The sequence below is a fragment of the Coregonus lavaretus genome, assembly GCF_964263955.1.
Source record: "Coregonus lavaretus genome assembly, chromosome: 20".
NCBI lineage: Eukaryota > Metazoa > Chordata > Actinopteri > Salmoniformes > Salmonidae > Coregonus > Coregonus lavaretus.
In genome coordinates, this window is record NC_140007.1 from 48,564,132 (window position 1) to 48,705,785 (window position 141,654).

Sequence of the window (141,654 nt, forward strand, 5' to 3'; positions counted from 1 at the left end):
CACCCTCTGTCCGTCTGTAAGACACTGCTCTTCCACACACAGTCCCAAACGCTTTGTTCCTTTTCTGTTGATTTGTCGATTGGTGCTGAACTATCGTTCCTCTCCTTCTGATGTGAATAATATCTTTGTTTCTTTTCTGGAGAAGTGGTCCCTCCGTCACTGTCTGGCACTCTATTCCCTATAGGGTGCACTACCGGGGCCCATGGAGCTCTGGTCAAAAGTAGTGCACTATATAGGGAATAGGGTACACTTTGGGACGTAGACTGAGTTGTGAATCAGTGTGACAGAGTGGTATTTGTCCTTTTCTCCTCCAGACCCTCCCAGATGTTAACCTGTTAGCTCTGTCTGTCCGGCTGCGAGTCTTTCAATAAAAAGTCTAGAATACATTTTGATTTTTCTTTTTTGAGGTGCTGTGTCTCTCTGATTCGTATGTGCATGCCTGTGCTCTCTGCATCTGGTGAGATGTGTCAGATAAATTAGATATTTACCCTTAACAACACTACTGTATTGATGACTGTATGTACACACACACACACACACACACACACACACACACACACACACACCAAACAATGGATCATTTGACAACTATAGTACTTATGGATCATTGCAAGACTGCAGTCATAGAGAAAAGGCCTAGGTAAAAATCAGAGAGAAAAGGTAAAAGCCAAATTAATGGAGTTTGGAGGGTTTTGGGATGAACCTTTAAAATAAGGTCTGTGGTAAACACAGGCTTAGGAGATCTTATACGTTTTGTTCTATGAGATAATCATCAGCTAACTTCACTTTTTTGTGAATTTTTTGTTTTACCTAAAGCATATAAAGGCTTCGTAATTCATAAAGGTCATGTTAACTGACTGGTATTATCTAATTTAACAAAACATAAAGGCTTCATAATTCATAAAGGTCATGTTAACTGACTGATATTGTCGTGGAAATACTTCTCAAAGATATCTCTCAGACACCGGAGCTTGTGAATTCAGTATAGACTTTATTACAAAGTAACAAGCCCAGCTGGTCCATGGAGCATCTGCACATCCTGACTCGGAGAGCATCTGCCCATCCTGACTCGGAGAGCATCTGCCCATCCTGACTCGGAGAGCATCTGCCCATCCTGACTCGGAGCTCTCCTTTTATACAGTTTCATTCTTACTCAACATACATAGTCACTCCTCTTTATGTAAATGACGTCTTTTAGTTCCACGCCACTATTGTTTCCAAAGTGGTTTTCTCTCTAGGCCCCTCCCCTTGGACTCTTAACACGGTTATATTGGTGGCGTGATACTAGCAGTATCATAAATAATAATGAGATTACATTCTTAAAGATGATTAGATTACAGAGTGCTGACTGTCATTACTATCCAGACAAACTGTCAATCATGCTTTATTCTGTTTTTCTCCTAAAACATTTACATTTACATTTTACATTTTAGTCATTTAGCAGACGCTCTTATCCAGAGCGACTTACAGTTAAGTGAGTGCATACATTTTCATACTGGCCCCCCGTGGGAATCGAACCCACAACCCTGGCGTTGCAAACGCCATGCTCTACCAACTAATTGTGCGCCGCCCCATGGGTCTCCCGGTCGCGGCCGGCTACGACAGAGTCTGGATTCGAACAAGGATCTCTAGTGGCACAGCTAGCACTGCGATGCCACTCGGGAGACTATGAAATTACATTACATTATCACAGTACTGTATTTATGAAGGTTCACTGAACAGTGATGATTACTGTGGATACATGTGACAAACCCTGCGGAGCTAGTGAGAGAGTGGTAAGTAAGGGTTAATGTTTATGTTCATGTCCTTTCAAGTCTCTAAACAAGCACCAATGATCACTCTTGCTCTTAGCAGGCAACAGAGGCAGAGACAAACAGGCACTTCATGCTTCCCCTACTGTCCTGACACACATTCTGTGTTTGGGTTTGGGTGAGGCAGTACCATTTCCAACACAAGAGCTTTTCTCTTTAGGGTGTGAATTGCACACGGGAAAAAATGACACTATGCAAATCCATGCATCCTATAAATGGGTGTTGATTTGAATGACAAAGGCAGCAGCTAGTGTGGTTGGCAGTCCTGAGGTAACCTTGGCTTTCCGCGGGGCTGGTAACCGAGCAGAAACTTCCCTGGCAGCTCTCTACAGGCAGACACATAGTAGGGGATGAATGTAGGCTTCTCCTTCTTGCTTTTCACCAAGACCTCCTGGTTTCCCTTAAGCCTATAATGATGCTGTTATTCCATCTCAACATTTCATCAAATACGTACTGGAAAATTACCCATATGTTTATCTCATAGAACAAAACATAAAGGCTTCATAAATCATAAAAGGTCATGTTACCTGACTGATATTAACAAAATGTATAAGATCTCCTAAGCCTGTGTTAACCTTAGACCTTATTTTCGGCATTCATCCCAAAACCCTATTCTTTCCCCATTAATTTGCCCCATAGGGATGGCTGAACGAACCAGAGGTAAGTCAGGACAACAAGGTGGCGAGCTCCATGTTCCTCTCATAGACAATGATAGAGAGTGCATCCCTATATACAGTTGAAGTCGGAAGTTTACGTACACTTAGGTTGGAGTCATTAAAACTCGTTTTTCAACCACTCCACAAATTTCTTGTTAACAAACTATAGTTTTGACAAGTCGGTTAGGACATCGACTTTGTGCATGACACAAGTAATTTTTCCAACAATTGTTTACAGATAGATTATTTCACTTATAAATCACTGTATCTCAATTCCAGTGGGTCAGAAGTTTACATACACTAAGTTGACTGTGCCTTTAAACAGCTTAGAAAATTCCAGAAAATGATGTCATGGCTTTTGAGGCTTCTGATAGGCTAATTGACGTCATTTGAGTCAATTGGAGGTGTACCTGTGGATGTATTTCAAGGCCTACCTTCAAACGCAGTGCCTCTTTGCTTGACATCATGGGAAAATCAAAAGAAATCAGCCAAGACCTCAGAAAAAAAAACTGTAGACCTCCACAAGTCTGGTTCATCCTTGGGAGCAATTTCCAAACGCCTGAAGGTACCACGTTCATCTGTACAAACAATAGTACGCAAGTATAAACACCATGGGACCACGCAGCCGTCATTCCACTCAGGGAGGAGACGCGTTCTGTCTCCTAGAGATGAACGTACTTTGGTGCGAAAAGTGCAAATCAATCCCAGAACAACAGCAAAGGACCTTGTGAAGATGCTGGAGGAAACCGGTACAAAAGTACAGTGAGGGAAAAAAGTATTTGATCCCCTGCTGATTTTGTACGTTTGCCCACTGACAAAAAAAGTATCAGTCTATAATTTTAATGGTAGGTTTATTTGAACAGTGAGAGACAGAATAACAACAAAAAAATCCAGAAGAACGAATGTAAAAAATGTTATAAATTGATTTATAAATGAATAAATAAATATAGCCATATCTCAGACTGCCAGTAAACAGATGCTTCAAAGGTCCTCAACTGTGTTCTTTTGCCCATCTTAATCTTTTCTTTTTATTGGCCAGTCTGAGATATGGCTTTTTCTTTGCATCTCTGCCTAGAAGGTCAGCATCCCAAAGTCGCCTCTTTACTGTCGACGTTGAGACTGGTGTTTTGCGGGTACTATTTAATGAAGCTGCCAGTTGAGGACCTGTGAGGCGTCTGTTTCTCAAACTAGACACTCTAATGTATTTGTCCTCTTGCTCAGTTGTGCACCGGGGCCTCCCACTCCTCTTTCTATTCTGGTTAGAGCCAGTTTGCGCTGTTCTGTGAAGGGAGTAGTACACAGCGTTGTACGAGATCTTCAGTTTCTTGGCAATTTCTCGTTTGGAATAGCCTTAATTTCTCAGAACAAGAATAGACTGACGAGTTTCAGAAGAAAGTTCTTTGTTTCTGGCCATTTTCAGCCTGTAATCAAACCCAGAATTGCTGATCCTCCCACTCCTCTTAAAGGGGTGTTGTGTGGCCAGTGACCAATAATCTCAATCCATTTTAAATTCAGGCTATCAACTAAATGTGGAAAAAGTCAAGGGGTCTAAATACTGTCTGAAGGCACTGTATGTTGTTTTCTAATTCTCGCAAAAATGACTACATACAGTGGCTTCGGAAAGTATTCAGGCCCCTTGACTTTTTCCACATTTTGTTAGGTTACAGCCTTATTCTAAAATGTTTCCCCTCATCAATTTACACACAATACCCCATAATGGCAAAGCCAAAACAGGTTGTTAGAAATTTTTGCAGATTTATAAAAAATATATAAATAAAAATCTAATTTACATAAGTATTCAGACCCTTTACTCAGTACTTTGTTGAAACAACTTTGGCAGCGATTACAGCCTCGAGTCTTCTTGGGTATAATGCTACAAGCTTGGCACACCTGTATTTGGGGAGGTTCTCCCATTCTTCTCTGCAGATCCTCTCAAGCTCTGTCAGGTTGGATGGGGAGCGTCGCTGCACAGCTATTTTCAGGTCTCTCCAGAGATGTTCGATCGGGTTCAAGTCAGGGCTCTGGCTGGGCCACTCAAGGACATTCAGAAACTTGTCCCGAAGCCACTCCTGTGTTGTCTTGGCTGTGTGCTTAGGGTCTTTGTCCTGTTGGAAGGTGAACCTTCGCCCCAGTCTGAAGTCCTGAGTGCTCTGGAGCAGGTTTTCATCAAGGATCTCTCTGTACTTTGCTCCGTTCATCTTTGCCTTGATCCTGACTAGTCTCCCTGCCACTGAAAAACATCCCCACAGCATGATGCTGCCACCACCATGCTTCACCATAGGGATGGTGCCAGGTTTCCTCCAGACGTGACGCTTGGCATTCAGGCCAAAGAGTTCAATCTTAGTTTCATCAGACCAGAGAATCTTGTTTCTCATGGTCTGAGAGTCTTTAGGTGCCTTTTGGGAAACTCCAAACGGGCTGTCATGTGCCTTTTACTGAGGAGTGGCTTCCGTCTGGTCACTCTACCATAAAGGCCTGATTGGTGGAGTACTGCAGAGATGGTTGTCCTTCTGGAAGGTTCTCCCATCTCCACAGAGGAACTCTAGAGCTCTGTCAGAGTGACCATCGGGTTCTTGGTCACCTCCCTGACCAAGACCGTTCTCCTGCGATTGCTCAGTTTGGCCGGGCGGCCAGCTCTAGGAAGAGTCTTGGTGGTTCCAAACTTCTTCCATTTAAGAATGATGGAGGCCACTGTGTTATTGGGGACCTTCAATGCTGCAGACATTTTTTGGTACCCTTCCCCAGATCTGTGCCTCGACAAAATCCTGTCTCGGAGCTCTACGGAAAATGTATTCGACCTCATGGCTTGGTTTTTGCTCTGACGTGCACTGTCAACTGTGGGACCTTATATAGACAGGTGTGTGCCTTTCCAAATCATGTCCAATAAAATGAATTTACCACAGGTGGACTCCAATCAAGTTGTAGAAACAGCTAAAGGATGATCAATGGAAACAGGATGCACCTGAGCTCAATTTCAAGTATCATAGCAGAGGGTCTGAATACTTATGGAATTAACGTATTTCTGTTTTTTATTTACATTTTCTCTTTCTCATTATGGGGTATTGTGTGTAGATTGCTGAGGATAAAAAAAAATGTAATCCATTTTAGAATAAGGCTGTAACGTAACAAAATGTGGATAAAGTCAAGGGCTCTGAATACTTTCCGAAGACACTGTATTTATTAATTGGATGGTTCTCCCATCGATCGGGTTCCTGCCTATAAATATCTGGGCATTTGGCTTGACAAAGATTTAATGTTTAAAAAACACACGGATGAGCTAGCTGAAAAGCTAAGATTTAAAGTGTGCTTCTTTTTTTAGAAATAGATCTTGCCTCTCTCTAAATATCAGGAAGCAGATTGTGCAGTCAACTTTCCTGCCATTTGTTGACTATGGTGACACCATTTACCAGAATGCAGCAGCCAAGGCAGTCTTAAGCCGTCTACCGTAGCGCCCTTCACTTTATCACAGGTGACAGTTGTAATATTCACCCTGTATATAATATGCATCCTGCATCAAAAGGTTGTCTGGTAGATCACTTCACTATTCCCTTTCTGTTTTAATGCGCCTCACTGCCGGAACAATTTACAAAACATACAATTAGATGTTCTGGTGCCGCTCTGGCAATTTAAAATATTGATTAGGGACCTTCTTATTGAGGAATGTAATTGTTTTTCTTGAATATTTGTGTTGTGCTGTATTTGACTTGTTTTATATTGTATTTGAGTTTGTCTTTTGAAATTGTACATGCAGGACTCCCTTGTGAAATGGTGACACACTGCTTAAATAAATGCAATTTCCATTTTGAAGCAGGGGTTGGAACCGGTTCAGGGAACAGAACCGAAAACTGTAACGAAAGTGACCTATACAGTTCCGGAACAGAAACGTTATTTTCCGTTCAGGTTTTTTTGTTCAGTCCCACAAAAAAATTCCACAAAGCACCTATGCAAAGCCCTCTCTCTGTCACTCAGAAACCTATTCCAGTGTCGGCCTGCCAGCTTTAAATCTTTGCCAGTGTGTGTCTGTGTGTAGGCTACCTGCCCCTCCCCCTGCCCCTCCCCCTCCTCATGCCCCTCCCCCTCCTCATGCCCCTCCCCCTGCCCCTCCCTTTGCCCCTCCCCCTCCTCATGCCACTCCCCTCCGAACCGTAAACTACTGTAGCGTGATTCAGAAAGTAGGGAGAGGTTTTTAATTACAGAAGAATCGATTAACTTTCTAAATGCTAGTTAAGGATACTATATTTATCATGTTTCACATTGGATTTAGAAACTCTAAAAAGGTAAGCCGTGTTTTTAATTCTGGTGCCGCGCTGCTTGTTAGCTCTGGTCCAACGTTAAGCCAACTCTCGGAAGTTCAAAGACATTAAAAGTTCCTCCATAGAAGCCGCTCCTACTAGATATAATTCTGTGGGCCTAATTCAGATAATGCATGTCATAACAAGATGCCCAGCACTTCAAGTCAAGCCTCCTCCTCCACCCTCTCTTGCTCTCTCACCCACCCGCAAAATTTCAGTCGAATCTCGCACACCACACTTGTTTGTCCATTGCGCATGTAAACAACTATAGCGTGTCCGCTCCATAGCAAGCTGCACTATCCTCACTGATTGGTCAAGTCATTTAATGTCAAGCTAAATGTCCCAAAAATGTTTTCAGAGGTTTAAAACGGAACAGAAAGTAACAAGTTTTCACGCAAAAGTTGCCATTTATCAAAACTGAACTTAACATGAGAATTTGCTCCCTGTAAACTTTAGACCATGCGTACACACAGTTTCTAGTGGTTGCAAATGGGGATATGATGACACGCTTATTCATAAAAATTAAAATAAAGGTAAATATAATAACAAGATGCCGTTAGTGAGAAGATCATCATATTTATTTTATTTTATAATAGTTAGAAATAGGCTGGTTGAGACACGTGTTAAACACGGTAACAGTCAGCAGAGGGCAGTGTGGTGAGACACGTGTTAAACATGGTAACAGCCACCAGAGGGCAGTGTGGTGAGACACGTGTTAAACATGGTAACAGTCAGCAGAGGGCAGTGTTGAGCCATCGATTTCCTATTTGTTTCCATGATCATTGCAGAATACATTCCTCACCTTTTCTGACTGAGATGGTTTCATATTCCAGAAGTGACCTACAGGCCTACAACATCCCATCTCTCATTTAAAGATCCGCCATTTCCTGGTTGCTAAAATTCTAATTGTTCGCCTCTCAGTTTATGTGACAAAAAAAGCATGTATGGTGTAGAAAATCGTTGTACCATCTAAACCGCGGTGAGATATATTTTTCATAAACAAAAATATAGTATTTTCAGCTGTTTGAAGCTGGTGGACAAAACCGAAAGTAAAAGATGCAAAAACTAAACGTAATAACGGGAAGCATAGAAATAGCGCCCATAGAACAGATCTACCTCTTCTTAGACATGCTTTCAATGAGAATGACAGATCTATAACTCACATTTCTAAGTGACTTTGGTCAGGTCGCCCAAAAGGTTACATATTGCAGCCTTAATTGGACCCACTTTTTTTACAATAGTAAATAAATCAAGTATTTTGCGATCCGATCAGGAGTTTAACAACCAGACCCGGCGCCAGGATAAAGTGGGGGTTCTTGCATTGGAATTATATTGAATTCTGCTCATATCACACTAATATACCACAATAAACAAAGTTCAAATGCCGAGAGTCCAATACCATTGAGTGAGAGCTTTTGAAGTAGCAGGTTGGCTCGAAATCCTATCTCCGCTGTATCAGCACAATGGACAGCTTTAAAGATAGATATGGTAATTCATCTATTGCAAACCGTACACACAGCTGTCTTACCAAAATAATGCAAACTAAATGCTGAAAGTAGAAGCCTAGTTATTCATGCAAAAAAACAAAATACTGAATAGCAGTTTGAATACCAACAACTGTGAATGCGAATGAATGAATGTGAACAGAACAGAACAGAGGTACCTAGTAGGCAAAAACAGTTCTCAGATTGATAAAGGTACAACACAATCTATATTTAGTAAAATTACTTTATTAATTGTAAAATGAAGTGCTTAGTAACACTAAAACTAGTGGCAACTGAGTCGCTTAAAGGAGACGAAACCTTAACTTGGCTGGAGTATTGAAACTCATGGTTGTGAGGATATTGGGACAGGTTTAAGGTGTACTAAAACATTCATCCTGAGCTTGTTCTGAAACATGACATGGTGTGTTGGAACACCACATAATCAAGAGTTGTGCAACACCTTGCCAGAGACTGGGACCCCGGGAAAACCTTGAAAACACTATGATGGTGTTTCCAGTCCTGTCTAGTGCAGAATTAGATCCCTTCTTCTGGAGTTTCCAAATCCTGTAAATGGGAGTCCCTCCTCATATGGTGTGTTCCCTTGTCTTATATGGTGTGTTTATAAACTCATCGGTAATTCCAAAAGGTCAAATGTACAGTATTATGTTACCTGTATAAAAGATACCTGGGAGCCAGAAATCTTTCTGATTGAGAGGGGGTCAAATACTTATTTCCCTCATTAAAATGCAAATCAAAGGACACGAGAAAAAATTGTTTTGTGAAAATACAAATTAACCTTTTACTGCAGTGGGCTAAATCAGGGTCACACAGTGTTTCTTGGTAGTCTTAAACAAATCTACTTTGAAACAAAAGTATACACCTCACAGACATGGTTATGGGCTTAAAGAAAGACACACATGGTTATGGGCTTAAAGAAAGAAGACACCTGTACCATGTCAGATATAGAGTTGAAATGTATTACATTTTGAGTTTGCATCCCAATATTACACTTTATATACAATCACAGAAGACTGAAATATAACAAAACCGTATGACATGGAAACACCGGATCTTCGGCTTTAAAAAAAGTCACGTTTATGAATTATGAAAAATAGTAATTACACCCATGTGGCCACTAGAGTGCACTTAGGTCATTCAACTGCAGGAAAGGGCTACTATGTTTTTCCAGGATAATAATTAATGAGTGCAGATGTACTTTTTCTTGATTGAAGCTTCAAATGCTTTATCTTTTATTTTGCCAATTTTCAAAATGGTAACTGTTGTGACGAGGTCACAATTACACATTAACACAGGAACCAGGGTCACCCTTCCTGCCTTGATTGAGTGTGTGGACAGGTGTCTTTTATACAGGTAACGAGTTCAAACAGATGCAGTTAATACAGGTAATGAGTGGAGAACAGGAGGGCTTCTTAAAGAAAAACTAACAGGTCTGTGAGAGCCGGAATTCTTACTGGTTGGTAGGTGATCAAATACTTATGTCATGCAATAAAATGCAAATTAATTACTTAAAACTCATACAATGTGATTTTCTGGATTTTTGTTTTAGATTCCGTCTCTCACAGTTGAAGTGTACCTATGATAAAAATTACAGACCTCTACATGCTTTGTAAGTAGGAAAACCTGCAAAATCGGCAGTGTATCAAATACTTGTTCTCCCCACTGTAGGTCATTCAACTGCAGGAAAGGGCTACATTTTTACATTTTTAGTCATTTAGCAGACACTCTTATCCAGAGCAACTTACAGTTAGTGAGTGTATACATTATTATTTTTATATTTTTCATACTGGCCCCCCGTGGGAATCGAACCCACAACCCTGGCGTTGCAAACGCCATGCTCTACCAACTGAGCTACATCCCTGCCGGCCATTCCCTCCCCTACCCTGGACCAGTATGTTTGGAATATTTATTTTCTCGCACAGAAGGACAAGATGACCAATAGAAAATGAAAACTTTTCTAGTATGGGGGATTAGATTGACACAGGCTTTTGCTGTTCGTTACTCATCATGTTGGCTAACATCTTCAACATGCGCCTCGGCATTGTATAAGAAGGTCTTCACTTGTAGCTTCGGAGCTGAGATGCCTGTGAGAAGGACCTGATCACATGAGGGGCATTGGATAATAAGAATTGAGATTATTATAATTATTATATTCAGCCCGAGGGGCACAACAGCCACTTTGGCTGCAAAAGGCATGGATCTTTTTAGGGGGCATTACGGCCACACAAGGGGGATGCCGCCGGGAAATTCAAGGCCTGTTGAGAATATGATCAAGTGTTTGTCAAATTGTGAATGAGAGACTGATGAAGTGTGTGCAGCCTGCGCAAGAAACAAATAAGCTCATGCCTTTAATGCAACTTTTTTCAAATCATCATTAGTCGCAGCCTTAGAATGTTTTAAAAATAAAAACATTAGGATTAGGAGCACTCCCTTTAAGAGTGTGCTCCTAATCTCAGCTCGTTACCTGCATAAAAGATACCTGGGAGCCAGAAATCTTTCTGATTGAGAGGGGGTCAAATACTTATTTCCCTCATTAAAATGCAAATCAATTTATGACATTTTTGACATGCGTGTTTCTGGATTTTTGTTGTTGTTATTCTGTCACTCACTGTTCAAATAAACCTACCATTAAAATTATAGACTGATTTTACATTTACATTTTAGTCATTTAGCAGACGCTCTTATCCAGAGCGACTTACAGCTAGTGAGTGCATACATTTTTTTATTTTTTTTCATACTGGTCCCCCCGTGGGAATAATACCCACAACCCTGGCGTTGCAAGCGCCATGCTCTACCAACTGAGCTACAGGGGAATACATGGTATTATGGGATGGTGATGTGATGAAGCTAAATTAGAGGTAACTTACAGGGGAATCTAGCTCAGGGTTTGTACAGACACTGGGAAGTCAGATTCAACAACTTTCCAGTACTTTTTCAAAACAGTAATATTTATTTTCAAGGACCATCAATTTGTAATAGTTCCTAATATGCAATTGTTTCTAGTCGCCACCAGATGGCAGTATATATCGCCACCAGATGGCAGTATACATCGCCACCAACTCATGAAAAACCCCAAACTAACTTACCATTCATCACTACCTTACAAGTTCTCCTCAATAATACATCTTTCACTACTTATTGACTACATACAGGAGTGGTAAATCAGGATTGATGATGTAATTTGAGTAGTGATGAGCAGAGTTTTGGACACGCCTACTGGCGAACACACATTTCCAATTCACATTACTACACAATTCCAGCTTAAATGACTTTTTATTGGGCATTTGGGAATCTACTACTTAATAGCTACGAAACAGGGTCTTGCTTCTGACTGGCAGCGTTAGTGTCGCCGGTCGGTGTGGGCTGTGTGAGGAAAACGGGCACGTGAACGGCCACCAGAACGGCAGGAGCACGGCTGCCGCTTGTTAAAGCGGAATACTGCGGGCGCCCCCGAGAATGGAAGGCGATTGGCAAAAAAAAAGCTCTGGAGGTTGTTGCAGAGAAAAAGATGTAGAAGTGGCGCCAGCGCAGTTTGCAGCGTTGTCTTTCCCCGTTCATGTGGCTCTTCAGGGCCGATTCACCCACAATGTCAAAGTCGGACGCATTTTTTGCACCTTACACGGTGTCGGTTGGTTGGGTCCAGTGGTGTAGTGGTAAAAAAAATTGTGGTTAAACTATACTGAACAACAATATAAAAACACAACATGTAAAGTGTTGGTCCCAGGTTTCATGAGCTGAAATAAAAGATCCCAGAAATGTTCCATACGCATAAAAAGGCAGGATGGAATTGACATTTTCCCGGCATATCGACGGGACGCTTGGCGGCGCCTAATCAGACAGTGCTGTACCTGCCTGGCTGAGTGGCATTGTGGGTGGAATGAGCGAGCTCACCTGGCAACCACAGCGTGAAACACGTTAGGAAATAAAACTCAGTAGCCTGCCTGGAAATGAATTAATGTAACTTACAGGAGGACATACCTCCAGCAAGTCTGTAGAGGGTCATGTGTAGAGGGTCATGTATATGAGGGGAGAGTTAACTCACAGGAGGCGCTAGCTCCAGCAGGTCCTGTATCCTGGTCAGGATGTCTTCAACGAAGGAGTTCATGTGTTTATGCAGTGTCTTGACGAGTGATCATGTCTTTGTCAGTGGGCAGACGTACAAAATCAGCAGGGGATCAAATACTTTTGTCCCTCACTGTATAGCCTTTCTATACTAAACAAAAATATAAACGCAACATGTAAAGTGTTTGTCCCATGCTTCATGTGCTGAAATAAGACATCCAAGAAATGTTCTATACGCACAAAAAGCGAATTTCTCTCTAATTCTGTGCACAGATATGTTGACATCGCTGTTAGTGAGCATTTCTCCTTTGCCAAGATAATCCATCCACCTGACAGGTGTGGCATATCAAGAAGCTGATTAAACAGCGTGATCATTACACAGGTGCACCTTGTGCTGGGGACAATAAAAGGCCACTCTAAAATGTGCAGTTTTGTCACACAACACAATGCCACAGATGTCTCAAGTTTTGAGGGGTTGTGCAATTGGCATGCTGACTGCAGGAATGTCCACCAGAGCTGTTGCCAGATAATTGAATGTTAATTTCTCTACCATAAGCCGCCTCCAACGTCGTTTAAGATAATTTGGCAGTACATCCAACCGCCGTCATAACCGCAGAGCACGTGTAACCACGGTAACCACGCCAGCCCAGGACCTCCACATCCAGCTTAGTCACCTAAGGGATGGTCTGAGACGAGCGGCTTGGCTCCCCCCCTGGACAGCTGATGAAACTGTGGGTTTGCATATCCGAAGAATTTCTGCACAAACTGTCAGAAACCATCTCAGGGAAGCTCATCTGCGTGCTCGTCATCCTCACCAGGTCTTGACCTGTGTCACGCCCTGGCTCTGGGGACACTGTTATGTTGAGCCAGGGTGTGTAGATTATGTGTTTTGTGTCTATGGGTGCTATTTCTATGTTGGCCAGAGTGGCTCCCAATCAGAGGCAACGAGTGTCAGGTGTTGCTGGCTGTCTCTGATTGGGAGCCATATTTATACAGTCTGTTTTTCATTGGTGTTTGTGGGATTTTGTTTCTAGTCGGTTGTGTTAGACCGTGAACTGTCACGTATCGTTTGTTGTTTTGATCGTGTCTCGTAATAAAGAGTATGTTTGCCTGCAACGCTGCGCCTTGGTCCTCATCTGTTCCTGACGATCGTGACAACCTGACTGCAGTTCGGCATCGTAACCGACTTCAGTGAGCAAATGCTCACCTTTGATGGCCACTGGCACGTTGGAGAAGTGTGCTCTTCACGGATGAATCTTGGTTTCAACTGTACCGGGCAGATGGCAGACAGCGTGTAAGGTGTCGTGTGGGCGAGCGGTTTGCTGATGTCAAATTTGTGTGCCCCATGGTGGCGGTGGGGTTATGGTATGGGCAGGCATAAGCTACAGACAATGAACACAATTGCATTTTATCGATGGCAAGTTGAATGCACAGAGATACCGTGACGAGATCCTGAGGCCCATTGTCGTGCCATTCATCCGCCGCCATCACCTCATGTTTCAGCATGATAATGCACGGCCCCATGTCGCAAGGGTCTGTAAACAATTCCTGGAAGCGGAAAATGTCCCAGTTCTTCCATGGCCTGCATACTCACCAGACATGTCACCCATTGAGCATGTTTGGGATGTTCTGGATCGACGTGTACGACAGCGTGTTCCAGTTCCCACCAATATCCAGCAACTTCGCACAGCCATTGAAGAGGAGTGGGACAACATTCCACAGGCCACAATCAACAGCCTGATCAACTCTATATGAAGGAGATGTGTCTCGCTGCATGAGGCAAATGGTGGTCACACCAGATACTGACTGGTTTTCTGATCCACGCCTCTACCTTTTTTTAAAGGTGTCTGTGACCAACAGATGCATTCTGTATTTCCAGTCATGACTAGGGCCTAATTTATTTATTTCAATTGACTGATTTCCTCATATGAACTGTAACTCAGTAAAATCTTTGAAATTGTTGCATGTTGCGTTTATATTTTTATTCAGTATATACGGTGCATTCGGAAAGTATTCCGACCCCTTGACTTTTTCCACATTCTGTTACGTTACAGCCTTATTCTAAAATGGATTAAATAAAATACAAAATCTCATGAATATACACACAATACCCCATAATGACAAAGTGAAGACAGGTTCTTAGAAATGTTTGCAAATGTATTACAAATAAAAAAACAGATACCATATTTACATAAGTATTCAGACCCTTTGCTATGAGACTCGAAATTGAGCTCAGGTGCATCCTGTTTCCATTGATCATCATTGAGATGTTTCTACAACTTGATTGGAGTCCACCTGTGGTAAATTCAATTGATTATAGATGATTTGGAAAGGCACACACCTGTTCTTGTAAGGTCCCACAGTTGACAGTGCATGTCAGAGCAAACTCCAAGCCATGAGATTGAAGGAATTGTCCGTAAAGCTCAGAGACAGGATTGTGCCGAGGCTCTGGGGAAGGGTACCAAAACAATTCTGCAGCATTGAAGGTCCCCAAGAACACAGTGGCCACCATCATACTTAAATGGAAGAAGTTTGGAACCACCTCTTCCTAGAGCTTGCCGCATGGACAAACTGAGTGTAAAAATACTTAGTGAATTTCACCAGGTTGATATATTAATATTAATTGATTTGTTATTATGCTGCATTCTGGGAATAGAGGGGTACTTACGTTTTGCTCAAATCATGTTGATGCACGCTTTTTTCTGTCGTCTTCATAAAAGTTAGATTCCTTTAAGCACAAGGTCATGACACACGTTGTTTTGTTCATGAATAATTGTATATTTAGAGTTTACTCATAAGTGGATGGTATTGTCAAGATGCAATTGTACTTTTTAGGATAATATTAACATTCTGAATTCAATATGTGGTTATTAGCTAGCTAAGGTATTGTACGTGTGAACGATGGCGAGCTTCTTGACTGATCCCAGTCCTTTGTATTGTGCGTCTGTTGTAGAAAGAGAAGACAATGGGCAGAACATATTTGTTCTCTACAAATGTTTTGTCTTTTCTTTTGGATGCAGGGAGAGAATTCTGATACATTAAAACAACCTGATCTCCGACCGAAGTCCACGTCTTTAGTCTCAATCAATCACACACAACGCAGAGCTACAGTGGTGCAATACAGCACCGGTTACATAATCAATCGGGGGAGAAGGGCCTTGGTCAGGGATGTGACCAAGAACCTGATGGTCACTCTGACAGAGCTCCAGAGTTCCTCTGTGGAGATGGGAGAACCTTCCAGAAGGACAACCATCTCTGCAGCACTCCACCAATCAGGCCTTATGGTAGAGTGGCCAGACGGAAGCCACTCCTCACCAAAAGGCACCTAAAGGACTCTCAGACCATGAGAAACAAGATTCTCTGGTCTGATGAAACCAAGATTGAACTCTTTGGCCTGAATGCCAAGCATCATGTCTGGAGGAAACCTGGCACCATCCCTACGGTGAAGCATGGTGGTGGCAGCATCATGCTGTGGGGATGTTTTTCAGTGGCAGGGACTGGGAGACTAGTCAGGATCAAGGGAAAGATGAACGGAGCAAAGTACAGAGAAATCCTTGATGAAAACCTGCTCCAGAGCGCTCAGGACCTCAGACTGGGGCGAAGGTTCACCTTCCAACAGGACCACGACCCTAAGAACACAGCCAAGACAACGCAGGAATGGCTTCGGGACAAATATCTGAATGTCCTTGAGTGGCACAGCCAGAGCCCAGACTTGAACCCGATCGAACAGCTCTGGAGATACCTGAAAATAGCTGTGCAGCGACGTTCCCCGTCCAACCTGACAGAGCTTGAGAGGATCTGCAGAGAAGAATGGGAGAAACTCCCCAAATTGTAAGGGTTGGGGTGAGGTGTGACCCAGGTGCTGTGCAGGATATACAGTAGGCAGTAGGCAGAGATGGTTAAACAAGGATCTTTACTGGTGGTCCCGAAGCCAAAATACAAAATAACGGACTTATCACGATAAAAGAAAGGCGGAGCAAATACGTTTCCAAAAACCGTCTGACAGTCAAAATACGAAATACTACCTACGACTGAAACAAATAACGAAACAGGGAGAACACTTCTCAAGTACCTGTACATACTTCTCTGATCAGACACTGAGTAGTGTGGACATAGAGAAACTAGCAGAGAATACTGAGCAAGGGAACACTGGGAAGTGAGGGGATAAATACACCGTTGAACCGATAGACACAGGTGACACCAATAGGATGATGATTAGTCTCGACTGTAAGTGAGGAGGTGCCTAAGGTTGTCGGAGGATGACACCTAGTGGGTCGCTCCAGAACTGCGACCCCCTCCTGTAACAAGTTTGCAAACAATGTCAAAACACATTTATTGAGTTAAACCCGCATACAAACATCTCTTTCTTGTTTTCTTGAGTAAGGCAGCTCCAAAATGCAGGTGTTTCAGCCTAGCTCAGTGCTTCTGTGGTGGTGGGGCATTTTGGTATTTGGTATTTTAGTAGGATCCCCATTAGATGTTGCAAAAGCAGCAGCTACTCTTCCTGGTGTCCACACAGAACATGAAACATGACATAATACAGAACATTCATAGACAAGAACAGCTCAAGGACAGAACTACATAAAACATTTTTTTAAAGGCACACGTAGCCTGCATATCAATACATGCACACAAACTATCTAGGTCAAATAGAGGAGAGGCGTTGTGCCGTGAGGTGTTGCTTTATCTGTTTTTTGAAACCAGGTTTGCTGTTTATTTGCGCAATATGAGATGGCACGGAGTTCCATGTAATAATGGCTCTATATAATACTGTACGCTTTCTTGAATTTATTCTGGATTTGGGGACTGTGAAAAGACCCCTGGTGGCATGTCTGGTGGGCTAAGTGTGTGTGTCAGAGCTGTGTGTAAGTTGACTATGCAAACAATTTGGGATTTTCAACACATTAATGTTCCCTATAAAAAAAAGAAGTGATGCAGTCAGTCTCTCCTCAACTCTTAGCCAAGAGAGACTGGCATGCATAGTATTTATATCAGCCCTCTGATTACAATGAAGAGTAAGACGTGTCGCCCTGTTTTGGGCCAGCTGCAGCTTAACTAGGTCTTTCCTTGTAGCACTGGACCACACGACTGGACAATAATCAAGATTAGACAAAACTAGAGCCTGCTGAACTTGCTTTTTGGAGTGTGGTGTCAAAAAAGCAGAGCATCTCATTATTACAGACAGACCTCTCCCCATCTTTACAACCATTGAATCTATATGTTTTGACCACGATAGTTTACAATCTAAGGTAACGCCAAGTAATTTAGTCTCCTCAACTTGTTCAACAGCCACACCATTCATTACCAGATTCAGCTGAGGTCTAGAACTTAGGGAATTATTTGTACCAAATACGATGCTCTTAGTTTTAGAGATGTTCAGGACCAGTTTATTAGCAGCCACCAATTCCAAAACAGACTGCAACTCTTTGTTAAGGGTTTCAGTGACTTCATTAGCTGTGGTTGCTGATGCGTATATGGTTGAATCATCAGCATACATGGACACACATGCTTTGTTTAATGCCAGTGGCAGGTCATTGGTAAAAATAGAAAATAGTAGAGGGCCTAGAGAGCTGCCCTGTGGTACACCTCACTTTACATGTTTGACATTAGAGAAGCTTCCATTAAAGAAAACTCTTTGAGTTCTATTAGTTAGATAGCTCTGAATCCACGATATGGCAGAGGTTGAAAAGCCATAACACATACGTTTTTTCAACAACAGGTTATGGTCAATAATATCAAAGCCTGTACTGAAATCTAACAGTACAGCTCCCACAATATCCTTATTATCAATTTCTTTTGAACCAATCATCAGTCATTTGTGTCAGTGCAGTGCATGTTGAGTGCCCTTCCCTATAAGCATGCTGAAAGTCTGTTATTAATTTATTTACAGAGAAATAGCATTGTATTTGGTCAAACACAATCTTTTACAACAGTTTGCTAAGAGCTGGCAGCAAGCTGATAGGTCTGCTGTTAGAACCAGTAAAGGCCGCTTTACCATTCTTGGGTAGTGGAATGACTTTGGCTTCCCTCCAGGCCTGAGGACAAAGACTTTCCTCTAGGCTCAGATTAAAGATATGACAGATAGGAGTGGCTATAGGGTCAGCTACCATCCTCAGTAGCTTTCCATCTAAGTTGTCAATGCCAGGAGGTTTGTCATTATTGATCAATAACAATACTTTTTCCACCTCTCCCACACTAACTTTACAAAATTCAAACTTGCAATGCTTTTCTTTCATTATTAATTTTTTTATGCATGAATACGATGGCTCACTGTTCATTGTTGGCATATTTTCTTTTTCCTTTTTTTTTGCATTTCCTGCCTAAGTTTGCCCACTTTGCCAATGAAGTAATCATTAAAATAATTGACAACATCAAATGTTTTTGTGATGAATAAGCCATCTGATTCGATGAAAGATGGAGTTGAATTTGTCTTTCTACCTATAATTTCATTTAAAGTACTCCAAAGTTTTTTTCCATCATTCTTTATATCATTGATCTTGGCTTCATAATACAGTTTCTTCTTCTTTTTGTTGAGTTTAGTCACAATTTCTGAATTTGCAGTAAGTCAGCCAGTCAGATGTGCAGCCAGACTGATTATCCACTCCTTTTGCCCCGTCTCTTTCAACCATACAATTTTTCAATTCCTCATCAATCCATGGACCCGTAAGAGTCATAGCAAAATATTTTGGATGATCTCTTATACACTATTTTAGGCCCAGCTTTTGGAACTTTGGCTTTCCTGCATATAGCCACTATATTGTGATCACTGCATCCAATGGGTACGGATACAGCTTTAGAACAAAGTTCTACAGTATTAGTAAAAATGTGATCGATACATGTGGATGAGCATGTTCCTGTAGTGTTTGTAAACACCCTGGTAGGTTGATTAATAACCTGAACCAGATTACAGGCACTGGCTACAGTGAGAAGCTTCATCTTGAGCAGACCGCTTAATGAAAACCAGTCAATATTCAGGTCCCCAAGAAAGTAGACCTCTCTGTTTACATCACATACACTATCAAGCATTTCACACATATTATTTAGATACTGACTGTTCGAACTTGGTGGCCTATAGCAACACCCCAAAAGAAAAGGCTTTAGATGTGCCAAGTGAACCTGCAACCACAACACTTCAATAACACTTGACATAAGATCTTCTCTAAGCATTACAGGGATATGGCTCTGAATACTATATATACAGCAACACCTCCCCCGTAAGCTTTCCTGTCTCTTCTATAGATGTTATATCCTTGTATTGCTACTGCTGTATCATCCAATGAATTATCTAAGTGAGTCTTAGAAATGGCTAATATATGAATGTTATCTGATGTTGGCAAGTTATTGATTTCATGAACCTTATTTCTAAGGCTACATATATTAATATGGACTATTTTCAGCCCTTTCCTGGATAGCTTATCAGCGATAGACATAATACTGAAAAGAGCAAACAAAGCAAGAGAACAAAAATATACATTCAGCAGTCCATTAATCAATTGGTGTGTGTGTGTGTGTGCTGCGGGGTTGAAGCTACGAACCCCTAGGCTTGGTTCTCTCATCCCTTCCAGGCTTCTGGGAGGGAGGGTGGACAATGAGCCTGTCATAGCGGATGTAAGCAATGTCCCCACGCGCTCTGGCAGCTTTATGGCTGGGATAAGTTCTTTCCTCTTCTGGCGCACAGCTTCAGGATAGTCCTCGTTGAGAAAGATATACGTTCCTCTCAAGTTCCTGGCTCTTTCCAGAACAGCTACCTTGTCCTTGGACCTCAGGAACTTGACCACTATCGGCCTGGGCCTGTCACCTGGGCCGGTGGTGGGTTTTCCAGTCCTGTTGGCGCGCTCCACCTCAATCTTCCTGTGGTCCATCTTCAATTTCTCAGAGATCATTTCCCTCACTTTGTCCTCAGACTCCGTCCAGGTCTCAGGTGGAGATTCTGCAATTCCGTACACAACCATGTTGTTACACCTTGATTGTCCCTCGAGATTTATCCGTCATTGTTATCATGGATTCACACACAGTATTGATGTCCTCTCTCAATGACTTACAGATTGCTGTAATCTTGCCATTCTCCTGTTTCACCTCATCGAGCTGACCCTGGGAGAACTGCAAACTGTTCTTCAGTTCCTGGACCTCTCTGGTCAGGTCGTCCATTCTTTTATTAGTCGAATCCACCAGTATTTGGACAAAACACTTGAAGCTATTTTCTTGTTGTTGTAACAACTGCTTGTAGAACTCTTTTTGTTTGTTTAAAAGATCCTTCACGTGTGATAGAGAGACACCACTGTCCTCGACAACGGTTCCAGACAGGGTAGGTCACAGGGAAGATGGAAAACAACAAACAGCAGGGATCTAGACATCCACAAACCCGGGACAATCCGCGGTCCCAGCCACAATGGCTAACAGCGTCGCGGGCTGCGTTCAAGCCCTCAACTAGAAAACCCTGCTAGCTTGATATGCTGCTAGCTAGCAGCTAGGCTAGCTGCTACGCCAAATAGCTCCTCAGACCCGTCCTTGGTCGGCAGGATCACTGGACAGAGACTAGCAATCCCAGCAACTGATGCCAACTGTGTCGCGGGATCCAAACTAAAAAGATAGCTAGCTACTAAGAACTTCCCAATACACTTTCAAAACAACAAGCTTTTCAAAACCACAAATCCGAGTTCTTCCTCATTTCCGCGTTCAACAGGAAGTGACGTCTGTTGGTACATCTGAGAGAGGGGGGGGGGGACCTCATCATGGGCACAGCGGAAAATACGGAGCGTAGGCGTTGGTAATTTTCTCTCTAGTTGGGCCGTGATTGGCTCAGTGTTATGTCACTCATGGTGACACTACGTCATCGCAGAATCTACTGGGAGAGCTAGGCAGTTCAAGCCCCCTCGGGTGCTGCTATAGATTTATATTAGAAGTGCCCGTCCAAGAAGGCTCAAGGTCATTGGCCACAGATAAAACGATGTCAAATCACGTTATACAGTGGGGGAAAAAAGTATTTAGTCAGCCACCAATTGTGCAAGTTCTCCCACTTAAAAAGATGAGAGAGGCCTGTAATTTTCATCATAGGTACACAAAATGAGAAAAGAAATCCAGAAAATCACATTGTAGGATTTTTAATGAATTTATTTGCTAATTATGGTGGAAAATAAGTATTTGGTCAATAACAAAAGTTTCTCAATACTTTGTTATATACCCTTTGTTGGCAATGACACAGGTCAAACGTTTTCTGTAAGTCTTCACAAGGTTTTCACACACTGTTGCTGGTATTTTGGCCCATTCCTCCATGCAGATCTCCTCTAGAGCAGTGATGTTTTAGGGCTGTCTCTGGGCAACACGGACTTTCAACTCCCTCCAAAGATTTTCTATGGGGTTGAGATCTGGAGACTGGCTAGGCCACTCCAGGACCTTGAAATGCTTCTTACGAAGCCACTCCTTCGTTGCCCGGGCGGTGTGTTTGGGATCATTGTCATGCTGAAAGACCCAGCCACGTTTCATCTTCTATGCCCTTGCTGATGGAAGGAGGTTTTCACTCAAAATCTCACGATACATGGCCCCATTCATTCTTTCCTTTACACGGATCAGTCGTCCTGGTCCCTTTGCAGAAAAACAGCCCCAAAGCATGATGTTTCCACCCTCATGCTTCACAGTAGGTATGGTGTTCTTTGGATGCAACTCAGCATTCTTTGTCCTCCAAACACGACGAGTTGAGTTTTTACCAAAAAGTTCTATTTTGGTTTCATCTGACCATATGACATTCTCCCAATCCTCTTCTGGATCATCCAAATACACTCTAGCAATCTTCAGACGGGCCTGGACATGTACTGGCTTAAGCAGGGGGACACGTCTGGCACTGCAGGATTTGAGTCCCTGGCGGCGTAGTGTGTTACTGATGGTAGGCTTTGTTACTTTGGTCCCAGCTCTCTGCAGGTCATTCACTAGGTCCCCCTGTGTGGTTCTGGGATTTTTGCTCACCGTTCTTGTGATCATTTTGACCCCACGGGTGAGATCTTGCGTGGAGCCCCAGATCGAGGGAGATTATCAGTGGTCTTGTATGTCTTCCATTTCCTAATAATTGCTCCCACAGTTGATTTCTTCAAACCAAGCTGCTTACCTATTGCAGATTCAGTCTTCCCAGCCTGGTGCAGGTCTACAATTTTGTTTCTGGTGTCCTTTGACAGCTCTTTGGTCTTGGCCATAGTGGAGTTTGGAGTGTGACTGTTTGAGGTTGTGGACAGTTGTCTTTTATACTGATAGCAAGTTCAAACAGGTGCCATTAATACAGGTAACGAGTGGAGGACAGAGGAGCCTCTTAAAGAAGAAGTTACAGGTCTGTGAGAGCCAGAAATCTTGCTTGTTTGTAGGTGACCAAATACTTATTTTCCACCATAATTTGCAAATAAATTCATTAAAAATCCTACAATGTGATTTTCTGGAGGGAAAAAAATCTCATTTTGTCTGTCATAGTTGACATGTACCTATGATGAAAATTACAGGCCTCTCTCATCTTTTTAAGTGGGAGAACTTGCACAATTGGTGGCTGACTAAATACTTTTTTTCCCCTCTGTATGTGCCAGCACAGAGTGATATATGATCTGTGCCAGCAATGAGTGATATGCTTCAGTAAAATTGGCTTCTTAGCGTTCATAGCAATGGTTATCAACTGTACCGCAGAAATGGAAAGCAAATCACAGAAAATAGATGTTGTGGTGGCAGCTGCAGAGAAGTATTTGGGTATACGAGATTTGACTTCAGAAGAGTTACAGGGTGTGTTGAGGGGCGGTGTCCCGTCCTCCCAGGCCGTTGTCATGGTGCAGGAGCAGATAGGGTCAAAGTAGTGGAATGGGGTAGTGGGTTTTTAATGGGGGTAGGGTTAGTTGGTAGGGTAAAATATATTTTTATTGTATTTTTTCCCGTTTCGTATCACAAAGTGTAATGGATTTATACAATAGTTCAGTTGGGGGCGGTAATGCAACATATTGGAATGCGAACTGCCGTTAACCTCCACCGATGGGCAATCAGGGGTTCCCCAGGTAGCGAAGGGAATGGTGTCCCTTGCGAGGGCCAGAACGAGATGTATGTCAGGGGAAGTACAATATTATCATCAGGAGACGTATACTTGGAATACAAAGGAGGAATGGAGGGAAAAAGAGAGGCAGAGGAGGTCTAAGGGAGAGAGAGGGAGGAAGAGGGGGAGCTTGAATCGGTTAAAAATGGCGGGAAAAAGGGAGAAGGTTTGTTAAAGAAGAACGGTAGAACGTGTTAGCAGAGTGAGCTGAAGACAGGAGGAGAAACGGAAGAGAATGAGGACTAATTATCGGAGGTGGTAGGTGTGGTGAAGTTCTCGGAGCCCGAGGCTCGCACCGAGGGTCAGGATAAAGATGAGTCTATGACGGTAGGAGTGACATTTTTGGAAATGTTTGGAAAAAGTGGAACCTTGTCTTTTGGCTGATCCATTTGTGGTTTCAGGGTGGGTGAAAACAGGAATGTGTAGCATTGGGGAAATAAGTGGTGTTAATTGTAGGGGTGCCCATGGGGCTGGGGATCAGAAATGTCCCGTGCGAGAGAGGCAGGTTGAGGTTTCCAGGGTTAGAGTAGTGCAGAAGTTGTCATATGCTGAGGCAGTGAAGAAAGTAGAGGAAGATGGGTCAAGGGGGAGGGATCCTGAGAGGAGTGGTGTGAGTAGTAGATATGTACCAGTACAGAGGGATAGGACAACAAGTGATATGCTTCAGTAAGATTGGATTTTTTGCGCTGATAGCAATGGTTATCAACTGTACTGTGGCAGCTGCAGAGAAGTATTTGGTCGTACGAAACTTGACATCAGAAGAGTTACAGGGTGTGTTGAGTGTTGGTGTCCGGTCCTTTCAGGCTGTTGGCCTGAGGTAGGACTAGATAGATTTAAATAGTGGAGTAGGGTAGTGGGTTTTAATGAGTGTAGGGTTAGATGGTAGGGTATTTGTAGATTTATTTCCTTCTTTTTCTTTAGCGTAAGGGAGTTATACTCCAGTCTAGTAGGGGGCGGTAATGCAACATTTATTGGATGCCAACCGCCGTTAAACCTCATCGAAGAAGTTCAACTCCACCGAAGAAGAAGAACAGAAAACTGACGGGCCCCGAGCGTCAACTGCGTCATAACAAGTTTATTTTTCTCGCGTCTACGCGGAGCAATGCTGGTAAAATAAGCGAATAAATTGCGTGGCTCTTTTGTAGGAAAGGAATTAGAGGAATTGTAATGATCTTCCATATGCTAAGTAGACTAAAGATGTAGTTAAAAATGTATTGGGCTGTAAGCTAAGGTTTATCAGTCAAATAGGTTACATATTTGAAAACAATCGCAGCCTACCTGTGTTGATTGCGATCATAGGTACATAGCCTAGGCAGGCTACGGCTGGAAAAGTCGAGGACTCTGATTTCAAGTGAATACTGTTTATGTAGAAGAACGAGACTTGGTTGTTTATAAACGACTCGGGTTTATTAGATACAACACCCTCATGAGCTAGCAAAGTAACAATACTTTAGCACACCAACGGTGTAGCCATAGCTAGTACACGCCGGTAGTGTCCATCGCCCCGCATGTCAGGCACTGTTTTCCCGCTAGCTAGAAAAGAGGACTCCGGTAAACAGCAGGTGGGGGTGAAAAAACGAAATACTTTTATTTCCCTTTTGACCCACAGTCAAAAGTGTCACACAAGCATGAAGATGTCGTGCTTGATGGGGGACGTTCATGCAGGAAGCAATGGGATACTCGGGGGGGGGGGGGGGGGGGGGTCATGCAGGAACCAATGGAATGCTCGAGGGGGGGTCATGCAGGAACCAATGGGATGCTCGAGGGGGGGTGGGTCATGCAGGAACCAATGGGATGCTCGAGGGGGGGTCATGCAGGAACCAATGGGATACTCGAGGGGGGGTCATGCAGGAACATAACTGTATTATTAGATAGTTGCAGAGGGAGGTGTTTAGTCCCAGGATCCAGTTGCAGAGGGAGGTGTTTAGTCCCAGGATCCAGTTGCAGAGGGAGGTGTTTAGTCCCAGGATCCTTAGCTTAGTGATGATCTTTGTGGGCACTATGGTGTTGAACGCTGAGCTGTAGTCAATGAACAGCATTCTCACATAGGTGTTCCTTTTGTCCAGGTGGGAAAGGGCAGTGTGGAGCGCAATAGAGATTGCATAATCTGTGGATCGGTTGGAGTGGGTATAGGGTTTCCGGGATGATGGTGTTGATATGAGCCAAGACCAGCCTTTCAAAGCACTTCATGGCTACCGACGTGAGTGCAATGGGGCGGTTGTCATTTAGGCAAGTTACCTTCGCTTTCTTGGGCACAGGGACTATGTTGGTCTGCTTGAAACATGTACAGTTGAAGTCGGAAGTTTACATACACTTAGAGTCATTAAAACTAATTTTTTCAACCACTCCACAAATTTCTTTTTAACAAACTATAGTTTTGGCAAGTCGGTTAGGACATCTACTTTGAGCATGACAAGTAATTTTTCCAACAATTGTTTACAGACAGATTATTTCACTTATAATTCACTGTATCACAATTCCAGTGGGTCAGAAGTTTACATACACTAAGTTGACTGTGCCTTTAAACAGGTTGGAAAATTCCAGAAAATGATGTCATGGCTTTAGAAGCTTTTGATAGGCTAATTGACATCATTTGAGTCAATTGAAGGTGTACCTGTGGATGTATTTCAAGGCCTACCTTCAAACTCAGTGCTTCTTTGCTTGACATCATGGGAAAATCAAAAGAAATCAGCCAAGACCTCAGAAAAATAACTGTAGACCTCCACAAGTCTGGTTCATCCTTGGGAGCAATTTCCAAACACCTGAAGGTACCACGTTCATCTGTACAAACAATAGTATGCGAGTATAAACACCATGGGACCACGCATCCGTCATACTGCTCAGGAAGGAGGCACGTTCTGTCTCTTAGAGATGAACGTACTTTGGTGCGAAAAGTGCAAATCAATCCCAGAACAACAGCAAAGGACCTTGTGAAGATGCTGGAGGAAACAGGTACAAAAGTATCTATATCCACAGTAAAAACGAATCCTATATCGACATAACCTGAAAGGCCGCTCAGTAAGGAAGAAGCCACTTCTCCAAAACCGCCATAAAAAGGCCAGACTACGGTTTGCAACTGCACATGGGGACAAAGATTGTACTTTTTGGAGAAATGTCCTCTGGTCTGATGAAACAAAAATAGAACTGTTTGGCCATAATGACCATCGTTATGTTTGGAGGAAAAGGGGGGTCGCTTGCAAGCCGAAGAACAGCAACATCTCAAGACATCAGTCAGGAAGTTAAAGCTTGGTCGCAATGGGTCTTCCAAATGGACAATGACCCCAAGCATACTTCCAAAGTTGTGGCAAAATGGCTTAAGGACAACAAAGTCAAGGTATTGGAGTGGCCATCACAAAGCCCTGACCTCAATCCTAGAGTAAATGTGTGGGCAGAACTGAAAAAGCGTGTGCGAGCAAGGAGGCCTACAAACCTGACTCTGTTACACCAGCTCTGTCAGGAGAATGGGCCAAAATTCACCCAACTTATTGTGGGAAGCTTGTGGAAGGCTACCCGAAATGTTTGACCCAAGTTAAACAATTTAAAGGCAATGCTACCAAATACTAATTGAGTGTATGTAAACTTCTGATACACTGGGAATGTGATGAAAGAAATAAAAGCTGAAATAAATAATTCTCTCTACTATTATTCTGACATTTCACATTCTTAAAATAAAGTGGTGATCCTAACTGAGCTAAGACAGGGAATTTTTACTAGGATTAAATGTCAGGAATTGTGAAACTGAGTTTAAATGTATTCGGCTAAGGTGTATGTAAACTTCCGACTTCAACTGTAGGTATTACAGACTCGGTCAAGGAGATGTTGAAAATGTCAGTGAAGACACTTGCCAGTTGGTCAGCGCATGCTCTAAGTACGTGTCCTGGTAATCCATCTGGCCCTGCGGCCTTGTGAATGTTGACCTGTTTAAAGGTCTTGCTCACATCCGCTACGGAGAGCGTGATCACACAGTCGTCCGGAACAGCTGGTGCTCTCATGCATGCTTCAGTGTTGCTTGCCTCGAAGCGAGCATAAAAGGCATTTAGCCAATCTGGTATGCTTGTGTCACTGGGCAGCTCGCGGCTGGGTTTCGCTTTGTAGTCCGTAATAGTTTGCAAGGCCTGCCACAGCTGACAAGTGTCAGAGCTGGTGTAGTAGGATTCAATCTTAGTCCTGTATTGACGCTTTGCCTGTTTGACGGTTCGTCTGAGGGCATAGCGGGGTTTGTTATAAGCGTCCAGATTAGTCTTCCTCTCCATTAAGGTGTTTTTGTTTGACCAATGCAAACGTGACCAAAACAGAAACCAACTTCGCAACAATTTATGTAGGTCTATACAGTGGAGATTTACAAACAAATGAATGTGATATGAGGCTCACTCACCAATTGAGTGTACACATTTTCAGTTTGAGTGAGTGATATGTTGGTTGGAGACATGTTTATTTCGACATTATAAACACACTTATGTTGCATTGAGCCTTGCTGTTGGAAAACCACATCAGTGTCCGACTTTCGGCTGTCGCAGATGTACCTCCCTGACCTCACTCCTCGACTTTCGTCTACACTCGGTTGTTTTCGCCCAATGTCTCAACTAAATTCCAGTCTTTCTTGTGCCTACATGTCCCATCAGGCAGTCATTGCGTCAGGCCTTGCGTAAGGACACTGGGCCAGCCCAATGTTTGCCAAAGGTAGGGGTGGTCAAATATTTTCTACCTACAATATCCCATTTGAATGTTCATAGCCGAGTAAAAGATATCGTTTAATTTGTCAGTGTTCTAATCAATGTATTTCGATTAGTTTAATTCAATTTACTATCTTAGATAAATACTGTTTTTATTCAAGCAGTCCACGTTTTGGGGATGGCCATTCTCTTTACACGTGTTGCTGTTCAGCTGAAGAAATACACGCTGCAAGTTTGAGGGAGGCTAAGCGGTGCTGGGAACAGCCCCTAATCAGCAAGCTTGAGGGAGGCTAAGCGGTGCTGGGAATAGCCCCTAACGTCTATGGGAATAGCCGGCCAGGCAACCGTCCAGCAGTGCGAAAACTCACTCAGATCCCGCAACTTTGACAGACATTGTCTGTTTTTTGATCGTTGAGATTAGTCGTCACGTTTGTTGTTAGACTTTTTTTACCTAGACCACAAGGTTTATTTGTTTTTTTGATACTACGGATCAGGCCCGAATAATATCGGATGTGGTGAGTTCTGCATACTTGGCTATATCGCTAATGCTAGCTAGCTAACTTGGTGATTCAGTCAGTGGTGCTGAAAATGTCGTTGGAATTCGATTTGGCTCCCAGTTGGTTTAGTTAGCTTGAGGTAGCTACTTGCTAACAACTACACAAGTCAGTGTATCAACGTTAACTGTTCAATTAACGTTAGTTAGTTACTTAGCTAAAATAACCACTGTAAATGTAAATTTCAGCGATGGCGACAGTCATTTTACCCTGTTTAAGTTATGTAGCGAGCTGGCTAACGTCTGAAGGAGTTGATAGCTAGCTAACGTCAGCTACCTCGCCAATTTATTATAACTAACGTCGTTAGCAAACCACTGGCTAGCCAACGTTATTAATCTCCCAACTACGTGACTGTTGGCTAGATTAGCTAGCTAGCACTTTCACGTTGCTAGCTTGAGTCCACTGCCAGCCAGTTAGCGAACGGATTCAGCTAACTAGCTAAGAAGATTGAAATTGGTTAACTCGTGCTACGTCGTCGGCTTTGTTAGAACATGAAGCCAGGGGCAGCTCTAGCTAGTTAGCTACCCATGTCGTTAATTTACCGTTAGCTGACCAACTCGCGTTGCAACGTTATAGGAACATTCACAAGTCGCGTTTGCAATGAGAATGTTTAACGCGTGTAGAGGAGAAGGTTTGGTGATTAGTTTCACTAACGTAACGGATACCATTTGCATTTTCCTGCTGCGACAGAGATCCGAACCCCTTTCCCCGGCCTCTTTCCCCCTCTACACCCGAGAAGAAGCGGCCCACTTGGGCCTTTGTCATTTGCCAACCACCCCCTCCCCCAACATTCAATCGCCTCAATTATCCTAAAAATGCTCAACTCTTAACCCTAAAATATGTCCGAGTAAGTTACTTTCATATCATTCACTTGGCTTGTGAGCCATCTATCCTAGCCAGCTATTGTTTGCAATAGCATGTAGAAAAACATTCGACCATATAGCAGGTAGCTTAGTGGTTAAGAGCGTTGTGCCAGTAACCGAAAGGTCGCTGGTTCTAATCCCCGAGCCGACTAGGTGAAAAATCTGTCGATGTGCCCTTGAGCAAGGCACTTAACCCTAATTGCTCCTGTAAGTCGCTCTGGATAAGAGCGTCTGCTAAAATGACTAAAATGTAAACCAAGTACGATAGCTCCGCTCCTTTCGACCCAGTGATGTGGTCTTTCACAAGTATGCACATCCCTGCACCCATACAAGTGACAGTTAGTCTTAACGGTACTTCCTTACTCTTGCATCGTATCAGTTAACTTTCAGCTCTTCATCTATCCCACATGTCGCTTCTCTTTTGCGTTGTCTCTAGAATTCTGCATATTTGTGATGGAGTTCGCGAACGAGTCGTTCTTTTTAAACGACTCTTTTTACTGACGAGAGTCATGATGTCATGATTCGTTTTTCTGAGTGACACGTTAATTTTAGTCGTTCGTTTGACCTGCTAGTGCTGGCCGCAAGGAGTCAGTCCTACAGCAGGATTAATACTCTTTCCTCCGGCTCAGCCTCGCCAGTTCAACTTCATCGTTCGCGGGTAGGGGGTACTGCGTGCTCTGGGCATTAATTAAATATTAATGGGAAAAAAAATATCCCATTTGAATGTTCATAACGGAGTAAAAATACTGTTTAATTTGTGTGTTCTACTCAATATATTTCGATTAGTTTCATTCAATTTACTAGCTTAGATATATACTTTTTTTTCTTCAAGCAGTCCATGTTTTGGGGATGGGCGATCGTTCATTCTATGTGCACTAGTTGTTTTGCGTGCTCTGGACAATAAATGAGTCGAAAGATTCGTTCTTTTGACTGAACGAGTCGAAAATAGGCTCTTTTTTTTGCAGTTTGTAAATGGTCGTTTTAAATTGAAGAGGTAATAGGTGTAGGCGTACCAAAAGAAATGTAGGAGCACAGCGAAAAATATTTGAGGTAATAAAGCTAGAATCCTTTAATTTTTCGAGGCGCACTGCAGCGCCTAAATATAAATGTAAGGTAGCGCAACAAAATATTTAGGCGCAGATACGAGTAAATGGTAGCACTAAAGCCCTGTTGCCACTCGCATCTTTACAAATGTATGAAATGGTCTACATCCTCCCAACTAGTATTATTACATCTCCAACACCGATGTGAGTTTACTATGACCATATGTCCAGAGTAAGATGCATGAATGAAATCCCTTCCCAAGTGAAATGGGGACTCTTTCCTCCAGTTCATTCATTATACAGTATTTTGGGAACGACATAGCCACGCCTCTTCCCTGACAGGTGGGCGGGATCTAGACAGATTTGAGGCTGCCCTAGCCAATGAGGGACGGAGTGGGAGACGGAGCGTGCTGCGCACTGACGTATAATAAGAATGAACGGGTGCGGAGTCCACCCTTTCCTGTTGCACCGGTTTCCACTAGTTACCACATCCACAAAATCAGCTACATCGCAAAAATGAATAAAAACAAAAATGTGCTTTTTTTGGTTTTAATTTAAGGTTAGCAGTGTGGTTATTTCTTCCCTTTTTTATATATTAAAATCTGATTTTTAAAAACAGAAAGGGACGAAATGGGCGGGGTGTATGACTTTGTGGCTGTGGTAACTAGTGACGACCCTCCGCCCTGCCATTTTGGTTTTGTTCCCGTCTTGCCGTCACAAAGCCAGCAACGCGATTACACAGGACTCATCCAGTGACTCGACATTATAGTCCGAAGCCTTTTTACAATCATCGAACTACAATCATCGTTGTTATTGACGTTGACCCGCACGAGAGGAGCGGTTTGCATTGAGAAGGGACAGAGAAGGATTATTGGTAAGGCAGGCAAATCAATGGGCACGAGTGCTAGCTAGTTCTCCTAGCTACAGTAGCCACTCGCATATGTAGCTACAGACGGTTATTTCAGGTCTATTTATTTTTATGCCAGGTGCTTAGTCATTGCCCTCGGAGTTTCTGATGTTTGCTAGCTAACGTTTCGGCTGAGAGTCTTTTAAAAATAAGAATCTAACGTTAGCACCACAGCCACAACTTCAGTTCCGCACTATGAGTGCTAGGCCGCAGTCCAGCGACTGAAACGCTGTTCTCCGGTCACGGACAGGGAGGCAGTCTGGTGCTAGACCGTTAGTTATTAATGTTCCGACCGTGTCCCATCGTGAGCGGCTTGCCAAATCACTTATGTGATTAGCGGCACACGGCCTAAGTGACTTAGCTTTGGCCTGTTGCCGATATTTGACGTCCTTGTTGTCTAGCTAGCTTGTTTGTTAACCAAAACGACAAAAGTTGACATATTATCTAGCTCGCTAGACAGGTTCGTTGGTCAAGCGTTGACTTTCTTGTTAGCCAGTGAATATTCACTCGAAATAACATAGTGAAATATGTTGTTATAGCCAACAAGGCAGATGTTATGACTGAGTTTTAGTCTTTGCTGTATCATTGTGCTATTTTCATTTTCGCTTTAGCTTGATGGGCATTGATTTAGCTACTTGTGTCCACATTTGACGATTGAATCTCTCTTGACTCAATTTGTCGAATTTAATAGTTTCCATTCTAGAAGATCAGTCGTTGTTTGTGTGATCATATTCGCCATGTGCTAAGTACAGTGTTAGGTAGGCAGGCAGCCGCAGTGGGTGCTGAATTTCTGCCTCTCTTGTTGGCTGGTTGTCATGAATCTAGAAGTTACGGCCTGCTGCCGCTGTCCAGGAATGAGTGGTGTCTCAGCTTGGTAGCTATTTACCGGTAGATTCGTCCATCGTTTTTAGACCTAGTTTTTGTATGCGCTCCAACCAGTTTTGGAATGATGTGTAGCTATGACATTTTTATTAGCTCTCTACTTTCAGTAATAATGGAGGGTGATTTGCTTTGTAAACAAACTTTGACAATTCTCTTTAGCTTTCGTTTCCCGGTGTGATGGCTACACTGTCATCAATAACCTGACATGCTAGAGTTAAATAGAGTTTTCTGTCTGTATCCTATTGTTAGGTGGTGCTTTGGGGACAGCCCCCCAACCAAAAGGCATTGTGAAGTGTTGCACCCCTATAGCTCACTGCAGTAAAATGTTAATGAATCAGCGTTTTTTTATAGTGTTGAGGTAGAGATTGGGTGGGGCCTTACAGATGATAAACAATACTGGAGAAGTCAGGGCAGCCCTTTCCTATAGTAAACAATACCGTAACACAAACGACATGCCTTGCGCGATGAGTAGGATTCGATGACGTTTAGTAGATAATAATAAATAATATGATGGGTGGAGTGAGGGATGGATGGATAGATGGGTGGAGTGAGTGATGGGGGGTGGAGTGAGTGATGGGGGGTGGAGTGAGTGATTAGCCAGACAGGCTCATTGCACAAAAATGATTAATCCACTAAATCTTCATTTACACAACATCAAGTAATTTCAGTGTTATGAAAAAATCTTAGCTAGGTTGTGTCAATGGAGCTGTCCAGTGCTGAAGCATGTTTAGTGTACAGACTCTGGTTAGGACCACTGTTATGTCATCTGTTTTACCAGGGCAGCTGGTGTGACACTGGGTGTGTCGTGTACTCAGATGGGTGTGTCGTGTACTCAGATGGGTGTGTCGTGTACTCAGATGTGTGTGTCGTGTACTCAGATGTGTGTCGTTTCAGATGTCCAGCTGTGTGTGTGTCGAATACTCAGCTGTGTGTGTCGTTTCAGATGTCCAGCTCGCCGCTGTCCAAGAAGCGTCGCGTGTCAGACTCCGAGACGAAGACGGGATCCCATTGCTCCTCCTCTAACTCTGTCAGAACTGAACTGTCTCACACACCCGCCAACGTACGTACACACACACACTCTGCTCCGCTAACTCTTTCAGAACTGAACTGTCTCACAGACAGACAAGCAGACAGACAGTCATTGATGTGTGTATGTGACTGGTTTTCACTTGTGTTTTGTTCTCTCCAGGGCATGGCTAAGAATGGCAATGATGCTGAGATCGATGAAGGCCTGTACTCCAGACAGCTGTAAGTACCATATCAATACCCCATGAAGGTCTGTACTCCAGACAGCTGTAAATACCATATCAATACCCCATGAAGGCCTGTACTCCAGACAGCTGTAAGTACCATATCAATACCCCATGAAGGTCTGTACTCCAGACAGCTGTAAGTACCATATCAATACCCCATGAAGGTCTGTACTCCAGACAGCTGTAAGTACCATATCAATACCCCATGAAGGTCTGTACTCCAGACAGCTGTAAGTACCATATCTATACCCCATGAAGGCCTGTACTCCAGACAGCTGTAAGTACCATATCAATACCCCATGAAGGTCTGTACTCCAGACAGCTGTAAGTACCATATCTATACCCCATGAAGGCCTGTACTCCAGACAGCTGTAAGTACCATATCTATACCCCATGAAGGCCTGTACTCCAGACAGCTGTAAGTACCATATCTATACCCCATGAAGGCCTGTACTCCAGACAGCTGTAAGTACCATATCTATTCCCCAATAACACACACCCAACTTGGGGTACTGGAACCCATGGGGGTACTTGGGAAGACTCGTGAGAACATCCGGTAGGCCTTATGACAGGGTTGGATACTGCGACCAAAATAGTCGCACCAATTTTCAAGGCTTAAGGCAACTGCCTTAAAATAAAATACAAATAAAAAAAGTAATCATTTATTCAAACCGTAATGTGCCATTGACCAAATCATCATGATTTATTCAAACAGTGATGTGCCATTGACCAAAAATAAACCAACTTTCTGAAGAGGAAACAACTGCAGGGGAGTGTGTGTGTAATTGCAATTACACTATGTCTAATTGCACTTAAAGGCACCATCATTTATGATTTAGATGCTATGAAGGGCATGCAGAGCGCCAGTGTCCTAGTCTCAGGCCTGAGAGGCCTGACGTAGTGTTATAAAGCTTGTATTCTCTCCTCCAAAGCTACGTGTTGGGCCGTGATGCTATGTAGCACATGCAGATATGTAGTCTTATAAAGCCTGCAGGGATTGTTCTGCCGTTGAAATCCTTGGGCGGGCCGCCTAAGCCCTTTTTTGGATCGCCTAAATCCAAACAGTGTAAAAATATTATTTTTTTCGGGACCGAAAAAATGCTTTCGATGTAATCTTAAATGACTAGAACCAGAGATAAAGTATGTAGAAAATACAGTGCATTCGGAAAGCGTTTTTCCACGTTTTGTTACGATACAGCTGTATTCTAAAATTGATTAAATATTTTTTGCCCCCTCGTCTGTCTACACCATACCCAATAATGACAAAGCGAAAACAGATTTTTAGACATTTTTGCAAATTTATTGGAACTTAAAAATAGTAATACCTTATTACATAAGTATTCAGACCCTTTGCTATGAGACTCGAAATTGAGCTCAGGTGCATCCTGTTTCCATTGATCATCCTTGAGATGTTTCTACAACTTGATTGGAGTCCACCTGTGGTAAATTCAATTGATTGGACATGATTTGGAAAGGCACACACCTGTCTATATAAAGGTCCCACGGTTGACAGTGCATGTCAGAGCAAAAACCAAGGCATGAGGTCGAAGAAATTGTCAGTAGAGCTCCGAGACAGGATTGTGTCAAGGCACAGATCTGGGGAAGGGTACCAAAAAAATGTCTGCAGCATTGAAGGTCCCCAAGAACACAGTGGCCTCCATCATTCTTAAATGGAAGAAGTTTGGAACCACCAAGACTCTTCCTAGAGCTGGCCGCCTGTCCAAACTGAGTAATCGGGGGAGAAGAGCCTTGGTCAGGGAGGTGACCAAGAACCCAATGGTCACTGTCAGAGCTCCAGAGTTCCTGTGTGGAGATGGGAGAACCTTCCAGAAGGACAACCATCTCTGCAGCACTCCACCAATCAGGCCTTTATGGTAGTGAGGAGTGGCTCCCAGCCAGATGGAAGCCACTCCTCAGTAAAAGGAATGGAGCGAAGTACAGAGAGATCCTTGATGAAAACCTGCTCAGGACCTCAGACTGGGGCGAAGATTTAACTTTCCAACAGGACAATGACCCTAAGCACACAGCCAAGACAACGCAGGAGTGGCTTCGGGACAAGTCTCTGAATGTCCTTGAGTGGCCCAGCCAGAGCCCGGACTTGAACCCGATCGAATATCTCTGGAGAGAACTGAAAATGGCTGTGCAGCGATGCTCCCCATCCAACCTGACAGAGCTTGAGAGGATCTGCAGAGAAGAATGGGAGAAACTCCCCAAATACAGGTGTGCCAAGCTTGTAGTGTCATACCCAAGAAGACTCGAGGCTATAATTTTTGGTAAAGGTGCTTCAACAAAGTACAGAGTAAAGGGTCTGAATACTTATGTAAATGTGAAATATCCTTTTTTTTTACATCAATCATTTTTAGAATAAGGCTGTAACTTAACAAAATATGGAAAAAGTCAAGGGGTCTGAACTTTCTGAATGCACTGTATGTTATAATGGCCCAAATCTTTTTTTAAATATGGTATCTTTGAAAACGAACAATCACCTAAATAAAAGCTAGACAGCCAGAGAATAAAAAATTCAGAAAACAATGAATTTAGCAGTATTTTGTTTTTAGGTTTTAACAATAACCCCTTGACTTTTTTCCAGATTTTGTTGTTAAAGCCTGAATTTAAAATGGATTAAATTGAAATGTCTGTGGCCTACACAAAATACCCCATAATGTCAAAGTGGAATGATGTAGAATACAAAAATAAAATAAAGTAATAAATGAAAAGCTGAAATGTCTTGAGTCAAAAAGTATTCAACCCCTTTGTTATGGCAAGCCTACCTTGGCCTAAAGTTCAGGAGTAAAAATCTGCTTAACAAGTCACATGTTGCATGGACTCACTGTGTGCAATAATAGTGTTTTAACATGATTTTTGAATGACTACATCATCTCTGTACCCCACGCATACAATTATCTGGAAGGTCCCTCGGTCGAGCAGTGAATTTCAAACACAGATTCAACCACAAAGATCAGGGAGGTTTTTCAATGCCTCGCAAAGAAGGGCACCTATTGGTAGATGGGTAAAGAAAAGCAGACATTGAATATCCCTTTGAGCATGGTGAAGTTATTAATTACACATTGGATGGTGTATCAATACACCCAGTCACTACAAAGATTCAGGCTTCCTTCCTAACGCAGTTGCCGGAGGGGAAGGAAACCACTCAGGGATTTCACCATGAGGCCAATGGTGGCTTTAAATCAGTTAGAGTTGAATGACTGTGGGGAAAAAACTGAGGATGGATCAACAACATTGTAGTTACTCCACAATACTAACCTAATTGACAGAGTGAAAAGATCGAAGCCTTTTCAGAATAAAAATATTCCAAAACATGCATCCTGTTTGCGATAAGGCACTAAAGTAAAACTGCAAAAGATGTGGCGAAGAAATTTAAATGTATGTCCTGAATACAAATCATTGTCTGGTTCAAATCCAACACAACACATTTACTGAGTACCACTCTTCATATTTTCAAGCATGGTGGCGGCTGCATCATGTTATGGGTATGCTTGTCATCGGCGAGGAGGGGGGGAAAACATATTTTTTTGATAAAGAAACGAAATCGAGCTAAGCACAGGCAAAATCCTGGAGGAAAACCTGGTTCGGTGTGCTTTTCAACAGACACTGGGAGACGAATTCATGTTTCCGCAGGACAATAACCTAAATCACAAGGCCAAATATACATTGGAGTTGTTTACCAATATGACGTTGCATGTTTCTGAGTGGCCTAGTTACAGTTTTGACTTAAATCGGCTGGAAAATCTATGGCAAGACTTGAAAATGGCTGTCTAGCAATGATCAACAACCAGCTTGAGAGCTTAAAGAATTTTAAAGAAGAAAGCTGGTAGAGACTTACCCAGAAAGACTCACAGCTGTAATCGCTGCCAAAGATGATTCTAACATGTATTGACTCATGGGGGTTGAATATTTATGTAATCAAGATATATTAGTGTATTTGTATTATTTTCTTGTGTGCAAATGCTCACATTTTTCTTCCCCTTTGACAGAGTATTTTGTGTAGATCGTTGACAAAAAATGTCAATGAGATCCATTTTAATCCCACCTTGTAACACAACAGAATGTGGAAAAAGTCAAGGGGTGTGAATACTTTCTGAAGGCACAGTAGAATGATACATGGCAAAATGTATAGAATTGCAGGAACTGTACTTTAAAATGCTAAATCTCTCTACACCACCAAGATAGGGGCCTCTAATTTTTTCCAAAAAATCTGGTATGCCGACTTTTGATCCAGGAAAAAATCCTGTCTTGTATTCTCCCCTCCATAGTTACGTTTTGGGCCATGATGCTATGAAGCGCATGCAGAGCTCCAGTGTCCTGGTCTCAGGGCTGAGGGGGCTGACGTAGTGTTATAAAGGTGCTATGTAGTCTTATAAAGCCTGTATTCTCTCCTCCGTAGCTACGTGTTGGGCCATGATGCTATGAAACGCATGCAGAGCGCCAATGTCCTGGTCTCAGGGCTGAGAGGGCTGGGCGTGGAAATCGCTAAGAATGTCATCCTGGGAGGAGTCAAGAGTGTTACCCTGCACGACCAGGGACAGGCTGAATGGAGAGACCTCTCTTCACAGGTACACTACGGGACCTCTCTGACCTCTCTCCTCTCTTTCTGCTTCCTCTCTCTCTCTCCTCTCTTTCTGCATCCTCTCCTCTCTTTCTGCATCCTCTCTCTCTCTTTCCTCTCGTTCTGCATCCTCTCTCCTCTCTTTCTGCATCCTCTCTCTCTCTCTCCTCTCTTTCTGCATCCTCTCTCTCTCTCTCCTCTCGTTCTGCATCCTCTCTCCTCTCTTTCTGCATCCTCTCTCCTCTCTTTCTGCATCCTCTCTCCTCTCGTTCTGCATCCTCTCTCTCTCTCCTCTCGTTCTGCATCCTCTCTCCTCTCTTTCTGCATCCTCTCTCTCTTTCTGCATCCTCTCTCTCCTCTCGTTCTGCATCCTCTCTCTCCTCTCGTTCTGCATCCTCTCTCTCTCTCTCCTCTCGTTCTGCATCCTCTCTCTCTCTCTCCTCTCTTTCTGCATCCTCTCTCTCTCTCTCCTCTCTTTCTGCATCCTCTCTCTCTCTCTCTCCTCTCTTTCTGCATCCTCTCTCTCTCTCTCTCCTCTCTTTCTGCATCCCCTCTCTCTCTCTCCTCTCTTTCTGCATCCTCTCTCTCTCTCTCCTCTCTTTCTGCATCCTCTCTCTCCTCTCGTTCTGCATCCTCTCTCTCTCTCCTCTCTTTCTGCATCCTCTCTCTCTCTCCTCTCTTTCTGCATCCTCTCTCTCTCTCCTCTCTTTCTGCATCCTCTCTCTCTCTCCTCTCTTTCTCCATCCTCTCTCTCCTCTCTTTCTGCATCCTCTCTCTCCTCTCTTTCTGCATTCTCTCTCCTCTCTTTCTGCATCCTCTCTCTCTCTCCTCTCTTTCTGCATCCTCTCTCTCTCCTCTCTTTCTGCATCCTCTCTCTCTCCTCTCGTTCTGCATCCTCTCTCTCTCTCTCCTCTCGTTCTGCATCCTCTCTCTCTCTCTCCTCTCTTTCTGCATCCTCTCTCTCTCCTCTCTTTCTGCATCCTCTCTCTCCTCTCTTTCTGCATCCTCTCTCTCCTCTCTTTCTGCATCCTCTCTCTCCTCTCTTTCTGCATCCTCTCTCTCTCTCCTCTCTTTCTGCATCCTCTCTCTCCTCTCTTTCTGCATCCTCTCTCTCCTCTTTCTGCATCCTCTCGTTCTGCATCCTCTCTCTCTCCTCTCTTTCTGCATCCTCCCTCTCTCTCCTCTCTTTCTGCATCCTCCCTCTCTCTCCTCTCTTTCTGCATCCTCTCTCTCTCTCCTCTCTTTCTGCATCCTCTCTCTCTCTCCTCTCTTTCTGCATCCTCTCTCTCTCTCCTCTCTTTCTGCATCCTCTCTCTCTCTCCTCTCTTTCTGCATCCTCTCTCTCTCTCCTCTCTTTCTGCATCCTCTCTCTCTCCTCTCTTTCTGCATCCTCTCTCTCTCTCTCCTCTCTTTCTGCATCCTCTCTCTCTCTCTCCTCTCTTTCTGCATCCTCTCTCTCTCTCTCCTCTCTTTCTGCATCCTCTCTCTCTCTCTCCTCTCTTTCTGCATCCTCTCTCTCTCTCTCCTCTCTTTCTGCATCCTCTCTCTCTCTCTCCTCTCTTTCTGCATCCTCTCTCTCTCTCTCCTCTCTTTCTGCATCCTCTCTCTCTCTCTCCTCTCTTTCTGCATCCTCTCTCTCTCTCTCCTCTCTTTCTGCATCCTCTCTCTCTCTCTCCTCTCTTTCTGCATCCTCTCTCTCTCTCTCCTCTCTTTCTGCATCCTCTCTCTCTCTCTCCTCTCTTTCTGCATCCTCTCTCTCTCTCCTCTCTTTCTGCATCCTCTCTCTCTCTCCTCTCTTTCTGTATCCTCTCTCTCTCTCCTCTCTTTCTGCATCCTCTCTCTCTCTCCTCTCTTTCTGCATCCTCTCTCTCTCTCCTCTCTTTCTGCATCCTCTCCCTCTCTCCTCTCTTTCTGCTTCCTCTCTCTCTCTCCTCTCTTTCTGCTTCCTCTCTCTCTCTCCTCTCTTTCTGCTTCCTCTCTCTCTCTCCTCTCTTTCTGCTTCCTCTCTCTCTCTCCTCTCTTTCTGCATCCTCTCTCTCCTCTCTTTCTGCATCCTCTCTCTCCCTCCTCTCTTTCTGCATCCTCTCTCTCTCTCCTCTCTTTCTGCATCCTCTCTCTCTCTCCTCTCTTTCTGCATCCTCTCTCTCTCTCCTCTCTTTCTGCATCCTCTCTCTCTCTCCTCTCGTTCTGCATCCTCTCTCTCTCTCCTCTCGTTCTGCATCCTCTCTCTCTCTCCTCTCTTTCTGCATCCTCTCTCTCTCTCCTCTCTTTCTGCATCCTCTCTCTCTCTCGTCTTGTTCTGCATCCTCTTTCTCTCTCTCGTCTTGTTCTGCATCCTCTCTCTGCTCTCTCCACTGTCTCTCTCTCTCTCTGTGTGTTTTTATAGCTTATCTTCTGTATAAAGTAAGCAGTGTATCTTTGAGTTGGAAGTGGTGGGGCACTCAACCCCAGTCCCAGCCCAGTTTGGGAATGTTGTTGTCAGTAGGTCCAATCACATTGTTTGTTAGTTAGCTTTATGTACATCCTGTTTGCAAGAAGGCACTAACGTAATACTGCAAAAAATGTGGCAAAGCAATTCACTTTGTCCTGAATAAAAAGTGTTATGTTTGAGGAAAATCCAATACAACAGATTACTGGTTACCACTCTCTGTGTTTTCAAGCTTAGTGGTGGCTGCATCATGTTATGGGTATGCTTGTAACCATTAAGGACTGGGGAGTTTTTCAGGATAAAAAGCCCAGTCAAAACTGTTCGCTGCTCTGGCACCCCAATGGTGGAACAAGCTCCCTCACGACGCCAGGACAGCGGAGTCACTCACCACCTTCCGGAGACATTTGAAACCCCACCTCTTTAAGGAATACCTGGGATAGGCTAAAGTATTCCTTCTAACCCCCCCCCCCCCCCCCCCCAAATTGTAAAGTGGTTATCCCACTGGCTATAGGGTGAACGCACCAATTTGTGAGTCGCTCTGGCTAAGAGCGTCTGCTAAATGACGTTAATGTGCCCTTGAGCAAGGCACTTAACCCTAATTGCTCCTGTAAGTCGCTCTGGTTAAGAGCGTCTGCTAAATGACTAAAATGTAATGTAAATGTAAAAAATAAACGGAATGGAGCTAAGCACAGGCAAAATCCTAGAGGAAAACCTGGTTGTCTGCTTTCCACAAGACACTGTGAGATGAATTCACTTTTCAGCAGGACAGTACCCTAAAATAAAAGGCTGAATCTACGCAAGACCTGAAAATGGTTGTCTAGCAATGATCAACAACCAATTTGACAGAGCTTGAAGAATTCTGAAAAGAATACTGGGCAAATATTGTACAATCCAGGTGTGGAAAGCTCTTAGACTTACCCAGAAAGACTCACTGCCAAAGGTGCTTCTATAAAGTATTGACTCTGGGGTGTGAATAATTATCTAAATTCGATTTCTGTATTTCATTTTCAATAAATGTGTTGAGAGAAATCTATATAATCCATTTTCAATTCAGGCTGTAACACAACACAATGTGGAATAAGTCAAGGGGTATGAATACTTTGTGAAGGCGCTGTAGACCTGTAGGTCAGTCTGGCTAGTTAACACCATCTGGCTGTAGACCTGTAGGTCAGTCTGACTAGTTAATACCATCTGGCTGTAGACCTGTAGGTCAGTCTGACTAGTTAATACCATCTGGCTGTAGGTCAGTCTGACTAGTTAACACCATCTGGCTGTAGACCTGTAGGTCAGTCTGACTAGTTAATACCATCTGGCTGTAGACCTGTAGGTCAGTCTGACTAGTTAATACCATCTGGCTGTAGACCTGTAGGTCAGTCTGACTAGTTAATACCATCTGGCTGTAGGTCAGTCTGACTAGTTAATACCATCTGGCTGTAGGTCAGTCTGACTAGTTAATACCATCTGGCTGTAGACCTGTAGGTCAGTCTGACTAGTTAATACCATCTGGCTGTAGGTCAGTCTGACTAGTTAACACCATCTGGCTGTAGACCTGTAGGTCAGTCTGACTAGTTAATACCATCTGGCTGTAGACCTGTAGGTCAGTCTGACTAGTTAATACCATCTGGCTGTAGACCTGTAGGTCAGTCTGACTAGTTAATACCATCTGGCTGTAGACCTGTAGGTCAGTCTGACTAGTTAACACCATCTGGCTGTAGACCTGTAGGTCAGTCTGACTAGTTAATACCATCTGGCTGTAGGTCAGTCTGACTAGTTAACACCATCTGGCTGTAGGTCAGTCTGACTAGTTAACACCATCTGGCTGTAGACCTGTAGGTCAGTCTGACTAGTTAATACCATCTGGCTGTAGGTCAGTCTGACTAGTTAATACCATCTGGCTGTAGGTCAGTCTGACTAGTTAACACCATCTGGCTGTAGGTCAGTCTGACTAGTTAACACCATCTGGCTGTAGACCTGTAGGTCAGTCTGACTAGTTAATACCATCTGGCTGTAGGTCAGTCTGACTAGTTAACACCATCTGGCTGTAGACCTGTAGGTCAGTCTGACTAGTTAATACCATCTGGCTGTAGGTCAGTCTGACTAGTTAATACCATCTGGCTGTAGGTCAGTCTGACTAGTTAACACCATCTGGCTGTAGGTCAGTCTGACTAGTTAACACCATCTGGCTGTAGGTCAGTCTGACTAGTTAATACCATCTGGCTGTAGACCTGTAGGTCAGTCTGGCTAGTTAATACCATCTGGCTGTAGGTCAGTCTGACTAGTTAATACCATCTGGCTGTAGACCTGTAGGTCAGTCTGACTAGTTAATACCATCTGGCTGTAGGTCAGTCTGACTAGTTAACACCATCTGGCTGTAGGTCAGTCTGACTAGTTAATACCATCTGGCTGTAGACCTGTAGGTCAGTCTGACTAGTTAATACCATCTGGCTGTAGACCTGTAGGTCAGTCTGACTAGTTAATACCATCTGGCTGTAGGTCAGTCTGACTAGTTAACACCATCTGGCTGTAGGTCAGTCTGACTAGTTAATACCATCTGGCTGTAGACCTGTAGGTCAGTCTGACTAGTTAATACCATCTGGCTGTAGGTCAGTCTGACTAGTTAACACCATCTGGCTGTAGGTCAGTCTGACTAGTTAATACCATCTGGCTGTAGACCTGTAGGTCAGTCTGACTAGTTAACACCATCTGGCTGTAGGTCAGTCTGACTAGTTAATACCATCTGGCTGTAGACCTGTAGGTCAGTCTGGCTAGTTAACGCCATCTGGCTGTAGGTCAGTCTGACTAGTTAATACCATCTGGCTGTAGACCTGTAGGTCAGTCTGACTAGTTAATACCATCTGGCTGTAGACCTGTAGGTCAGTCTGGCTAGTTAACGCCATCTGGCTGTAGGTCAGTCTGGCTAGTTAATACCATCTGGCTGTAGACCTGTAGGTCAGTCTGACTAGTTAACACCATCTGGCTGTAGACCTGTAGGTCAGTCTGACTAGTTAACACCATCTGGCTGTAGACCTGTAGGTCAGTCTGACTAGTTAATACCATCTGGCTGTAGACCTGTAGGTCAGTCTGACTAGTTAATACCATCTGGCTGTAGGTCAGTCTGACTAGTTAATACCATCTGGCTGTAGACCTGTAGGTCAGTCTGGCTAGTTAACGCCATCTGGCTGTAGGTCAGTCTGGCTAGTTAATACCATCTGGCTGTAGACCTGTAGGTCAGTCTGACTAGTTAACACCATCTGGCTGTAGACCTGTAGGTCAGTCTGACTAGTTAACACCATCTGGCTGTAGACCTGTAGGTCAGTCTGACTAGTTAATACCATCTGGCTGTAGACCTGTAGGTCAGTCTGACTAGTTAATACCATCTGGCTGTAGGTCAGTCTGACTAGTTAACACCATCTGGCTGTAGACCTGTAGGTCAGTCTGACTAGTTAACGCCATCTGGCTGTAGACCTGTAGGTCAGTCTGACTAGTTAACGCCATCTGGCTGTAGACCTGTAGGTCAGTCTGGCTAGTTAACGCCATCTGGCTGTAGGTCAGTCTGACTAGTTAATACCATCTGGCTGTAGACCTGTAGGTCAGTCTGACTAGTTAATACCATCTGGCTGTAGACCTGTAGGTCAGTCTGACTAGTTAATACCATCTGGCTGTAGACCTGTAGGTCAGTCTGACTAGTTAATACCATCTGGCTGTAGACCTGTAGGTCAGTCTGACTAGTTAACGCCATCTGGCTGTAGACCTGTAGGTCAGTCTGACTAGTTAATACCATCTGGCTGTAGACCTGTAGGTCAGTCTGACTAGTTAACGCCATCTGGCTGTAGACCTGTAGGTCAGTCTGACTAGTTAATACCATCTGGCTGTAGACCTGTAGGTCAGTCTGACTAGTTAACACCATCTGGCTGTAGACCTGTAGGTCAGTCTGACTAGTTAACACCATCTGGCTGTAGACCTGTAGGTCAGTCTGACTAGTTAACACCATCTGGCTGTAGACCTGTAGGTCAGTCTGACTAGTTAACACCATCTGGCTGTAGACCTGTAGGTCAGTCTGGCTAGTTAATACCATCTGGCTGTAGACCTGTAGGTCAGTCTGACTAGTTAACACCATCTGGCTGTAGACCTGTAGGTCAGTCTGACTAGTTAACACCATCTGGCTGTAGACCTGTAGGTCAGTCTGGCTAGTTAACACCATCTGGCTGTAGACCTGTAGGTCAGTCTGACTAGTTAATACCATCTGGCTGTAGACCTGTAGGTCAGTCTGGCTAGTTAACACCATCTGGCTGTAGACCTGTAGGTCAGTCTGACTAGTTAATACCATCTGGCTGTAGACCTGTAGGTCAGTCTGACTAGTTAATACCATCTGGCTGTAGACCTGTAGGTCAGTCTGGCTAGTTAATACCATCTGGCTGTAGACCTGTAGGTCAGTCTGACTAGTTAATACCATCTGGCTGTAGACCTGTAGGTCAGTCTGACTAGTTAACACCATCTGGCTGTAGACCTGTAGGTCAGTCTGACTAGTTAATACCATCTGGCTGTAGACCTGTAGGTCAGTCTGACTAGTTAATACCATCTGGCTGTAGGTCAGTCTGGCTAGTTAACACCATCTGGCTGTAGACCTGTAGGTCAGTCTGACTAGTTAATACCATCTGGCTGTAGACCTGTAGGTCAGTCTGGCTAGTTAATACCATCTGGCTGTAGACCTGTAGGTCAGTCTGGCTAGTTAACGCCATCTGGCTGTAGACCTGTAGGTCAGTCTGACTAGTTAACACCATCTGGCTGTAGACCTGTAGGTCAGTCTGACTAGTTAACACCATCTGGCTGTAGACCTGTAGGTCAGTCTGACTAGTTAATACCATCTGGCTGTAGACCTGTAGGTCAGTCTGACTAGTTAACACCATCTGGCTGTAGACCTGTAGGTCAGTCTGACTAGTTAATACCATCTGGCTGTAGACCTGTAGGTCAGTCTGACTAGTTAATACCATCTGGCTGTAGACCTGTAGGTCAGTCTGACTAGTTAACACCATCTGGCTGTAGACCTGTAGGTCAGTCTGACTAGTTAATACCATCTGGCTGTAGGTCAGTCTGACTAGTTAACACCATCTGGCTGTAGACCTGTAGGTCAGTCTGACTAGTTAATACCATCTGGCTGTAGACCTGTAGGTCAGTCTGACTAGTTAATACCATCTGGCTGTAGACCTGTAGGTCAGTCTGACTAGTTAACGCCATCTGGCTGTAGACCTGTAGGTCAGTCTGGCTAGTTAATACCATCTGGCTGTAGACCTGTAGGTCAGTCTGACTAGTTAATACCATCTGGCTGTAGACCTGTAGGTCAGTCTGACTAGTTAATACCATCTGGCTGTAGACCTGTAGGTCAGTCTGACTAGTTAATACCATCTGGCTGTAGACCTGTAGGTCAGTCTGGCTAGTTAATACCATCTGGCTGTAGACCTGTAGGTCAGTCTGACTAGTTAATACCATCTGGCTGTAGACCTGTAGGTCAGTCTGACTAGTTAACACCATCTGGCTGTAGACCTGTAGGTCAGTCTGACTAGTTAACACCATCTGGCTGTAGACCTGTAGGTCAGTCTGACTAGTTAACACCATCTGGCTGTAGACCTGTAGGTCAGTCTGACTAGTTAATACCATCTGGCTGTAGACCTGTAGGTCAGTCTGACTAGTTAATACCATCTGGCTGTAGACCTGTAGGTCAGTCTGACTAGTTAATACCATCTGGCTGTAGACCTGTAGGTCAGTCTGACTAGTTAATACCATCTGGCTGTAGACCTGTAGGTCAGTCTGACTAGTTAATACCATCTGGCTGTAGGTCAGTCTGACTAGTTAATACCATCTGGCTGTAGACCTGTAGGTCAGTCTGACTAGTTAATACCATCTGGCTGTAGACCTGTAGGTCAGTCTGACTAGTTAATACCATCTGGCTGTAGACCTGTAGGTCAGTCTGACTAGTTAATACCATCTGGCTGTAGACCTGTAGGTCAGTCTGACTAGTTAACACCATCTGGCTGTAGACCTGTAGGTCAGTCTGACTAGTTAATACCATCTGGCTGTAGACCTGTAGGTCAGTCTGGCTAGTTAACGCCATCTGGCTGTAGGTCAGTCTGACTAGTTAACACCATCTGGCTGTAGACCTGTAGGTCAGTCTGACTAGTTAACACCATCTGGCTGTAGACCTGTAGGTCAGTCTGACTAGTTAACACCATCTGGCTGTAGACCTGTAGGTCAGTCTGACTAGTTAATACCATCTGGCTGTAGACCTGTAGGTCAGTCTGACTAGTTAATACCATCTGGCTGTAGACCTGTAGGTCAGTCTGACTAGTTAACGCCATCTGGCTGTAGGTCAGTCTGACTAGTTAACACCATCTGGCTGTAGACCTGTAGGTCAGTCTGACTAGTTAATACCATCTGGCTGTAGACCTGTAGGTCAGTCTGACTAGTTAACGCCATCTGGCTGTAGGTCAGTCTGACTAGTTAACACCATCTGGCTGTAGACCTGTAGGTCAGTCTGACTAGTTAATACCATCTGGCTGTAGACCTGTAGGTCAGTCTGACTAGTTAACGCCATCTGGCTGTAGACCTGTAGGTCAGTCTGACTAGTTAATACCATCTGGCTGTAGACCTGTAGGTCAGTCTGACTAGTTAACACCATCTGGCTGTAGACCTGTAGGTCAGTCTGGCTAGTTAACACCATCTGGCTGTAGACCTGTAGGTCAGTCTGACTAGTTAATACCATCTGGCTGTAGACCTGTAGGTCAGTCTGACTAGTTAATACCATCTGGCTGTAGACCTGTAGGTCAGTCTGACTAGTTAATACCATCTGGCTGTAGACCTGTAGGTCAGTCTGACTAGTTAACACCATCTGGCTGTAGACCTGTAGGTCAGTCTGGCTAGTTAACACCATCTGGCTGTAGACCTGTAGGTCAGTCTGACTAGTTAATACCATCTGGCTGTAGACCTGTAGGTCAGTCTGACTAGTTAATACCATCTGGCTGTAGACCTGTAGGTCAGTCTGACTAGTTAATACCATCTGGCTGTAGACCTGTAGGTCAGTCTGACTAGTTAATACCATCTGGCTGTAGACCTGTAGGTCAGTCTGACTAGTTAATACCATCTGGCTGTAGACCTGTAGGTCAGTCTGGCTAGTTAACGCCATCTGGCTGTAGGTCAGTCTGACTAGTTAATACCATCTGGCTGTAGACCTGTAGGTCAGTCTGGCTAGTTAACGCCATCTGGCTGTAGGTCAGTCTGACTAGTTAATACCATCTGGCTGTAGACCTGTAGGTCAGTCTGACTAGTTAATACCATCTGGCTGTAGACCTGTAGGTCAGTCTGGCTAGTTAACGCCATCTGGCTGTAGGTCAGTCTGACTAGTTAATACCATCTGGCTGTAGACCTGTAGGTCAGTCTGACTAGTTAACACCATCTGGCTGTAGACCTGTAGGTCAGTCTGACTAGTTAATACCATCTGGCTGTAGACCTGTAGGTCAGTCTGACTAGTTAACACCATCTGGCTGTAGACCTGTAGGTCAGTCTGACTAGTTAATACCATCTGGCTGTAGACCTGTAGGTCAGTCTGACTAGTTAATACCATCTGGCTGTAGACCTGTAGGTCAGTCTGACTAGTTAATACCATCTGGCTGTAGACCTGTAGGTCAGTCTGACTAGTTAATACCATCTGGCTGTAGACCTGTAGGTCAGTCTGACTAGTTAATACCATCTGGCTGTAGACCTGTAGGTCAGTCTGACTAGTTAATACCATCTGGCTGTAGACCTGTAGGTCAGTCTGACTAGTTAATACCATCTGGCTGTAGACCTGTAGGTCAGTCTGACTAGTTAACACCATCTGGCTGTAGGTCAGTCTGACTAGTTAATACCATCTGGCTGTAGACCTGTAGGTCAGTCTGACTAGTTAACACCATCTGGCTGTAGACCTGTAGGTCAGTCTGACTAGTTAACACCATCTGGCTGTAGACCTGTAGGTCAGTCTGACTAGTTAACACCATCTGGCTGTAGGTCAGTCTGACTAGTTAATACCATCTGGCTGTAGACCTGTAGGTCAGTCTGACTAGTTAACACCATCTGGCTGTAGACCTGTAGGTCAGTCTGGCTAGTTAACGCCATCTGGCTGTAGGTCAGTCTGACTAGTTAATACCATCTGGCTGTAGACCTGTAGGTCAGTCTGGCTAGTTAACGCCATCTGGCTGTAGGTCAGTCTGACTAGTTAATACCATCTGGCTGTAGACCTGTAGGTCAGTCTGGCTAGTTAACGCCATCTGGCTGTAGGTCAGTCTGACTAGTTAATACCATCTGGCTGTAGACCTGTAGGTCAGTCTGGCTAGTTAACGCCATCTGGCTGTAGGTCAGTCTGACTAGTTAACACCATCTGGCTGTAGACCTGTAGGTCAGTCTGGCTAGTTAACGCCATCTGGCTGTAGACCTGTAGGTCAGTCTGACTAGTTAATACCATCTGGCTGTAGACCTGTAGGTCAGTCTGACTAGTTAATACCATCTGGCTGTAGACCTGTAGGTCAGTCTGACTAGTTAATACCATCTGGCTGTAGACCTGTAGGTCAGTCTGACTAGTTAATACCATCTGGCTGTAGACCTGTAGGTCAGTCTGACTAGTTAATACCATCTGGCTGTAGACCTGTAGGTCAGTCTGGCTAGTTAACACCATCTGGCTGTAGACCTGTAGGTCAGTCTGACTAGTTAACACCATCTGGCTGTAGACCTGTAGGTCAGTCTGACTAGTTAATACCATCTGGCTGTAGACCTGTAGGTCAGTCTGACTAGTTAACACCATCTGGCTGTAGACCTGTAGGTCAGTCTGACTAGTTAATACCATCTGGCTGTAGACCTGTAGGTCAGTCTGACTAGTTAATACCATCTGGCTGTAGACCTGTAGGTCAGTCTGGCTAGTTAACACCATCTGGCTGTAGACCTGTAGGTCAGTCTGGCTAGTTAACACCATCTGGCTGTAGACCTGTAGGTCAGTCTGACTAGTTAACACCATCTGGCTGTAGACCTGTAGGTCAGTCTGGCTAGTTAACGCCATCTGGCTGTAGACCTGTAGGTCAGTCTGACTAGTTAACACCATCTGGCTGTAGACCTGTAGGTCAGTCTGGCTAGTTAACACCATCTGGCTGTAGACCTGTAGGTCAGTCTGACTAGTTAACACCATCTGGCTGTAGACCTGTAGGTCAGTCTGACTAGTTAACACCATCTGGCTGTAGACCTGTAGGTCAGTCTGGCTAGTTAACGCCATCTGGCTGTAGACCTGTAGGTCAGTCTGACTAGTTAATACCATCTGGCTGTAGACCTGTAGGTCAGTCTGACTAGTTAATACCATCTGGCTGTAGACCTGTAGGTCAGTCTGACTAGTTAACGCCATCTGGCTGTAGACCTGTAGGTCAGTCTGACTAGTTAACGCCATCTGCCTGTAGACCTGTAGGTCAGTCTGACTAGTTAACGCCATCTGGCTGTAGACCTGTAGGTCAGTCTGACTAGTTAATACCATCTGGCTGTAGACCTGTAGGTCAGTCTGGCTAGTTAATACCATCTGGCTGTAGACCTGTAGGTCAGTCTGGCTAGTTAACACCATCTGCCTGTAGACCTGTAGGTCAGTCTGACTAGTTAATACCATCTGGCTGTAGACCTGTAGGTCAGTCTGACTAGTTAATACCATCTGGCTGTAGACCTGTAGGTCAGTCTGACTAGTTAACGCCATCTGGCTGTAGGTCAGTCTGACTAGTTAATACCATCTGGCTGTAGACCTGTAGGTCAGTCTGACTAGTTAATACCATCTGGCTGTAGACCTGTAGGTCAGTCTGACTAGTTAACACCATCTGGCTGTAGACCTGTAGGTCAGTCTGACTAGTTAATACCATCTGGCTGTAGACCTGTAGGTCAGTCTGACTAGTTAATACCATCTGGCTGTAGACCTGTAGGTCAGTCTGGCTAGTTAATACCATCTGGCTGTAGACCTGTAGGTCAGTCTGACTAGTTAATACCATCTGGCTGTAGACCTGTAGGTCAGTCTGACTAGTTAACACCATCTGGCTGTAGACCTGTAGGTCAGTCTGACTAGTTAATACCATCTGGCTGTAGACCTGTAGGTCAGTCTGACTAGTTAATACCATCTGGCTGTAGACCTGTAGGTCAGTCTGGCTAGTTAACACCATCTGGCTGTAGACCTGTAGGTCAGTCTGGCTAGTTAATACCATCTGGCTGTAGACCTGTAGGTCAGTCTGACTAGTTAACGCCATCTGGCTGTAGGTCAGTCTGACTAGTTAATACCATCTGGCTGTAGACCTGTAGGTCAGTCTGACTAGTTAATACCATCTGGCTGTAGACCTGTAGGTCAGTCTGACTAGTTAATACCATCTGGCTGTAGGTCAGTCTGGCTAGTTAATACCATCTGGCTGTAGGTCAGTCTGACTAGTTAACACCATCTGGCTGTAGACCTGTAGGTCAGTCTGACTAGTTAATACCATCTGGCTGTAGACCTGTAGGTCAGTCTGACTAGTTAACACCATCTGGCTGTAGACCTGTAGGTCAGTCTGGCTAGTTAATACCATCTGGCTGTAGACCTGTAGGTCAGTCTGACTAGTTAACGCCATCTGGCTGTAGACCTGTAGGTCAGTCTGACTAGTTAATACCATCTGGCTGTAGACCTGTAGGTCAGTCTGACTAGTTAATACCATCTGGCTGTAGGTCAGTCTGGCTAGTTAACACCATCTGGCTGTAGACCTGTAGGTCAGTCTGACTAGTTAACACCATCTGGCTGTAGACCTGTAGGTCAGTCTGGCTAGTTAATACCATCTGGCTGTAGACCTGTAGGTCAGTCTGACTAGTTAATACCATCTGGCTGTAGACCTGTAGGTCAGTCTGACTAGTTAATACCATCTGGCTGTAGGTCAGTCTGGCTAGTTAACACCATCTGGCTGTAGACCTGTAGGTCAGTCTGACTAGTTAACACCATCTGGCTGTAGACCTGTAGGTCAGTCTGGCTAGTTAATACCATCTGGCTGTAGACCTGTAGGTCAGTCTGACTAGTTAACACCATCTGGCTGTAGGTCAGTCTGGCTAGTTAATACCATCTGGCTGTAGACCTATAGGTCAGTCTGGCTAGTTAACACCATCTGGCTGTAGACCTGTAGGTCAGTCTGACTAGTTAATACCATCTGGCTGTAGACCTGTAGGTCAGTCTGACTAGTTAACACCATCTGGCTGTAGACCTGTAGGTCAGTCTGACTAGTTAATACCATCTGGCTGTAGACCTGTAGGTCAGTCTGACTAGTTAATACCATCTGGCTGTAGACCTGTAGGTCAGTCTGACTAGTTAACACCATCTGGCTGTAGACCTGTAGGTCAGTCTGACTAGTTAATACCATCTGGCTGTAGACCTGTAGGTCAGTCTGACTAGTTAATACCATCTGGCTGTAGACCTGTAGGTCAGTCTGACTAGTTAACACCATCTGGCTGTAGACCTGTAGGTCAGTCTGACTAGTTAACACCATCTGGCTGTAGACCTGTAGGTCAGTCTGACTAGTTAATACCATCTGGCTGTAGACCTGTAGGTCAGTCTGACTAGTTAACACCATCTGGCTGTAGACCTGTAGGTCAGTCTGACTAGTTAATACCATCTGGCTGTAGGTCAGTCTGACTAGTTAACACCATCTGGCTGTAGACCTGTAGGTCAGTCTGACTAGTTAATACCATCTGGCTGTAGGTCAGTCTGGCTAGTTAATACCATCTGGCTGTAGACCTGTAGGTCAGTCTGACTAGTTAATACCATCTGGCTGTAGACCTGTAGGTCAGTCTGACTAGTTAACACCATCTGGCTGTAGACCTGTAGGTCAGTCTGACTAGTTAATACCATCTGGCTGTAGACCTGTAGGTCAGTCTGACTAGTTAACACCATCTGGCTGTAGACCTGTAGGTCAGTCTGACTAGTTAATACCATCTTGTGCTGTAGGTCAGTCTGGCTAGTTAATACCATCTGGCTGTAGACCTGTAGGTCAGTCTGACTAGTTAATACCATCTGGCTGTAGCGGTCAGTCTGACTAGTTAATACCATCTGGCTGTAGCTACCTGTAGGTCAGTCTGACTAGTTAATACCATCTGGCTGTAGACCTGTAGGTCAGTCTGACTAGTTAATACCATCTGGCTGTAAAACTGTAAGGTCAGTCTGACTAGTTAATACCATCTGGCTGTAGACCTGTAGGTCAGTCTGACTAGTTAATACCATCTGGCTGTAGACCTGTAGGTCAGTCTGACTAGTTAATACCATCTGGCTGTAGAGTCAGTCTGACTAGTTAATACCATCTGGCTGTAGACCCGTAAGGGTCAGCTGACTAGTTAATACCATCTGGCTGTAGACCTGTAGGTCAGTCTGACTAGTTAATACCATCTGGCTGTAGACCTGTAGGTCAGTCTGACTAGTTAATACCATCTGGCTGTAGACCTGTAGGTCAGTCTGACTAGTTAATACCATCTGGCTGTAGACCTGTAGGTCAGTCTGACTAGTTAATACCATCTGGCTGTAGACCTGTAGGTCAGTCTGGCTAGTTAACACCATCTGGCTGTAGCTGGTGTAGACCTGTAGGTCAGTCTGACTAGTTAATACCATCTGGCTGTAGACCTGTAGGTCAGTCTGACTAGTTAACACCATCTGGCTGTAGACCTGTAGGTCAGTCTGACTAGTTAACACCATCTGGCTGTAGACCTGTAGGTCAGTCTGACTAGTTAACACCATCTGGCTGTAGACCTGTAGGTCAGTCTGACTAGTTAACACCATCTGGCTGTAGACCTGTAGGTCAGTCTGACTAGTTAATACCATCTGGCTGTAGACCTGTAGGTCAGTCTGGCTAGTTAAACCATCTGGCTGTAGACCTGTAGGTCAGTCTGACTAGTTAATACCATCTGGCTGTAGACCTGTAGGTCAGTCTGACTAGTTAACACCATCTGGCTGTAGACCTGTAGGTCAGTCTGACTAGTTAACGCCATCTGGCTGTAGACCTGTAGGTCAGTCTGACTAGTTAACAACCATCTGGCTGTAGACCTGTAGGTCAGTCTGACTAGTTAATACCATCTGGCTGTAGACCTGTAGGTCAGTCTGACTAGTTAATCACCATCTGGCTGTAGACCTGTAGGTCAGTCTGACTAGTTAACACCATCTGGCTGTAGACCTGTAGGTCAGTCTGACTAGTTACTACCATCTGGCTGTAGACCTGTAGGTCAGTCTGACTAGTTAATACCATCTGGCTGTAGACCTGTAGGTCAGTCTGACTAGTTAATACCATCTGGCTGTAGACCTGTAGGTCAGTCTGACTAGTTAACGCCATCTGGCTGTAGACCTGTAGGTCAGTCTGACTAGTTAATACCATCTGGCTGTAGACCTGTAGGTCAGTCTGACTAGTTAACTGCCATCTGGCTGTAGACCTGTAGGTCAGTCTGACTAGTTAAACCATCTGGCTGTAGACCTGTAGGTCAGTCTGACTAGTTAATACCATCTGGCTGTAGACCTGTAGGTCAGTCTGGCTAGTTAATACCATCTGGCTGTAGACCTGTAGGTCAGTCTGACTAGTTAATACCATCTGGCTGTAGACCTGTAGGTCAGTCTGACTAGTTAATACCATCTGGCTGTAGACCTGTAGGTCAGTCTGACTAGTTAATACCATCTGGCTGTAGACCTGTAGGTCAGTCTGACTAGTTAATACCATCTGGCTGTAGACCTGTAGGTCAGTCTGACTAGTTAATACCATCTGGCTGTAGACCTGTAGGTCAGTCTGACTAGTTAACACCATCTGGCTGTAGACCTGTAGGTCAGTCTGACTAGTTAATACCATCTGGCTGTAGACCTGTAGGTCAGTCTGACTAGTTAATACCATTTGGCTGTAGACCTGTAGGTCAGTCTGGCTAGTTAATACCATCTGGCTGTAGACCTGTAGGTCAGTCTGACTAGTTAATAACCATCTGGCTGTAGACCTGTAGGTCAGTCTGACTAGTTAACACCATCTGGCTGTAGACCTGTAGGTCAGTCTGACTAGTTAATACCATCTGGCTGTAGACCTGTAGGTCAGTCTGACTGTTAATACCAGCTGGCTGTAGACCTGTAGGTCAGTCTGGCTAGTTAACACCATCTGGCTGTAGACCTGTAGGTCAGTCTGGCTAGTTAATACCATCTGGCTGTAGACCAGTAGGCAGTCTGACTAGTTAACGCCATCTGGCTCTGTAGGTCAGTCTGCTAGTTAATACCATCTGGCTGTAGACCTGTAAGGTCAGTCTGACTAGTTAATACCATCTGGCTGTAGGTCAGTCTGACTAGTTAACACCATCTGGCTGTAGACCTGTAGGTCAGTCTGACTAGTTAATACCATCTGGCTGTAGACCTGTAGGTCAGTCTGACTAGTTAACACCATCTGGCTGTAGACCTGTAGGTCAGTCTGGCTAGTTAATACCATCTGGCTGTAGACCTGTAGGTCAGTCTGACTAGTTAACGCCATCTGGCTGTAGACCTGTAGGTCAGTCTGACTAGTTAATACCATCTGGCTGTAGACCTGTAGGTCAGTCTGACTAGTTAATACCATCTGGCTGTAGGTCAGTCTGGCTAGTTAACACCATCTGGCTGTAGACCTGTAGGTCAGTCTGACTAGTTAACACCATCTGGCTGTAGACCTGTAGGTCAGTCTGGCTAGTTAATACCATCTGGCTGTAGACCTGTAGGTCAGTCTGACTAGTTAATACCATCTGGCTGTAGACCTGTAGGTCAGTCTGACTAGTTAATACCATCTGGCTGTAGGTCAGTCTGGCTAGTTAACACCATCTGGCTGTAGACCTGTAGGTCAGTCTGACTAGTTAACACCATCTGGCTGTAGACCTGTAGGTCAGTCTGGCTAGTTAATACCATCTGGCTGTAGACCTGTAGGTCAGTCTGACTAGTTAACACCATCTGGCTGTAGGTCAGTCTGGCTAGTTAATACCATCTGGCTGTAGACCTATAGGTCAGTCTGGCTAGTTAACACCATCTGGCTGTAGACCTGTAGGTCAGTCTGACTAGTTAATACCATCTGGCTGTAGACCTGTAGGTCAGTCTGACTAGTTAACACCATCTGGCTGTAGACCTGTAGGTCAGTCTGACTAGTTAATACCATCTGGCTGTAGACCTGTAGGTCAGTCTGACTAGTTAACGCCATCTGGCTGTAGACCTGTAGGTCAGTCTGACTAGTTAACACCATCTGGCTGTAGACCTGTAGGTCAGTCTGACTAGTTAACACCATCTGGCTGTAGACCTGTAGGTCAGTCTGACTAGTTAATACCATCTGGCTGTAGACCTGTAGGTCAGTCTGACTAGTTAACACCATCTGGCTGTAGACCTGTAGGTCAGTCTGACTAGTTAATACCATCTGGCTGTAGGTCAGTCTGACTAGTTAACACCATCTGGCTGTAGACCTGTAGGTCAGTCTGACTAGTTAATACCATCTGGCTGTAGGTCAGTCTGGCTAGTTAATACCATCTGGCTGTAGACCTGTAGGTCAGTCTGACTAGTTAATACCATCTGGCTGTAGACCTGTAGGTCAGTCTGACTAGTTAACACCATCTGGCTGTAGACCTGTAGGTCAGTCTGACTAGTTAATACCATCTGGCTGTAGACCTGTAGGTCAGTCTGACTAGTTAACACCATCTGGCTGTAGACCTGTAGGTCAGTCTGGCTAGTTAATACCATCTGGCTGTAGGTCAGTCTGGCTAGTTAATACCATCTGGCTGTAGACCTGTAGGTCAGTCTGACTAGTTAATACCATCTGGCTGTAGGTCAGTCTGACTAGTTAATACCATCTGGCTGTAGACCTGTAGGTCAGTCTGACTAGTTAATACCATCTGGCTGTAGACCTGTAGGTCAGTCTGACTAGTTAATACCATCTGGCTGTAGGTCAGTCTGACTAGTTAATACCATCTGGCTGTAGACCTGTAGGTCAGTCTGACTAGTTAATACCATCTGGCTGTAGGTCAGTCTGACTAGTTAATACCATCTGGCTGTAGGTCAGTCTGACTAGTTAATACCATCTGGCTGTAGGTCAGTCTGACTAGTTAATACCATCTGGCTGTAGACCTGTAGGTCAGTCTGACTAGTTAATACCATCTGGCTGTAGGTCAGTCTGACTAGTTAATACCATCTGGCTGTAGACCTGTAGGTCAGTCTGACTAGTTAATACCATCTGGCTGTAGACCTGTAGGTCAGTCTGACTAGTTAATACCATCTGGCTGTAGGTCAGTCTGACTAGTTAATACCATCTGGCTGTAGGTCAGTCTGACTAGTTAACGCCATCTGGCTGTAGGTCAGTCTGACTAGTTAATACCATCTGGCTGTAGACCTGTAGGTCAGTCTGACTAGTTAATACCATCTGGCTGTAGACCTGTAGGTCAGTCTGACTAGTTAATACCATCTGGCTGTAGGTCAGTCTGGCTAGTTAATACCATCTGGCTGTAGGTCAGTCTGACTAGTTAACACCATCTGGCTGTAGACCTGTAGGTCAGTCTGACTAGTTAACACCATCTGGCTGTAGACCTGTAGGTCAGTCTGGCTAGTTAATACCATCTGGCTGTAGGTCAGTCTGACTAGTTAATACCATCTGGCTGTAGGTCAGTCTGGCTAGTTAATACCATCTGGCTGTAGGTCAGTCTGGCTAGTTAATACCATCTGGCTGTAGACCTGTAGGTCAGTCTGACTAGTTAACACCATCTGGCTGTAGACCTGTAGGTCAGTCTGGCTAGTTAATACCATCTGGCTGTAGACCTGTAGGTCAGTCTGGCTAGTTAATACCATCTGGCTGTAGACCTGTAGGTCAGTCTGACTAGTTAATACCATCTGGCTGTAGGTCAGTCTGACTAGTTAATACCATCTGGCTGTAGACCTGTAGGTCAGTCTGGCTAGTTAATACCATCTGGCTGTAGACCTGTAGGTCAGTCTGGCTAGTTAACGCCATCTGGCTGTAGGTCAGTCTGACTAGTTAATACCATCTGGCTGTAGACCTGTAGGTCAGTCTGACTAGTTAACACCATCTGGCTGTAGACCTGTAGGTCAGTCTGACTAGTTAACACCATCTGGCTGTAGACCTGTAGGTCAGTCTGGCTAGTTAACGCCATCTGGCTGTAGACCTGTAGGTCAGTCTGACTAGTTAACACCATCTGGCTGTAGACCTGTAGGTCAGTCTGACTAGTTAACACCATCTGGCTGTAGACCTGTAGGTCAGTCTGACTAGTTAATACCATCTGGCTGTAGACCTGTAGGTCAGTCTGGCTAGTTAACGCCATCTGGCTGTAGACCTGTAGGTCAGTCTGGCTAGTTAACACCATCTGGCTGTAGACCTGTAGGTCAGTCTGGCTAGTTAACACCATCTGGCTGTAGACCTGTAGGTCAGTCTGGCTAGTTAACGCCATCTGGCTGTAGACCTGTAGGTCAGTCTGACTAGTTAACACCATCTGGCTGTAATGCTCATCTGTCTCACCCTGAGACCTGTTGGCTTTGTTTTACTGTAAAGTGACTTGTGATTTTTAATGCACTTTAAATCCAGGTTTGAAAGCGAGGTTACTGAGGACCTAGCTGTAGATGAAGTGTGCTTGTCTGTCCTATGAGTCATCAGACCCATTTTAGAGGAGAGTGATAACACAGGCAGCCCAATTCTGTTCTTTCTGACAATTTATTGGCAAAAGATCTGATCTGGTCCATTATCAGAATTGGGCTGCCTCTGTTTAAATGCAGCCTAACAGTATCTATCTCTGTATTAACCCTTCCCACCCCCCCCCCCCCTGTCTCCAGTTTTACCTGCATGAGGAGGACCTGGGGAAGAACAGGGCTGAGGTGTCTCGGATTCGCCTGGCTGAACTCAACAGCTACGTACCTGTAGTAGCATACACTGGAGCGCTCACCGACGACTACCTGACTCAGTTCCAGGTAAAACTACATTACCCATCAACCCCCCCCCCCTTACCTAGTTAAACTACATTACACTGGAGCCAAAGACTGTACGGTATCAAGATAGGCTAAAACTGCTTCTCCTATAGAAATTCCTGATCACACTTGTAGGCGATGTCATGGCGACGTTGGCTAGCTAAGGTAAGGTAGGTAGAAACACGTCGTCGGGGTCTAACGGTCGTCTCGAGCCAAACTGTGCATGTGCACGCAGTCAGTCACTCCTTCAATATGACGTTTTATTTGACGAAAAATGAAAACGTGTCAGTTTATCACTTTCACAAAGTTGGAGTAATAACATTTTCAACTACTTAAAACATTGGCTCTCAACTACTTAAAACATTGCCTCTCAACTACTTAAAACATTGGCTCTCAACTACTTAAAACATTGGCTCTCAACTACTTAAAACATTGGCTCGCATCTAGGTTGTGCCTTTTAGATTTCTATAAAAATGGACTTCTCAAACCCTGCTCTGGTCTGCTTGGTCTGTTGGAAGTCTTGCAATGTTGCACCTCTGGGTTTAGAAACTGTGCTGGAGCCCTTACCGACAACTACCTGACTCAGTTCCAGGTAAAACTACATTACCCATCAACCCCCCTAACCTAGTTAAAGTGGAACTGACAGCGGTTTAAAGAGGAGAGCCTCTAAAATGTGAGGTCTGAGCCACCGCCATTTCCACTACCACGTCTCTCCCCCCCTCCCTCCCCCGCCACCGCTGCTGAAAAAATCCTAGGGGAAACACTGCTTGCTTCTCCAAATAAATTGGCTAGTTGTAAGTGTGTTAACTCTTTCCTGCCTTGAGACGTCAGTGTGTGCTTGTTAACCAGTCTGTAGCTTGTAGCTTGTAGCCCTGACCAACCCTCACTAGAGGAGCAGCAGTGTGTTAAACGGCCCCAAAAAATTATTATGTGTGTATATGTTAATGATACGAAAAATGCATACAATTCTACGTGAATTCACATTGCAGCTGTGCTGCTGCCAGCAACGGTTTGGGTCTCACGGTGCGTCCCCTTTTCAGATGGTGAAGCATTGCACCTGTACTACCAATTACTGTACCTCAATTCCACCTCGCAATGTTTGCATTTCCTTCTCATTTAACTCCACAAAGTATTTCCGTACAGGACTTCACTGCTGTCGCTGGCCTTTCTCTGCCGTTTTTCCAACTATTAACGGCGATGAGGTAGTGGTGAAGTCGATTCCAAAATAATTGATTCGTCGACTCCTTGCACATTGACTCCCATTTCTGAGTATCAAGATTCGATTCCGCTAGGAATTCAGTATTTTTGGGAAGGGAGGAGACCGATTTAGTTGCGGTACTTCCAAGAACACAAACACATCTTTCATAGTGAGGGATGGAGAGCGAGGGGAGGGGCACGGCATAGGCAGGTCGGCCACCAGACAGTCAGAACCCTGCACTAGGCCTATCTATCAGTATAGGCAGGTCAGCCACCAGACAGACAGAACCCTGCACTAGGCCTATCTATCAGTATAGGCAGGTTGGCCACTAGACAGACAGTCAGAACCGTGCACTAGGCCTATCTATCAGTATAGGCAGGTCAGCCACCAGACAGACAGACAGAACCGTGAACTAGGCCTATCTATCAGTATAGGCAGGTCAGCCACCAGACAGTCAGAACCGTGCACTAGGCCTATCTATCAGTATAGGCAGGTCAGCCACCAGACAGACAGTCAGAACCGTGCACTAGGCCTATCTATCAGTATAGGCAGGTCAGCCACCAGACAGACAGAACCGTGCACTAGGCCTATCTATCAGTATAGGCAGGTCAGCCACCAGACAGACAGAACCGTGCACTAGGCCTATCTATCAGTATAGGCAGGTCAGCCACCAGACAGACAGAACCCTGCACTAGGCCTATCTATCAGTATAGGCAGGTCAGCCACCAGACAGAACCGTACACTAGGCCTATCTATCAGTATAGGCAGGTCAGCCACCAGACAGTCAGAACCCTGCACTAGGCCTATCTATCAGTATAGGCAGGTTGGCCACTAGACAGACAGTCAGAACCGTGCACTAGGCCTATCTATCAGTATAGGCAGGTCAGCCACCAGACAGACAGACAGACAACCGTGAACTAGGCCAATCTATCAGTATAGGCAGGTCAGCCACCAGACAGACAGACAGAACCGTGAACTAGGCCTATCTATCAGTATAGGCAGGTCAGCCACCAGACAGACAGAACCGTGAACTAGGCCAATCTATCAGTATAGGCAGGTCAGCCACCAGACAGACAGACAGAACCGTGAACTAGGCCTATCTATCAGTATAGGCAGGTCAGCCACCAGACAGACAGACAGAACCGTGAACTAGGCCTATCTATCAGTATAGGCAGGTCAGCCACCAGACAGACAGAACCGTGAACTAGGCCAATCTATCAGTATAGGCAGGTCAGCCACCAGACAGACAGACAGAACCGTGAACTAGGCCTATCTATCAGTATAGGCAGGTCAGCCACCAGACAGACAGACAGAACCGTGAACTAGGCCTATCTATCAGTATAGGCAGGTCAGCCACCAGACAGTCAGAACCGTGAACTAGGCCAATCTATCAGTATAGGCAGGTCAGCCACCAGACAGACAGACAGAACCGTGAACTAGGCCTATCTATCAGTATAGGCAGGTCAGCCACCAGACAGACAGAACCGTGAACTAGGCCAATCTATCAGTATAGGCAGGTCAGCCACCAGACAGACAGACAGACAACCGTGAACTAGGCCAATCTATCAGTATAGGCAGGTCAGCCACCAGACAGACAGACAGAACCGTGAACTAGGCCTATCTATCAGTATAGGCAGGTCAGCCACCAGACAGACAGTCAGAACCGTGAACTAGGCCTATCTATCAGTATAGGCAGGTCAGCCACCAGACAGACAGAACCGTGAACTAGGCCAATCTATCAGTATAGGCAGGTCAGCCACCAGACAGACAGAACCGTGAACTAGGCCAATCTATCAGTATAGGCAGGTCAGCCACCAGACAGACAGACAGACAACCGTGAACTAGGCCAATCTATCAGTATAGGCAGGTCAGCCACCAGACAGACAGTCAGAACCATGAACTAGGCCTATCTATCAGTATAGGCAGGTCAGCCACCAGACAGACAGAACCGTGAACTAGGCCAATCTATCAGTATAGGCAGGTCAGCCACCAGACAGACAGTCAGAACCGTGAACTAGGCCTATCTATCAGTATAGGCAGGTCAGCCACCAGACAGACAGAACCGTGAACTAGGCCAATCTATCAGTATAGGCAGGTCAGCCACCAGACAGACAGACAGAACCGTGAACTAGGCCCATCTATCGGCAATCAAAAGCTGTGTATCGCAATTTCTTGGCTTTCAATGTCTCGCGACCTCAGTAAAGCAGGGCCTATCATCAATGAAAAGGCTGGGATATTCTACAGGGAACAGACTGAAGACTGAACACACTCATCAAGAGGAAGAGCAGGGGCGTAATCGTTAGTCCCTTACTGTAGGGTACTGTAGTGTATACTATATAACAGGGTACTGTAGTGTATACTATATAACAGGGTACTGTAGTGTATACTATATAACAGGGTACTGTAGTGTATACTATATAACATGTCGTAGTGTATACTATATAACATGTCGTACTGTAGTGTACTGTAGTGTATACTATATAACATGGTACTGTAGGGTATACTATATAACATGTCGTAGTGTATACTATATAACATGTCGTACTGTAGTGTACTGTAGTGTATACTATATAACATGTCGTAGTGTATACTATATAACATGTCGTACTGTAGTGTACTGTAGTGTATACTATATAACATGTCGTACTGTAGTGTATACTATATAACAGGGTACTGTAGTGTATACTATATAACATGTCGTACTGTACTATATAACATGGTACTGTAGGGTATACTATATAACATGTCGTAGTGTATACTATATAACATGTCGTACTGTAGTGTACTGTAGTGTATACTATATAACATGTCGTACTGTAGTGTATACTATATAACAGGGTACTGTAGTGTATACTATATAACATGTCGTACTGTAGTGTATACTATATAACAGGGTACTGTAGTGTATACTATATAACAGGGTACTGTAGTGTATACTATATAACATGTCTTACTGTAGTGTATACTATATAACAGGGTACTGTAGTGTATACTATATAACAGGGTACTGTAGTGTATACTATATAACATGGTACTGTAGTGTATACTATATAACAGGGTACTGTAGTGTATACTATATAACAGGGTATTGTAGTGTATACTATATAACATGTCTTACTGTAGTGTATACTATATAACAGGGTACTGTAGTGTATACTATATAACATGTCTTACTGTAGTGTATACTATATAACAGGGTACTGTAGTGTATACTATATAACAGGGTACTGTAGTGTATACTATATAACAGGGTACTGTAGTGTATACTATATAACAGGGTACTGTAGTGTATACTATATAACAGGGTACTGTAGTGTATACTATATAACAGGGTACCGTAGTGTATACTCTATAACATGTCTGTGTGTTGTGTTGCAGGTTGTAATCCTGACCAACTCCCCCCTAGAGGAGCAGCAGAGTATTGGAGAGGTCTGTCACAGTAACGGCATCAAGCTGGTGATCGCTGACACACGGGGACTCTTCGGACAGCTCTTCTGTGACTTTGGAGAGGAGATGCTGGTGATTGATACCAACGGAGAGCAGCCTCTCTCTGCCATGATCTCCATGATCACCAAGGTTAGTACCCTGCTCCACCCTAGATCCTAAACCCTACAACCTAGACTAAAAATGTTTGGCAAAAGGTCTGATCTGATTGGACCTAAGACGTTAAGTTAGTCCACCGCTAGGTGTGTAGTGTTTCAACTATATGCATTTGGCTGATAAATCGTGGCCACCACTTAATTTTTGTGGTCATTTTTAGGGACGGTAAAACATTGTAAACTTAAACGACTAAAACCAGATATAGTACGTAGAAAAGATAATGGGCCTGTATATTTTTAAATAAGATCATCTTTGAGAGCTAACAATTACCTAAATAAGAACTAGACTGTCAGGGAGAATCTAAAATAGCACGGAGGTTGGTACTCTACTAGTTAGACCCTACACCCTAAGTGCTATGATCTCCATGATCACCCAGGTTGGTACCCTACTAGATAGACCCTACACCCTAAGTGCTATGATCTCCATGATCACCCAGGTTGGTACCCTACTAGATAGACCCTACACCCTAAGTGCTATGATCTCCATGATCACCCAGGTTGGTACCCTACTAGATAGACCCTACACCCTAAGTGCTATGATCTCCATGATCACCCAGGTTGGTACCCTATTAGATGGATCATATCTGGTTGGTGGTGTGCTCATTGACATCTGATTACCACTCATCCTGGTTTTCTATGTTGTACTGATCTCATACCTGTTTCAGATTAGTTTCTCTGTCTATGTAGGGGACATTTTGTGCCTATCAAATCCCCGTCTCTTGTCGGTGTAAGACGCCCCCGGTCATCTCAATCTCTGTCTCGTCGGCGTAAGACGCCCCCGGTCTTCGCAATCTCTGTCTCGTCGGCGTAAGACGCCCCCGGTCATCTCAATCTCTGTCTCGTCGGCGTAAGACGCCCCCGGTCATCTCAATCTCTGTCTCGTCGGCGTAAGACGCCCCCGGTCATCTCAATCTCTGTCTCGTCGGCGTAAGACGCCCCCGGTCATCTCAATCTCTGTCTCGACGGCGTAAGACGCCCCCGGTCATCTCAATCTCTGTCTCGTCAGCGTAAGACGCCCCCAGTCATCTCAATCTCTGTCTCGTCGACATAAGGGCGTAATACGCCCCCAGTCATCTCAATCTCTCTCTCGTCGCTGTAAGACGCCCCCGATCATCTCAATCTCTCTCTCGTCGGCGTAAGACGCCCCCGGTCATCTCAATCTCTTGTCTGTGTGTGTGTGTGTGTGTGTAGGACGCTGCAGGCGTTGTGACGTGTCTAGACGAGGCTCGCCACGGGTTTGAGAGCGGAGACTTTGTGACCTTCACCGAGGTGCAGGGCATGACGGAGCTCAACGGGTGCCAGCCAGTAGAAATCAAGACCCTGGGTGAGTCATATCCCTTATAGCAATACTTAGTACGGTCATAGCCTGGTCTCAGATCTGAGGGTTATCCTACGAAGCAAGCTAGATCTACTCAGGGTTTTCTAAAGCTAGCCAGCTTCAGTTAGCTTCCCATTTCAGCTCAGGCTTCATCTGTACTACGACAGTAGATATTACTCATCCACCTGCCGCTAACTCTAGCAGGCTTGTAGCTGTGCGGGCGTGTCGGTTGTGGCTAGTCGAGCCCCAAACTCTTCTTTGAGACAATGCTGAAACATCAATCCATGGACGAGTCAGTGCCACATTTTCATTTGTGCCAAAATGAATACAATTTATCAGGCAAATTCATCAGGCTGTGGTGTGAAATAGTCTTTTAGAAGAGCAGTCTTTATTTTATTACTTATCGATAATGCAGTGTTTGGTGTGCTTAACAATGCACCTTTTTTCCCACTCATCGATTTAAAATAATTGTATTAAGTCATACATTATTAAATGTTTAATGTGATATATTTTAACATTACAATATAACAAACATTTGATTAATAAAATATTTAATCAGTCTTCCTCAAATGAAGGGGAAGATGATGCAATCTTTGCAATTGGGAGGGAATCTGATTTCATTAGTCCTCAACTCGCGGCTGTCATTTCATTCAGGATAGTGGAGTTAGCTTAGCCGTGAGTTAGCCTGCCCCAGTGCAATTTAAATCTGAAGGATTCATTGCCATCGAAATGTACCTGGCTAAAAGGTGAGGCACTTTCGCATGACCGGTTATCCCGAGTTGAACTCTGTTGACCAAAGCTACCTCGCAAACTCCTCAAACCTGCTTCGTAGGATACCCCTCTGTTTGTTTTGTCTTGGGCTGGCGCCATAGCGCCATCAACATCACTTAGTACGGGCGTGGCAATGACAGAAGGTGGCTAGACTGCTGAAACGGTCCTGGTCAGGTGGCTAGACTGCTGAAACGGTCCTGGTCAGGTGGCTAGACTGCTGAAACGGTCCTGGTCAGGTGGCTAGACTGCTGAAACGGTCCTGGTCAGGTGGCTAGACTGCTGAAACGGTCCTGGTCAGGTGGCTAGACTGCTGAAACGGTCCTGGTCAGGTGGCTAGACTGCTGAAACGGTCCTGGTCAGGTGGCTAGACTGCTGAAACGGTCCTGGTCAGGTGGCTAGACTGCTGAAACGGTCCTGGGACCATGCTGCTGTCATGGTATTGGGGGCATCAACAGTCTTCAGGGAATGGAAGACCTCTTCTTACGGTCAGGCGTTCTCTTTTTCCTCTTCTTCCCTCGTTCTCTCTCTGTCTCTCTCTCTGTCTCTCTCTGTCTCTCTCTGTCTCTCTCTGTCTCTCTCTGTCTCTCTCTCTCTCTCTCTTTCTGTCTCTTTCTGTCTCTCTCTGTCTCTTTCTGTCTCTTTCTGTCTCTCTCTGTCTCTCTCTGTCTCTGTCTCTGTCTCTGTCTCTGTCTCTCTCTCTGTCTCTGTCTCTCTGTCTCTGTCTCTCTCTCCAGGCCCATACACCTTCAGTATCTGTGACACCACAGGGTTCTCTGACTACGCCAGGGGAGGCATCGTCTCTCAGGTCAAGATGCCCAAGAAGGTGGCCTTCGTAAGTATTACACGTTGTCCTCTTCTCATGTCATGGTGTGAAGGCCAGGTGGTGGGTGGATATTGTAAACGTGGTGGTTCTCATTAGAACATTTTGGCTGCGTTTACACAAGCAGTCCAATTCTGATCTTTTGCCCAATTATTGATAAGAGTTGATCTGATTGGTCAAAAGACCAATTAGTGCAAAAAAAACATCAGTTGGGCATCACAACCTCTGTTACTGAGACAGTTAATTTGTAATTGTTCATGTAAATGCAGATGGCTATTCCACCAGTAAAGGTATCTCCAATTGTGCCTTGTCAACTCCTAGCCAGAAGCAACCACCTGCCCTTTCTCTAACTCTTATCCCCCCCCCCGTAGAAATCCCTGACTGCATCCATGGCAGAGCCAGAGTTTGTTCTGACAGACTTTGCTAAGTTTGAGCGACCAGGACAGCTTCACCTGGGCTTCCAGGCTCTACACAGCTACCAGAGGAAACACCGCAGGCTGCCCAAGCCCTGGTGCCAGGTACACACACACCTGTATACACACACACACACACACACACCTGTATACACACACACACCTGTATATATATATACACACACACACACACACACACCTGTATACACACACACACACCTGTATACACACACCTTTATACACACACACACACACACCTGTATAAACATACACACACCTGTATACACACACCTTTATACACACTCACCTGTATATACACACACACACAAATATATATATATATATATATATATATATATATATATATATATATATATATATATATATATATATATACACACACACACAGTGGGGGAAAAAAAGTATTTAGTCAGCCACCAATTGTGCAAGTTCTCCCACTTAAAAAGATGAGAGGCCTGTAATTTTCATCATAGGTACACGTCAACTATGACAGACAAATTGAGAAGAAAAAAAATCCAGAAAATCACATTGTAGGATTTTTAATGAATTTATTTGCAAATTATGGTGGAAAATAAGTATTTGGTCACCTACAAACAAGCAAGATTTCTGGCTCTCACAGACCTGTAACTTCTTCTTTAAGAGGCTCCTCTGTCCTCCACTCGTTACCTGTATTAATGGCACCTGTTTGAACTTGTTATCAGTATAAAAGACACCTGTCCACAACCTCAAACAGTCACACTCCAAACTCCACTATGGCCAAGACCAAAGAGCTGTCAAAGGACACCAGAAACAAAATTGTAGACCTGCACCAGGCTGGGAAGACTGAATCTGCAATAGGTAAGCAGCTTGGTTTGAAGAAATCAACTGTGGGAGCAATTATTAGGAAATGGAAGACATACAAGACCACTGATAATCTCCCTCGATCTGGGGCTCCATGCAAGATCTCACCCCGTGGGGTCAAAATGATCACAAGAACGCAAAAATCCCAGAACCACACGGGGGGACCTAGTGAATGACCTGCAGAGAGCTGGGACCAAAGTAACAAAGCCTACCATCAGTAACACACTACGCCGCCAGGGACTCAAATCCTGCAGTGCCAGACGTGTCCCCCTGCTTAAGCCAGTACATGTCCAGGCCCGTCTGAAGTTTGCTAGAGTGCATTTGGATGATCCAGAAGAGGATTGGGAGAATGTCATATGGTCAGATGAAACCAAAATATAACTTTTTGGTAAAAACTCAACTCGTCGTGTTTGGAGGACAAAGAATGCTGAGTTGCATCCAAAGAACACCATACCTACTGTGAAGCATGGGGGTGGAAACATCATGCTTTGGGGCTGTTTTTCTGCAAAGGGACCAGGACGACTGATCCGTGTAAAGGAAAGAATGAATGGGGCCATGTATCGTGAGATTTTGAGTGAAAACCTCCTTCCATCAGCAAGGGCATCGAAGATGAAACGTGGCTGGGTCTTTCAGCATGACAATGATCCCAAACACACCGCCCGGGCAACGAAGGAGTGGCTTCGTAAGAAGCATTTCAAGGTCCTGGAGTGGCCTAGCTAGTCTCCAGATCTCAACCCCATAGAAAATCTTTGGAGGGAGTTGAAAGTCCGTGTTGCCCAGCGACAGCCCCAAAACATCACTGCTCTAGAGGAGATCTGCATGGAGGAATGGGCCAAAATACCAGCAACAGTGTGTGAAAACCTTGTGAAGACTTACAGAAAACGTTTGACCTGTGTCATTGCCAACAAAGGGTATATAACAAAGTATTGAGAAACTTTTGTTATTGACCAAATACTTATTTTCCACCATAATTTGCAAATAAATTCATTAAAAATCCTACAATGTGATTTTCTGGATTTTATTTCTTATTTTGTCTGTCATAGTTGACGTGTGCCTATGATGAAAATTACAGGCCTCATCTTTTTAAGTGGGAGAACTTGCGCAATTGGTGGCTGACTAAATACTTTTTTCCCCCACTGTGTATATATACACTCACACCAATGTATGTATGTATGTATGTATGTATGTATCTATCACACACACACACACACACACACACACACACATCTGTATACACACACCTGTATACACACACACCTGTGTATATACACTACCAGTCAAAGAGAATGCCAAGAGTGTGCAAAGCTGTCATCAAGGCAAAGGGTTGCTATTTGAAGTATCTCAAATATAAAATATATTTTGAGTTGTTTAACACTTTTTTTTGGTTACTACATGATTCCATATGTGTTATTTCATAGTTTTGATGTCTTCACTATTATTCTACAATGTAGAAATAAAGAAAAACCCTTGAACGAGTAGGTGTGTCCGAACTTTCGACTGGTACTGTATATACACACACACACACACACACCTGTGTGTATATTTATGTACACACACACACACCTGTGTGTATATTTATGTACACACACACAACTGTAACTGGGCTTCCAGGCTCTACACAGCTACCAGAGGAAACACCGCAGGCTGCCCAAGCCCTGGTGCATCAAGCTTAGTAACATGATTTAAAAAAAATCCCCATCAAAATACATCAGTTTAAGCTAGACATCCGTTTTTCTGCATTGGGTGTGTCTCAATCCGCCTGTGTTGCACTTCTCCATCTGTGGTGGCAGAACTAGGGCGGTGTTTTGTCAGAGCATGAGACAGTGTATTCAGACCACTTGACTTTTTCCACATTTTGTTACGTTACAGCCTTATTCTAAAATTGATTATATCGTTTCTCTTCTTACCAATCTACAAACAATACCCCATAATGACAAAGCAAAAACAGGTTTTTAGACATTTTTGCAAATGTATTACAAATAAACTATCACATTTACATAAGTATTCAGACCCTTTACTCAGTGCTTTGTTGAAGCATCTTTGGCAGCGATTACAGCCTCGAGTCTTCTTGGGTATGACGCTACAAGCTTGGCACACCTGTATTTGGGGAGTTTCTCCCATTCTTCTCTGCAGATCCTCTCAAGCTCTGTCAGGTTGGATGGGGAGCGTCGCTCCACAGCTATTTTCAGTTCTCCAGATATGTTTGATCGTGTTCAAGTCCGGGCTCTGGCTGGGCCACACATTCAGAGACTTGTCCCGAAGCCACTCCTGTGTTGTCTTAGCTGTGTGCTTAGGGTCGTTGTTCTGTTGGAAGGTGAACCTTCGCCCAAGTCTGAGGTCCTGAGCGCTCTGGAACAGGTTTTCGTTAATCTTTCACTCGATCCTGACTAGTCTTCCAGTCCCTGCCGCTGAAAAACATCCCCACAGAATGATGCTGCCACCACCATGCTTCACCGTAGGGATGGTGCCAGGTTTCCTCCAGACATGATGCTTGGCATTCATGCCAAAGAGTTCAATCTTGGTTTCATCAGGCCATCAGATCTTGTTTCTCATGGTCTGAGAGTCTTCAGGTGCCTTTTGGCAAATGCCAAGTGGGCTGTCATGTGCCTTTTACTGAGTAGTGGCTTCCGTCTGGCCACTCTACCATAAAGGCCTGATTTGGTGGAGTGCGGCAGAGTTGGTTGTCCTTCTGGAAGGTTCTCCCATCTCCACAGAGGATCTATAGAGCTATGTCAGAGTGACCATCAGGTTCTTGGTCACCTCCCTGACCAAGGCCCTTCTCCCCCGATTGCTCAGTTTGGCCTGGAGGCCAGCTCTAGGAAGAGTCTTGGTGGTTCCAAACTTCTTCCCTTTTAAGATTGCACTGTCAACTGTAGGTTGCGTAGTGGTTAGCCTAAATCCTGATGCATGTCTTACCTTGCTTCAAAGTAGCCTAAATCCTGATGCATGTCTTACCTTGCTTCAAAGTAGCCTAAATCCCAGCATAGGAATGTGGAGGCAATTATTTTCATATGCCATTGAAACCATTTCTCATGTTCCATTGGTTTTCAAATGAACTTAATTTCATTGTCCACTAGCCAAAGGCACAATCCTAGCATTCCTGCGCTTATAATGTGAAGAAATAAAAGTTTTAGCATTTTAAACTAAACGTTCTAATCTGTTGCATCAGCCTCTTGATTTTTTAAAAGTTATTTTGATGTACTGGTTGAATGAATTAGGGTCTGTCGTCCCACAACTGTCCCAGTCTTTTTGGAATAGGCTTTCTTTCTCGCACTGAACGACAAGCTGACCAATAGAATAGGTGAACTTTTCTACTATGGGGGATAGTAGATTGACAGGTTAGTGATTCTGCTGTTCGTTACTCGTCTTCTTTGCTGAGGAAAAGTGAATATGGACGGTTATTCTAACGTCTTCAAATCACGCATCGGAATTCGGTAAGTAGGACACGCCGTTGCGTGTTCTGTTAAGATTATTAACTTCTAAATATGATTTCTGTCATTCTGAGCACTGTGGGTGGACACCCTAATCAGGTTAAGCACCCAATGCAAATGACCTGTAAATCAAAATGCAGCCGGTCAAATCGAGGCTTGGGCAGTATATTGGGGTATTTGGAAATAGCCATGGGTTGAGTTTTCAATAGTTTTACTACACAGAAAATACATTAGTGCAACACACATAGCTTCCATTTTCATCAGATGACAACAGAAGTGCAACGCTATTTGGCTGTAAATAAGTAAAAGTCAATGAGTTTAATGAAAAAGCGAGGTATTTTTTTGCTAAATCGATGCATGGACATATATTTATTTTTATCCTAGAAAGAATGTAGAAATTTACATTCCTAATGTTTTTCTTAAAGTTTTTTATCAGAGAAAAGTAGGCTGCTACACCGAGAACAGTAGCTCCACATCAGTCAGAGCGCTGTCTGCTCATAGAATGCCCGTTCATGAATTCTCATCTGACTGGAGAAGTGCAACTGAAGCACGAAATTAGTCTGAAGCTAAAATGACAATAAGAAACATTTTAGATCTACGTTTACAAAAGGCAGCGAGACATTTCTTATGCGTTGTCTTTTTTTCCTGGGTGAACAACGCATAATAATTCTGCATTAATTCGGCCCCTAAGTGTAGCTTGCTAGTTATGGCTGAATTAACAAGGTGACGGGGCATCATATAGTGTTGGCTTTCTGCCGAGTTTGAGAAGTCAAAGCCCTTTGGATGAGTCGTCTGAACAGCTGCCAAAATCTTGATTTATTTGAGGATGAAAAAAAGTTTTGTCTCCGTTCTTGGCCTTTCCCTCTTCTCAGAGCAGGCAGGCCGTTGCCCTAGCGACTCCAGACTCCACACAGACACAGCCTGTACACATGCTGCTCCAGAGACAGTGCTCCAGAGCCACAGAGCCAGTGCTCCAGAGCCAGTGCTCCAGAGCCACAGAGCCAGTGCTCCAGAGCCACAGAGCCAGTGCTCCAGAGCCACAGAGCCAGTGCTCCAGAGCCAGTGCTCCAGAGCCACAGAGCCAGTGCTCCAGAGCCACAGAGCCAGTGCTCCAGAGCCACAGAGCCAGTGCTCCAGAGCCACAGAGCCAGTGCTCCAGAGCCACAGAGCCAGTGCTCCAGAGCCACAGAGCCAGTGCTCCAGAGCCACAGAGCCAGTGCTCCAGAGCCAGTGCTCCAGAGACAGTGCTGTTCATTTGCACAATGTCTCTAGATTACTCTCTTGCTCCTCCTTCCTGTACATGTAGAACTTTGAGCCTTTCTTTGCGATTTTTGTCTTCTTTTTTTACCCCGTTTGAGCTCGTTAGCATATTTAGCTAGCAGCCTCCATGGAAATTCGCTATTACTTTTGCTAATTTTGTTAGCGTTCTGGTAATAGACGGCCAACGGGCACCCCCTTGTGTACTAAGCCGGTATTACCGTAAATCCAAGGATGAGTGAAGGACGGTATGGAAATCTGGATACCTCCCAACCTGACACACACACTAATAATCCCATTTAATTTCCATTGAACTGGTTATTTGTCGAGCTCAGGCAGAATCTTGTGAACAGGAGTAAATATGTTCTGCTTACTTTCGATTTCCTGTTTTACGCTCTGTTATTCTAGTTATTTAGCAACACCCACAATCTCCTGGCTAGCAATTTTTGGAAATTGTAGCAAATGCTAGTGCAAATAGATTTTGTTTCCCTTTAGCTGCCATTCAGAAGTTAGTGACCGCTATTAATGAAATGCTTTGGGTGTGTTGCAGGCTGATGGAGAGGAGCTGGTGTCTCTGGCTAAAGAGGTGAACTCCAGCCAGACGGGGTCAGCTAAGGTGGAGGAGCTGGATGACAAGCTCATTAAGAAACTAGCCTTCGTCTCCGCCGGCGACCTGGCACCACTCAACGCTTTCATTGGTGGACTGGCCGCGCAGGAAGTTCTGAAGGTAAGGAAGCTGCTCACTTCTGGTCTGTGTGGGATACTGTGTGGGCTGCGTCTCATGTACTTTGCTCTAAGCAGCATCTGTGTTGTCAGCGTGGATGTACTTTGCTCTAAGCAGCATCTGTGTTGTCAGTGTGGATGTACTTTGCTCTAAGCAGCATCTGTGTTGTCAGTGTGGATGTACTTTGCTCTAAGCAGCATCTGTGTTGTCAGTGTGGATGTACTTTGCTCTAAGCAGCATCTGTGTTGTCAGTGTGGATGTTGTACCGTATCTCCATCGTTAGACGTGTTGGGGCATGTAGGGAGAGCCTCTCTCCAGACTCCTCTACTGTGTTTTTCTCCCTCAATAAACCCACCTGTTCTCTCTAGATGTGTGTATCATAATATATACCATTTAGTAGATGCTTTATCCAAAGCAGCTTACAGTACAGTGTGTGCATTAGTATGTGAATGGGATCCCTGCTAGCATCCTGTCCAGGGGGTGTACTAATGGATCCCTGCTGGCGTCTTGTCCCTCTATAGCCTCCTGTCCAGGGGGTGTCCTGTCCCTCTATAGTGTCCTGTCCAGGGGGTGTCCTGTCCCTCTATAGCCTCCTGTCCAGGGGGTGTCCTGTCCCTCTATAGCCTCCTGTCCAGGGGGTGTCCTGTCCCTCTATAGCCTCCTGTCCAGGTGGTGTCCTGTCCCTCTATAGCCTCCTCTCCAGGGGGTGTCCTGTCCCTCTATAGCGTCCTGTCCAGGGGTTGTCCTGTCCCTCTATAGCTTCCTCTCCAGGGGGTGTCCTGTCCTTCTATAGCGTCCTGTCCAGGGGTTGTCCTGTCCCTCTATAGCCTCCTGTCCCTCTATAGCCTCCTGTCCAGGGGGTGTCCTGTCCCTCTACAGCCTCCTGTCCAGGGGTTGTCCTGTCCCTCTATAGCCTCCTGTCCCTCTATAGCCTCCTGTCCCTCTATAGCCTCCTGTCCAGGGGTTGTCCTGTCCCTCTACAGCCTCCTGTCCCTCTATAGCCTCCTGTCCAGGGGGTGTCCTGTCCCTCTATAGCCTCCTGTCCAGGGGGTGTCCTGTCCCTCTATAGCCTCCTGTCCCTCTATAGCCTCCTGTCCAGGGGTTGTCCTGTCCCTCTATAGCCTCCTGTCCAGGGGGTGTCCTGTCCCTCTATAGCCTCCTGTCCCTCTATAGCCTCCTGTCCAGGGGTTGTCCTGTCCCTCTATAGCCTCCTGTCCAGGGGGTGTCCTGTCCCTCTATAGCGTCCTGTCCCTCTATAGCCTCCTGTCCAGGGGGTGTCCTGTCCCTCTATAGCCTCCTGTCCAGGGGGTGTCCTGTCCCTCTATAGCCTCCTGTCCAGGGGGTGTCCTGTCCCTCTATAGCCTCCTGTCCAGGGGTTGTCCTGTCCCTCTATAGCGTCCTGTCCAGGGGGTGTCCTGTCCCTCTATAGCCTCCTGTCCAGGGGGTGTCCTGTCCCTCTATAGCCTCCTGTCCAGGGGTTGTCCTGTCCCTCTATAGCCTCCTGTCCAGGGGGTGTCCTGTCCCTCTATAGCCTCCTGTCCAGGGGGTGTCCTGTCCCTCTATAGCCTCCTGTCCAGGGGGTGTCCTGTCCCTCTATAGCCTCCTGTCCAGGGGGTGTCCTGTCCCTCTATAGCCTCCTGTCCAGGGGGTGTCCTGTCCCTCTATAGCCTCCTGTCCCTCTATAGCCTCCTGTCCAGGGGGTGTCCTGTCCCTCTATAGCCTCCTGTCCAGGGGGTGTCCTGTCCCTCTATAGCCTCCTGTCCAGGGGGTGTCCTGTCCCTCTATAGCCTCCTGTCCAGGGGGTGTCCTGTCCCTCTATAGCCTCCTGTCCAGGGGGTGTCCTGTCCCTCTATAGCCTCCTGTCCAGGGGGTGTATTTGTGCTTCAAGCTCCCTCACGCTACAGAAAGATGGGCTGTTCTGGCCCTCTATTGGCTGTTCTGGCCCCTTATGGGCTGTTCTGGCTCGTTCTGGATCAGACAAGGCTAGCTTTCTTACTTATGTGTTCCAGTGGAAATTAAACAACCTTAACACCTAAGCCACACAGGAACCCAACTGTCTCCCCTCTGTAGGCGTGTACAGGGAAGTTCATGCCCATGATGCAGTGGCTGTATTTTGATGCTCTGGAGTGTCTGTCTGAGGAAGAGGGAGGAGCCATGCTCACTGAGGAGGACTGTGCCCCTGTGAGTATACCCCCCCCACACACACACACACACACACACACACACACACACACACACACACCTTATATACACACACACACACACCTTATATACACACACACACACACACACACACACACCTTATATACACACACACACACACACACACCTTATATACACACACACACACCTTCCACACACACACACCTTATATACACACACACACCTTATATACACACACACCTTATATACACACACACACACCTTATATACACACACACCTTATATACACACACACACACCCCAACCACACCCACCTTATATACACACACACACACACCTTATATACACACACACACCCCAACCACACACACCTTATATACACACACACACACCTTCCACACACACCTTAAATACACACACACACACACACACCTTATATACACACACACACACACATACCACACACACCTTCCACACACACCTTCCACTCACACATACCACACACACACCCCAACCACACACACCCCAACCACACACACCCCTACCACACACACCCCAACCACACACACCCCTACCACACACACCCCAACCACACACACCCCTACCACACACACCCCAACCACACACACCCCAACCACACACACCCCTACCACACACACACCTTCCACACACACACACACACACCTTATATACACACACACACCCCAACCACACACACACCTTATATACACACACATACCACACACACACCTTATATATATATATATACACACACACACCTTATATACACACACACCACACACACACCTTATATATATACACACACACCCCAACCACACACACACCTTATATACACACACATACCACACACACACCTTATATACACACACACCCCAACCACACACACACCTTCCACACACACATACCACACACACACCTTATATACACACAAACACCCCAACCACACACACACACCAACCACACACACAACTACCCCACACACACACCATCTGTGGCGATATGGGTTGGGAACCGTGTGTGGTTAGGCAAAAAGGTGCCGTGGTACATCTATGGAACAGACTGATAAATATGCCCGAACACAGAATCACTAAAAAAAAGTGTTTGACTTGGACCTTAGTCATAACTATCCGTAGGCTAGAGAATGACCTGTTTTTGGGACACTGATATGCAGTATATAGTCAGTAACAAGAGACCATGTCAAGGACAAGCTTTTTCTGATCCACAATTAAAAATGGGCAGTTAAACCAAAACTTAGAACGTACTTTCATCAAAGAGAACTACACACCTGAACCATATGTCCACCTGAAGCTAACAGAAATACCAAGGGCAGTTTGTGCCCAACTCAGATGCAGCCCCCCCATGTACCTACTGTGATCTTGGGGAAAACTAAATCCATTAGTGTTTTATTACCCTCTGTATGAGGATCTGAGACATGTTGGTGATAACCCTGAAGGATTCTGGGTACGGGATGAGCAGAGGCTTGCGTTCTGTTCCAGACGTGGCGTGTTTGAGATTGCTCAGTTTGTTCACAATGCCTGGAGAAGGAGAAATGTACTGTTTGGGTCGTGGGGCTAGATGGTAGCTGGTTGGGTCGTGGGGCTGGGTGGTAGCTGGTTGGGTCGTGGGGCTGGATGGTAGCTGGTTGGGTCGTGGGGCTGGATGGTAGCTGGTTGGGTCGTGGGGCTGGATGGTAGCTGGTTGGGTCGTGGGGCTGGATGGTAGCTGGTTGGGTCGTGGGGCTGGATGTTAGCTGGTTGGGTCGTGGGGCTGGATGTTAGCTGGTTGGGTCGTGGGGCTGGATGGTAGCTGGTTGGGTCGTGGGGCTGGATGTTAGCTGGTTGGGTCGTGGGGCTGGATGGTAGCTGGTTGGGTCGTGGGGCTGGGTGGTAGCTGGTTGGGTCGTGGGGCTAGATGTTAGCTGGTTGGGTCGTGGGGCTAGGTGGTAGCTGGTTGGGTCGTGGGGCTGGATGGTAGCTGGTTGGGTCGTGGGGCTGGGTGGGTCGTGGGGCTAGATGGTAGCTGGTTGGGTCGTGGGGCTGGGTGGTAGCTGGTTGGGTCGTGGGGCTGGGTGGTAGCTGGTTGGGTCGTGGGGCTGGATGGTAGCTGGTTGGGTCGTGGGGCTGGATGGTAGCTGGTTGGGTCGTGGGGCTGGATGGTAGCTGGTTGGGTCGTGGGGCTGGGTGGTAGCTGGTTGGGTCGTGGGGCTGGTTGGGTCGTGGGCTGGTTGGGTCGTGGGGCTGGGTGGGTCGTGGGGCTGGGTGGTAGCTGGTTGGGTCGTGGGGCTGGATGGTAGCTGGTTGGGTCGTGGGCTGGTTGGGTCGTGGGGCTGAGTGGGTCGTGGGGCTGGGTGGTAGCTGGTTGGGTCGTGGGGCTGGGTGGTAGCTGGTTGGGTCGTGGGGCTGGGTGGTAGCTGGTTGGGTCGTGGGGCTGGGTGGTAGCTGGTTGGGTCGTGGGCTGGTTGGGTCGTGGGGCTGGGTGGGTCGTGGGGCTGGGTGGTAGCTGGTTGGGTCGTGGGGCTGGGTGGTAGCTGGTTGGGTCGTGGGGCTGGGTGGTAGCTGGATGGGTCGTGGGGCTGGATGGGTCGTGGGGCTGGGTGGGTCGTGGGGCTGGTTGGGTCGTGGGGCTGGGTGGGTCGTGGGGCTGGGTGGTAGCTGGTTGGGTCGTGGGGCTGGATGGGTCGTGGGGCTGGTTGGGTCGTGGGGCTGGGTGGGTCGTGGGGCTGGTTGGGTCGTGGGGCTGGGTGGTAGCTGGTTGGGTGGTGGGGCTGGGTGGTAGCTGGTTGGGTCGTCAGACACACTGCAGGTACAGAACACCTGCTTCTGTAGAGTGATCTCTCTCTCTTTGTTTTCCCCCCCCCCAGAGGAACAGTCGTTATGACGGCCAGATCGCTGTGTTTGGCTCCCAGCTGCAGGAGGAGCTGGCTAAACAGCGCTACTTCCTGGTTGGGGCTGGCGCTATTGGCTGTGAGCTGCTGAAGAACTTTGCCATGATCGGATTGGCCAGCGGGGAGGGTGAGGTCATCGTGACAGACATGGACACCATAGAGAAATCCAACCTCAACAGACAGTTCCTCTTCAGGTGAGCGAGGGAGGGAGAGGAGTGGCAGACCTATACCATGGAGGGTTTTAAATAGCTTGGCCTTTTAATCAGTGATTTTACTGTTTTAGACATTGCTTGCATCCCAAATGGTACCCTATTTACTATATAGTGCACTACATTTGATCAGGGACCATAGGGGTCATTTCAAACGTAGTGCACTATATAGGGAGAACGATACCATTTTAATCATTCATATTTTATTGGCACTTGTTTATTTTCTAAAGTGTTGCTCTTTTTAAATAGTAGTTTGGTTTGTATTCAGGCCGTGGGACGTGACCAAGATGAAGAGTGAGACGGCTGCAGCGGCGGTGAAGCAGATGAACCCGTCCATCCGGATCACGGGACACCAGAACCGCGTCGGGCCCGACACCGAGCGCGTCTACGATGACGACTTCTTCGAGAGCCTCCACGGAGTCGCCAATGCACTGGACAACGTCGACGCACGTAAGATGCACTCTAAATGCTTCTTACTCCCGTTTCCTGGTGTGTAATGTATGGAGGTAGAAGAAAGACGGTGCTATTTCTGGGTGTGTAATGGATGGAGGTAGAAGAAAGACGGTGCTATTTCTGGGTGTGTAATGGATGGAGGTAGAAGAAAGACGGTGCTATTTCTGGGTGTGTAATGGATGGAGGTAGAAGAAAGACGGTGCTATTTCTGGGTGTGTAATGGATGGAGGTAGAAGAGAGACGGTGCTATTTCTGGGTGTGTAATGTATGGAGGTAGAAGAGAGACGGTGCTATTTCTGGGTGTGTAATGTATGGAGGTAGAAGAGAGACGGTGCTATTTCTGGGTGTGTAATGTATGGAGGTAGAAGAGAGACGGTGCGTAATGGATGGAGGTAGAAGAGAGACGGTGCTATTTCTGGGTGTGTAATGGATGGAGGTAGAAGAGAGACGGTGCTATTTCTGGGTGTGTAATGTATGGAGGTAGAAGAGAGACGGTGCTATTTCTGGGTGTGTAATGGATGGAGGTAGAAGAGAGACGGTGCTATTTCTGGGTGTGTAATGGATGGAGGTAGAAGAGAGACGGTGCTATTTCTGGGTGTGTAATGGATGGAGGTAGAAGAGAGACGGTGCTATTTCTGGGTGTGTAATGGATGGAGGTAGAAGAGAGACGGTGCTATTTCTGGGTGTGTAATGGATGGAGGTAGAAGAGAGACGGTGCTATTTCTGGGTGTGTAATGGATGGAGGTAGAAGAGAGACGGTGCTATTTCTGGGTGTGTAATGGATGGAGGTAGAAGAGAGACGGTGCTATTTCTGGGTGTGTAATGTATGGAGGTAGAAGAGAGACGGTGCTATTTCTGGGTGTGTAATGTATGGAGGTAAAAGAAAGACGGTGCTATTTCTGGGTGTGTAATGGATGGAGGTAGAAGAGAGACGGTGCTATTTCTGGGTGTGTAATGGATGGAGGTAGAAGAGAGACGGTGCTATTTCTGGGTGTGTAATGTATGGAGGTAGAAGAGAGACGGTGCTATTTCTGGGTGTGTAATGTATGGAGGTAGAAGAGAGACGGTGCTATTTCTGGGTGTGTAATGTATGGAGGTAGAAGAGAGACGGTGCTATTTCTGGGTGTGTAATGGATGGAGGTAGAAGAGAGACGGTGCTATTTCTGGGTGTGTAATGTATGGAGGTAGAAGAGAGACGGTGCTATTTCTGGGTGTGTAATGTATGGAGGTAGAAGAGAGACGGTGCTATTTCTGGGTGTGTAATGGATGGAGGTAGAAGAGAGACGGTGCTATTTCTGGGTGTGTAATGGATGGAGGTAGAAGAGAGACGGTGCTATTTCTGGGTGTGTAATGGATGGAGGTAGAAGAGAGACGGTGCTATTTCTGGGTGTGTAATGGATGGAGGTAGAAGAGAGACGGTGCTATTTCTGGGTGTGTAATGGATGGAGGTAGAAGAGAGACGGTGCTATTTCTGGGTGTGTAATGGATGGAGGTAGAAGAGAGACGGTGCTATTTCTGGGTGTGTAATGTATGGAGGTAGAAGAGAGACGGTGCTATTTCTGGGTGTGTAATGTATGGAGGTAGAAGAAAGACGGTGCTATTTCTGGGTGTGTAATGGATGGAGGTAGAAGAGAGACGGTGCTATTTCTGGGTGTGTAATGGATGGAGGTAGAAGAGAGACGGTGCTATTTCTGGGTGTGTAATGTATGGAGGTAGAAGAGAGACGGTGCTATTTCTGGGTGTGTAATGTATGGAGGTAGAAGAGAGACGGTGCTATTTCTGGGTGTGTAATGTATGGAGGTAGAAGAGAGACGGTGCTATTTCTGGGTGTGTAATGGATGGAGGTAGAAGAGAGACGGTGCTATTTCTGGGTGTGTAATGGATGGAGGTAGAAGAGAGACGGTGCTATTTCTGGGTGTGTAATGGATGGAGGTAGAAGAGAGACGGTGCTATTTCTGGGTGTGTAATGGATGGAGGTAGAAGAGAAACGGTGCTATTTCTGGGTGTGTAATGTATGGAGGTAGAAGAAAGACGGTGCTATTTCTTCAGTACCAGTGTGTGTTATCTGCTGGCACACATGATAAAACAGGGTGACATATATATTTCTGGGGTTTACATGATAAAACAGGGTGACATATATTTCTGCGGTTTACATGATAAAACAGGGTGACATATATATTTCTGGGGTTTACATGATAAAACAGGGTGACATATATTTCTGCGGTTTACATGATAAAACAGGGTGACCTATATATTTCTGTGGTTTACATGATAAAACAGGGTGACCTATATATTTCTGGGGTTTACATGATAAAACAGGGTGACATATATTTCTGTGGTTTACATGATAAAACAGGGTGACCTATATATTTCTGGGGTTTACATGATAAAACAGGGTGACATATATTTCTGCGGTTTACATGATAAAACAGGGTGACATATATTTATGTGGTTTACATGATAAAACAGGGTGACATATATATTTCTGGGGTTTACATGATAAAACAGGGTGACATATATATTTCTGTGGTTTACATGATAAAACAGGGTGACATATATTTCTGCGGTTTACATGATAAAACAGGGTGACATATATTTCTGTGGTTTACATGATAAAACAGGGTGACCTATATATTTCTGTGGTTTACATGATAAAACAGGGTGACATATATTTCTGCGGTTTACATGATAAAACAGGGTGACATATATTTCTGGGGTTTACATGATAAAACAGGGTGACATATATTTATGTGGTTTACATGATAAAACAGGGTGACATATATTTCTGTGGTTTACATGATAAAACAGGGTGACCTATATATTTCTGGGGTTTACATGATAAAACAGGGTGACATATATTTCTGCGGTTTACATGATAAAACAGGGTGACATATATTTCTGGGGTTTACATGATAAAACAGGGTGACATATATTTCTGCGGTTTACATGATAAAACAGGGTGACCTATATATTTCTGGGGTTTACATGATAAAACAGGGTGACATATATTTCTGCGGTTTACATGATAAAACAGGGTGACATATATTTCTGGGGTTTACATGATAAAACAGGGTGACATATATTTCTGCGGTTTACATGATAAAACAGGGTGACATATATTTCTGGGGTTTACATGATAAAACAGGGTGACATATATATTTCTGGGGTTTACATGATAAAACAGGGTGACATATATTTCTGTGGTTTACATGATAAAACAGGGTGACATATATTTCTGTGGTTTACATGATAAAACAGGGTGACATATATATTTCTGTGGTTTACATGATAAAACAGGGTGACATATATTTCTGCGGTTTACATGATAAAACAGGGTGACATATATTTCTGTGGTTTACATGATAAAACAGGGTGACATATATTTATGTGGTTTACATGATAAAACAGGGTGACATATATTTCTGTGGTTTACATGATAAAACAGGGTGACCTATATATTTCTGGGGTTTACATGATAAAACAGGGTGACATATATTTCTGCGGTTTACATGATAAAACAGGGTGACATATATTTCTGCGGTTTACATGATAAAACAGGGTGACATATATTTCTGGGGTTTACATGATAAAACAGGGTGACATATATTTCTGCGGTTTACATGATAAAACAGGGTGACATATATTTCTGGGGTTTACATGATAAAACAGGGTGACATATATTTCTGTGGTTTACATGATAAAATAGGGTGATATATATTTCTGGGGTTTATGTGATAAAACAGGGTGACATATATTTCTGTGGTTTACATGATAAAACAGGGTGATATATATTTCTGGGGTTTATGTGATAAAACAGGGTGATATTTTTGTGGTTTACTTGGGGCTGGGCGATATGTCGAATTATTATTTTATTTTTATTTTTTTGTGATATTCCAAATGTCTGTATCGCAGAATCAAGGTTTTGTTATTTTTCATTTTCCTGAGCGTTTGTCTGCTTGTTCTCTGTTTGTATTTATGGTCTCGTCTCCTTCACTCCTCTGTGCTGTGTGCTCCTTCCCATCTACACCAGAGATCTGGATATAATGAGGAGATGCTCCTTCCCATTTACACCAGAGATCTGTATATAATGAGGAGATGCTCCTTCCCATTTACACCAGAGATCTGTATATAATGAGGAGATGCTCCTTCCCATTTACACCAGAGATCTGTATATAATGAGGAGATGCTCCTTCCCATTTACACCAGAGATCTGTATATAATGAAGAGATGCTCCTTCCCATTTACACCAGAGATCTGGATATAATGAAGAGATGCTCCTTCCCATTTACACCAGAGATCTGGATATAATGAAGAGATGCTCCTTCCCATTTACACCAGAGATCTGGATATAATGAAGAGATGCTCCTTCCCATTTACACCAGAGATCTGTATATAATGAAGAGATGCTCCTTCCCATTTACACCAGAGATCTGGATATAATGAAGAGATGCTCCTTCCCATTTACACCAGAGATCTGGATATAATGAAGAGATGCTCCTTCCCATTTACACCAGAGATCTGGATATAATGAAGAGATGCTCCTTCCCATTTACACCAGAGATCTGGATATAATGAAGAGATGCTCCTTCCCATTTACACCAGAGATCTGTATATAATGAAGAGATGCTCCTTCCCATTTACACCAGAGATCTGTATATAATGAAGAGATGCTCCTTCCCATTTACACCAGAGATCTGTATATAATGAGGAGATGCTCCTTCCCATTTACACCAGAGATCTGTATATAATGAGGAGATGCACCTTCCCATTTACACCAGAGATCTGTATATAATGAAGAGATGCACCTTCCCATTTACACCAGAGATCTGTATATAATGAAGAGATGGACCTTCCCATTTACACCAGAGATCTGTATATAATGAGGAGATGCACCTTCCCATTTACACCATAGATCTGTATATAATGAAGAGATGCTCCTTCCCATTTACACCAGAGATCTGGATATAATGAAGAGATCCTCCTTCCCATTTACACCAGAGATCTGTATATAATGAAGAGATGCTCCTTCCCATTTACACCAGAGATCTGGATATAATGAAGAGATGCTCCTTCCAATTTACACCAGAGATCTGGATATAATGAAGAGATGCTCCTTCCCATTTACACCAGAGATCTGGATATAATGAGGAGATGCTCCTTCCCATTTACACTAGAGATCTGGATATAATGAAGAGATGCTCCTTCCCATTTACACCAGAGATCTGTATATAATGAAGAGATGCTCCTTCCAATTTACACCAGAGATCTGGATATAATGAGGAGATGCTCCTTCCCATTTACACCAGAGATCTGGATATAATGAGGAGATGCTCCTTCCCATTTACACCAGAGATCTGGATATAATGAAGAGATCCTCCTTCCCATTTACACCAGAGATCTGTATATAATGAAGAGATGCACCTTCCCATTTACACCAGAGATCTGGATATAATGAAGAGATGCTCCTTCCCATTTACACCAGAGATCTGGATATAATGAAGAGATGCTCCTTCCCATTTACACCAGAGATCTGTATATAATGAAGAGATGCTCCTTCCCATTTACACCAGAGATCTGTATATAATGAAGAGATGCTCCTTCCCATTTACACCAGAGATCTGGATATAATGAAGAGATGCTCCTTCCCATTTACACCAGAGATCTGGATATAATGAGATCTGTATATAATGAAGAGATGCTCCTTCCCATTTACACCAGAGATCTGGATATAATGAGGAGATGCTCCTTCCCATTTACACCAGAGATCTGGATATAATGAAGAGATGCACCTTCCCATTTACACCAGAGATCTGTATATAATGAAGAGATGCTCCTTCCCATTTACACCAGAGATCTGTATATAATGAAGAGATGCTCCTTCCCATTTACACCAGAGATCTGTATATAATGAGGAGATGCACCTTCCCATTTACACCAGAGATCTGGATATAATGAAGAGATGCACCTTCCCATTTACACCAGAGATCTGTATATAATGAAGAGATGCACCTTCCCATTTACACCAGAGATCTGTATATAATGAAGAGATGCACCTTCCCATTTACACCAGAGATCTGTATATAATGAAGAGATGCTCCTTCCCATTTACACCAGAGATCTGGATATAATGAAGAGATGCTCCTTCCCATTTACACCAGAGATCTGTATATAATGAAGAGATGCTCCTTCCCATTTACACCAGAGATCTGTATATAATGAAGAGATGCTCCTTCCCATTTACACCAGAGATCTGGATATAATGAAGAGATGCTCCTTCCCATTTACACCAGAGATCTGTATATAATGAGGAGATGCTCCTTCCCATTTACACCAGAGATCTGTATATAATGAAGAGATGCTCCTTCCCATTTACACCAGAGATCTGTATATAATGAAGAGATGCTCCTTCCCATTTACACCAGAGATCTGGATATAATGAAGAGATGGTCCTTCCCATTTACACCAGAGATCTGGATATAATGAAGAGATGCTCCTTCCCATTTACACCAGAGATCTGAATATAATGAAGAGATGCTCCTTCCCATTTACACCAGAGATCTGAATATAATGGTTCAAAATAAGGTTCAAAATAAGACCATAGAAACTCATTGGGCTTATTTTGGACAGATTTTGGCGACAGTGGAACCTCTCGCTTCGCCTCTTTCTCCCAAGCCCCTCCCACCTGCCACTCACAACAACAAAGATGAAAGATCACTTCTTCTATTTCTGACAACAAGCAGGTTCAAGTCACTATGAGCATTTGAGGTTTGGTCCAACAGAATCGGGTCATATGGACACCAAAACACTTTTTTAAAAACTTTAACAGAGCAGTTAAAGTTAATTCTGTTTGTCTCAACTACTCAAATTGCACGCTGAACAGACCATACTAAAACGGGAGTATCAATGAACATTGGTTCTGGAAAATTAATGCTCCGTTTGTCGCCCGCATCATTGCAGTACCACATACTGCTAGCAGCATTTTAGCCAAAGACCGTTATACTAGCTGTCTAATCTTTGTTTTATAAATGTGCAATAAGCATAAGAAGATGCATTTGTATAAGGAATTGGCAACTCGTTCTCATTCTGAGAAATAAGGTAGTCCACTTGATTTCAACATCTGAACAAAGTGGACAGGCTAACATGCTTTTCAAACAGTTGGCGACAGACAGGAGAGTGTGTTCATAACAATTCAACTGTTCAACCTTGCTAGCTAGCAAATAGATCCACGTTGGCTAAACTTGAAATATAAAGATTAGCTGTCTAATCACTAGCACGTGGGCTTGAGAGATTGTTGATGAGGCCTGTGTTAAATGTCTCTAGGCTAATGCCTGCTACCAGAAGTTAGTCATTATTAGTGAATGTGCATTATGCTTGTCTCTAGTAACATCTGGAACACTAAAGGGGCATTTTCATAGACTTGAAAGCCAGGTCAGTGATTATTGCAAATAAAGCAGGTTAAACTATTTTGATAAAATAATTTACATTATCAGTTGGTCTTAAGGTTGTGGAAGGTTTATATTTGTCTGAGGTTCACAAGCCCTGAAGTAATTAGATTATTGCTTAGTGTTTGAAAGTGTTTTTTTACCTTTTAAATGTACTGCAAAGTTTATTTAGAGAAAAAAGGTCGCTGTACATCATGAGTAGTGTATACATTTCAAAAGACAATCTACCTTTTTAGGCCATATGTATTCTACCTTTTTAGGCCATATGTATTCTACCTTTTTAGGCCATATGTATTCTACCTTTTCAGGCCATATGTATTCTACCCTTTCAGGCCATATGTATTCTACCTTTTTAGGCCATATGTATTCTACCTTTTTAGGCCATATGTATTCTACCTTTTTAGGCCATATGTATTCTACCTTTTCAGGCCATATGTATTCTACCCTTTCAGGCCATATGTATTCTACCTGTTTAGGCCATATGTATTCTACCTTTTTAGGCCATATGTATTCTACCTGTTTAGGCCATATGTATTCTACCTGTTTAGGCCGTATGTATTCTACCTTTTTAGGCCATATGTATTCTACCTGTTTAGGCCATATGTATTCATGCCAGATTTCCTTCTGGGTTATGGTCATTATTTAGAGTTGACTGATTTACAGGATCATACTTTCTCTCTTAGTTTTCCTCATGTCATATTCATTCCTTTCTCTTCCCCTCTCCTCTCCTCTCCTCTCCTGTCCTCCTCTCCTGTCCTCCTCTCCTGTCCTCCTCTCCTGTCCTCCTCCTCTCCTGTAGGGATGTATATGGACCGGCGGTGTGTCTACTACCGTAAGCCCCTGTTGGAGTCCGGTACTCTGGGCACCAAGGGCAACGTCCAGGTGGTGATCCCCTTCCTGACGGAGTCATACAGCTCCTCCCAGGACCCCCCAGAGAAGTCCATCCCCATCTGCACACTGAAGAACTTCCCCAACGCCATCGAGCACACACTGCAGGTAACACACACACACACACACACACACACACACACACACACACACACACACACACACACACACACACACACACACACACACACACTGCAGGTAACACACACACACACACACTGCAGGTAACACACACACACACACACTGCAGGTAACACACACACACACACTGCAGGTAACACACACACACACACTGCAGGTGTGTATGGTAACTGTCCTCTCCAGTGTGTGATGTGTATGGTAACTGTCCTCTCCAGTGTGTGATGTGTATGGTAACTGTCCTCTCCAGTGTGTGATGTGTATGGATAACTGTCCTCTCCAGTGTGTGATGTGTATGGTAACTGTCCTCTCCAGTGTGTGATGTGTATGGTAACTGTCCTCTCTCCTCTCCAGTGTGTGATGTGTATGGTAACTGTCCTCTCTCCTCTCCAGTGTGTGATGTGTATGGTAACTGTCCTCTCCAGTGTGTGATGTGTATGGTAACTGTCCTCTCCAGTGTGTGATGTGTATGGTAACTGTCCTCTCCAGTGTGTGATGTGTATGGTAACTGTCCTCTCCAGTGTGTGATGTGTATGGTATCTGTCCTCTCCAGTGTGTGATGTGTATGGTAACTGTCCTCTCCAGTGTGTGATGTGTATGGTAACTGTCCTCTCCAGTGTGTGATGTGTATGGTAACTGTCCTCTCCAGTGTGTGATGTGTATGGTAACTGTCCTCTCCAGTGTGTGATGTGTATGGTAACGGTCCTCTCTCCTCTCCAGTGTGTGATGTGTATGGTAACTGTCCTCTCCAGTGTGTGATGTGTATGGTAACTGTCCTCTCTCCTCTCCAGTGTGTGATGTGTATGGTAACTGTCCTCTCCAGTGTGTGATGTGTATGGTAACTGTCCTCTCCAGTGTGTGATGTGTATGGTAACGGTCCTCTCCAGTGTGTGATGTGTATGGTAACTGTCCTCTCCAGTGTGTGATGTGTATGGTAACTGTCCTCTCCAGTGTGTGATGTGTATGGTAACTGTCCTCTCCAGTGTGTGATGTGTATGGTAACTGTCCTCTCCAGTGTGTGATGTGTATGGTAACTGTCCTCTCCAGTGTGTGATGTGTACGGTAACTGTCCTCTCCAGTGTGTGATGTGTATGGTAACTGTCCTCTCCGGTGTGTGATGTGTATGGTAACTGTCCTCTCCAGTGTGTGATGTGTATGGTAACTGTCCTCTCCAGTGTGTGATGTGTATGGTAACTGTCCTCTCCAGTGTGTGATGTGTATGGTAACTGTCCTCTCTCCTCTCCAGTGTGTGATGTGTATGGTAACTGTCCTCTCCAGTGTGTGATGTGTATGGTAACTGTCCTCTGTGTGTGATGTGTATGGTAACTGTCCTCTCCAGTGTGTGATGTGTATGGTAACTGTCCTCTCCAGTGTGTGATGTGTATGGTAACGGTCCTCTCCAGTGTGTGATGTGTATGGTAACTGTCCTCTCCAGTGTGTGATGTGTATGGTAACTGTCCTCTCTCCTCTCCAGTGTGTGATGTGTATGGTAACGGTCCTCTCCAGTGTGTGATGTGTATGGTAACTGTCCTCTCCAGTGTGTGATGTGTATGGTAACTGTCCTCTCTCCTCTCCAGTGTGTGATGTGTATGGTAACTGTCCTCTCCAGTGTGTGATGTGTATGGTAACTGTCCTCTCCAGTGTGTGATGTGTATGGTAACTGTCCTCTCCAGTGTGTGATGTGTATGGTAACTGTCCTCTCCAGTGTGTGATGTGTATGGTAACTGTCCTCTCTCCTCTCCAGTGTGTGATGTGTATGGTAACTGTCCTCTCCAGTGTGTGATGTGTATGGTAACTGTCCTCTCCAGTGTGTGATGTGTATGGTAACTGTCCTCTTCAGTGTGTGATGTGTATGGTAACTGTCCTCTCTCCACTCCAGTGTGTGATGTGTATGGTAACTGTCCTCTCTCCACTCCAGTGTGTGATGTGTATGGTAACTGTCCTCTCTCCTCTCCAGTGTGTGATGTGTATGGTAACTGTCCTCTCTCCTCTCCAGTGTGTGATGTGTATGGTAACTGTCCTCTCCAGTGTGTGATGTGTATGGTAACTGTCCTCTCCAGTGTGTGATGTGTATGGTATCTGTCCTCTCCAGTGTGTGATGTGTATGGTAACTGTCCTCTCCAGTGTGTGATGTGTATGGTAACTGTCCTCTCCAGTGTGTGATGTGTATGGTAACTGTCCTCTCCAGTGTGTGATGTGTATGGTAACTGTCCTCTCCAGTGTGTGATGTGTATGGTAACGGTCCTCTCTCCTCTCCAGTGTGTGATGTGTATGGTAACTGTCCTCTCCAGTGTGTGATGTGTATGGTAACTGTCCTCTCCAGTGTGTGATGTGTATGGTAACTGTCCTCTCTCCTCTCCAGTGTGTGATGTGTATGGTAACTGTCCTCTCCAGTGTGTGATGTGTATGGTAACTGTCCTCTCCAGTGTGTGATGTGTATGGTAACGGTCCTCTCCAGTGTGTGATGTGTATGGTAACTGTCCTCTCCAGTGTGTGATGTGTATGGTAACTGTCCTCTCCAGTGTGTGATGTGTATGGTAACTGTCCTCTCTCCTCTCCAGTGTGTGATGTGTATGGTAACTGTCCTCTGTGTGTGATGTGTATGGTAACTGTCCTCTCCAGTGTGTGATGTGTATGGTAACTGTCCTCTCCAGTGTGTGATGTGTATGGTAACGGTCCTCTCCAGTGTGTGATGTGTATGGTAACTGTCCTCTCCAGTGTGTGATGTGTATGGTAACTGTCCTCTCTCCTCTCCAGTGTGTGATGTGTATGGTAACGGTCCTCTCCAGTGTGTGATGTGTATGGTAACGGTCCTCTCCAGTGTGTGATGTGTATGGTAACTGTCCTCTCCAGTGTGTGATGTGTATGGTAACTGTCCTCTCTCCTCTCCAGTGTGTGATGTGTATGGTAACTGTCCTCTCCAGTGTGTGATGTGTATGGTAACTGTCCTCTCCAGTGTGTGATGTGTATGGTAACTGTCCTCTCCAGTGTGTGATGTGTATGGTAACTGTCCTCTCCAGTGTGTGATGTGTATGGTAACTGTCCTCTCTCCTCTCCAGTGTGTGATATGTATGGTAACTGTCCTCTCTCCACTCCAGTGTGTGATGTGTATGGTAACTGTCCTCTCTCCTCTCCAGTGTGTGATGTGTATGGTAACTGTCCTCTCTCCTCTCCAGTGTGTGATGTGTATGGTAACTGTCCTCTCCAGTGTGTGATGTGTATGGTAACTGTCCTCTCCAGTGTGTGATGTGTATGGTAACTGTCCTCTCCAGTGTGTGATGTGTATGGTAACTGTCCTCTTCAGTGTGTGATGTGTATGGTAACTGTCCTCTCTCCTCTCCAGTGTGTGATGTGTATGGTAACTGTCCTCTCTCCACTCCAGTGTGTGATGTGTATGGTAACTGTCCTCTCTCCTCTCCAGTGTGTGATGTGTATGGTAACTGTCCTCTCTCCTCTCCAGTGTGTGATGTGTATGGTAACTGTCCTCTCCAGTGTGTGATGTGTATGGTAACTGTCCTCTCCAGTGTGTGATGTGTATGGTAACTGTCCTCTCCAGTGTGTGATGTGTATGGTAACTGTCCTCTCTCCTCTCCAGTGTGTGATGTGTATGGTAACTGTCCTCTCCAGTGTGTGATGTGTATGGTAACTGTCCTCTCCAGTGTGTGATGTGTATGGTAACCGTCCTCTCCAGTGTGTGATGTGTACGGTAACTGTCCTCTCCAGTGTGTGATGTGTATGGTAACGGTCCTCTCTCCTCTCCAGTGTGTGATGTGTATGGTAACGGTCCTCTCCAGTGTGTGATGTGTATGGTAACTGTCCTCTCCAGTGTGTGATGTGTATGGTAACTGTCCTCTCCAGTGTGTGATGTGTATGGTAACTGTCCTCTCCAGTGTGTGATGTGTATGGTAACTGTCCTCTCCAGTGTGTGATGTGTATGGTAACTGTCCTCTCTCCTCTCCAGTGTGTGATGTGTATGGTAACTGTCCTCTCTCCTCTCCAGTGTGTGATGTGTATGGTAACTGTCCTCTCCAGTGTGTGATGTGTATGGTAACTGTCCTCTCCAGTGTGTGATGTGTATGTTAACTGTCCTCTCTCCTCTCCAGTGTGTGATGTGTATGGTAACTGTCCTCTCTCCTCTCCAGTGTGTGATGTGTATGGTAACTGTCCTCTCCAGTGTGTGATGTGTATGGTAACTGTCCTCTCCAGTGTGTGATGTGTATGGGAACTGTCCTCTCCAGTGTGTGATGTGTATGGGAACTGTCCTCTCCAGTGTGTGATGTGTATGGGAACTGTCCTCTCCAGTGTGTGATGTGTATGGGAACTGTCCTCTCCAGTGTGTGATGTGTATGGTAACTGTCCTCTCCAGTGTGTGATGTGTATGGTAACTGTCCTCTCCAGTGTGTGATGTGTATGGTAACTGTCCTCTCCAGTGTGTGATGTGTATGGTAACTGTCCTCTCCAGTGTGTGATGTGTATGGTAACTGTCCTCTCTCCTCTCCAGTGTGTGATATGTATGGTAACTGTCCTCTCTCCACTCCAGTGTGTGATGTGTATGGTAACTGTCCTCTCTCCTCTCCAGTGTGTGATGTGTATGGTAACTGTCCTCTCTCCTCTCCAGTGTGTGATGTGTATGGTAACTGTCCTCTCCAGTGTGTGATGTGTATGGTAACTGTCCTCTCCAGTGTGTGATGTGTATGGTAACTGTCCTCTCCAGTGTGTGATGTGTATGGTAACTGTCCTCTTCAGTGTGTGATGTGTATGGTAACTGTCCTCTCTCCTCTCCAGTGTGTGATGTGTATGGTAACTGTCCTCTCTCCACTCCAGTGTGTGATGTGTATGGTAACTGTCCTCTCTCCTCTCCAGTGTGTGATGTGTATGGTAACTGTCCTCTCTCCTCTCCAGTGTGTGATGTGTATGGTAACTGTCCTCTCTCCTCTCCAGTGTGTGATGTGTATGGTAACTGTCCTCTCTCCACTCCAGTGTGTGATGTGTATGGTAACTGTCCTCTCTCCTCTCCAGTGTGTGATGTGTATGGTAACTGTCCTCTCTCCTCTCCAGTGTGTGATGTGTATGGTAACTGTCCTCTCCAGTGTGTGATGTGTATGGTAACTGTCCTCTCCAGTGTGTGATGTGTATGGTAACTGTCCTCTCCAGTGTGTGATGTGTATGGTAACGGTCCTCTCTCCTCTCCAGTGTGTGATGTGTATGGTAACGGTCCTCTCCAGTGTGTGATGTGTATGGTAACTGTCCTCTCCAGTGTGTGATGTGTATGGTAACTGTCCTCTCCAGTGTGTGATGTGTATGGTAACTGTCCTCTCCAGTGTGTGATGTGTATGGTAACTGTCCTCTCCAGTGTGTGATGTGTATGGTAACTGTCCTCTCTCCTCTCCAGTGTGTGATGTGTATGGTAACTGTCCTCTCTCCTCTCCAGTGTGTGATGTGTATGGTAACTGTCCTCTCCAGTGTGTGATGTGTATGGTAACTGTCCTCTCCAGTGTGTGATGTGTATGTTAACTGTCCTCTCTCCTCTCCAGTGTGTGATGTGTATGGTAACTGTCCTCTCTCCTCTCCAGTGTGTGATGTGTATGGTAACTGTCCTCTCCAGTGTGTGATGTGTATGGTAACTGTCCTCTCCAGTGTGTGATGTGTATGGGAACTGTCCTCTCCAGTGTGTGATGTGTATGGGAACTGTCCTCTCCAGTGTGTGATGTGTATGGGAACTGTCCTCTCCAGTGTGTGATGTGTATGGGAACTGTCCTCTCCAGTGTGTGATGTGTATGGTAACTGTCCTCTCCAGTGTGTGATGTGTATGGTAACTGTCCTCTCCAGTGTGTGATGTGTATGGTAACTGTCCTCTCCAGTGTGTGATGTGTATGGTAACTGTCCTCTCTCCTCTCCAGTGTGTGATGTGTATGGTAACTGTCCTCTCCAGTGTGTGATGTGTATGGTAACTGTCCTCTCCAGTGTGTGATGTGTATGGTAACTGTCCTCTCCAGTGTGTGATGTGTATGGTAACTGTCCTCTCCAGTGTGTGATGTGTATGGTAACTGTCCTCTCTCCTCTCCAGTGTGTGATATGTATGGTAACTGTCCTCTCTCCACTCCAGTGTGTGATGTGTATGGTAACTGTCCTCTCTCCTCTCCAGTGTGTGATGTGTATGGTAACTGTCCTCTCTCCTCTCCAGTGTGTGATGTGTATGGTAACTGTCCTCTCCAGTGTGTGATGTGTATGGTAACTGTCCTCTCCAGTGTGTGATGTGTATGGTAACTGTCCTCTCCAGTGTGTGATGTGTATGGTAACTGTCCTCTCTCCTCTCCAGTGTGTGATGTGTATGGTAACTGTCCTCTCTCCTCTCCAGTGTGTGATGTGTATGGTAACTGTCCTCTCTCCACTCCAGTGTGTGATGTGTATGGTAACTGTCCTCTCTCCTCTCCAGTGTGTGATGTGTATGGTAACTGTCCTCTCTCCTCTCCAGTGTGTGATGTGTATGGTAACTGTCCTCTCCAGTGTGTGATGTGTATGGTAACTGTCCTCTCCAGTGTGTGATGTGTATGGTAACTGTCCTCTCCAGTGTGTGATGTGTATGGTAACTGTCCTCTCTCCTCTCCAGTGTGTGATGTGTATGGTAACTGTCCTCTCTCCTCTCCAGTGTGTGATGTGTATGGTAACTGTCCTCTCCAGTGTGTGATGTGTATGGTAACCGTCCTCTCCAGTGTGTGATGTGTACGGTAACTGTCCTCTCCAGTGTGTGATGTGTATGGTAACGGTCCTCTCTCCTCTCCAGTGTGTGATGTGTATGGTAACGGTCCTCTCCGGTGTGTGATGTGTATGGTAACTGTCCTCTCCAGTGTGTGATGTGTATGGTAACTGTCCTCTCCAGTGTGTGATGTGTATGGTAACTGTCCTCTCCAGTGTGTGATGTGTATGGTAACTGTCCTCTCCAGTGTGTGATGTGTATGGTAACTGTCCTCTCTCCTCTCCAGTGTGTGATGTGTATGGTAACTGTCCTCTCTCCTCTCCAGTGTGTGATGTGTATGGTAACTGTCCTCTCCAGTGTGTGATGTGTATGGTAACTGTCCTCTCCAGTGTGTGATGTGTATGTTAACTGTCCTCTCTCCTCTCCAGTGTGTGATGTGTATGGTAACTGTCCTCTCTCCTCTCCAGTGTGTGATGTGTATGGTAACTGTCCTCTCCAGTGTGTGATGTGTATGGTAACTGTCCTCTCCAGTGTGTGATGTGTATGGTAACTGTCCTCTCCAGTGTGTGATGTGTATGGTAACTGTCCTCTCCAGTGTGTGATGTGTATGGGAACTGTCCTCTCCAGTGTGTGATGTGTATGGGAACTGTCCTCTCCAGTGTGTGATGTGTATGGTAACTGTCCTCTCCAGTGTGTGATGTGTATGGTAACTGTCCTCTCCAGTGTATGATGTGTATGGTAACTGTCCTCTCCAGTGTGTGATGTGTATGGTAACTGTCCTCTCCAGTGTGTGATGTGTATGGTAACTGTCCTCTCCAGTGTGTGATGTGTATGGTAACTGTCCTCTCCAGTGTGTGATGTGTATGGTAACTGTCCTCTCTCCTCTCCAGTGTGTGATGTGTATGGTAACTGTCCTCTCCAGTGTGTGATGTGTATGGTAACTGTCCTCTCCAGTGTGTGATGTGTATGGTAACGGTCCTCTCCAGTGTGTGATGTGTATGGTAACGGTCCTCTCCAGTGTGTGATGTGTATGGTAACTGTCCTCTCCAGTGTGTGATGTGTATGTTAACTGTCCTCTCTCCTCTCCAGTGTGTGATGTGTATGGTAACTGTCCTCTCCAGTGTGTGATGTGTATGGTAACTGTCCTCTCCAGTGTGTGATGTGTATGGTAACTGTCCTCTCCAGTGTGTGATGTGTATGGTAACTGTCCTCTCCAGTGTGTGATGTGTATGGTAACTGTCCTCTCCAGTGTGTGATGTGTATGGTAACTGTCCTCTCCAGTGTGTGATGTGTATGGTAACTGTCCTCTCCAGTGTGTGATGTGTATGGTAACTGTCCTCTCCAGTGTGTGATGTGTATGGTAACTGTCCTCTCCAGTGTGTGATGTGTATGGTAACTGTCCTCTCCAGTGTGTGATGTGTATGGGAACTGTCCTCTCCAGTGTGTGATGTGTATGGGAACTGTCCTCTCCAGTGTGTGATGTGTATGGGAACTGTCCTCTCCAGTGTGTGATGTGTATGGTAACTGTCCTCTCCAGTGTGTGATGTGTATGGTAACTGTCCTCTCCAGTGTGTGATGTGTATGGTAACTGTCCTCTCCAGTGTGTGATGTGTATGGTAACTGTCCTCTCCAGTGTGTGATGTGTATGGTAACTGTCCTCTCCAGTGTGTGATGTGTATGGTAACTGTCCTCTCCAGTGTGTGATGTGTATGGTAACTGTCCTCTCTCCTCTCCAGTGTGTGATGTGTATGGTAACTGTCCTCTCTCCTCTCCAGTGTGTGATGTGTATGGTAACTGTCCTCTCCAGTGTGTGATGTGTATGGTAACTGTCCTCTCCAGTGTGTGATGTGTATGGTAACTGTCCTCTCCAGTGTGTGATGTGTATGGTAACTGTCCTCTCCAGTGTGTGATGTGTATGGTAACTGTCCTCTCCAGTGTGTGATGTATATGGGAACTGTCCTCTCCAGTGTGTGATGTGTATGGGAACTGTCCTCTCCAGTGTGTGATGTGTATGGTAACGGTCCTCTCCAGTGTGTGATGTGTATGGTAACTGTCCTCTCCAGTGTGTAATGTGTATGGTAACTGTCCTCTCCAGTGTGTGATGTGTATGGTAACTGTCCTCTCCAGTGTGTGATGTGTATGGTAACTGTCCTCTCCAGTGTGTGATGTGTATGGTAACTGTCCTCTCCAGTGTGTGATGTGTATGGGAACTGTCCTCTCCAGTGTGTGATGTGTATGGTAACTGTCCTCTCCAGTGTGTGATGTGTATGGGAACTGTCCTCTCCAGTGTGTGATGTGTATGGTAACTGTCCTCTCCAGTGTGTGATGTGTATGGTAACTGTCCTCTCCAGTGTGTGATGTGTATGGTAACTGTCCTCTCCAGTGTGTGATGTGTATGGTAACTGTCCTCTCCAGTGTGTGATGTGTATGGTAACTGTCCTCTCTCCTCTCCAGTGTGTGATGTGTATGGTAACTGTCCTCTCTCCTCTCCAGTGTGTGATGTGTATGGTAACTGTCCTCTCCAGTGTGTGATGTGTATGGTAACTGTCCTCTCCAGTGTGTGATGTGTATGGTAACTGTCCTCTCCAGTGTGTGATGTGTATGGTAACTGTCCTCTCCAGTGTGTGATGTGTATGGTAACTGTCCTCTCCAGTGTGTGATGTATATGGGAACTGTCCTCTCCAGTGTGTGATGTGTATGGGAACTGTCCTCTCCAGTGTGTGATGTGTATGGTAACGGTCCTCTCCAGTGTGTGATGTGTATGGTAACTGTCCTCTCCAGTGTGTAATGTGTATGGTAACTGTCCTCTCCAGTGTGTGATGTGTATGGTAACTGTCCTCTCCAGTGTGTGATGTGTATGGTAACTGTCCTCTCCAGTGTGTGATGTGTATGGTAACTGTCCTCTCCAGTGTGTGATGTGTATGGTAACTGTCCTCTCCAGTGTGTGATGTGTATGGTAACGGTCCTCTCCATTGTGTGATGTGTATGGTAACTGTCCTCTCCAGTGTGTGATGTGTATGTTAACTGTCCTCTCTCCTCTCCAGTGTGTGATGTGTATGGTAACTGTCCTCTCTCCTCTCCAGTGTGTGATGTGTATGGTAACTGTCCTCTCCAGTGTGTGATGTGTATGGTAACTGTCCACTCCAGTGTGTGATGTGTATGGTAACTGTCCTCTCCAGTGTGTGATGTGTATGGTAACTGTCCTCTCCAGTGTGTGATGTGTATGGGAACTGTCCTCTCCAGTGTGTGATGTGTATGGGAACTGTCCTCTCCAGTGTGTGATGTGTATGGGAACTGTCCTCTCCAGTGTGTGATGTGTATGGGAACTGTCCTCTCCAGTGTGTGATGTGTATGGTAACTGTCCTCTCCAGTGTGTGATGTGTATGGTAACTGTCCTCTCCAGTGTGTGATGTGTATGGTAACTGTCCTCTCCAGTGTGTGATGTGTATGGTAACTGTCCTCTCCAGTGTGTGATGTGTATGGTAACTGTCCTCTCCAGTGTGTGATGTGTATGGTAACTGTCCTCTCTCCTCTCCAGTGTGTGATGTGTATGGTAACTGTCCTCTCTCCTCTCCAGTGTGTGATGTGTATGGTAACTGTCCTCTCCAGTGTGTGATGTGTATGGTAACTGTCCTCTCCAGTGTGTGATGTGTATGGTAACTGTCCTCTCCAGTGTGTGATGTGTATGGTAACTGTCCTCTCCAGTGTGTGATGTGTATGGTAACTGTCCTCTCCAGTGTGTGATGTATATGGGAACTGTCCTCTCCAGTGTGTGATGTGTATGGGAACTGTCCTCTCCAGTGTGTGATGTGTATGGTAACGGTCCTCTCCAGTGTGTGATGTGTATGGTAACTGTCCTCTCCAGTGTGTAATGTGTATGGTAACTGTCCTCTCCAGTGTGTGATGTGTATGGTAACTGTCCTCTCCAGTGTGTGATGTGTATGGTAACTGTCCTCTCCAGTGTGTGATGTGTATGGTAACTGTCCTCTCCAGTGTGTGATGTGTATGGTAACTGTCCTCTCCAGTGTGTGATGTGTATGGTAACTGTCCTCTCCAGTGTGTGATGTGTATGGTAACGGTCCTCTCCATTGTGTGATGTGTATGGTAACTGTCCTCTCCAGTGTGTGATGTGTATGTTAACTGTCCTCTCTCCTCTCCAGTGTGTGATGTGTATGGTAACTGTCCTCTCTCCTCTCCAGTGTGTGATGTGTATGGTAACTGTCCTCTCCAGTGTGTGATGTGTATGGTAACGGTCCTCTCCAGTGTGTGATGTGTATGGTAACTGTCCTCTCCAGTGTGTGATGTGTATGTTAACTGTCCTCTCTCCTCTCCAGTGTGTGATGTGTATGGTAACTGTCCTCTCTCCTCTCCAGTGTGTGATGTGTATGGTAACGGTCCTCTCCAGTGTGTGATGTGTATGGTAACTGTCCTCTCCAGTGTGTGATGTGTATGGTAACTGTCCTCTCCAGTGTGTGATGTGTATGGTAACTGTCCTCTCTCCTCTCCAGTGTGTGATGTGTATGGTAACTGTCCTCTCTCCTCTCCAGTGTGTGATGTGTATGGGAACTGTCCTCTCTCCTCTCCAGTGTGTGATGTGTATGGTAACTGTCCTCTCCAGTGTGTGATGTGTATGGTAACTGTCCTCTCCAGTGTGTGATGTGTATGGTAACTGTCCTCTCCAGTGTGTGATGTGTATGGTAACTGTCCTCTCTCCTCTCCAGTGTGTGATGTGTATGGTAACTGTCCTCTCCAGTGTGTGATGTGTATGGTAACTGTCCTCTCCAGTGTGTGATGTGTATGGTAACTGTCCTCTCCAGTGTGTGATGTGTATGGTAACTCTCCTCTCTCCTCTCCAGTGTGTGATGTGTATGGTAACTGTCCTCTCTCCTCTCCAGTGTGTGATGTGTATGGTAACTGTCCTCTCTCCTCTCCAGTGTGTGATGTGTATGGTAACTGTCCTCTCCAGTGTGTGATGTGTATGGTAACTGTCCTCTCCAGTGTGTGATGTGTATGGTAACTGTCCTCTCTCCTCTCCAGTGTGTGATGTGTATGGTAACTGTCCTCTCTCCTCTCCAGTGTGTGATGTGTATGGTAACTGTCCTCTCCAGTGTGTGACGTGTATGGTAACTGTCCTCTCCAGTGTGTGATGTGTATGGTAACTGTCCTCTCTCCTCTCCAGTGTGTGATGTGTATGGTAACTGTCCTCTCTCCTCTCCAGTGTGTGATGTGTATGGTAACTGTCCTCTCCAGTGTGTGATGTGTATGGTAACTGTCCTCTCTCCTCTCCAGTGTGTGATGTGTATGGTAACTGTCCTCTCCAGTGTGTGATGTGTATGGTAACTGTCCTCTCTCCTCTCCAGTGTGTGATGTGTATGGTAACTGTCCTCTCCAGTGTGTGATGTGTATGGTAACTGTCCTCTCTCCTCTCCAGTGTGTGATGTGTATGGTAACTGTCCTCTTCAGTGTGTGATGTGTATGGTAACTGTCCTCTCTCCTCTCCAGTGTGTGATGTGTATGGTAACTGTCCTCTCTCCTCTTCAGTGTGTGATGTGTATGGTAACTGTCCTCTCTCCTCTCCAGTGTGTGATGTGTATGGTAACTGTCCTCTCTCCTCTCCAGTGTGTGATGTGTATGGTAACTGTCCTCTCTCCTCTCCAGTGGGCCCGTGATGAGTTTGAGGGTCTCTTTAAACAGCCATCAGAGAATGCCATGCAGTACCTCACGTAAGTCCACCAATTTAGCAGATGGCGGCTATTTCTAACATGCTATGATTGTGATGTGCGCTTGTGTTACCTACCGTAGTTGAATGCACTGACTGTATGAATGAATACCATTTTATTTTGGCGTCAAATGGCCAGTTGGCAACCCATCCCTTACGGGATTAATTGACACACATTACAGTAGTTGAGTGATAATTCTTCCGATGTTCTGTGCAGTGCGCACCGCATAAAGAGTGAAAAATAAATCAATTCATAATAGTTAATAAGGTTAATCCAAGCTACTAGGTCGCTCTGGTTAAGAGTCCATCCCTTTCTGGCGTCTGAAACTCTAAGTTATAGTAGACTGCTGCATCTGTAACTCAACGCAGAGGTGCTGCCTGGAGCCTCTAGACGTGTTGGAGGCCGTCTAGAAGAGTTTAATATGATCTATATGAATGTTTTATGAACCAGAGATCCCAAGTTCCTGGAGAGGACCCTGAAGCTTCCTGGAGCCCAGCCTCTAGACGTGTTGGAGGCCGTCTATAAGAGTCTGGTGACTGACTGCCCTCGCAGCTGGGCCGACTGTGTCGTCTGGGCTCGGCACCACTGGCAGTGCCAGTACAGCAACAACATACATCAACTACTGCACAACTTCCCCCCAGAACAGGTACAGAGAACACTGGTACACACACACACACACACACACACTGTTACACACACACACTGTTACACACACACACTGTTACACACACACACTGTTACACACACACACACACACACACACACACTGTTACACACACACACACTGTTACACACACTGTTACACACACACACTGTTACACACACACACACACACACACACTGTTACTTGAATGTGGTTTTGTTGTACTAATATCAATGTTCTTTGTCTGTCTCTCTCACTCACTCACTCTCTCTCTTAGCTGACCAGCTCTGGCGCCCCCTTCTGGTCCGGTCCAAAGAGATGTCCTCACCCGCTAGAGTTCAGCACCAGCAACGTGAGTCCTTTCCTTTGTCCCCCCTCTCTCCATGTAACCGTGTCCCTCTCTCTCTCCATGTAACCGTGTCCCTCTCTCTCTCCATGTAACCGTGTCTCTCCATGTAACCGTGTCCCTCTCTCTCTCCATGTAACCGTGTCTCTCCATGTAACCTTGTCCCTCCCTCTCTCCATGTAACCGTGTCTCTCTCTCTCCATGTAACCATGTCCCTCTCTCTCCATGTAACCGTGTCCCCCCTCTCTCCATGTAACCGTGTCCCTCTCTCTCCATGTAACCGTGTCCCTCTCTCTCCATGTAACCGTGTCCCTCTCTCTCCATGTAACCGTGTCTCTCCCCCTCTCCATGTAACCGTGTCCCTCCCCCTCTCCATGTAACCGTGTCCCTCCCCCTCTCCATGTAACCGTGTCCCTCCCCCTCTCCATGTAACCGTGTCCCTCCCCCTCTCCATGTAACCGTGTCTCTCTCCATGTAACCGTGTCCCTCCCTCTCTCCATGTAACCGTGTCCCTCCCCCTCTCCATGTAACCGTGTCCCCCTCTCTCCATGTAACCGTGTCCCCCTCTCTCTCCATGTAACCGTGTCCCCCTCTCTCTCCATGTAACCGTGTCCCTCTCTCTCTCTCCATGTAACCGTGTCCCTCCCTCTCTCCGTGTAACCGTGTCCCTCCCTCTCTCCATGTAACAGTGTCCCTCCCTCTCTCCATGTAACCGTGTCCCTCCCTCTCTCCGTGTAACAGTGTCCCTCCCTCTCTCCATGTAACCGTGTCCCCCTCTCTCCATGTAACAGTGTCCCTCCCTCTCTCCATGTAACAGTGTCCCTCCCTCTCTCCATGTAACCGTGTCCCTCCCTCTCTCCATGTAACCGTGTCCCTCCCCCTCTCCATGTAACCGTGTCCCTCCCCCTCTCCATGTAACCGTGTCCCTCCCCCTCTCCATGTAACCGTGTCCCTCCCCCTCTACATGTAACCGTGTCCCTCCCCCTCTACATGTAACCGTGTCCCTCCCTCTCTCCATGTAACCGTGTCCCTCCCCCTCTCCATGTAACCGTGTCCCTCCCCCTCTCCATGTAACCGTGTCCCCCTCTCTCTCTCCATGTAACCGTGTCCCTCCCCCTCTCCATGTAACCGTGTCCCCCTCTCTCTCCATGTAACCGTGTCCCCCTCTCTCTCTCCATGTAACCGTGTCCCTCCCTCTCTCCATGTAACCGTGTCCCTCCCTCTCTCCATGTAACCGTGTCCCTCCCTCTCTCCATGTAACAGTGTCCCTCCCTCTCTCCATGTAACAGTGTCTCTCTCTCTCTCTCTCTCTCTCTCTCTCTCTCTCTCTAACGTGTCCCTCCCTCTCTAACGTGTCCCTCCCTCTCTAGGACCTCCATATGGACTATGTGATGGCAGGAGCCAACCTGTTTGCCCGGTCGTACGGCATGCAGGGCTCTACTGACCGTGTCGGCGTGGCTAAGATCCTGGACAGCCTATCGGTGCCCACCTTTGTCCCCAGGTCAGGGGTCAAGATCCACGTCTCCGACCAGGAGCTGCAGAGCGCTAACGTCAACGTCGGTGAGGAGGGGATCGCTTTTATTTCATAATTAAACATATGGAAGGCTGCTCCAGCATAGTCAACCTTCTACCTGTAGGGATATCTAAATAATAGTTTCTAGTGATAGTCAACCTTCTACCTGTAGGGGTATCTAAATAATAGTTTCTAGTGATAGTCAACCTTCTACCTGTAGGGATATCTAAATAATAGTTTCTAGTGATAGTCAACCTTCTACCTGTAGGGATATCTAAATAATAGTTTCTAGTGATAGTCAACCTTCTACCTGTAGGGGTATCTAAATAATAGTTTCTAGTGATAGTCAACCTTCTACCTGTAGGGGTATCTAAATAATAGTTTCTAGTGATAGTCAACCTTCTACCTGTAGGGATATCTAAATAATAGTTTCTAGTGATAGTCAACCTTCTACCTGTAGGGGTATCTAAATAATAGTTTCTAGTGATAGTCAACCTTCTACCTGTAGGGATATCTAAATAATAGTTTCTAGTGATAGTCAACCTTCTACCTGTAGGGGTATCTAAATAATAGTTTCTAGTGATAGTCAACCTTCTACCTGTAGGGGTATCTAAATAATAGTTTCTAGTGATAGTCAACCTTCTACCTGTAGGGATATCTAAATAATAGTTTCTAGTGATAGTCAACCTTCTACCTGTAGGGGTATCTAAATAATAGTTTCTAGTGAAAGTCAACCTTCTACCTGTAGGGGTATCTAAATAATAGTTTCTAGTGATAGTCAACCTTCTACCTGTAGGGATATCTAAATAATAGTTTCTAGTGATAGTCAACCTTCTACCTGTAGGGATATCTAAATAATAGTTTCTAGTGATAGTCAACCTTCTACCTGTAGGGATATCTAAATAATAGTTTCTAGTGATAGTCAACCTTCTACATGTAGGGATATCTAAATAATAGTTTCTAGTGATAGTCAACCTTCTACCTGTAGGGATATCTAAATAATAGTTTCTAGTGATAGTCAACCTTCTACCTGTAGGGGTATCTAAATAATAGTTTCTAGTGGTAGTCAACCTTCTACCTGTAGGGATATCTAAATAATAGTTTCTAGTGATAGTCAACCTTCTACCTGTAGGGATATCTAAATAATAGTTTCTAGTGATAGTCAACCTTCTACCTGTAGGGATATCTAAATAATAGTTTCTAGTGATAGTCAACCTTCTACCTGTAGGGATATCTAAATAATAGTTTCTAGTGATAGTCAACCTTCTACCTGTAGGGATATCTAAATAATAGTTTCTAGCGATAGTCAACCTTCTACCTGTAGGGATATCTAAATAATAGTTTCTAGCGATAGTCAACCTTCTACCTGTAGGGATATCTAAATAATAGTTTCTAGCGATAGTCAACCTTCTACCTGTAGGGATATCTAAATAATAGTTTCTAGCGATAGTCAACCTTCTACCTGTAGGGGTATCTAAATAATAGTTTCTAGCGATAGTCAACCTTCTACCTGTAGGGGTATCTAAATAATAGTTTCTAGCGATAGTCAACCTTCTACCTGTAGGGATATCTAAATAATAGTTTCTAGTGATAGTCAACCTTCTACCTGTAGGGGTATCTAAATAATAGTTTCTAGTGATAGTCAACCTTCTACCTGTAGGGTTATCTAAATAATAGTTTCTAGCGATAGTCAACCTTCTACCTGTAGGGATATCTAAATAATAGTTTCTAGCGATAGTCAACCTTCTACCTGTAGGGATATCTAAATAATAGTTTCTAGCGATAGTCAACCTTCTACCTGTAGGGGTATCTAAATAATAGTTTCTAGCGAGTCAACCTTCTACCTGTAGGGGTATCTAAATAATAGTTTCTAGCGATAGTCAACCTTCTACCTGTAGGGTTATCTAAATAATAGTTTCTAGCGATAGTCAACCTTCTACCTGTAGGGATATCTAAATAAAAGTTTCTAGTGATAGTCAACCTTCTACCTGTAGGGATATCTAAATAATAGTTTCTAGTGATAGTCAACCTTCTACCTGTAGGGATATCTAAATAATAGTTTCTAGTGATAGTCAACCTTCTACCTGTAGGGATATCTAAATAATAGTTTCTAGCGATAGTCAACCTTCTACCTGTAGGGATATCTAAATAATAGTTTCTAGCGATAGTCAACCTTCTACCTGTAGGGATATCTAAATAATAGTTTCTAGCGATAGTCAACCTTCTACCTGTAGGGGTATCTAAATAATAGTTTCTAGCGGTAGTCAACCTTCTACCTGTAGGGGTATCTAAATAATAGTTTCTAGCGGTAGTCAACCTTCTACCTGTAGGGGTATCTAAATAATAGTTTCTAGCGGTAGTCAACCTTCTACCTGTAGGGGTATCTAAATAATAGTTTCTAGCGATAGTCAACCTTCTACCTGTAGGGATATCTAAATAATAGTTTCTAGCGATAGTCAACCTTCTACCTGTAGGGATATCTAAATAATAGTTTCTAGCGATAGTCAACCTTCTACCTGTAGGGATATCTAAATAATAGTTTCTAGCGATAGTCAACCTTCTACCTGTAGGGATATCTAAATAATAGTTTCTAGCGATAGTCAACCTTCTACCTGTAGGGCTATCTAAATAATAGTTTCTAGCGATAGTCAACCTTCTACCTGTAGGGATATCTAAATAATAGTTTCTAGCGATAGTCAACCTTCTACCTGTAGGGATATCTAAATAATAGTTTCTAGCGATAGTCAACCTTCTACCTGTAGGGATATCTAAATAATAGTTTCTAGCGATAGTCAACCTTCTACCTGTAGGGATATCTAAATAATAGTTTCTAGCGATAGTCAACCTTCTACCTGTAGGGATATCTAAATAATAGTTTCTAGCGATAGTCAACCTTCTACCTGTAGGGGTATCTAAATAATAGTTTCTAGCGATAGTCAACCTTCTACCTGTAGGGGTATCTAAATAATAGTTTCTAGCGATAGTCAACCTTCTACCTGTAGGGGTATCTAAATAATAGTTTCTAGCGATAGTCAACCTTCTACCTGTAGGGATATCTAAATAATAGTTTCTAGTGATAGTCAACCTTCTACCTGTAGGGATATCTAAATAATAGTTTCTAGCGATAGTCAACCTTCTACCCGTAGGGATATCTAAATAATAGTTTCTAGCGATAGTCAACCTTCTACCTGTAGGGATATCTAAATAATAGTTTCTAGCGATAGTCAACCTTCTACCTGTAGGGATATCTAAATAATAGTTTCTAGCGATAGTCAACCTTCTACCTGTAGGGATATCTAAATAATAGTTTCTAGCGATAGTCAACCTTCTACCTGTAGGGATATCTAAATAATAGTTTCTAGCGATAGTCAACCTTCTACCTGTAGGGCTATCTAAATAATAGTTTCTAGCGATAGTCAACCTTCTACCTGTAGGGATATCTAAATAATAGTTTCTAGCGATAGTCAACCTTCTACCTGTAGGGATATCTAAATAATATTTTCTAGCGATAGTCAACCTTCTACCTGTAGGGATATCTAAATAATATTTTCTAGCGATAGTCAACCTTCTACCTGTAGGGATATCTAAATAATAGTTTCTAGCGATAGTCAACCTTCTACCTGTAGGGGTATCTAAATGATAGTTTCTAGCGATAGTCAACCTTCTACCTGTAGGGGTATCTAAATGATAGTTTCTAGCGATAGTCAACCTTCTACCTGTAGGGGTATCTAAATGATAGTTTCTAGCGATAGTCAACCTTCTACCTGTAGGGGTATCTAAATAATAGTTTCTAGCGATAGTCAACCTTCTACCTGTAGGGATATCTAAATAATAGTTTCTAGCGATAGTCAACCTTCTACCTGTAGGGGTATCTAAATAATAGTTTCTAGTGATAGTCAACCTTCTACCTGTAGGGATATCTAAATAATAGTTTCTAGTGATAGTCAACCTTCTACCTGTAGGGATATCTAAATAATAGTTTCTAGTGATAGTCAACCTTCTACCTGTAGGGATATCTAAATAATAGTTTCTAGTGATAGTCAACCTTCTACCTGTAGGGGTATCTAAATAATAGTTTCTAGTGATAGTCAACCTTCTACCTGTAGGGATATCTAAATAATAGTTTCTAGTGATAGTCAACCTTCTACCTGTAGGGGTATCTAAATAATAGTTTCTAGTGGTAGTCAACCTTCTACCTGTAGGGATATCTAAATAATAGTTTCTAGTGATAGTCAACCTTCTACCTGTAGGGATATCTAAATAATAGTTTCTAGTGATAGTCAACCTTCTACCTGTAGGGATATCTAAATAATAGTTTCTAGTGATAGTCAACCTTCTACCTGTAGGGGTATCTAAATAATAGTTTCTAGTGATAGTCAACCTTCTACCTGTAGGGATATCTAAATAATAGTTTCTAGCGATAGTCAACCTTCTACCTGTAGGGGTATCTAAATAATAGTTTCTAGCGATAGTCAACCTTCTACCTGTAGGGTTATCTAAATAATAGTTTCTAGTGATAGTCAACCTTCTACCTGTAGGGATATCTAAATAATAGTTTCTAGCGATAGTCAACCTTCTACCTGTAGGGGTATCTAAATAATAGTTTCTAGTGATAGTCAACCTTCTACCTGTAGGGTTATCTAAATAATAGTTTCTAGCGATAGTCAACCTTCTACCTGTAGGGGTATCTAAATAATAGTTTCTAGCGATAGTCAACCTTCTACCTGTAGGGTTATCTAAATAATAGTTTCTAGTGATAGTCAACCTTCTACCTGTAGGGATATCTAAATAATAGTTTCTAGCGATAGTCAACCTTCTACCTGTAGGGATATCTAAATAATAGTTTCTAGCGATAGTCAACCTTCTACCTGTAGGGTTATCTAAATAATAGTTTCTAGTGATAGTCAACCTTCTACCTGTAGGGGTATCTAAATAATAGTTTCTAGCGATAGTCAACCTTCTACCTGTAGGGATATCTAAATAATAGTTTCTAGCGATAGTCAACCTTCTACCTGTAGGGTTATCTAAATAATAGTTTCTAGTGATAGTCAACCTTCTACCTGTAGGGATATCTAAATAATAGTTTCTAGTGATAGTCAACCTTCTACCTGTAGGGATATCTAAATAATAGTTTCTAGCGATAGTCAACCTTCTACCTGTAGGGATATCTAAATAATAGTTTCTAGCGATAGTCAACCTTCTACCTGTAGGGATATCTAAATAATAGTTTCTAGCGATAGTCAACCTTCTACCTGTAGGGATATCTAAATAATAGTTTCTAGCGATAGTCAACCTTCTACCTGTAGGGATATCTAAATAATAGTTTCTAGCGATAGTCAACCTTCTACCTGTAGGGATATCTAAATAATAGTTTCTATTGATAGTCAACCTTCTACCTGTAGGGGTATCTAAATAATAGTTTCTAGTGATAGTCAACCTTCTACCTGTAGGGGTATCTAAATAATAGTTTCTAGTGATAGTCAACCTTCTACCTGTAGGGATATCTAAATAATAGTTTCTAGCGATAGTCAACCTTCTACCTGTAGGGGTATCTAAATAATAGTTTCTAGCGATAGTCAACCTTCTACCTGTAGGGTTATCTAAATAATAGTTTCTAGTGATAGTCAACCTTCTACCTGTAGGGATATCTAAATAATAGTTTCTAGCGATAGTCAACCTTCTACCTGTAGGGGTATCTAAATAATAGTTTCTAGCGATAGTCAACCTTCTACCTGTAGGGATATCTAAATAATAGTTTCTAGCGATAGTCAACCTTCTACCTGTAGGGATATCTAAATAATAGTTTCTATTGATAGTCAACCTTCTACCTGTAGGGGTATCTAAATAATAGTTTCTAGTGGTAGTCAACCTTCTACCTGTAGGGATATCTAAATAATAGTTTCTAGTGATAGTCAACCTTCTACCTGTAGGGGTATCTAAATAATAGTTTCTAGTGATAGTCAACCTTCTACCTGTAGGGTTATCTAAATAATAGTTTCTAGTGATAGTCAACCTTCTACCTGTAGGGTTATCTAAATAATAGTTTCTAGTGATAGTCAACCTTCTACCTGTAGGAGTTGACTATCTTGTCTAAACACAATACTTGGAGAAGGAAAACAAGCCCGTTGGAGCGCATGCGTAAAGACGTGTCCTCAGAAATGTTACTTTTTTATAACACAATGCATTTGCTGCCGAATGAAATTGGGTGGCCCAACGCATGAGTGAAAGAAACACGTTGCTTTCTGACATAACACAGTGGGTTAAAGTGGGTTACTAAGAGGGTCAAATAACCATGGGACTGTCTGTTATTATGTGTTAGCAAGACAGATCCCACCTCTCGCCACCGGCCATGTGAGATGACCCTGCTACGGATGTCATTGGCCACTTTCCCTGTCTGTAAAACAATCAACACTGTCTGTGTATGCCTAACCTTCGTGTGTGTTTCTCTTTGGGGTGTGTCTGCGTGGTGTGTCTGTGTGTGTCTGCGGGGTGTGTGTCTGCGGGGTGTGTGTGTGTGTGTGTCTGCGGGGTGTGTGTGTGTGTGTCTGCGGGGTGTGTGTGTGTGTGTGTAGATGACAACAGGCTGGAGGAGCTGAAGACTCTGCTACCTGGACCTGAAGCTTCTTCTCAGTTTAAACTCACTGCCATCGACTTTGAGAAGGTATAGAACTCTCCTTCTACTCCTCTCTCTCTCTCTCTACTCCCCTCTCTCTCCCTTTACTCCCATCTCCCCCCTCTCTCTCTCCCTTTACTCCCATCTCCCCCCTCTCTCTCTCTCTACTCCCATCTCACTTTACTCTACTTCTGTGTTCTCGACATCGTTCTCCTACAACACCTTTCAAGTCCTGTCGTCCTTACCACCTCTGTTTGTCTAACATTTGTGTGTTTGATTGTTAACTGTGTGTATGTCTCTCTGTGGTAACTGTGTTCCAGGATGATGACTCTAATTTCCACATGGACTTCATCGTGGCTGCCTCCAACCTGCGAGCAGAGAACTACGACATTCCCCCTGCCGACAGACACAAGGTGTATACACACTCCCACATTGACATCCCCCTACACACAGCCATTGATGTCACATTTCAACTATCAGACTTTTGACTAAAGATGCCTGGAGCAAAAAACAAAAACAAAAGTATTGTGTACAAATGTCTCTTGCTCCTCTCCAGAGAGATCATTCCTGCCGTGGCAACCACCACAGCCGCCATTTACTAATCGCTCTCTCTCCTCCCTCTCCCGCCTCTCTCCTCCCGCCTCTCTCCTCCCGCCTCTCTCCTCCCGCCTCTCACCCGCCTCTCTCTCCTCCCGCCTCTCTCTCCTCGCTCTCTCGCCTCCCTCTCCCGCCTCTCTCCTCCCGCCTCTCTCCTCCCGCCTCTCTCCTCCCTCTCTCTCCTCCCTCTCTCTCCTCCCTCTCTCTCCTCCCTCTCTCTCCTCCCTCTGTGTCTCCAGAGTAAGCTGATAGCTGGTAAGATCATTCCTGCGATAGCGACCACCACGGCGGCGGTCGTGGGTCTGGTGTGTCTGGAGCTCATCAAGATCGTTCAGGGACACAAGAAGTTGGAGTCGTTTAAGAACGGCTTCATGAACCTGGCGCTCCCCTTCTTCACCTTCTCAGAACCCATCGCTGCTCCCAGCCACAAGGTACATGACCGGGGAGGGGGGTGTTGGGCCTTCATCAACTAACCAACTACTATCAGCTAACCAACTACTATCAACTAACCAACTACTATCAACTAACCAACTACTATCAACTAACCAACTACTATCAACTAACCAACTACTACCAACTACTATCAACTAACCAACTACTATCAACTAACCAACTACTATCAACTAACCAACTACTATCAACTAACCAACTACTACCAACTACTATCAACTAACCAACTACTATCAACTAACCAACTACTATCAACTAACCAACTACTATCAACTAACCAACTACTATCAGCTAACCAACTACTATCAACTAACCAACTACTATCAGCTAACCAACTACTATCAACTAACCAACTACTATCAACTAACCAACTACTATCAACTAACCAACTACTATCAACTAACCAACTACTATCAACTAACCAACTACTATCAACTAACCAACTACTACCAACTAACCAACTACTATCAACTAACCAACTACTACCAACTAATCAACTACTATGAACCATCATGAACTAACCAACTACTATGAACATCATGAACTAACCAACTACTATGAACCATCATGAACTAACCAACTACAATGAACTAACCAACTACTATGAACCATCATGAACTAACCAACTACTATGAACTAACCAACTACTACCAACTACTATGAACTATCATGAACTAACCAATACTCTCACAGATAACTAAATGTCATTTTACAAATGTCCCATCTAATAAACTAGCATAGTAAGTATAATGATAGGGCTGCGAGCCCGGTAGTAGAGTGATAGGGCTGCGAGCCCGGTAGTAGAGTGATAGGGCTGCGAGCCCGGTAGTAGAGTGATAGGGCTGCGAGCCCGGTAGTAGAGTGATAGGGCTGCGAGCCCGGTAGTAGAGTGATAGGGCTGCGAGCCCGGTAGTAGAGTGATAGGGCTGCTAGCCCGGTAGTAGAGTGATAGGGCTGCGAGCCCGGTAGTAGAGTGATAGGGCTGCGAGCCCGGTAGTAGGGTGATAGGGCTGCGAGCCCGGTAGTAGGGTGATAGGGCTGCGAGCCCGGTAGTAGGGTGATAGGGCTGCGAGCCCGGTAGTATAGACCTTGACCCTGTCACCCTGAACAAGACGTCAAAAAATCGTTTACAACCCAGGAATTTGCCCTCTGTGTGAACATTTTGTCTGGAACTGCAACACCCCGGTTCTCTGGTCCTCTGTAGCTCAGCTGGTAGAGCATGGCGCTTGTAACGCCAAGGGTAGTGGGTTCGATCCCCGGGACCACCCATACGTAAAAATGTACGCACGCATGACTGTAAGTCGCTTTGGATAAAAGCATCTGCTAAATGGCATATAATAATAATAATAATAATAATAATAATAATACCTCTAGAATCCTACAGTCTGGGATGGCTTTAGGGGAGGGTGCATTAAAACGTTTTCTGTGCTTCAAAGTGGAAACATTGCGCAGTCTAGAGCATATTTCCTAAAGGTGTTTTATTACATGGGTTACTGTTAGATGGGGTACTGTTAGATGACTGCTAATGAGCTTGGCTTCACCCTGTGAGTTTGTCACATTACCCATCTCCTTTACTGTAGCACAGGCATATCCAAAAATCTATTCTGAGCGCTCATATCCGTATGGGAACTAACGTATGTGGTAGGACCTGGTGAAACTGCAGGGAAATGTCCTTATCAATACCTTGACAGAATCCACTGTTTAATCAATACCTATATTGATCTCTGTGTAGTGCTGTGAGACAGGCCAATCATTTGGTGTTGTAGCACTAACAGATATTCTTCACTCACTTCATCTCTCCCTCCTCCCCCTCTCCTCTCCCTCCATCTCTCCTCTCCCTCCATCCCTCCATCTCTCCTCTCCCTCCATCTCTCCTCTCCCTCCATCTCTCCTCTCCCTCCATCTCTCCTCTCCCTCCATCTCTCCTCTCCCTCCATCTCTCCTCTCCCTCCATCTCTCCTCTCCCTCCATCTCTCCTCTCCCTCCATCTCTCCTCTCCCTCCATCTCTCCTCTCCCTCCATCTCTCCTCTCCCTCCATCTCTCCTCTCCCTCCATCTCTCCTCTCCCTCCATCTCTCCTCTCCCTCCATCTCTCCTCTCCCTCCATCTCTCCTCTCCTCTCCCTCCCTCTCTCCATCTCTCCTCTCTACTTCTCTCCATCTCTCCTCTCCTCTCTACTTCCCTCCATCGCTCCTCTATCTCTCTCCTCCCTCAATCCATCTCGCCGCTCTCCATCCATCTCTCCGCTCTCTCTTCCTCATAGTACTATGAGATTGACTGGTCACTGTGGGATCGTTTTGAGGTGAAGGGTCTGCAGCCCAGTGGAGAAGAGATGACACTCCGACAGTTCCTCGACTACTTCAAGGTACGCCTGCCCCCTCGTGTGTTTCTATGGTTGAGTATACGTTGTTCAGTTTCTAGAACATTTCCCTTTCCATCCCCTCTGTAGAATGAGCATCAGTTGGAGATCACCATGCTGTCTCAGGGAGTCTCCATGCTCTACTCCTTCTTCATGCCTGCAGCTAAACTCAAGGAGAGGCTGGCGTTGCCGTGAGTTCCCTTCTTTATAAACTCACCTTGTTTGTTCAGACTTAGGACAGGATGGACACCAACATACACACATATGGGAGTTTCTGCCCTCGTTGAGATGTCTGAAATGGCCATTCAACAACGGGAATGAGCAGAATGTTTAACTTGAGGAAACGGAGGTTTCTCCACCTGACAGAGATGCCTGGTGGAGAATGTTGAGTCACCTCTTCTCTCCTCTGCAGGATGACTGAGATTGTGACCAAGGTTTCTAAGAAGAAGCTGGGGAAGCATGTTAAAGCCCTGGTGTTTGAGCTGTGCTGCAACGACCTGACTGACGAAGATGTGGAGGTTCCCTACGTCAGATACACCATCCGCTGAACACACACACACACACCGGGGATGGGGAGACTGAACACACACACCGGGGATGGGGAGACTGAACACACACACACACACACCGGGGATGGGGAGACTGAATCACTGAGGGAGGAGAGGTTTTGGCTTTGGATCCATCACTTGGTTAAAATGGTTATTGGAGCCCTGATTGTGTTTAAGGATGCGTCTAAAATGGCACCCTATTCCCTATATAGTACGCTACTTTTGACCACTCAAAAGTATTGCATTATATAGCGTGCCATTCGGGATGCACATAGTTTTACAAACAAGCCCCTATGAACTGATGTGGGGAGGTTAGGGGTGTGGGGAGGTTAGGGGAGGTTAGGGGTGTGGGGAGGTTAGGGGAGGTTAGGGGTGTGGGGAGGTTAGGGGTGTGGGGAGGTTAGGGGTGTGGGGAGGTTAGGGGAGGTTAGGGGTGTGGGTAGGTTAGGGGAGGTTAGGGGTGTGGGGAGGTTAGGGGTGTGGGGAGGTTAGGGGAGGTTAGGGGCGTGGGGAGGTTAGGGGTGTGGGGAGGTTAGGGGAGGTTAGGGGTGTGGGGAGGTTAGGGGTGTGGGGAGGTTAGGGGAGGTTAGGGGCGTGGGGAGGTTAGGGGAGGTTAGGGGTGTGGGGAGGTTAGGGGAGGTTAGGGGTGTGGGGAGGTTAGGGGTGTGGGGAGGTTAGGGGAGGTTAGGGGTGTGGGGAGGTTAGGGGAGGTTAGGGGTGTGGGGAGGTTAGGGGTGTGGGGAGGTTAGGGGTGTGGGGAGGTTAGGGGAGGTTAGGGGTGTGGGTAGGTTAGGGGAGGTTAGGGGTGTGGGGAGGTTAGGGGTGTGGGGAGGTTAGGGGAGGTTAGGGGCGTGGGGAGGTTAGGGGTGTGGGGAGGTTAGGGGAGGTTAGGGGTGTGGGGAGGTTAGGGGTGTGGGGAGGTTAGGGGAGGTTAGGGGCGTGGGGAGGTTAGGGGCGTGGGGAGGTTAGGGGCGTGGGGAGGTTCTAGAGGGGTAAAGGAGCGTGTATATTGGACCTGTAGACTTTGTGTATCTGGTTATTTTAATGCTGCTAAGCCTTTAGTGGCTTAGTGTCTCGGCCCTCTCCCTGAACCCTGCTACCCTCTCCCTGAACCCTACACCTCTGCTACCCTCTCCCTTAACCCTACACCTCTGCTACCCTCTCCCTGAACCCTACACCTCTGCTACCCTCTCCCTGAACCCTACACCTCTGCTACCCTCTCCCTGAACCCTACACCTCTGCTACCCTCTCCCTGAACCCTACACCTCTGCTACCCTCTCCCTGAACCCTACACCTCTGCTACCCTCTCCCTGAACCCTGCTACCCTCTCCCTGAACCCTACACCTCTGCTACCCTCTCCCTGAACCCTACACCTCTGCTACCCTCTCCCTGAACCCTACACCTCTGCTACCCTCTCCCTGAACCCTACACCTCTGCTACCCTCTCCCTAAACCCTGAACCCTGCTACCCTCTCCCTGAACCCTACACCTCTGCTACCCTCTCCCTGAACCCTACACCTCTGCTACCCTCTCCCTGAACCCTACACCTCTGCTACCCTCTCCCTAAACCCTGAACCCTGCTACCCTCTCCCTGAACCCTACACCTCTGCTACCCTCTCCCTGAACCCTACACCTCTGCTACCCTCTCCCTGAACCCTACACCTCTGCTACCCTCTCCCTACACCTCTGCTACCCTCTCCCTGAACCCTACACCTCTGCTATCCTCTCCCTGAACCCTACACCTCTGCTACCCTCTCCCTGAACCCTACACCTCTGCTACCCTCTCCCTGAACCCTACACCTCTGCTACCCTCTCCCTGAACCCTACACCTCTGCTACCCTCTCCCTGAACCCTACACCTCTGCTACCCTCTCCCTGAACCCTGCTACCCTCTCCCTGAACCCTACACCTCTGCTACCCTCTCCCTGAACCCTACACCTCTGCTACCCTCTCCCTGAACCCTACACCTCTGCTACCCTCTCCCTGAACCCTACACCTCTGCTACCCTCTCCCTGAACCCTACACCTCTGCTACCCTCTCCCTACACCTCTGCTACCCTCTCCCTGAACCCTACACCTCTGCTATCCTCTCCCTGAACCCTACACCTCTGCTACCCTCTCCCTGAACCCTACACCTCTGCTACCCTCTCCCTGAACCCTACACCTCTGCTACCCTCTCCCTGAACCCTACACCTCTGCTACCCTCTCCCTGAACCCTACACCTCTGCTACCCTCTCCCTGAACCCTGCTACCCTCTCCCTGAACCCTACACCTCTGCTACCCTCTCCCTGAACCCTACACCTCTGCTACCCTCTCCCTGAACCCTACACCTCTGCTACCCTCTCCCTGAACCCTACACCTCTGCTACCCTCTCCCTTAACCCTACACCTCTGCTACCCTCTCCCTGAACCCTACACCTCTGCTACCCTCTCCCTGAACCCTACACCTCTGCTACCCTCTCCCTGAACCCTACACCTCTGCTACCCTCTCCCTTAACCCTACACCTCTGCTACCCTCTCCCTTAACCCTACACCTCTGCTACCCTCTCCCTGAACCCTACACCTCTGCTACCCTCTCCCTGAACCCTACACCTCTGCTACCCTCTCCCTGAACCCTACACCTCTGCTACCCTCTCCCTGAACCCTACACCTCTGCTACCCTCTCCCTGAACCCTGAACCTCTGCTACCCTCTCCCTGAACCCTACACCTCTGCTACCCTCTCCCTGAACCCTACACCTCTGCTACCCTCTCCCTTAACCCTACACCTCTGCTACCCTCTCCCTTAACCCTACACCTCTGCTACCCTCTCCCTGAACCCTACACCTCTGCTACCCTCTCCCTGAACCCTACACCTCTGCTACCCTCTCCCTGAACCCTACACCTCTGCTACCCTCTCCCTGAACCCTACACCTCTGCTACCCTCTCCCTGAACCCTACACCTCTGCTACCCTCTCCCTGAACCCTACACCTCTGCTACCCTCTCCCTAAACCCTGAACCCTGCTACCCTCTCCCTGAACCCTACACCTCTGCTACCCTCTCCCTGAACCCTACACCTCTGCTACCCTCTCCCTGAACCCTGCTACCCTCTCCCTGAACCCTACACCTCTGCTACCCTCTCCCTGAACCCTACACCTCTGCTACCCTCTCCCTGAACCCTACACCTCTGCTACCCTCTCCCTGAACCCTACACCTCTGCTACCCTCTCCCTGAACCCTACACCTCTGCTACCCTCTCCCTGAACCCTACACCTCTGCTACCCTCTCCCTGAACCCTGCTACCCTCTCCCTGAACCCTACACCTCTGCTATCCTCTCCCTGAACCCTACACCTCTGCTACCCTCTCCCTGAACCCTACACCTCTGCTACCCTCTCCCTGAACCCTGCTACCCTCTCCCTGAACCCTACACCTCTGCTATCCTCTCCCTGAACCCTACACCTCTGCTACCCTCTCCCTGAACCCTACACCTCTGCTACCCTCTCCCTGAACCCTACACCTCTGCTACCCTCTCCCTGAACCCTACACCTCTGCTACCCTCTCCCTGAACCCTACACCTCTGCTACCCTCTCCCTGAACCCTACACCTCTGCTACCCTCTCCCTGAACCCTACACCTCTGCTACCCTCTCCCTGAACCCTGCTACCCTCTCCCTGAACCCTACACCTCTGCTACCCTCTCCCTGAACCCTACACCTCTGCTACCCTCTCCCTGAACCCTACACCTCTGCTACCCTCTCCCTGAACCCTACACCTCTGCTACCCTCTCCCTGAACCCTACACCTCTGCTACCCTCTCCCTGAACCCTACACCTCTGCTACCCTCTCCCTGAACCCTACACCTCTGCTACCCTCTCCCTGAACCCTACACCTCTGCTACCCTCTCCCTGAACCCTACACCTCTGCTACCCTCTCCCTTAACCCTACACCTCTGCTACCCTCTCCCTTAACCCTACACCTCTGCTACCCTCTCCCTGAACCCTACACCTCTGCTACCCTCTCCCTGAACCCTACACCTCTGCTACCCTCTCCCTGAACCCTGAACCTCTGCTACCCTCTCCCTGAACCCTACACCTCTGCTACCCTCTCCCTGAACCCTACACCTCTGCTACCCTCTCCCTTAACCCTACACCTCTGCTACCCTCTCCCTTAACCCTACACCTCTGCTACCCTCTCCCTGAACCCTACACCTCTGCTACCCTCTCCCTGAACCCTACACCTCTGCTACCCTCTCCCTGAACCCTACACCTCTGCTACCCTCTCCCTGAACCCTACACCTCTGCTACCCTCTCCCTGAACCCTACACCTCTGCTACCCTCTCCCTGAACCCTACACCTCTGCTACCCTCTCCCTGAACCCTACACCTCTGCTACCCTCTCCCTGAACCCTACACCTCTGCTACCCTCTCCCTGAACCCTACACCTCTGCTACCCTCTCCCTGAACCCTACACCTCTGCTACCCTCTCCCTGAACCCTGAACCTCTGCTACCCTCTCCCTGAACCCTGAACCTCTGCTACCCTCTCCCTGAACCCTACACCTCTGCTACCCTCTCCCTGAACCCTGCTACCCTCTCCCTGAACCCTACACCTCTGCTACCCTCTCCCTGAACCCTGCTACCCTCTCCCTGAACCCTACACCTCTGCTACCCTCTCCCTGAACCCTACACCTCTGCTACCCTCTCCCTGAACCCTACACCTCTGCTACCCTCTCCCTGAACCCTACACCTCTGCTACCCTCTCCCTGAACCCTACACCTCTGCTACCCTCTCCCTACACCTCTGCTACCCTCTCCCTGAACCCTACACCTCTGCTATCCTCTCCCTGAACCCTACACCTCTGCTACCCTCTCCCTGAACCCTACACCTCTGCTACCCTCTCCCTGAACCCTACACCTCTGCTACCCTCTCCCTGAACCCTACACCTCTGCTACCCTCTCCCTGAACCCTACACCTCTGCTACCCTCTCCCTGAACCCTGCTACCCTCTCCCTGAACCCTACACCTCTGCTACCCTCTCCCTGAACCCTACACCTCTGCTACCCTCTCCCTGAACCCTACACCTCTGCTACCCTCTCCCTGAACCCTACACCTCTGCTACCCTCTCCCTTAACCCTACACCTCTGCTACCCTCTCCCTGAACCCTACACCTCTGCTACCCTCTCCCTGAACCCTACACCTCTGCTACCCTCTCCCTGAACCCTACACCTCTGCTACCCTCTCCCTTAACCCTACACCTCTGCTACCCTCTCCCTTAACCCTACACCTCTGCTACCCTCTCCCTGAACCCTACACCTCTGCTACCCTCTCCCTGAACCCTACACCTCTGCTACCCTCTCCCTGAACCCTACACCTCTGCTACCCTCTCCCTGAACCCTACACCTCTGCTACCCTCTCCCTGAACCCTGAACCTCTGCTACCCTCTCCCTGAACCCTACACCTCTGCTACCCTCTCCCTGAACCCTACACCTCTGCTACCCTCTCCCTTAACCCTACACCTCTGCTACCCTCTCCCTTAACCCTACACCTCTGCTACCCTCTCCCTGAACCCTACACCTCTGCTACCCTCTCCCTGAACCCTACACCTCTGCTACCCTCTCCCTGAACCCTACACCTCTGCTACCCTCTCCCTGAACCCTACACCTCTGCTACCCTCTCCCTGAACCCTACACCTCTGCTACCCTCTCCCTGAACCCTACACCTCTGCTACCCTCTCCCTAAACCCTGAACCCTGCTACCCTCTCCCTGAACCCTACACCTCTGCTACCCTCTCCCTGAACCCTACACCTCTGCTACCCTCTCCCTGAACCCTGCTACCCTCTCCCTGAACCCTACACCTCTGCTACCCTCTCCCTGAACCCTACACCTCTGCTACCCTCTCCCTGAACCCTACACCTCTGCTACCCTCTCCCTGAACCCTACACCTCTGCTACCCTCTCCCTGAACCCTACACCTCTGCTACCCTCTCCCTGAACCCTACACCTCTGCTACCCTCTCCCTGAACCCTGCTACCCTCTCCCTGAACCCTACACCTCTGCTATCCTCTCCCTGAACCCTACACCTCTGCTACCCTCTCCCTGAACCCTACACCTCTGCTACCCTCTCCCTGAACCCTGCTACCCTCTCCCTGAACCCTACACCTCTGCTATCCTCTCCCTGAACCCTACACCTCTGCTACCCTCTCCCTGAACCCTACACCTCTGCTACCCTCTCCCTGAACCCTACACCTCTGCTACCCTCTCCCTGAACCCTACACCTCTGCTACCCTCTCCCTGAACCCTACACCTCTGCTACCCTCTCCCTGAACCCTACACCTCTGCTACCCTCTCCCTGAACCCTACACCTCTGCTACCCTCTCCCTGAACCCTGCTACCCTCTCCCTGAACCCTACACCTCTGCTACCCTCTCCCTGAACCCTACACCTCTGCTACCCTCTCCCTGAACCCTACACCTCTGCTACCCTCTCCCTGAACCCTACACCTCTGCTACCCTCTCCCTGAACCCTACACCTCTGCTACCCTCTCCCTGAACCCTACACCTCTGCTACCCTCTCCCTGAACCCTACACCTCTGCTACCCTCTCCCTGAACCCTACACCTCTGCTACCCTCTCCCTGAACCCTACACCTCTGCTACCCTCTCCCTTAACCCTACACCTCTGCTACCCTCTCCCTTAACCCTACACCTCTGCTACCCTCTCCCTGAACCCTACACCTCTGCTACCCTCTCCCTGAACCCTACACCTCTGCTACCCTCTCCCTGAACCCTACACCTCTGCTACCCTCTCCCTGAACCCTGAACCTCTGCTACCCTCTCCCTGAACCCTACACCTCTGCTACCCTCTCCCTGAACCCTACACCTCTGCTACCCTCTCCCTTAACCCTACACCTCTGCTACCCTCTCCCTTAACCCTACACCTCTGCTACCCTCTCCCTGAACCCTACACCTCTGCTACCCTCTCCCTGAACCCTACACCTCTGCTACCCTCTCCCTGAACCCTACACCTCTGCTACCCTCTCCCTGAACCCTACACCTCTGCTACCCTCTCCCTGAACCCTACACCTCTGCTACCCTCTCCCTGAACCCTACACCTCTGCTACCCTCTCCCTGAACCCTACACCTCTGCTACCCTCTCCCTGAACCCTACACCTCTGCTACCCTCTCCCTGAACCCTACACCTCTGCTACCCTCTCCCTGAACCCTACACCTCTGCTACCCTCTCCCTGAACCCTGAACCTCTGCTACCCTCTCCCTGAACCCTGAACCTCTGCTACCCTCTCCCTGAACCCTACACCTCTGCTACCCTCTCCCTGAACCCTGCTACCCTCTCCCTGAACCCTACACCTCTGCTTACCGTACCAGGGCTATGAACCAACATGTTACACCCCTCTGTCCTCCCCTGACCCTTGCTTTGCATTTTAAAACACAAGTCATGACATGACCCAGTAATGCGAATTAAGGGTTTTCGTTATCAAATTTGTAAAAACAGAAATGCAGGAAGTCTATTTTGCTCCCAAATCAAAATCACTGCCTTGGATTCTAGTTTGACTGTAAATAAAGATTTGCGTTAAATGAACCCCTGTCTGTCCTGGCCCTAACTGTAACATGAGGCTGACAGGCTGGTCCGGGAACAGGTGTGTGTGACTCCTGCCTCCCTCTCCCCGCTATCTGGCTTTAAGGGAAATGCCTCCCTCTCCCCGCTATCTGGCTTTAAGGGAAAGGGGTCACATGACTTGAGTTTTCCATTTTATTTTCCTCTATTTCATTTTGTTTCCTGTTTTCTTTTGGGACGACTAGTCTGCACCTTTTAGGAACATCAGCTCTGTTTACTTTTCAGTGATACATTACAGTGGTGGAAGAGTAAGAGGCATGTAGTAGTTGGTCTGGTATAGCTGTCATGGGAGCACTTAGTGTGATGAATAAATAAATATGTAAAAGATGGTATGTCTCTTTTCTGTTCACTCAAGGTTTCTGTTGAGGGAGAAGTATGCAGCACTAGCCTCGTCCCACATCTATTTGTGTCTTATCACGTCCTGTGGTCATTGTAAAGGCAGCAAGACCGCACAAACAGTTGTGGGGCTAGGCTAGTAAATCATGTCTAGGGTAAACTTAGAAATGTATTTGAGGATATGAGTGTGGCTTACTAAATGCATCATGATTCACCCAGGGATAGTGATGGAATGTGTTAATGATTCACCCAGGGATAGTGATGGAATGTGTTAATGATTCACCCAGGGATAGTGATGGAATGTGTTAATGATTCACCCAGGGATAGTGATGGAATGTGTTAATGATTCACCCAGGGATAGTGATGGAATGTGTTAATGATTCACCCAGGGATAGTGATGGAATGTGTTAATGATTCACCCAGGGATAGTGATGGAATGTGTTAATGATTCACCCAGGGATAGTGATGGAATGTGTTAATGATTCACCCAGGCATAGTGATGGAATGTATTTGGTATTTTATTAGGGATCCCCATTAGCTATTGAGAAAGCAGCAGCTACTCTTCCTGGGGTCAACACAAATCATGAAACATGACATAATACAGAACATTAATAGACAAGAACAGAATTAAACTCAGCAAAAAAAGAAACATCCCTTTTTCAGGACCCTGTCTTTCAAATATAATTTGTAAAAATCCAAATAACTTCACAGATCTTCATTGTAAAGGGTTTAAACACTGTTTCCCATGCTTGTTCAATGAACCATAAACTATTAATGAACATGCACCTGTGGAACGGTCGTTAAGACACTAACAGCTTACAGACGGTAGGCAATTAAGGTCACAGTTATGAAAACTTAGGACACTAAAGAGGCCTTTCTACTGACTCTGAAAAACACCAAAAGAAAGATGCCCAGGGTCCCTGCTCATCTGAACGAACGTGCCTTAGGCATGCTACAAGGAGGCATGAGGACTGCAGATGTAGCCAGGGCAATAAATTGCAATGTCCGTATTGTGAGATGCTTAAGACAGCGCTACAGGGAGACAGGATGGACAGCTGATCGTCCTCGCAGTGGCAGACCACGTGTAACAACACCTGCACAGGATCGGTACATCCGAACATCACACCTGCGGGACAGGTACAGGATGGCAACAACAACTGCCCGAGTTACACCAGGAACGCACAATCCCTCCATCAGTGCTCAGACTGTCCGCAACAGGCTGAGAGAGGCTGGACTGAGGGCTTGTAGGCCTGTTGTAAGGCAGGTCCTCACCAGACATCACAGGCAACAGCGTCGCCTATGGGCACAAACCCACCGTCGCTGGACCAGACAGGACTGGCAAAAAGTGCTCTTCACTGACGAGTCACGGTTTTGTCTCACCAGGGGTGATGGTCGGATTCGAGTTTATCGTCGAAGGAACGAGCGTTACATCGAGGCCTGTACTCTGGAGCGGGATCGAGGTGGATGGTCCGTCATGGTCTGGGGCGGTGTGTCACAGCATCGTCGGACTAAGCTTGTTGTCATTGCAGGCAATCTCAACGCTGTGTGTTACAGGGAAGACATCCTCCTCCCTCATGTGGTACCCTTCCTGCAGGCTCATCCTGACATGACCCTCCAGCATGACAATGCCACCAGCCATACTGCTCGTTCTGTGCGTTATTTCCTGCAAGACAAGAATGTCAATGTTCTGCCATGGCAACATCAAATGGTTTTGTGATGAATAAGCCATCTGATTAGATGAAAGATGGAGTTGAATTTGTCTTTCTACCTATAATTTCATTAAAAATACTCCAAAGTTGTTTTCCATCATTCTTTATATCATTGATCTTGGCTTCATAATACAGTTTCTTCTTCTTTTTGTTGAGTTTAGTCTCATAATTTCTCAATTTACATTAAGTCAACCAGTCAGATGTGCAGCCAGACTTATTATCCACTCCTTTTGCCCCGTCTCTTTCAACCATACAGTTTTTCAATTCCTCATCAATCCATGGACCCGTAAGTGTCATAGCAAAATCTTTTGTATGATCTCTTATACACTATTTTAGGCCCAGCTTTTGGAACTTTGTCTTTCCTGGATATAGCCACTATATTGTGATCACTGCATCCAATGGGTACGGATACAGCTTTAGAACAAAGTTCTACAGTATTAGTAAAAATGTGATCAATACATGTGGATGATCTTGTTCCTGTAGTGTTTGTAAACACCCTGGTAGGTTGATTAATAACCTGAACCAGATGACAGGCACTGGTTACAGTGAGAAGCTTCATCTTGAGCAGACCGCTTAATGAAAACCAGTCAATATTCAGGTCCCCAAGAAAGTAGATCTCTCTGTTTACATCACACACACTATAAAGCATTTCACACATATTATTTAGATACTGACTGTTAGCACTTGGTGGCCTATAGCAACACCCCAAAAGAAAAGGCTTTAGATGTGCCAAGTGAACCTGCAACCACAACACTTCAATAACACTTGACATAAGATCTTCTCTAAGCATTACAGGGATATGGCTCTGAATATATACAGCAACACCTCCCCCATAAGCATTCCTGTCTCTTCTATAGATGTTATATCCTTGTATTGCTACTGCTGTATCATCCAATGAATTATCTAAGTGAGTCTTAGAAATGGCTAATATATGAATGTTATCTGATGTTGGCAAGTTATTGATTTCATGAACCTTATTTCTAAGGCTACATATATTAATATGGACTATTTTCAGCCCTTTCCTGGATTGCTTATCAGCGATAGACATAATACTGAAAAGAGCAAACAAAGCAAGAGAACAAAAATATACATTCAGCAGTCCATTAATCAGTTGGTGTGTGTGTGTGTGTGCTGCGGGGTTGAAGCTACGAACCCATAGGCTTGGCTCTCTCATCCCTTCCAGGCTTCTGGAAAGGAGGGTGGACAATGAGCCTGTCATAGCGGATGTAAGCAATGTCCCCACGCGCTCTGGCAGCTTTTATGGCTGGGATAAGTTCTTTCCTCTTCTGGCGCACAGCTTCAGGATAGTCCTCGTTGAGGAAGATATACGTTCCTCTCAAGTTCCTGGCTCTTTCCAGAACAGCTACCTTGTCCTTGAACCTCAGGAACTTGACCACTATCAGCCTGGGCCTGTCACCTGGGCCAGTGGTGGGTTTTCCAGTCCTGTGGGCGCGCTCCACCTCAATCTTCCTGTGGTCCATCTTCAGTTTCTCAGAGATCATTTCCCTCACTTTGTCCTCAGACTCCGTCCAGGTCTCATGTGGAGATTCTGCATTTCCGTCCAGAACCATGTTGTTACACCTTGATTGTCCCTCGAGATTTATCCGTCATTGTTATCATGGATTCACATACAGAACTGATGTCCTCTCTCAATGACTTACAGATTGCTGTAATCTTGCCATTCTCCTGTTTCAACTCATCGAGCTGACCCTGGGAGAACTGCAAACTGTTCTTCAGGTCCTGGACCTCTCTGGTCAGGTCGTCCACCAGTATTTGGACAAAACACTTGAAGCTATTTTCTTGTTGTTGTAACAACTGCTTGTAGAACTCTTTTTGTTTGTTTAAAAGATCCTTCACGTGTGATAGAGAGACGCCACTGTCCTCGACAACAGCTCCAGACAGGGTAGGTCACAGGGAAGATTGAAAACAACAAACAGCAGGGATCTAGACAGCCACAAACCGGGACAATCCGCGGTCCCAGCCACAATGGCTAACCGCGTCGCGGGCTGCGTTCAAGGGATAGTGATGTAATGTGTTTTAATAGTTAATAATACATTATATTTCTATAGTGCAAATTTTCAAAGACCCAAAGTCCCTTTGACGTGAGAATGCTATTTACAGAGGAGAGGGAACCATGACCTGGTTTCTGTTGGGTTTGTCTCTGCGTTAAGCCACTTCCATGTCAAATATACAACAGAGGTGTTTATGCTAAGCTTTATTAATAAGGTGTGTCCACTTCACTATGGCTGAGTTTACACAGGCAGCCCAATTCTGATCCTTTCCCCCAGTTATTGGCAAAAAAGCTGATCTGATTGGTCAAAAGACTCAATTAGTGAATAAAAGATCACAATTGGGCTGCCTGTGTAAACTCAGCATATGTATCTCAGCGTTTCAAATCTGTTCCAGGTTTTGTACCTGCTCAACACTGCCCTGGCTAAGACCACCAGGGTTGTGTACCTGCTCAACACTGCCCTGGCTAAGACCACCAGGGTTGTGTACCTGCTCAACACTGCCCTGGCTAAGACCACCAGGGTTGTAATCATAAACACTGCCCTGGCTAAGACCACCAGGGTTTTGTACCTGCTCAACACTGCCCTGGAAAAGACCACCAGGGTTGTGTACCTGCTCAACACTGCCCTGGCTAAGACCACCAGGGTTTTGTACCTGCTCAACACTGCCCTGGCTAAGACCACCAGGGTTTTGTACCTGCTCAACACTGCCCTGGAAAAGACCACCAGGGTTGACCTGCTCAACACTGCCCTGGAAAAGACCACCAGGGTTTTGTACCTGCTCAACACTGCCCTGGCTAAGACCACCAGGGTTGTAATCATAAATGCATACTGTAGTAACGGAAAATAAGAACGAGTGTTTCTTATTGGCCAAATTCAGTTAGGTCCCTCCCCTTCCGTTTGGCGCTGACCACTGACCACTAACCAGGCTAGGAGAACCAACATGTTGCTGCTTTGCTCATGTTGTCAAAGCCTTTATCAGGTAGAGTAGTGAACCAGGCCAACTGGCTCACTACCTCCTGTAACCAGGCCAACTGGCTCACTTCCTCCTGTAACCAGGCCAACTGGCTCACTACCTCCTGTAACCAGGCCAACTGGCTCACTTCCTCCTGCCTTTATCAGGTAGAGTAGTGAACCAGGCCAACTGGCTCACTTCCTCCTGTAACCAGGCCAACTGGCTCACTACCTCCTGTAACCAGGCCAACTGGCTCACTACCTCCTGTAACCAGGCCAACTGGCTCACTTCCTCCTGTAACCAGGCCAACTGGCTCACTACCTCCTGTAACCAGGCCAACTGGCTCACTTCCTCCTGCCTTTATCAGGTAGAGTAGTGAACCAGGCCAACTGGCTCACTACCTCCTGCCTTTATCAGGTAGAGTAGTGAACCAAGCCAACTGGCTCACAACCTCCTGTAACCAGGCCAACTGGCTCACAACCTCCTGTAACCAGGCCAACTGGCTCACTACCTCCTGTAACCAGGCCAACTGGCTCACTACCTCCTGTAACCAGGCCAACTGGCTCACTTCCTCCTGTAACCAGGCCAACTGGCTCACTTCCTCCTGCCTTTATCAGGTAGAGTAGTGAACCAAGCCAACTGGCTCACTTCCTCCTGTAATTTGACAACACTGTCAGGTTTCTATGATCAGTATTTCTGATGAACCAGGCCAACTGGCTCACTACCTCCTGTAACCAGGCCAACTGGCTCACTTCCTCCTGTAATTTGACAACACTGTCAGGTTTCTATGATCAGTATTTCTGATGTGTTTCATTGACCAGTCATCTGCACAGTATGAGTCAGTATCGTTAACAGGGTTCAATTGTCTGTGCCTCGGTGTTGGAAACCGAACACAGCGGATACATGAAGATGTTCTGTCAGAGGATGTGGTTTGGTACGAGGGTGCAAGAGGAAGAGCGGGGGAGGAAGGGAGGAGTTTGTTCTCTCTCTCTCGCCGTCTCTGGGAAGAACCAGAATAGAGGAGCGACAGGTGAACTTGGTGGAGGGAGGAGAGGAGCGAAGTTAGGATCCACTTATTATTTTAACTTGTGTTTTGGAGTCTCTTGGAGGATGGTCTGTGTGTTGGAGACGATGCTTTGATGACAGAGGAAACGAGGGATGATGGAGAGAGAGACTGAAGGCTACGCATGGACTTCCGGGTATGTTCTCTTGCTTTTCTCTGACTCTCTCCCCCTCGCTGAGCTCTCCCTTCCCCCTCACCCTACCTCTCCCTTCCCCCTCACCCTACCTCTCCCTTCCCCCTCACCCTACCTCTCCCTTCCCCCTCACCCTACCTCTCCCTTCCCCCTCACCCTACCTCTCCCTTCCCCCTCACCCTACCTCTCCCTTCCCCCTCACCCTACCTCTCCCTTCCCCCTCACCCTACCTCTCCCTTCCCCCTCACCCTACCTCTCCCTTCCCCCTCACCCTACCTCTCCCTTCCCCCTCACCCTACCTCTATGTCATATAAAGCATTGTTAGGAGGTTTTGTCTGCTGGGGTGGACTAGTCTGTAGGGTCAAAATGGGCCTTGTTCCATTTTTGGGGGGGGGTGGGGTGCATGTTAGTAGTATTGGGACGAGGCCCTAGAGGAGGGGTGCATGTTAGTAGTATTGGGACGAGGCCCTAGAGGAGGGGTGCCTGTTAGTAGTATTGGGACGAGGCCCTAGAGGAGGGGTGCATGTTAGTAGTATTGGGACGAGGCCCTAGAGGAGGGGTGCATGTTAGTAGTATTGGGACGAGGCCCTAGAGGAGGGGTGCATGTGAGTAGTAGTGGGACGAGGCCCTAGAGGAGGGGTGCATGTTAGTAGTATTGGGACGAGGCCCTAGAGGAGGGGTGCATGTTAGTAGGATTGGGACGAGGCCCTAGAGGAGGGGTGCATGTGAGTAGTATTGGGACGAGGCCCTTGAGGGATGCATGTTAGTAGTATTGGGACGAGGCCCTAGAGGAGGGGTGCATGTTAGTAGTATTGGGACGAGGCCCTAGAGGAGGGGTGCATGTTAGTAGTATTGGGACGAGGCCCTAGAGGAGGGGTGCATGTTAGTAGTATTGGGACGAGGCCCTAGAGGAGGGGTGCATGTTAGTAGTATTGGGACGAGGCCCTAGAGGAGGGGTGCATGTGAGTAGTATTGGGACGAGGCCCTTGAGGGATGCATGTTAGTAGTATTGGGACGAGGCCCTAGAGGAGGGGTGCATGTGAGTAGGATTGGGACGAGGCCCTAGAGGAGGGGTGCATGTTAGTAGTATTGGGACGAGGCCCTAGAGGAGGGGTGCATGTTAGTAGTATTGGGACGAGGCCCTAGAGGAGGGGTGCATGTGAGTAGTATTGGGACGAGGCCCTTGAGGGATGCATGTTAGTAGTATTGGGACGAGGCCCTAGAGGAGGGGTGCATGTTAGTAGTATTGGGACGAGGCCCTAGAGGAGGGGTGCATGTTAGTAGTATTGGGACGAGGCCCTAGAGGAGGGGTGCATGTTAGTAGTATTGGGACGAGGCCCTAGAGGAGGGGTGCATGTTAGTAGTATTGGGACGAGGCCCTAGAGGAGGGGTGCATGTGAGTAGTATTGGGACGAGGCCCTAGAGAAGGGGTGCATGTTAGTAGTATTGGGACGAGGCCCTAGAGTTAGTCTAAAGGTGGAGGTACCTTCCTGCTTCTACTTCTCACTGTGCTTTCTGTCTTCCTGTTCCAATGACCATATTATCAATGCAGTGCTTAACGTTATTCTGTCTCTGTCTTTCGGTGTCTGTGTGACCTTTGATGTGTTTTCTAGGTCTGATGGACAAAGGGAAGCCCATTCCAGCAGCCCCCCAGACCATGCAGGAGTAAGTTTCTCTCTCAGGTTGCTTACTACTAATCTGAGTAGCACATTCATCAGGGACTCCCTCATAATCAGAACACAACTCAAGTGTAATAAAAAAATTGTCTAGAAGGAGTTTTACTATGACGTCTGCCGTGCTGGACAAACCAAGTCTCGGGTCTGGAGAAAAAAACATTTAGAAGGCCTTCCTCTTGGCATCAGAGAGAACATTTAGTAGTTTTCAAGCTAATTTCCTGCAATTCCACCCATTTTTGTCATGGGGCAGAGAGAGATTTTTTGTTGTAGCTTTAAAGCTAATATTCTGCAATTCAACACATCTTGCCATGAGGCAGAGAGAAAACTTTGTAGTTTTAAAGCTTAAATTACAGCGCATTTATGTAAAATAAATTTTTAAAATGGAGTACTGTACATACCAATATTCCTGTGAGCTTCCCAGGCCCATGTTGCCCAGGGTTAAGAACATAAATATTACACACTTTAAACTTATTCTGATGTTTAACACACACCAATCTGCTGTTGGTAATATTAATTAAAGGACCAGTGCTAATAGTGATATGAAGCTATTTTTTGTTTATTTTTAACCATTTTAATTGAAAAGAATCACAGTAAGGTAGTTCATTGTTACCCAGAAATGATTTGATATTGATATAATAAACCACTTTGAGAAGCCCTGATTTGAAGTCTCTGTATCGCTAAGTCAGTGTGTGTGTCTGTAGAAAAAGAGAAAGCAGGACCCGGGCTCTGAGACCATCGTCACAATCACAGAGGACAGAGTGAGTGATATGCCGCCTCAGAATCATATCTTCATCTTTCTCTCAAACTCTCTGTTCTACACTTCCTGGCTCTCTCTTTTCCTCTCGCAGTTTCTCTCTCCCCCTCTTCATCAATCTCTTTCTCGCTCTGTCTGTTTTAGCGGAAACTGAGCATCACCTCTGCAGCCACAGACTTCAACAGAACAGAGCACAGAGCGAAACCTCAGCAGAACAGACCGTTGACAGACAGAAACAGGGACACTGACTGACTGACGTGACTGAACACTGCAACTCTCTTCATCTCTGCTCTCTGTCTCTACTGCGACATGTTTTCCTCTCCTCATCACTGATAGCTGAAAGGTCAGGAAGGGTTTTAACTATGGTGCTGACACCCTGTATTTCTCAGTCATATACACCGCTCAAAAAAATAAAGGGAACACTTAAACAACACAATGTAACTCCAAGTCAATCACACTTCTGTGAAATCAAACTGTCCACTTAGGAAGCAACACTGATTGACAATAAATGTCACATGCTGTTGTGCAAATGGAATAGACAACAGGTGGAAATTATAGGCAATTAGCAAGACACCCCCCAATAAAGGAGTGGTTCTGCAGGTGGTGACCACAGACCACTTCTCAGTTCCTAAGCTTCCTGGCTGATGTTTTGGTCACTTTTGATTGCTGGTGGTGCTTTCACTCTAGTGGTAGCATGAGACGGAGTCTACAACCCACACAAGTGGCTCAGGTAGTGCAGCTCATCCAGGATGGCACATCAATGCGAGCTGAGGCAAGAAGGTTTGCTGTGTCTGTCAGCGTAGTGTCCAGAGCATGGAGGCGCTACCAGGAGACAGGCCAGTACATCAGGAGACGTGGAGGAGGCCGTAGGAGGGCAACAACCCAGCAGCAGGACCGCTACCTCCGCCTTTATGCAAGGAGGAGCAGGAGGAGCACTGCCAGAGCCCTGCAAAATGACCTCCAGCAGGCCACAAATGTGCATGTGTCTGCTCAAACGGTCAGAAACAGACTCCATGAGGGTGGTATGAGGGCCCGACGTCCACAGGTGGGGGTTGTGCTTACAGCCCAACACTGTGCAGGATGTTTGGCATTTGCCAGATAACACCAAGATTGGCAAATTCGCCACTGGCGCCCTGTGCTCTTCACAGATGAAAGCAGGTTCACACTGAGCACGTGACAGACGTGACAGAGTCTGGAGACGCCGTGGAGAACGTTCTGCTGCCTGCAACATCCTCCAGCATTACCGGTTTGGTGGTGGGTCAGTCATGGTGTGGGGTGGCATTTCTTTGGGGGGCCGCACAGCCCTCCATGTGCTCGCCAGAGGTAGCCTGACTGCCATTAGGTACCGAGATGAGATCCTCAGACCCCTTGTGAGACCATATGCTGTTGCGGTTGGCCCTGGGTTCCTCCTAATGCAAGACAATGCTAGACCTCATGTGGCTGGAGTGTGTCAGCAGTTCCTGCAAGAGGAAGGCATTGATGCTATGGACTGGCCCGCCCGTTCCCCAGACCTGAATCCAATTGAGCACATCTGGGACATCATGTCTCGCTCAATCCACCAACGCCACGTTGCACCACAGACTGTCCAGGAGTTGGCGGATGCTTTAGTCCAGGGAGGAGATCCCTCAGGAGACCATCCGCCACCTCATCAGGAGCATGCCCAGGCGTTGTAGGGAGGTCATACAGGCACGTGGAGGCCACACACACTACTGAGCCTCATTTTGACTTGTTTTAAGGACATTACATCAAAGTTGGATCAGCCTGTAGTGTGGTTTTCCACTTTAATTTTGAGTGTGACTCCAAATCCAGACCTCCATGGGTTGATAAATTTGATTTCCATTGATAATTTTTGTGTGATTTTGTTGTCAGCACATTCAACTATGTAAAGAAAAAAGTTTTTAATAAGATTATTTCATTCATTCAGATCTAGGATGTGTTATTTTAGTGTTCCCTTTATTTTTTTGAGCAGTGTATATATATATTTTTAAATAACTTTTAATAGTAAAATGTATGAATAGTCCAGTCACTATATTAAATAGATAAGAACTTAAAAGTATTGTCTTCCAGTCACTAGCATCTGTAGTAGATAGATGTGGTAACTAAGTGTTACGGCAGCCATTTCAGATATGACTCAACTACTACATCTCTCTTCCTCTTCTACAGACTCACACAGGAAACAGGAACTGAGCCTGCAACAATATCTCTCCTCCCTCTCTCTCTCTCTCTTCTGTCTCTCTTTCTCTCTCGCCATCTCTCCTCTTTCTGTCTCAATCTATCTCTAGCTCATTGATTGATTGATATTATATGTATATATATATATTTATATTCTGGTCTCAGACATTGCTTGTTCTGATATTTCTTCATTTATTTATATTTTTCTGGATGAATCATTTTGCTGCATCTGTAAATCTGTGACCAGTAAACTTTGATTTTGACTGACTTAATTCTCTTCTGTGATTGGTTATTTCTGGCAGGGTGACGATGAAGATGAAGATATGATGTCAGACCTGATGAAGGACTCTGAGGTGTGTGTATGATGTCAACCATGGCGAGGTGTAGTCTAAGGGATGACTCCACAACTGTTCAATGTGTTTCATCCACATGTCATGCATGTTTCATCCATGTCTCTGAGGCATGTTTCATCCATGTCTCTGAGGCGTGTTTCATCCATGTCTCTGAGGCGTGTTTCATCCATGTCTCTGAGGCGTGTTTCATCCATGTCTCTGAGGCATGTTTTATCCATGTCTCTGAGGCATGTTTCATCCATGTCTCTGAGGCATGTTTCATCCATGTCTCTGAGGCGTGTTTCATCCATGTCTCTGAGGCGTGTTTCATCCATGTCTCTGAGGCGTGTTTCATCCATGTCTCTGAGGCGTGTTTCATCCATGTCTCTGAGGTGTGTTTCATCCATGTCTCTGAGGCGTGTTTCATCCATGTCTCTGAGGCGTGTTTCATCCATGTCTCTGAGGCATGTTTCATCCATGTCTCTGAGGCGTGTTTCATCCATGTCTCTGAGGCGTGTTTCATCCATGTCTCTGAGGCGTGTTTCATCCATGTCTCTGAGGCGTGTTTCATCCATGTCTCTGAGGCGTGTTTCATCCATGTCTCTGAGGCATGTTTCATCCATGTCTCTGAGGCGTGTTTCATCCACATGTCATGCATGTTTCATCCATGTCTCTGAGGCGTGTTTCATCCATGTCTCTGAGGCGTGTTTCATCCACATGTCATGCATGTTTCATCCATGTCTCTGAGGCGTGTTTCATCCATGTCTCTGAGGCATGTTTCATCCATGTCTCTGAGGCGTGTTTCATCCATGTCTCTGAGGCGTGTTTCATCCATGTCTCTGAGGCATGTTTCATCCATGTCTCTGAGGCATGTTTCATCCATGTCTCTGAGGCGTGTTTCATCCACATGTCATGCATGTTTCATCCATGTCTCTGAGGCGTGTTTCATCCATGTCTCTGAGGCATGTTTCATCCATGTCTCTGAGGCGTGTTTCATCCATGTCTCTGAGGCGTGTTTTCATCCATGTCTCTGAGGCATGTTTCATCCATGTCTCTGAGGCATGTTTCATCCATGTCTCTGAGGTGTGTTTCATCCATGTCTCTGAGGCGTGTTTCATCCATGTCTCTGAGGCGTGTTTCATCCATGTCTCTGAGGCGTGTTTCATCCATGTCTCTGAGGCGTGTTTCATCCATGTCTCTGAGGCGTGTTTCATCCATGTCTCTGAGGCGTGTTTCATCCATGTCTCTGAGGCGTGTTTCATCCACATGTCATGCATGTTTCATCCATGTCTCTGAGGCGTGTTTCATCCATGTCTCTGAGGCGTGTTTCATCCACATGTCATGCATGTTTCATCCATGTCTCTGAGGCGTGTTTCATCCATGTCTCTGAGGCATGTTTCATCCATGTCTCTGAGGCGTGTTTCATCCATGTCTCTGAGGCGTGTTTCATCCATGTCTCTGAGGCATGTTTCATCCATGTCTCTGAGGCATGTTTCATCCATGTCTCTGAGGCGTGTTTCATCCATGTCTCTGAGGCGTGTTTCATCCATGTCTCTGAGGCGTGTTTCATCCATGTCTCTGAGGCGTGTTTCATCCATGTCTCTGAGGCGTGTTTCATCCATGTCTCTGAGGCGTGTTTCATCCATGTCTCTGAGGCGTGTTTCATCCATGTCTCTGAGGCGTGTTTCATCCATGTCTCTGAGGCGTGTTTCATCCACATGTCATGCATGTTTCATCCATGTCTCTGAGGCGTGTTTCATCCATGTCTCTGAGGCGTGTTTCATCCATGTCTCTGAGGCATGTTTCATCCACATGTCATGCATGTTTCATCCATGTCTCTGAGGCGTGTTTCATCCATGTCTCTGAGGCGTGTTTCATCCATGTCTCTGAGGCATGTTTCATCCATGTCTCTGAGGCATGTTTCATCCATGTCTCTGAGGCATGTTTCATCCATGTCTCTGAGGCGTGTTTCATCCACATGTCATGCATGTTTCATCCATGTCTCTGAGGCGTGTTTCATCCATGTCTCTGAGGCGTGTTTCATCCACATGTCATGCATGTTTCATCCATGTCTCTGAGGCGTGTTTCATCCATGTCTCTGAGGCGTGTTTCATCCATGTCTCTGAGGCGTGTTTCATCCATGTCTAAGATGCATGTTTCATCCCAGGAGCCCAGCAATAAAAGGGTTAAGCCGGTGGGGAAAGGGGGAGGAGTCACAGGCATCATCACCCCAGTCAAAACACCTGTCCTGAAACGCTTTGGGAAGAGTATAACGGTAACACACACAGAGAACACACACACACAGAGAACACACACACAGAGAACACACACACACACAGAGAACACACACACACACAGAGAACACACACACACACAGAGAACACACACACACACAGAGAACACACACACACACACACACAGAGAACACACACACACACAGAGAACACACACACACACACACACACAGAGAACACACACACACACAGAGAACACACACACACACAGAGAACACACACACACACACAGAGAACACACACACACACACAGAGAACACACACACACACAGAGAACACACACACACACACAGAGAACACACACACACACACAGAGAACACACACACACAGAGAACACACACACACAGACAGAGAACACACACACAGACACACACAGAGAACACACACACACACACACACAGAGAATACACACACACTCTTGCACATAGACTACACACACGCACAACCTTCCAGACTAGCATTGGGAAACCCTGCTCTAGTACATCAGAGACTGAGGATGGAGGAAACACGTATTGTCTAAATTCAAATATGTGTATGTATGTGTAATATGCATGTCTCAACCCGTAGTGTGTCTCTCTCTCTCCTCTCAGCGTTCCATCAGTTTCCGGACAGAGGCACGACCTTTGCCCCCCGCTCCTATTCGTTCGCGACAGAAGGCCTCGTCGTTCCCACGGCGACGCAGTAGCCAATGCTGGAGCGACACAGTGGAGAGTCACGACCTCACGGCCAAGGAGATCAAACGACAAGAGGTCAGGGGTTAATCTTACAGGGGTCGGAGGTCAGGGGTTAGTCTGACAGGGGTCGGAGGTCAGGGGTTAGTCTTACAGGGGTCGGAGGTCAGGGGTTAGTCTTACAGGGGTCGGAGGTCAGGGGTTAGTCTTACAGGGGTCGGAGGTCAGGGGTTAGTCTGACAGGGGTCGGAGGTCAGGGGTTAGTCTGACAGGGGTCGGAGGTCAGGGGTTAGTCTTACAGGGGTCGGAGGTCAGGGGTTATTGTTAGATGTCTGGGGTTAGTCTTACAGGGGTCGGAGGTCAGGGGTTATTGTTAGATGTCTGGGGTTAGTCTTACAGGGGTCGGAGGTCAGGGGTTATTGTTAGATGTCTGGGGTTAGTCTTACAGGGGTCGGAGGTCAGGGGTTATTGTTAGATGTCTGGGGTTAGTCTTACAGGGGTCGGAGTTCAGGGGTTATTGTTAGATGTCTGGGGTTAGTCTTACAGGGGTCGGAGATCAGGGGTTATTGTTAGATGTCTGGGGTTAGTCTTACAGGGGTCGGAGGTCAGGGGTTAGAGCTATGTCCCAATGATCTCTCCTTCCTCCCAAAGTGTGCACTTGTTCACTTCCCTTCACTGATTTGAAAGGAAACGAAAGGAAACTGCATTAAGAAACGAGGTGGTGAAAACTCCCACTAACCACTAGCCATGCCTACGCCAATCCATGTTAGGAGCTTGTTTATGACATCAGGTCAGTGGTCTGCTAGCGTAGTTCTGGAGAGCTACAGACTAGGGTGTGCATGTTTTGTTCCAGCCCAACACTAACATTTGATCTAACCCAGGCCTGGGCTGTGGTGTGGTATAAGGTAGTAGAGACGATGGTAGTAGGGGTGATGATATTAATTAATAGTAATTTCGATCCCAAATGTGCAAATTGTCCAAATAGATACGCAAGGTAGATGGATTATTTTAAATATGTTATTGGACCATAAACAGATATGGCTCATTAACCTTTACGGACCAAATAATGATGATCCACACTTCTTTGACAATATATATAATAAATTATCAACCCTGCAAGCAATTCAAGACAATATTATTATGGTGGGGGATTATAATACTGTTTTAAATAGCTCAATGGACCGAAAAGGAAATCACACCACAAACAATCACCCACATGCTCTTAAGGAAATTGTGAATGTCATGGGTACATTAGAACTAGTAGATAAATGGAGGCTTAAATATACTGATCTAGTGAGATATACATGGCGGAGACTGAATCAAGCTAGTCGTCTTGACTTCTTTCTTATCTCATTCTCGTTGGCACCAAAAGTTTAAAAAGTGTTGATAGGGGACAGAATACGGTCGGACCATCATATAATAGGCATATACACTACTCTTACTGAATTTCCACGTGGGCGAGGATATTGGAAATTTAATCAAAGCCTTTTGGATGATAATTTATTTTTAACTAGGACAATGGAATTTATAACTGACTTTTTCCGACATAACATAGGTACAGCGAATCCCCTTATTGTATGGGACACCTTTAAATGTGCCTTTAGAGGCCATGCAATTCAGTACTCATCTCGAAAACAAAAGCAATTTAGGTCAAAAGAGTTTATGCTAACAAAGGAAATAGGTCTAACAGAACAGATAGATGGCAATAAAAACTGTAACATAGAGGCTCAGAATAAATTAGAGGAAAAACAAAAAGAAATGGAGAAACTTATTCAAGAAAGATCAAGTGTAATATATTATACAAATAAAGCAAACTGGATGGAATATGGCGTAAAATGCACAAAATAATATTTTAATCTTCAACATAGGAATGCTACCAAAAAGAATTTAATGAAACTGGTTACAATTGACGGAGTCACCCATGATTCACAAAATTATATTTTGAAGGAGGAAACAAAGTACTTTAAGCATATGTTTTCGTTTCAGTCGCCTCCATCTCCTCTAACTGAAGCTAATTGTAGAGATTTTTTTTCTATTGATAATGTAAAATTAACAGCCATACAGAAAGACTCATGTGAAGGTGAAATTACAGAGGAGGAACTTCTGGATGCAATTAAAGACTTTAAGTCCGGGAAAACTCCAGGGTTGGATGGCATACCAGTCGAGGTATACCAAACCTTTTTTGATATACTAAGAGGACCGTTATTAGCATGTTTTAACCACTCCTATGTAAATGGTAGATTATCTGACACTCAAGAAGGTCTGATCTTATTATTACTGAAACAGGATACAAGTGGAAAATATAAAGATCCAGTCCATTAAAAAAATTGGCGGCCCCTTACACTTCAGTGTTGTGATGCAAAAATTCTAGCAAAATGTATAGCACATAGAATTAAAAAGGTATTGTCGGACATTATTCATCCTGATCAGACAGGTTTTTTACATGGACGATACATTGGAGATAATATAAGGCAAGTACTGGAAACAATAGAACACTATGGAAAATCTGGGAAACCAGGCCTGGTATTCATAGCAGACTTCGAAAAGGCATTTGATAAAGTACGACTGGGGTTTATATATAAATGCCTGGAGCATTTCAATTTTGGAGAATCTCTTATAAAATGGGTCAAAATCATGTAAGTAACCCTAGGTGTAAAATAGTAAATAATGGCTATTTCTCAGAAAGTTTTAAACTGTCAAGAGGAGTGAAACAAGGTTGTCCACTATCGGCATATCTATTTATTGTGGCCATCGAGATTTTAGCTATTAAAATCAGATCCAACAATAATATCAAGGGATTAGAAATCCAGGGCTTAAAAACAAAGGTGTCATTGTACGCTGATGATTCATGTTTTCTTTTAAATCCACAACTAGAATCCCTACACAGCCTCATAGAGGATCTAGATACATTTTCTAACCTGTCTGGATTACAACCAAATTATGACAAATGTACTATATTACGTATTGGATCACAAAAAAATACAATTTTTACATTACCATGTAGTTTACCAATAAAATGGTCTGATGGCTTGCCTACCATATTTGCTTATGGTCTTGCCTATGCCTAGCGAACAGTTTTTTAAATTATATGAGAAAAAAATATTCCATTTAATTTGGAACGGCAAGCCAGACAAAATTAAACTGGCCTATTTATATAATGAATATGAATTCGGAGGACAGAAATGATTAAATATTAAAGCATTAGACCTATCACTAAAAGCTTCAGTCATACAAAAGTTATACTTAAATCTGAACTGGTTCTCTAGCAAATTAGTAAGATTGTCTCACCCCATGTTCAAGAATGGCCTTTTTCCCTTTATTCAGATTACAACATCTCACTTTCAGTTATTTGAAAAGGAAATAATCTCCCAAATATCACTATTTCTAAAACAAGCCATAGAAAGTTGGTTGCAATTTCAATGTAATCCTACAGAAATGACAGAACAAATAATGCAACAAATATTGTGGTTAAACTCAAATATACTAATTGATAAAAAACCTTTTTTTTTTTGACAAAATGTTTAAAAAAGGTATAATCTTCGTAAATGATATCATCGGTAGGACTGGTTGAGTTATGTCACACATGCAGCTAATAAAAACATATGGAAATGTCTGCTCTACCCAAAACTACAACCAAATAATTGCAGCCTTACCGCAAAAGTGGAAGAGGAAAGTGGAAGGGGGAGAAAGTAAGGAACTTGTCTGTCGGCCTTGCATTAAAGAACATAATTGGTTAAGGAAAACTGTGATAAATAAAAAAGTATATCAGTTTCATTTAAGGACTAAAGGATTGACAGCCGTCCCATATAGATTGCAAAATAGTTGGGAAGAGATTTTTTACGTACCGATCCCATGGCATAGTGTTTATGAACTGATACGCAAAACGACACCGGATTCAAAAATTAGAATCTTTCAATTTAAATTATTATATAAAATTCTTGCTACCAATAGAATGTTATTTATATGGGGGATACAATCTTCCCAGCTCTGCAGATTTTGCTGTGAAGAGACAGAATCATTAGATCATTTGTTTTGGTACTGTCCATTTGTAGCTTGTTTTTGGACACAGGTCCAGGAATGGCTAAAGGGTTGCAATATTTACCTGGAGCTAACCTTGCAGATAGCATTACTGGGTGATCTGAAAAGTCATAGTCAATCGATCAATAATATAATAATACTTTTAGCAAAAATGTTTATTTTTAATTCACAATCTGTTGAAACAATGAGAATAGAAAAGTTCAGAATTTTTGTAAAACATCACAGTACAGTTGAAATATATATGGCAAATAGAAATCCTATATGGATGGTGTTAAGAGATAGATGGGAGGTATTGAATAGAGTTGAAGGATGGGACTAATAACAAATAACAACAAATAATAACAAGATAACTAATAATGTAAGCATACTGTGTCCATAATAAGTGTATGGGTTGTATGTTGGAAGCTTTTGTGAAGGAGCACAGTTAGAAAGATATGGCATATAGAAGCAAACCGGATGGACATCATGAAAATGATCGGAGAGGTTGAGAGTAGAGGAAGTTCAGGAGAAAAAAATAAAATATATATATAATTATTGTAAAATAGACTGTGTCCATAAAATGTAGATATTTAGTATAAGCTGGAAGTAGAGGCCTAAGCATTGTTGTTCACTAGTTTACTCCAATTAGGGAAGGGGTGGCGGGGTTGGAAAGTAATAAAGGGGAATGTATATATATATTTTTAAAGGATATGTATGTGTATATATGTATGTACAGTGGGGAAAAAAAGTATTTAGTCAGCCACCAATTGTGCAAGTTCTCCCACTTAAAAAGATGAGAGAGGCCTGTAATTTTCATCATAGGTACACGTCAACTAGGACAGACAAAATGAGAAAAAAAAATCCAGAAAATCACATTGTAGGATTTTTAATGAATTTATTTGCAAATTATGGTGGAAAATAAGTATTTGGTCAATAACAAAAGTTTCTCAATACTTTGTTATATACCCTTTGTTGGCAATGACACAGGTCAAATGTTTTCACAAGGTTTTCACACACTGTTGCTGGTATTTTGGCCCATTCCTCCATGCAGATCTCCTCCAGAGCAGTGATGTTTTGGGTCTGTCGCTGGGCAACACGGACTTTCAACTCCCTCCAAAGATTTTCTATGGGGTTGAGATCTGGAGACTGGCTAGGCCACTCCAGGACCTTGAAATGCTTCTTACGAAGCCACTCCTTCGTTGCCCGGGCGGTGTGTTTGGGATCATTGTCATGCTGAAAGACCCAGCCACGTTTCATCTTCAATGCCCTTGCTGATGGAAGGAGGTTTTCACTCAAAATCTCACGATACATGGCCCCATTCATTCTTTCCTTTACACGGATCAGTCGTCCTTGTCCCTTTGCAGAAAAACAGCCCCAAAGCATGATGTTTCCACCCCCATGCTTCACAGTAGGTATGGTGTTCTTTGGATGCAACTCAGCATTCTTTGTCCTCCAAACACAACGAGTTGAGTTTTTACCAAAAAGTTATATTTTGGTTTCATCTGACCATATGACATTCTCCCAGTCCTCTTCTGGATCATCCAAATGCACTCTAGCAAACTTCAGACGGGCCTGGACATGTACTGGCTTAAGCAGGGGGACACGTCTGGCACTGCAGGATTTGAGTCCCTGGCGGCGTAGTGTGTTACTGATGGTAGGCTTTGTTACTTTGGTCCCAGCTCTCTGCAGGTCATTCACTAGGTCCCCCCGTGTGGTTCTGGGATTTTTGCTCACCGTTCTTGTGATCATTTTGACCCCACGGGGTGAGATCTTGCGTGGAGCCCCAGATCGAGGGAGATTATCAGTGGTCTTGTATGTCTTCCATTTCCTAATAATTGCTCCCACAGTTGATTTCTTCAAACCAAGCTGCTTACCTATTGCAGATTCAGTCTTCCCAGCCTGGTGCAGGTCTACAATTTTGTTTCTGGTGTCCTTTGACAGCTCTTTGGTCTTGGCCATAGTGGAGTTTGGAGTGTGACTGTTTGAGGTTGTGGACAGGTGTCTTTTATACTGATAACAAGTTCAAACAGGTGCCATTAATACAGGTAACGAGTGGAGGACAGAGGAGCCTCTTAAAGAAGAAGTTACAGGTCTGTGAGAGCCAGAAATCATGCTTGTTTGTAGGTGACCAAATACTTATTTTCCACCATAATTTGCAAATAAATTCATAAAAAATCCTACAAAGTGATTTTCTGGATTTTTTTTCCTCAATTTGTCTGTCATAGTTGACGTGTACCTATGATGAAAATTACAGGCCTCTCTCATCTTTTGAAGTGGGAGAACTTGCACCATTGGTGGCTGACTAAATACTTTTTCCCCCACTGTATGTACGTATGTATGTGGGTATGTATGTGTGTGTATATGTGTATATATATGTATATGTATGTGTATCATTATGATGAGTTACAGGACGAGATCTCTTTATTTAAAAAAATATATATATATACACTGCTCAAAAAAATAAAGGGAACACTTAAACAACACAATGTAACTCCAAGTCAATCACACTTCTGTGAAATCAAACTGTCCACTTAGGAAGCAACACTGATTGACAATAAATGTCACATGCTGTTGTGCAAATGGAATAGACAACAGGTGGAAATTATAGGCAATTAGCAAGACACCCCCCAATAAAGGAGTGGTTCTGCAGGTGGTGACCACAAACCACTTCTCAGTTCCTATGCTTCCTGGCTGATGTTTTGGTCACTTTTGAATGCTGGCGGTGCTTTCACTCTAGTGGTAGCATGAGACGGAGTCTACAACCCTCACAAGTGGCTCAGGTAGTGCAGCTCATCCAGGATGGCACATCAATGCGAGCTGTGGCAAGAAGGTTTGCTGTGTCTGTCAGCGTAGTGTCCAGAGCATGGAGGCGCTACCAGGAGACAGGCCAGTACATCAGGAGATGTGGAGGAGGCCGTAGGAGGGCAACAACCCAGCAGCAGGACTGCAACCTCTGCCTTTGTGCAAGGAGGAGCAGGAGGAGCACTGCCAGAGCCCTGCAAAATGACCTCCAGCAGGCCACAAATGTGCATGTGTCTGCTCAAACGGTCAGAAACAGACTCCATGAGGGTGGTATGAGGGCCCGACGTCCAAAGGTGGGGGTTGTACTTACAGCCCAACACCGTGCAGGACGTTTGGCATTTGCCAGAGAACACCAAGATTGGCAAATTCGCCACTGGCGCCCTGTGCTCTTCACAGATGAAAGCAGGTTCACACTGAGCACATGTGACAGACGTGACAGAGTCTGGAGACGCCGTGGAGAACGTTCTGCTGCCTGCAACATCCTCCAGCATGACCGGTTTGGCGGTGGGTCAGTCATGGTGTGGGGTGGCATTTCTTTGG

The 141,654-nt window shown here is 45.5% G+C and overlaps 2 protein-coding genes and 2 long non-coding RNA genes across 6 annotated transcripts in view; 2 read left to right on the forward strand and 2 right to left on the reverse strand.

Annotated features, from left to right (window-relative positions):
• Nucleotides 1-28,289: 28,289 nt before the first annotated feature.
• Nucleotides 28,290-112,634, forward strand: uba1 (ubiquitin-like modifier activating enzyme 1). 2 transcript variants are annotated; one of them, XM_084184251.1, is made up of 24 exons: nt 28,290-28,564; nt 33,242-33,358; nt 33,488-33,546; nt 37,957-38,125; nt 58,389-58,523; nt 63,097-63,294; nt 64,509-64,641; nt 66,141-66,238; nt 66,598-66,744; nt 72,739-72,915; nt 74,983-75,093; nt 77,957-78,174; nt 78,458-78,639; nt 86,884-87,080; nt 99,466-99,530; nt 99,978-100,173; nt 100,448-100,522; nt 101,887-102,076; nt 108,602-108,690; nt 108,963-109,055; nt 109,479-109,670; nt 111,953-112,054; nt 112,139-112,239; nt 112,461-112,634. In XM_084184251.1, the coding sequence occupies exons 2-24, from the start codon at nt 33,242-33,244 to the stop codon at nt 112,594-112,596; spliced, it is 3,180 nt and encodes a 1,059-aa protein (XP_084040377.1). In that variant the 5' UTR covers nt 28,290-28,564; the 3' UTR covers nt 112,597-112,634. The 2 variants fall into 2 exon arrangements, with proteins under 2 accessions (XP_084040377.1, XP_084040378.1); XM_084184252.1 differs by lacking the exon at nt 28,290-28,564 and adding an exon at nt 31,233-31,383.
• Nucleotides 112,635-113,822: 1,188 nt separating this feature from the next.
• Nucleotides 113,823-116,102, reverse strand: LOC311147311. The gene is made up of 3 exons (XR_014614780.1): nt 115,951-116,102; nt 115,843-115,892; nt 113,823-115,387 (listed from the first exon to the last, which is right to left on the reverse strand). It is a non-coding gene; the product is annotated as an uncharacterized lncRNA (long non-coding RNA).
• A 33-nt stretch (nt 116,103-116,135) lies between these two features.
• LOC311147740 lies at nt 116,136-118,483 on the reverse strand. Of its 2 annotated transcripts, none has more exons than XR_014614809.1 (3): nt 117,095-118,188; nt 116,486-116,746; nt 116,136-116,253 (listed from the first exon to the last, which is right to left on the reverse strand). It is a non-coding gene; the product is annotated as an uncharacterized lncRNA (long non-coding RNA). The 2 variants fall into 2 exon arrangements; XR_014614810.1 differs by lacking the exon at nt 116,136-116,253 and adding an exon at nt 118,368-118,483 and having other exon boundaries at nt 116,412-116,746; nt 117,095-118,107.
• Nucleotides 118,484-126,201: 7,718 nt separating this feature from the next.
• Nucleotides 126,202-141,654, forward strand: part of arhgef3l (Rho guanine nucleotide exchange factor (GEF) 3, like) — a 28,254-nt gene continuing 12,801 nt past the window's right edge. Inside the window, exons 1-6 of the mRNA XM_084184534.1 lie at nt 126,202-126,398; nt 128,009-128,060; nt 128,773-128,829; nt 131,300-131,350; nt 133,497-133,604; nt 134,215-134,373. Coding sequence (XP_084040660.1) covers nt 126,358-126,398; nt 128,009-128,060; nt 128,773-128,829; nt 131,300-131,350; nt 133,497-133,604; nt 134,215-134,373 — 468 coding nt within the window. The 5' untranslated portion in view covers nt 126,202-126,357. The remainder of the gene's footprint in view (nt 126,399-128,008; nt 128,061-128,772; nt 128,830-131,299; nt 131,351-133,496; nt 133,605-134,214; nt 134,374-141,654) is intronic.

Excerpts from the sequence above, each read along its gene's own strand:
- uba1 (XM_084184251.1), top strand. The coding sequence starts at position 33,242 with ATGTCCAGCTCGCCGCTGTCCAAGAAGCGTCGCGTGTCAGACTCCGAG. Across the intron at positions 108,691-108,962 it reads CTGCCATCGACTTTGAGAAG|GATGATGACTCTAATTTCCA; the intron begins GTATAGAACTCT and ends ACTGTGTTCCAG. Across the intron at positions 112,240-112,460 it reads AAGGAGAGGCTGGCGTTGCC|GATGACTGAGATTGTGACCA; the intron begins GTGAGTTCCCTT and ends TCTCCTCTGCAG.